Consider the following 128,174-nt stretch of genomic DNA (forward strand, 5'->3'; position numbering starts at 1 on the left):
AAATCTGATCTCAGGTTTAGAAATCTGAATCAAAACAAATCAAAACAAAACAAAAAAAATACAGAAAACAGAAAAGGAATGCTTTCAATCAATGTACAATTTGCAAAGAAAGTTTGTCATATCTTTTGCAGTATTTTTGCAGTATCTCCAATAGCTCGTCTTCTTTTTGGGTTTCAGAATAAGGTTGCCAACCTTTTTTTTTCTTTTTTCTAAAGAACCCTCTGTATTTTCAGAATGAGGTCCGACGGTCGGAGGGAGGGAGACTGGGTGAACTCGGCGACGTGGCAAAAAGTTTTCAGGAGTCGTGTGGGCACCAAAGACGCATCGGTTTTCTTTCCAATTGTTGAAAGTTTGTATTCACTGCGGCACGGTGTGTGTGTGTGTGCGTGTGTGTGTGTGTGTATGTGTGTGTGTGTGGGCAGCTCTGGACTGAAAGCGCACTTCTTGGTATCTGGCAGGCAGCCTGAAGGCCAAGCTGCTGTTGTGTGTGAACCCACAGCACAGTCTTGGATAGACAACATGATATTTCAGCTGACCTCCAGGTGTGTTTGTGTGTGTATTTTAATATATTTATATATTTATTTCCCACCTGGTCCCTCTCTGCCCACACTATTACAAAAAAAGTGATTCCAGTACAATAGAGAGGCGCCGTGTTTGAAAACTCCACGGAAGACCAACTTGGGCGTCTGGTTGGGGCGTGAGGGTGAGGAGGGTGAGGAGGGTGAGGAAGGTGAGGAGAGTGAGGAAGGTGAATAAATTGTCATTACAGTGGCGGCTGCTGACAATCACCAGCCCGCCGAGTCATTTCGCTGACAAGTGTATCGGCGGCTGGCGGGCGTGGCGCAGCGTCGGGGGACTCTGACAGTGATGTATTACACGTGCACTTGAGCGCGTGTGCACGTCCATTCGGGGGCACCGGCGCTGCAGCAGCAGGCGCTGCCTTTTCTGCTGCTTGTTGTCGACTTTTACAGACTCCAGAATAAAGCGAGTGTAATTTCATTTATTTATTTTTTTCAAATGTCATCTGAGGTCGTCGTTGCACCAAAATGTCCACTTCCTTGCTGTGGACCATGCATTGTTTTTCTTAGTAGTTCCAGCAGTAGTTTCCCAAAGTTGATTGTCAAACTGACTTGAAACGGCCAACTAAGTTCTTTGCAGTGCACATCCATTAAAAATCTCTTGCAGTTTATCCCTCGGCCGCCATGTTGGAGCGCCGGTTGATTATTTCCACTCTTGGCTTGGTTTCAACTCCAGCAGACGACACTGATGACGGCGCGATGGAGGAACAACAAGTGTGAAAAAAATAACTGAATCACACATGCAAGTCTGCGGGCAGTTACGGTCTACTGCATCAGGGGTGAGAAACGACCCACCCATATTTCATCGGAACCCAATCAGAAGCGAGTCAACGCAGCTCTTTGCCGATGAAGAAACAACACTTCCCTGATCCGTGGCCTTTCTTTTGCTGTACCTGCATGGGATACTGTTTGTGGACTGAACACAAATCAACCAAAGTGCAGCCTGCACTTCTGGGTGGATAATATCAGTGGCCGATAGCCTGCTGTGCACGATACGATGCCTCGGTTCTGCTCTCTATACTCTCCTCTAAATGATAAAGAGCGACTCCGAGACTAGGCTGCCTTCAAGAGGATCAATTTGACACATCTTCGTCAAAAAAGTACAATAACCGTAACAGAACATGATCTCGATAATGACTTATGATAACATGTCACGACTCAAATAACCAATAATCTACTCACGGATGTGATATAAAAGACGGCTGGACGGCAGTGCTGGACGTGACTACCGAGACTCCGACAGTCCTGTGTCAGTAATGAGGGCATAATGCCAGACGCGTATGGCGCATTAACAGTGAGTCATGGCCATTGTGATGATAATTATTAGCACAGCACACAAAGCCACCGCAGGCCAAGAAGCTCTGCTTGTTTTAATCTTTTTTCTTCCCTTCCGCAAATTATGAGCTGTACGACGACGTTATTAATATGATGGCGATGTAGAGGCTGTGGCGCCAGAGAGGAGTGAGGGTTGGCGGGTGGAGCGCGGGGGGGGGGGTAGGAGGTTCTGCTAAAAGCTCCTAAAAGCAGTCGATGTCGTTCAGCGGTGCCTGATTTACATGAGACACCCTTGAAAGTCGGACGGAACGGCGACCCTATAAACAACGGCGGCGTGCAGCACCGCTGTCCTTGACGCGCGGCATTGATTGGCTGTCTGCCGTAAACGCGTGGACACGCCCGCTTCAGAGTCGCTGCAGGAGGTCTGCCGGGCCTGATGGATGCCTTTCTCTTCAGGAGAGATAGAGAGAGAGAGATAGAGATAGAGAGGTGACCCCGCCCACCTCATGTTTTATAACAACTGGATACGGCCCACCGATTTTTCCCAGTGGATAGTCGAGGTACTGCAGCAAAAAAAAAAAAGCCTTTAAAACGGCTGACAGGACGACTGTGAACTGAAACGCGATTCATAGCAAATCTTTCTATTGCAGATTTTTCAATTATGTTCTTTTAGTCGTTTTAGTCCCTGCGTGACGTCACAACATCGTATGTGCTGCTGTGTCTCAGCTCGTTCTGATTGGCTGCGTCCTGACGTGTCTGTAAGTGACGTTCTCCAGAATCGTTCTGATTGGCCAAGTAGATCATGTGAGTTACATAGAGAGAGGCATGACGGGAAGTGAGACTACTGCGCATTCTCTATGGGTCCATTAATGCAGAAGTCAAAATCTTTTTCGGCGTACGCGCTGGGTGAGCAACTACATTGAAATGAATGGGCCGCCATCTTGGACTCTGGGGTTCCTGAGCTGGACCTCCCTGCACGGCCGGGATGGAGAGCAGGGGGGGAGTCGGAGCCCCCACCCCCTCTTCAGAGCCCCCCTGAACACCTTCTAAGCAAACATCCACTCAGAAGCTGTGAAGCACAATGCTGGGGGGCGGTGGTGGTGGTGGTGGTGAGAAATCCCTCGATTTCTCAACACAAACGCCGAATCTGCTCCTAATCCTCAGCACGCGCTCTCACCCTCCTCCCCGCTTCCCCCCCGCTCGCTAAAAATAACACGCACGGCACAAGAGGCGAGTGCACGAGCAGTCAGTCAGACAGACGTTTTCATTCCCCGGCAGGCAGCGAGGGAAAAAAAGAGACTGTTTGACTGGAGCGGACGGGCGGAGAATCCTCTTGAAAATGAGAAAACAAATGAAGGCGACCAACTCATTTAGGAGGGAGGAAGGAAAAAATAAAAAAAAAACAGCGCCTGCCGTCGAGCTCGATGAAATTCGCCAAACTGTGTGAATGATGAATGCACAGCGTGGCGTCCACCAGGGAGACTCAGCGAGTGCTGCACCAACCCGGAGCCGCTCCCTGATATTGCAAAAACTACCAGGAATGTTTTCATTTTTTCCTTTCTTCCCCCACCAGGCCATGATATTGGAAATCTTTATTCTAATTGCAGGAATAAATTGAATTTATTGTCCTGATAAATCCTCCCTGCTACCGCAGGAACTGTATAATTGAAGCTCTGGAGGTTTGCGCGTCTGATTTCCGCGTGCGTGTGCGCGTTTCGCCTCAATTGGCTGTGTTTACCCGAGCGAAGAGGCTGGCGGTGTTAACACGCAATATCGCCGCCGAGCCGCCACATTTACCCACACATCAGAGATCATCATGAGGGGGGACATTTTTCAAAACGGAATTCTGCTCATAACAGCGAAGGAAATGAGAGACAGCATCATGTCAGTATAGAAAACCATCTTTTTATTTCTCATAAGGCCGTCCTGTAATGTACTTTCAGCTACTTGGGGGGCAACTGTGTGTTTCTTCATTGTGACTAATACTTTCTCTCTGTCATTTGGAATAAATCATCTCCCACTGACTCACATGTGTGTGTGTGTGTGTGTGTGTGTGCGTGCATGTGTGTGTGACTGAGTGTGAGTATGTGAGTGAGAGAAATACGGCCGAGAGCAGTCGGCCGTGACTAAATGTCCGATTATGGTCCGAGTTTTTTCCTCGCTGCTGCTGCTGCTGCTGCTGCTGCTGCTGCTGCTGCTGCTGCTGCTGCTGCTCCGCGTCCCTACCGCATCGGAGTGGAAGGGTCGGGGGGGCGTCGCTGTCAGTGTGAGGCGGTTCTATACAGTGTTTTTTCCTCATGGTCACTGAAATTATAAGCGTCTTTTTCCCCCTTTTTCTTCTTCTTCTCGCTGGACCACGGAACAACGTTGCTGAATGACACAAGAGACCGATACATCATTTCTTTTTTCTTTTATGACTCTGACATTTTTTTTTTACGCCTCCCCTGTCCCCAACAATACAAGCATACAGTTTACTGCGATGCAAATCAATACACACCATACTGAGAAACTCCGGATATGGACTCGCACATCTGTCAGATGATTTGTCTGTGTTTTTTTTTTTTTTTCTTTTCAACCATGGCACTCAAAGTTGCCCACCAGAGTCATAAATATATTTTTCAGCATCTTGGCTCGCTCCTATTACATGTTATGTTATTTATATATGTGTATGTACACAAATATATCTTACACAGAGAGAGAGAGAGAGAGAGAGAGAGAGAGAGAGAGAGAGAGAGAAGGGAGGAGGAAAAGAAAAAAAAAAAGTTAATGGATTTACACCGGGCACAACTTTGGGTAAAAACAAATTAGAATCCATGATGAACGTGAAGCCGTCAGAGATCCTCGGTCGGCGCGTTGTTTGGCTGCCAGAGTCCAACGTCCGACGAGTAGATCGCCCCCTTGCGGCAGGAGGTTAGCTGGTCCCGCGCTAAATGTCGCAGAAAGAGCGTACTGTGGAGTAAACTCCTCCCCCTTTAGACTCTCGCGTTTTCCATTCCGCCGCGTAATCTCCTCGGTGAGGACGGCGGGAACGTCCGTCAGCCCGTGTTTGAATTGAACAACCTCCACGCAACCCCCTGCCAGCTTGCGTCAGGGTTTGGTTGCCGGCGGCGGTGGCGGCGGTGGGGGGTTGGGAAGGGGTTGTGGAAACGGTGGAGACTGTGGAGGTCGGGAGGAGAGAGGGGAAAAATAGAATCTGGCCCCAGCTGGGTGGAAAGCGGAGAGTCACCAACACGGGGCTCATTGATCAAACAGGGGGTGGTGGGATTAGTCTGCTTTCAAATCCTTGGCACCACACGAGCAAAGCTCTTTTTATCTGGCTGGAAATCCTTTCTGTGGTCCCAGGTAATCCAGTCAGCGGCCGCGGATGTAATAGTTTTAGTGCGAAGGAGAGAGAGAGAGAGGGAGCGAGTGAGCAACTGGCTCGATGTGTTGGGGCGGAGAGGAGGAGAAAGGGAAGCGGAGCCTAGGCGGTGAGGTGGGGTCGGCGGTGATAGTGGTGATGGGGACGGGGGGGGGGGACTCTCTGTTAGGTCCTGGGATGAATCTGCAACACAGAGGAGGAAGAGAAGAGAAAACACGCACAACTTAGAGGGAACAAAGGCAGACAAAGTGTGTGCGAGGATGAGAGCCCCAAGGAGTTGCTGCTCGACAAAACTCCGTCTCACCCTCCCCTCACCCTCCCCTCACCCCCCTCCCATCCTGCAGTGACGCCACAAACAGACGGATTATGTGAGCGGAAAGCGAGAACGTTCGAAGGGAGAGCGCTTTGTGTCGGGCGGTGAAATAGCGGAAAAACGAAACATCGGGAATTGAGCCGTTTCTCGATTTTCTTTCAGAAACAGGAAAAAAAAGAAAGAAACACACAGAAAAAACTATCAACAACCTTTTAGAAGGAAATTTAGCTTTTCTTATTTTTTAAATTCAAAATTGACAAAAAAAAACTGCCTGTTATGCAATTCAATTTGATGTGGGTGTAAATGAAACCAGTGTGCCTTTATGTGTTAGTTCGATAATTAATACACAAAACAATTACGCATTTTATTTTATACATTGACAACGCGGAATGTTTCTCTGCGCACAAGTTTCTGGCAAGACGGACTATAGCGACGCACTGAGGCAGAGTAGTTGGGCTAACAACTTCCCAATGTCAACAGCAAATGTGATGGATGACAACGAAAAACACTGCCTTGCTAAGCTAGTTATGCTAAATGCGAAACACGTAGCAGCTAGTACTAGCACCCGAGCTAACGATGACCCCCCCAACAGTCGTCATCCAGGTTGATGGATCAAATAAGCAAAGTTGTCTTCTCATTTCCTGTTTTAAATTCTCAAAAAGAAAACAAAAGAATATATGCAGTGTTTTTTCCGTCTTTCTCTTCCCTCTTTCTGAACGGTGGTGGAGAAACAGCTTGTTTTCCTCTCTCAGAAGCCCCCTGCGGTGCTGCCCCCAGTGTGTTTGCATGCTGTGTACGTTGTGCTCTGAGGTATTGATGCCGCCGTCTGCATATTTCGGAACCGTCTGCTCACATCCTGTACCTGTCTCTTACTTTTTTTTTATCATCACTATTTCTTCATCCGACCTGATGAAATAAGTCAGGCTCTGCTAAATGGGTTCGGGGCCACCGCTCCGCCGTCTGAGCCGTCTGTCCGTGCCACCGGTTCAGGGACTTTCATTCAGCTTCGGCCGCAGGGCTGCACACGTTTCAAATGCTCATTGTGCTAGATGGCTATTGAACGTTCTGCTTTTCAGCGTCGTGCTCGGCCTCAATAAAGGAAAAGCAGCGCCTAGATGTTCAGAGTCGTGCGGCACGCTCGCTTCTCTGAGACCGGGCCGGCTAAGCTTGTCTTCCACCAACACACACCTGTCTCTCAGGCCACCTTTGTTGCATTTCTTCTACCATTATAGCTGCAAACCACGCAGCTCTGCAGAGATTTAACCTCTCTCAATGCGTTGTGACGACAATCAGAAAGGCCACAATGCTGTTCGGCTAAGGGGAAGAAAAAAAATACAATCATGTCGCCTCCAGCAGGCCGGTCAGGTGGCCTCCAGTCCAGGTGTGTGAATGTGAGCCGCCGTTTGGGAGCTGCAGCGGCTCCAGTGTTCAACATGCAAGCCAAAAGATTTCATTGGCCTCATTTCAGAGGGTTGAACTGCTTGCACCTGTCTACTATCCCGCACCTGTCTAATTTCTGGGCCTGTAAACTCCTGTGTTGTGGTCACGTCTCAGGAGGCAGGTGCTGCAGTTTGGGATCCGTTTAGAATCATTGTCACCAAAGCATTTAAAGTTTTTTTTTCCTTTCAATGTAAAAATAATTATGTAATGCACTGAAAAAAAAAATCTAACTTTAGCTTCATGCTTGAGCTCAATTTCTTATTCCTTCCATTGATGCGTTAAAGTTTTATATTTTACACTCTGCAGATGTTTAATTCAAGGGGCTGGAGGTGCAGAGTTCAAGAGTGTTCATTTGCATGAACTACCCACGTATGATAATTTGGCTGAGGTATCCTTGGAAAAGAAATACAGAAATGCAGCTCTGCCTCATTTGTTATCTGTATGCAAGTCTGACTGGTAATGTTGACCACTGACTCGTGATGTGAGAGTTCTCAACAAACGACTCCCATGTCTCCATTTAGTGGTCCTCTGACTCGTCCCTGGTTACTGCTAGTGAGCTAACTCCAAGAAAGACATCAGACAACAGGTCACTGTTGTGTGACTGCTGTTCCAAATGGATCTGTATAAAATGTCAAGTTAAAAGCTGCATCAACCCAGTGGGAAGAGCAACAGCTCTGGTTCCTTGTTTTAACTCCCACTCACTTAGGTTCCCACTTTCCTTCCCCGCCAACTGTGAATGAACAAATCACTCAGTGGCTCACAGTGGCCCGGCACCAAACGCACACTGGACAAATCACTCTGTTGGCCTGGCAGTTGTGTGGAATTTCCACACAACTGGCTGACTGACTCACTGACGATAATGACTCAGAAAACATGATTTGCTTTTGACGAGAAACTCAAACAAACTCCCGTCAGTACAAAGAATCAAGTTTACCAGGGAACACCAGGGCTGACCTCTGCTGCAGCGCTAACGAGTCACGGCTGACGGCGCAGCTCTCAGACAATCCACCAGGGGGTTTGTTAGCCGGGACTGCCGCTCTGCAAGCGCGGTCACTTTTTACGTTTTATATTCACTTTCACGCTGCCGTAATGCAGGCAGAGGCGCTTAAAAAGTGTCCTCTGTTCTCATTCTCGTCCTCTGTCTCTTCAAATGAGCAGTGCAGCAGGTAGCGGCGGATTGCTGAAGGATTTCCTGCCTCCGTCCCGTCTCCGCTGCCGACTGAGCCATCTGCATTCTAATTCGGCCCGGCCGCATTAAATCGCAATTTACTCAGGCTTCAGTTAGTGAAAAGAGCCAAGGACAACTGCCTTAGCGAAAGAATTTTTTTAAGTGCAGACGCAGCCCCCCGCCCCCACCCCGCCCCACTAAATACACCCCCTCCACATGTTTTTTTTCTTTGCTTTTTTTCCTCGCTTGCCGCTGAACAAATCAATCATGCCGGCTGAGAAACCTCTTCAAACGGCACTGAGGAGCACCCTCTAAAAACAGAAGACTCCAGACACCAAAACACATCAAGATCCATTTAATGTGACACAGACAATGAGGAAAACAAGAAAGGGAAAAAAAAACTGACATAAATTCATCAGCGGCTCTTGGAATGAGCTCCTCCAGCAGGACTCTGCATAAAATCATCAAAGGACGACAATCTGAGAATTCTCTGTGGCCTGGACTGCATCTAACCTCATTCTGCACAAGCTTTTCATTTTTTTTTTTTTTTTTTTTTAAATCTTACTACACAGAGGCTTTTTCCACCACTGCATGCCTGGGGCTGCAAGCTCGTCGTCTTGACGACGTTAGACAGAGTCGAGGGAGGAGGTAAAGTGTTGTCAAGCACGTTCAGATGGTGAAGTTGGACCGTGTGTTGCACAGAGGCCTTGAGTGGCTGATGGCGGTGATGACGACAACGACGATGACGATGCTACTGGCAGGTCACTTTTTGCTCTGAAACTTGTCTCACAAATGAGCTGCACTGTGTCAACATGTTTGTTTGAAAAAAACATGTTTTATCCTGCCTCAATTAGGGGCTTTGTACGTCTGTGTGAAGCCTGAGGAAATAGCACGTTGTTAGCCAGTGAAAATAATCTCTGGTCTCTTTACTGTAAGCCAAATCCCAGGGAATGAGAAAGGTTTGCTACACCTTTCAGAGAGTCTGAGGTAGAATGCAAAATTCAGGAAATTGGCATGTTGTGATGTCACAAAGGGCGCTGTTACCTCCATCCGCTGACACCGATACTGACACCGATACTGACACCCAGCATTTTTCCGGGATATGTATCGTGCAAAGTCTGGGACAGAAATTACCGTTGGAGAACGGGTGTTATATAGTTCCTTTAATGTGTGAATCCATTAAAAATTACTAATCTGAACAATTAAAAGCTCTGTCGTTTGGAAAATTCACAGCATTTCACCGTTAATCAGTTGCTCTGCAAAAGGCGTCTTGCAAATTAAAGCGAGTTAACAGGCCGCGGAATTAATTGAATGCGCGGCGAGAATTGCATTATGTATTTTATGCTGACGAGCCACACGACCGAATACATTCACTCGAACACAGCGGATAGAACAACTCCAATGTGTGATAAACAGCATCCTCACTTCGAGATGTTTCTTTTCGTACGCTGGATATATAATAATAATAATGATAATAATAATAATAATGATAATAATAATAATAATGATGATAATAATAATAATGATGATAATAATAAACTTTATTTATTTATATGAGCGTCTTTGCTGCATCATTGCCGAATAGATCTTGTATGCGTTTGGAAAATATTGTACGTTGAATGTGGTCCAAATCACGTACTTCAGTACGAAACATTTAATCTGTTTTTTGAGTGTGTGAAGCACAGAAGAGTGCGTGGAAAAATGCAATGCACCATCCAGACACTCCGCCCAAACACTGAGCTCTGAGCGACAGCTCTGTTGCACCCTCAATGACGGCCATGTTGCTGCTGCATAGTGCTAAGCGGTATTGTGCCGTTCAACGTGCTAGCTAAGTTAGCTACTGTATTCCTAGCTACGACAGCATCTGTTGATAATCGGATAACGATATTTAGGTGCGCCTTTCGGACTTTGACACTCGCGAGTCAAGATTTGAGCGTCACACTGGTTTGTGAAGTTTGCGATTTGGAACACAGCTGCTTTAACTGTACTACTTTTGACTATCTGAAAGTTTGTTTACTACCACTTTATAAGCAGTCTGCTGTGCAAAAAAGTACCGTTGAATTTATTTATTCTCTCGGTTCGATCTGCGCACGGAGCGGAATGCAAGTGTTTCAGGAGGCCGTTCTAACTCAGACTTAATCGTGTGTGTATGTAGTTGGGGGGGGGGGGGGGGGGCTGGGGGCCTGAGGGGCTCTGCCTTGTCTGCGGCTACACAACAGGCAGCGACGGCTTCCGTTTCTGAAAGACAAAGAGAAAACAAGGGAAGAAAAAGAAAGGTGGAGGTCAGCCACCGGCTTGGTGCGGTCCCTCACGCTTGAAAGATTATTTTCACCGAACAACTCTTTGCCCGGTGTGCGTCTTTGATGTTTTTTTTTTTGTGCCGTTGTTTTCAGAGCAAAAATATAAAAAAAAAAAAAAACAGCTAAAATGACGCACGAGGATGAAAAACGAACACGACGCAGAGCCTCGCTGGCTCGCTGTGGCAAAGAAATACAAATGAGGCAATTTGGCCTGAGAGGCAGGTGAATGAGGAATGTTGATTAAAAAAAACAGGTGTGGGGGGGTGGGGGGGGGGGGGGCGCCGAGTGCAGGATGAAAAGGCCTTTCAGGCTGTGCTGCGTGCTGATAGCTGCCTCAACAAGACCCACGGAGGAGGATCAGGGTATCGAGTGGCCTCTGATCAGGAGCCACACCACCACCACACACACACACACACACACAAGAGGAAAAACAAAAACAAGAAGCGGCTTTAGGCCGTGAGCCTACACACACACACACACACACACACACACACTGATATCAGACATTCAGACAGAAGTGGGACCACACGATCACACGTGCACACTGAGGACAGCGAGCACACTGAGGAGCAAGTAGCACGTCACAGATTAGAGACTAATGGGATTGGCAGCGCGCTGGAGGACGCTGGAATCAAACCTGCACAGCAGGTGAGAGCAACAATAACAACAAAAACAACAACAACCACAACCACAACCACAACAGCAACAAAAAGCACGGAACAAAGGTGTCAGCGAAAGCAGGAGTGTCCTGATCCTGCAATTACACACTGCTCGCACCACACACAGCAGGGAGGTGGTGGTGGTGGTGGTGGTGGTGGGAGGAGAAGGAGGGGTGAGTGTGTGTGTGTGTGTGTGTGTTGAGGGGATCTGCCCAGGGGTGGAGCCTGCTCTGTTTGGTGCGTTTCCTAGGCTCTGCATCTCCAGACTGAATCGGTTTCGCGAAAAATGCGCCGACTTCCCGTTGACGTGTGCGTGCGCGCCTGCTGGCCGTGCAGGCGGTGGTGATAAATATTTACAGGCGGCTGCGGCGGCGGCTGCGGCACTCAGTATTGGTGTCACGCCTGCCTAACTGCGCACAGCATGTAAACACACACGCAATTATTTTGCAGGGTGGGGGCAGGGGCGTATTTGGGTTAATGAGACGACGACGAGCGCGAACTGGTCCCACTTACTCCTCACTGGGCGCCACTCGAGTGCGGACGAGAGAGACGAGGGAGTCGACAGAAAGGAATCAAACTGAAAGGACAACAGTAAAACAAACAAACAAACAAACAAACAGAAGAAAAAAAAAAACCCAACAGAGCGGAAAGAAAAGGGACAACAGCTTGAGTAAAAAGACTAACCTTTACAGAAGCAAGAATGCAGCTCAATTTCTGTGGACGCATCCTCTGCATTTTGCTTCCGGAAGCTAAAAAGGGGAGTATGGCTGGGTGTTCTGCAAAGAGAGGGTCAAGAAAAAAAACAGAGGACACGTGTGTATTGGGTAGAAAAGCAGCGCCGGGCCTGACCTGTCAATAATAATCAGACCAAAACCATCTTGACACAATCCAATCACACAATCCAGCTCAGCGTTTCCCTACAAGGATCATTTTCAAGAATTTGGAGAGGAATTTGGTGATTTATTTATTCGATTGAATGCTTTTATTTTCCAGAAGTGACTTTTTATGCCCAAAAAGTCGCAAAGGACTGAATTGAAAATTAGAGATGCATTCTTCAGAGCGAACCAAGCACTTGAGCCTTACCTTGAGAGGACGGTGACGCTTCGATCGGCTCCTTTCTCGAACCCTCTGGGGCTCTGACGCGGCTCTGAAGGCCGTTTGCCGGTTTCAAATAAAATAACGAACAAAAGGCTCTGCCTCTATCTGCCTCCGAACAAACCTGACCTCCACCGGATCCTCCCGTCCTCCCGTCATTCCCAGCTCCGTCCTGTCCAGGACGTTGCGGGTGGGCGAGCACATGAGTGGGTGGGGGAGGGGGCGAGAGGGCCGTTAGACGAACGCTAAGCGGCTGGTCTACCTGTGGCAGAGCAGCGGACTGCCGGCTTTATGGACTCGACTCGCTTCGTAATTCTTTATTATTATTTTTTTTTTCTGCACGCTACATTCAGAATGCGCTTTGCAGAGCCGAGAGGCAGCGGAGAGGCGGTGCGGCTGTTTAACTTTATCTCCGAGTGGATTGCAGCCTCCGGGGATTCCCGCCTGTTTGTCTACCGCCTGCTTTAGGTTGGTTGTGAGCCGCCGCCGCCGCTGAGAGGCCCTGAGATGGATGCGGCGGAATTCACCTCCACCTCCACCCCCTGCCTCCACCTCCCACTCCCCCCCCTCTCACACACACACACACACACACACACACCTCATTTCATTTATTTATTTAATTATTTAATGCCGGTGGCACTTTTTATTTCTGCAGCGGGATGTAATTTGTGTTTTTCCACCCCGAGGTTCCGTGGTGGCTGCGTTCCAAATCTCACACTTCCAAATCAAATCACTTTTATTTGTGCGGCGTGATCTCAAGGCAATTTGCATGCTGAGCAGGTCGCCGCCGCGGCCGCCGCGGCCGCCGCGGCCGCCGCGCTCTCCTAATCCAATTGTTGCCGATGAGAGGAAACACAGACAGTGATGGTGGCGAGGGACAGAGTGCAGAAACCTCGAGCGGGCCCCGACTCTCGGGTTAATGTTGAGGATGAGTCTGGGATGGGACTTTTGCCCCACGGTGTTGCCCCAAACTGTGCACTGCTGCTCTTCTCACCGCAAGTGACGACTTTATTTCCTTCCTCTAATTTTTTTATTTTTTATTTCCTTCTCTTTTTTTTTTTTAAACAGTGACACGGTCAAAGCAACGCAGATGATGTGTCTTATTGAACTGTCTCGCCACAGCACATGAGCAAGCTAAGCACGTGCCGATGTGACGCAGATGCTAGCCACGTTAGCCACCGTGCAAAAGCAATCGCATCACTTCTGCTACGTCCTGTCATTTGCGTGTCACTATTGGAGTGTGTGACAGGGGCATCTTTTCACTCCCAGAATTGCTTTCAGAATTTTCACTGTGTCTATTTCTGGTGCGTTTAGTGCACAGCAAAGCATTATCCATAGCAGTGGCCTTTTCGGAAATGCTAACGGCTAGTCTGACGGTGGATGGGAACAGCAGCGGGATGCATTTCGCGTCGCGTTTGAAAAGTTTCCTGTTGTTTCTCCCTCCTTCCAAGTGGAGAATCGGGGGCTGAGCGTGGAGGAGGAATCTGTTTGACATTTGAACATGTTCTTGCCGAAAATGAACCACAGGAACGTGTGCGTACATATGTATGTGCAAGGGCTGGCCTACGCTCATTGCCGGCACAAGCGCGCCCGGGCTGTAGGTGTTCTTCAAACATACAATAGAGCCCGAGTGTGAGAGTGTGTGAGCGTGTGTGCGTGGACGAGGTCTCACTCTTGTGGTCTTGATTTTATTGCCGGAGGAGCACATCCATCCCGAGTTGTCAGGCAGCGTCTTGCACTCTTCCCCCTCCAGACACGGCTCCATCTCGCACCACCATTTCCCGATGACGATGGACGCTGGGGGAGGGAAATGGCAAGAGGGTTACTTCACTGGAGGACGGCTGGCACAGTTAGGAAATTAAAATTCAGCGAAGAAGAAGAAGAAGAAGAAGAAGAAGAAGAAGAGGAAGAAGAAGAAGAAGATTTTTGATTTTGATTTTTGAAAAATAACATTTATTATTAGAAGAAGAAGAAGAAGAAGAAGAAGAAGAAATAGGTATTCTTAACATCCAGAGCAAACAATTTGGAAACGGAGGCAGGATGGAAAGTTCAACTCATACACAGTCCTCCCACGCTAACGTGCTTAGCGTGCACATTCTGCCGGCAAGCGCTGCGCAAACAGCGGCGCCCCCACAGTTCATCCGGTGCGAAAGGAGCAGGAACATCCAGCCGTGCAGCCGAAACCGACGTCTCCCCCCGTTTCTTCTTTCTTCTTCTCCCCCGGCCCTCGGAGCGACTGCGCACGCTTTCCTCTCCGCTGTTCACCAATAAACGTCTCGCGGAAATTAATCATTATTTTGTTTTGATATCGCTCCGTCTTGTGTACGGGGGAGCAATCTCATTTTTAATCAAAACTAATTGCCTCTCATTAACGTCGACTGAATTCTTCCTGCAGCTGTCTGACAAAAACAAACATGTTCTCGTGGCGCCGTCTCCCAGGCCTCGCCTCCCTCGCTGGCGACCGCGCACGCTCGCGCTCGTGTGGGAATCCAGCACGTGTGAAAAAACGTTCCAGTCGCCTGACGAGACCGAATCTGGTTGAATTTTTCCCTTCTGCACAGTAAATAAGCCGTGTGAGGCTCAGTGACTCACTGTGACCCATACGTTTTAATTGCTCACATGAGAAAATGCGCTTTTGCATTTCTACACATCCTGCGCTGCTTTTAATGAATACGTAAAAACAAAAATACATATTGCACAATGCAACTGTCTGTTTTTTCGCTTTCTGTTCCATCTTCTCTTTGGATTAAATGATTGATGGAGTTCTCTTCTATTCAAAGTCGGGTTGGCATTCATTTATTATGCATGATGTGTAAAGAACTTTTGCGTGTCCCACCCCCCCCCCCCCCCTTTTCCCCCACGGCCGTCCTCACAGTAAACGTTACGTGCCGGAAGTTTTAAGCCGCTCCGAGGATGATGAGCCTCGGCAAAAGTGCGAAATGGCTCCCTCACTTTTATCGCCGGTGCGCAAAATGGAACGTCGGGGTGACTGGGCTTTATGGCGGCCAGTTCGGCCAGTGCTGTTTTTGCAGGATTTTTTTTTTTTTGTTCCGGCAACCTCTTCAGCCTGCGTTGCCAAGGTTACAGGCCAACTACTAATCAATTTTTGTGATTTGAGCAACAGGACGTCTGATGGTGAAAGATGGTTAAAGTTCAGTGCACACACACACACACACACACACACGCACGCACACTGTTCACTGATTGGTTCACTCAATGGTTCACTCAATGTGTTTCCTGTCTTTCCCCCTTTTCAGTTGCTTGTGCCCTGAACCTTGAGAGTCCTGCTCTGCTATGCTGCCTTTCACGGCCACATGGGGGCCCTGAACCTCCCCTCTGGCTCCGCCCACGGCTGTTTATCTTATCTCCTCTAATTACTGCATGTTGTCATCGGTCGTCCCGATGCCATCACCCCCCCCTGCGGGCGTCCATGTGGCTCATTAATTATGTTTACACTCTTTCGTGTTTCGGATGCAACACTGTACCTTCGTCCTCGTTAAGAGGCAAATCATGGCGAGGAAATGTGTTTAATCATGGTGTGCCAAGTGGTGGTGATGATGATGATGATGATGATGATGACGATGATGATGATGATGATGATGATGATGATGATGATGATGATGATTCGCTGCCACTCTCCGCTTTGTCGTCTTCCCTTATCATCGCACCGCCAGCCCAGAAGGATTTATACTCCACTCGAAAATCAAACCAAACAAAATAAGTGAAGTGAACGAAACAAACCAAAAAAAAAACTGCAAAAGCTGAAATTAATATTTTTCCTCTAAAGCAAGAAATCAGGGCAGGAAGAGAGGAAGGAAAAGCGAGAGATTAAAAAAAAGAAGGAAAAAAACGCTGCCTCTCATGAGCTGCCAAAGGCCCGAGCCGCTTTTTGCATGAGAGTTGGATGATATTTACTGTAAAGCTCGCACGGCTACACCCGCTGCGACCTCTGGGAGGAGCCCTGAGAGGTGTGAACCTCCGGCATTAATCATTTATTCTGCCTGCGAGGCCTCCCCCCCCCTCCTCCCCCTGGTTTCCATTGAAAAACGACATGCATCTATGGAATCATTTATCTTCCATCTCTCACTTGATTGGCTCACAGACGATAACATGCAACGACACCACCACCACCACCACCAACAACAACAACAACAACAATTACTCCTCCACTGCTACGTATGTTTAACTCAAAGTGAAACGGAATTCACCATCTTTAGGGATGAGCTCCTCCGTTTCTGACTCACTGTGTCGGCTTCCAATTCAGATTAAAATAGATTTTCAAAAATGTTTATTTTTAAAGCTCGTAATGGCCTCAAACCACTTTATTCATCTGCAATTTTATCTCTTCATAATCAGCAAACCGACTTCTTGGCTCCAAGGTGACTTTTAGAACAACTGCACAGCAATAGTGAAAAAAATGAATAAATACAGCATTTCTTAAGTAAAAAACAACCTTGATAATTAAAAACCTGTTTGTTTGGGCCGTGAATGCAAGTGTGTTTTTTTCCCTGTGTATTTTTTATTCAAACCAGCAGCACGGGGCGCAGCCTTCAACTGCTCAGTTGGAGGAAACAACAATGCAGCGGATTCAAGGCAAAGTCATTATCATCCAAACAAAGAGCCGTTGCTGTCGCTACTTCAGCGTCATTATGCTTTGCTTGTTTATTTTCGCAAAAATGATGAAATCTCTGGCGCTGAAGGTCTCCCTGCGCCGCCATTCAGTAAACGACGGCGTCGTAATGAGCCGAGGTTCGCCACAGCGCGGGGAGGAAAAAGAGACTCGCGGGGGAATTGTTTCTCTGACGATCTCCCTAAAAATGTAACGACGTCTCGTTACGGCGACAGTCGCGGCCGTTAGCTCGGCGACGGCTCCAACTATTTGAAGGCCGGCGTTTATTTTGGACTCTCTGGGCCTCACGACGCCTCGTAATACTTCACGGCACCGTCGCACTTTCACACGCTGTTTAGCAGACTATCCTTTGAAGTAGCGGGGGTCGCGCTACCGCACAACTGCTATTTATCACAAACACCCGCGTGGCGACGGCTGTGACTATGGATACCGTGACAGGGCGGGGAAGGAAACTCCGCCTGAATACAGAAGGACGGTTTGTCACGGCGAGGCGGCCGGTTGGCGTGACTCGTGCTGAAGGAGTGAAAAGACAAAGGTGAATAATTCAAAGGAGACGCAGGCGGATGGGAATGTATCTGAAGAAAACATTTACGACTGACGCTCTATTAAAAGGCGACGTGAAGACGACTTCAGGTTCAAAAGATTTATTTTTGTTCATGTTTCACCTCCTGATCACTAATGACGTTCAGTTTCACTGAACGCATGGTGCAGTTGTTGGAAAGAACCAGCGTCCGGTGGCCAAGAACAACATCTCACACCTCGGACAGGTTAAAAACAACAAGACATCTGCAGATGGACGACTTTATTTTGATGGTAGTCGTCCATGTGTTGATTAAATATCCAAAATTGGAAGGCAGCAGGTTCAGCGATCTTTTCATAAAAACATGAAACATCACCAGAAAACTCTGATAAAGTATTTTTTATTTTATTTTATTTTTTTTACATGATTTTGAGTTTGTTTTTTTTAATCTCACCAATTCAGGTTGTTTATTTCCAAGATTGAGCCGAGAGTGAGCTTCGTTTCTACGTGGCTCTCTGCTGACATTCTTTCACCTCAAACTAAGAGGAGAGAACATTTTCACTGAAGGGATGAAATGAACAAATACTCGCGTGGAAATGTCAGTCTTTGTGTTTAATCGCATAAAAAAGTATGGATTGTCGAATTTGCCTGAGCACACGGCGGCCGTTGGATAAAACACAGACTGCGTTGGCCTCGTGTGACCACACACCTAGACAGACACGCAAACACACACAACATGTCTGCTTGTGCGCAGCGGCCGGGGCGCCCGGCTGCTCTGACCTTGACCACTGGAGAGGAGCCGTCTCCGGGCTGCGATCCATGCATCACTCCCTGGTGACCGCTGACCTCCAGCAGTCGTTTTGCTTTTACTACTCCCAGCGCAGCCGTCGGTGCGGAGGGCGCGACCTTTGTTCCGACATCAGCACAACTTTTACTCCTCCTCTGCGTCGTGCGAGCAAGTGAGCGAGGGGGGGAAAAAAAGCAGGGTGGGTGAGAGGGCGGGAGATAATTGACTGCCACCGTCCCGACTTTCGGGAGCCGACTGTTCATTGCCAGATCCATCTACTTACAGTGTGATTTGAGGCTGCGACACCAATTAACAGGAGTGCGACGGATTTGTAACGTGTCGACAACAGATGGACGAGGAAACGATCTGCAAAAAGGGATCGTTTGAATCGAGACTTTTCGCAGGAAGTAGTAAGAAGCTCCGCCCCCCACCCGCCCACTCACTCTTTTTTATTATTATTTCTTTCTTTCTTTCTTTCTTTGATGGACAAATTCGACCGGAATTGATTGAAAACCAGGCGGCGATGGACCTTTTTACAACTGCATGTGTCAGATCGCTGGTTGGCGGGCGGCGTGATGGATTGAACCTGCCGACCGGTCGCTGTCAGGAAGCGGCGTGTTTGAACGCCCTGACGGACGAGGAGGGGAATTGATTTTTTTCTGTGTCAAAATGTGAACATGATGCTGCAGCCTCGGCGAATGGTTCTGTTTTTTCCCCTCCTCCCTTTAACTTGCTCACAGCACCGATGACAACGCCAGCTGCAGTGGGCTCTCGCACGGGTTCAGGTAAAAACAAAATAAGAGAAAAAAAAATCAATGCAATGCAATCTTCGAGTCAATTTTCGAGAAATATTCTGCAAAATTTAAAATGATCAAAAGGCTTCCTGGAGACCCGGAAACTAACACATTGTTGGAATGGACCATTAATTAACATGATTTCTGTGTTCAGGAGAACTAAAAGAACTCAGAGGCCAAAGTTGTTGACTTGTTGACACTGCTCTTAAGAACATCTGTGCTTTAGATTTTTTTTTTTTTAAATTCTGTGACATTATATTACTTGGAAGTACATATATACAAAGGCCAAACATGGCCTAATGCCCGTGGAAAAAAAAAGGAAGGATATTGCTCCGCAAACAATTCAAGTTCAAGGAATTGCAATGAGTGAAAGCTGAAATATCACCTCAAATACAAAAAGGATTATTTTTTTTTTAACAAAAGGAAACATTTTTACTTGAAAGATCTGTGGATTTTGAAAGCCATGAGAGCGCTGAGCAAATGAGGCAAGTATGTAATTACAGTGGGACCGAGAGTAGGACCTCTTGAACCCCGGGTCAGCTTCAGAGGCTCATTATTCGCTGCTAATTTCTGCCCCCCTCAGGATAAAGACCAATCCGGGCCTTAATTAGCTATTCAGAGAAATAATGTTTGGCTTTCTAATCACGCACTTTTTCTGAATGAGTAATGGAGCGGCCCGCACTCGAAAGTCTTCTGGAGCAGCATGACTCCTCTGGTGCCTTAGTCAAATTCTTTCATCATAGTTTTTTTGTTCTCTGAGATGGAGACTTTAGCATAGCTTTAGCATAAAATTATAAATTATACAGGGAGAAAAAAGAAAATTCACTGAGGTAAATGCAGTAAAGTGAAAAATAGTGACTTTGTATTTTTTTATTTTATCTAAAGCAGAAAAAATGATACCCGGTGTTAAGAGTCAGTGGTAATGTAGCGACAAAACTTGACCAAACAAAAAATTCTCAAAGCTCACAACAAGAGTGCAAAAGAGAGGAAGTGTTGGGATAAAAGCCGTTGAGGTTTGAAGAGGGACAACAAAAGTGTTTGTTAGCCAACCCTCATATTTACTCTTCTGTGTGTTTGGAAGAGAATTGTCTTTTTTCTGGAGGTCCATCCCCTCAGGCTGTCTGGCTGTCTGTCTGTCTGTCTGTCTGTCTGTCTGCTGCAGGCAGCTGAGTAGAAGCGCTTGACAGGACCCTAATTTTCACTGTCCGAGCAGTGAGAGGAGAACAAACTCTCAGAGAAAAACACATTGGTAAGGAAACAAAAGCGCTTAATAGATACAGCGTAACACTGCTGGGCTCCTAAACTCCCCCTACTGGACTGCATGGATACTTTGTGTTGCCAAGGAAGAATTTTTTGAATATATTTTAATAGATTTCGGTGCCTCGTTCAGTTTTCCCTCTCGAAGGCACCAGGTCACACAGCACTGCTGCCTCCCCACACCAAAATTCACAGCTGCAAATAAAAAACCCTCCCCCACCTTTAGCATAAAATAGAGAGATTGAATATATATATATATATAAAAAGAGGCACATTAAGAGACAAATCCACTGTGTGTAACTACAAGGATAAACATTATATGGGATAACACCAGTTCAAAGTTAATTGTGATAATTATGACTTATTATATAATGTGATTTATAATGTTCTTGATGAGGTTTAAAGCTTGCACCTGCAGGTCTTCACACTGATTAATTAGCAACACTGCACATGCTCAGCAGCAGTCCTCAAGGATTTGATACTATTGTTGCTTTTTTTAACAGTAACATTTTATGTATATATATATATAAAAAAAACAATAGGGCAAAAGTAATTAAGTGCAACGTAAGTAAGAACGAAAGTATACAAAGTGGTTAAAGGCGGTACAAGTGGATACAAAGAGTCGTGAAATCATAAACAGCATAAACATAATGCTGCTTTCTGTTTGCTTTTCGCGACTCCGGCTGGAGGCTTCATTGAACAAAATCAAACTGTTATTATTCTTTCCACCTGCAGCCAGACACAGGCGTCGTGAAATTCAGCGGTTGGGCTGCAGTATCGCCTCCCCCCCGCCTTCCCTGCATCCCCCTGGACAGATCTCATGACAACCTGTTATGCTCAGCCATACGCGCCTGCAGCCGAGCAGAAGGGTCCATCCCTCGTCAGCGATCAGCAGCCAGCAGGCCTCTACGTGCATCTCCTGCAGAAACGTTTTGCTGCGATGGCGGCGGGAGCGGCGGCGGTGAGCAGTTTCCTTTCTATTCCCGCGACGACCACGACGGGATGCAAGAAGCAGGAGGGTGCAGATATTTTCTATGTTTTTTACTGAGTCAATCAGCTTCCAGCTTCTTGACCTGGAGCACCACAGAAAATGAAGTTTGTCCAACTCGAACTCTTGTTTCAAAGAAAGTTTGGGCCGCGAGCTGTTTACAAATCCACATTTTAGTTATGTGTTTTCCTATTTCCTATTTTGCTATGTGAAAACACTGTACTGTCCTCCAGCTTGGGGTCACAGTGGCTCATGCACGAGTTGTTTGACAACAACAGCAGCCACAAACTGACACTTCCCCATGTTTGTGTGTGAGTCCTTCATTATGCTGCGGCCGTGCGTGCGAACTGCGCTTTCTGATGACACAGAAGCAACACGCGTGTCCTGTCATGACATGATGATGCGTGTCGTGTTTGTTAAGGATGAATTGCCTGCTGTGGTGGAGGCCTGCAAGTGAAGTGGCCTGGGAATGTACACTCACCGGCCGCTTTATTAGGCCCAGGGTGCAATAGCTTGTTAAGGCAAATGGGCTAATGAGCCAATCATGTGGCAGCAGCTCGATGCATCCGGGAGTGTTGGCGAAGATGATGTGTTGAAGCAGAAAGTGAGCATCAGTCCGAGGGAAAGATAAAGGGGATTTAAAAACATTGAACGTGGCTGAACTAGTTTGCCAGTGGATTTTCACACGGGCAGAACCATCTCCAGGGTTTACAGAGGACGGGGAGTTTGACTAGACTTTAGTAAAAGCCAGTCGAGATTTGAAAAAAAAACACAAAAAAAGCCTTCCTTGCTCTTCTCTTCTTTTCCTGCTTCTAGCGCCTTGTTCTAATCAAACCAACCACCATGCAACATTTGGGGGCGGCTACCATTTAGCATTCTGTCAGAGCCAAAGCTCAGCATAGTTCATGGCCATATTCTGAAAGGCACATTTTAATATTTGGTTTGCATTGTTTGTCTTCAGCTGCGTTACAGATTTCAGTCTTAATTCACTCTTAATTAGAGAATTAAACCATCAGGAAATCTCGTTCCTGTGTTTATTATCTGACGGTGCCTCATTGACAAACTTGCGACCCTCAAACTACTGATACACAACAAAAAAACTATTGGATCAATCTTACAGAATACTTCAAAATAAGCGGAGAAAACTATGCTTTTCACATTTTTCCCCCACACTAGATGAAGAGATCGGAAGGACCCAATTAAGTGAAGACCCAACGTGTCTATTACGCGGAGATAAAGGCGGTGGTGCAGTGCTGAATGTCTAATCTGGGAGCCGTGTGATTGGCCCCAGCGAGGCTAGAGAGATATGAGGGCTTGACTTGTTAAAAGGGATGTTCTTTACAAAGAGCCTCGTCGGCCCTGACATAACTGGGACATAGTTCTCCTTGTCATATCTAATAATCAATTCCCACCATGCCGACGGTCTGACAGCAGACCTCCCAGTGAGCTCCAACACCTCCCGACGCTGCGCGGTACGGCGCTAACCCAAAATAAATGAAAAAAAAGAACTGCAACTGGAATAACCCCGAGCCGATCGGCTCCGCTCAACGTCAGGCCGACGGTCGCCGAGTTTGACGCTAATCGCACATAATGCGGAACATGAGGAAAATGTTGCATTTGGACTCCTCCAGGTTTTTAGGAAGAGTCCGAACACAAACTCTCGCATGTATCTTTCTGTATATCTACAATATATATATATATATATTTGTTCTGGCTGGAATCTCAGCTACGTGGTGGCAGGTGTTCCCCAGAGGGTTCGGGAGGACGAGCCGGGCTGCGGCATCGTTCCTCATCTGGAGCGCAACATTAATAACGCCGAGACCTGGGGATGAAGGCTCCATCTGGGCCAGGCCCGGCCTCAGTGCTGCTGAGGGTTCGGGCCAGTGACTCCACGAGTCCAATAATCCCTCACGTGCGCTGCAACAGCAGCAGCCCTCAGGGCGTCGGTGACAAAACACTCGCCGCTCCTGTCGTGGGACCATCGGATCCCTTCGACACGCGATGCCGACCTCCCGTATCACGTTTGTTTTGCCAAACATTAAAACCCCCCAAAAAAAAAAGAAATAATAAAGCCTCTTTAATTAGGCTGCGTTTGTAATTGTTGACACCGAGACACGGGAGCTCATGAATAATCAGGTAATTATTCAGCCCGCCCTTCAAGTCGCATCCCACGGCGTCTGCAGTGCTAAATAAACAACAGACATGCCGGATTTCCGCGGCGAGCAGGTGCAAACGCTCCACGCCGGCACGGCGGTCAGAAAAGGCATCGGGGGTGTGGAGGCGGGAGGTTTGGGGAAGAAAAGTGGAATGATGGAGAATTGGGGTCAGCTTCGTTCGTATCGAGTGCGGCGCTCGATAACGCATGGCGCTGCTCAGTGACTTGTCATTTCCATTTTTATCACCTCTCCCTCTGTGAGTGCATGCTAATCAATACGCTAACAGCAAGGGCTCACCCCCCCGCCGCAGGAGCCTGAAGCACGGACGCGTAAAGTGTTGGCAGCGCTAACTTTTCCCATCCGCTGATTCCTGCAGTCTTTGTCCAACTTCCAACGTGAACTTTCTCTGGTTTTTCTCTGAGCGAGAAGAAGAATGTCCAGGCGTACATGTGTGGTTTTTACTGCTTTAATTGTCTCTTGCAGCATCTGCAGCCTGTAACGTAACGCACACACAGGCATTAGCTCAGCACTAGGTGATCGGTGGCTTGAGTGGCATCAGGACCTCCTTGGTATATAATGCTATGGGAGGGATGGAGGCAGGAAGTGGCTGCTTCAGGCTTTAGAAGACTAGCAAGATGAAGCTGCTGTCATTTGTGAACAATGCTGAACACTAACGGGATCATAGTGCCAGTTTAATCAGAACAAGACTGCATTTTTGAATTTGAACAAGGCCGTTCTTTGTTCACAGCAAGCAGTTAACCACTAAACGAATGCTGCTGCTCACTCCAACAGGGGAGCATCATCCTCCGTCAGCAGTTGACTCGTAGATTGAAATAATTCACTGTTAAATCAGCCAGGGTACCATTAAAAAAGCCCAAAACATTCTCGTGATTTCTCAGTCCACCTGAACCAAGTCTCGTCAAGAGAAGAAATGGCAACCTGCGTGATCCATCTGCGTGAGGTTTTATTGCTCGCTGGATGCAGTGGAGCAGACGCCGTCTGGTCGTGTTTCTCTCCAAGGACGACGGCGGCGAATCACTAAGGCGGCTGCGATGCCGAGGTCGGTTTCTGAGGCACGCCGACGGTGCTTTCAGACACGCAGCAATTGGCTTCCCCGAACAAAACGTCTCAAGGACCGTGCGCAGAGGAAAAAGAAATTTAGCCCGAGCTGCACGGCAATCCAACTTAAGAGCGGGAGGATTTTTCTTGCTGCCGTCGTCCTCGGCTGTCTTCTAATTCCCGTTCTCGGATCTCCGGAGCGTCAGGTGTGTCTAACAATCGCTGTCAGACCCGGCGGGCGAGTCTCCCTGACCCTCTGCCGTAATGAAGATGTAGCGGTGTCATTTCTCTAGCGAGGGGGGGCCGTCAGAGAGTTCACTTTGATCCTGGCTCAAGGTGCAGGTGGAAAGATCAAGACTGGCGAGCCGCAAACGAGCTGCGGTGAGTGAAAACACTGCGGTTCTGTCTCAGTAGCCTTCTGACTTCCTGTCAGTTTTTTTCCCCCACAATTCTTTTTCGCTTTCTCTCTCCCCCTCCCCCGCCACCGTCGGAGCGGCTGCCTCTGCCTGATTGTTTTTCTCAGCCGAGGTAATTCAGGTGCACTAGCCTGTAGCTTCCCTGACTTGTGTTTATTAGTTATTCATTTCCATCAGCCTCAGCTGCCTCGGGGCCCATGTGATCTGCAACGTGCTCGCCACTCAGGTGTTCAGCCGCCCCGACTGGATCATCGTCTCTGTCTCACGGCGCTCGGCTCACCGCTGGCCCGTAAAAACGTTTCGCCGTCTTCCGTAATATTGGGAAGCAGCCGGTGAGTCTGAAAGGCACTTTATAAACAGTACAAGACTGAATTTTTACACAGTGCACTTGAAGCCAACAGCTATTGTTGCTGAATGAAAAGGCTAGTGTTATTTACACAAAGTCTGTTTATGGTTTATATTGTTTCTCCTGCACTTCAGTACATATTATTATTCTGCTGCATTAGTGCATTAAAATTATATGTAATCATGATTATAAACAGAACAACTTGTGCGGTTGTTCTGTTTCAAAGTTGGCCTCAGAAGCAGTTAAAATTAAGCTTCAGCTTCTCAGCCTCCGTTGCTGAAGCACCTTGGAAGCGTTATCAGTGTCTAAAATAGTATTTCCAAGTTTTGGAATAGACTGTGGCAACACATTCTCAATGTGTTGTTTGTGTCTCCGCACGTGTCCTGAACCTTCCTGGAATACTTTTTTTAAAAAAAGGGGGTGGGAGCTGCCAGAAACCAGTGGTATCGGGAGCAAGAGACTGGAGAAGACTTGAGTGTATAGGGAGTAATTGATTTGAATGTTTAAATTGTATTAGGGTATTTAAATTGGATAAAACATGTATAAAGGTTCAGCTTATTTGATTTTTTTAAAATTCTAATTAAATCATCATTAAAAACTGCAAGTGTTAGTGTTGAAGTAAAAACCACATTCAAACATTTTTTGGCAGCTTTCTTTTTTTCATTTGCCCGCTACAAGATGAACAAGACTGAGATCACTTAACATGGTCGCTGAACCCGACCGGGAGTCCTCGTCAAATGCACAGAACAGGATTAAGAGCTGCTCACCGTCCACACAGGAGGGCTTGTTGCGCGTCGTCCCAGCCACCTTCCCCGGCAAACAGGAGCACTTGACCGTCTGGGATCTCTCCTCGATGCGATTCTTGTTGCAGCACCGGTGGGCGGCGATCACTTCGCAGGTGCCTCCCTCTGCGGCGGACAGAAGAAAGAACAACGCACGGTTAGCGTCGCGCTGGCAGCAGGAAGCCTGCCGGTAGTTCGTCCCTTAAGTCGGCGTCAATAGCAACAGAGGCAGCAAACACATGGTGAGGCCCGCCGTCGGAAACACGCAATGCCGCGGCGGCACAATCAGCCGCCACTCTCACTGTAATTGCGTGCAACAAATTGGCCATCGAGGCATCTCCATTATCTCACCTTATTGCCTCTCACTCAGCGACGGCCATCCTCACTCGATGCCAATCAGCTCATGATTGAAATCGTATCATGCGCTCGTTACGTGTTAAAGCACATGCCTGTACATCGCTAACACCGCGCATAGGTAATTAAAGGAGATGGAAAAAATTACTGTAAAAGGCAGATGGAGGGTTTGGTCTCCACCTTCAATTTTCCCGTGACTGAGCTGTATGGCCTGGCGTATCAATCTAAATACCAATAGTGTTGATACCATGGTGACTATTGGTATGGATGGATTGATACTTGTGTGACGAGGTCAATACTTTTGTTGCAGTTTCTTCAAGCAAACACACGTAGGCTTTCCTCTGTGGTCATGAGGGACCAACAACCTGACTCTATTTTTCACAAATATCTGGGAGGCAGTTCTGGCTGTGTTGTTGACATTGTTGGATTTAATTTTTGTTGAATTTGTTGCTTTTCTTGATAATTTGCAATACCTTTCTCAAACAAGTCAAAGGTTGTATATACTGGGTATTGGATCAATACCAAAAATCCTCAGTATGGCCTTCTAAGTCAGTTTGGCTAAATTTCCTTGAGCACAAACTCCAAACCGTGGGCGACATTGGTCAATGCAACTATCGCACAATGGGTCCTTATTCCTGACAAAAGATGCTGTCAAGCAAATTTCAAGGGGAAAAAAAGAAGAAGGCAATATGTAGCGGTGACGGTACTGGGTCAAAACAACAATGGTGCCCGCATGGCTGTGGAGAGAAAGAGAGGAGGTGACAGCGCTGAGGGACGTCCCGGAATGAGTAAAACAGGCCGAGAGAGAGAGAGAGAGAGAGAGAGGGAGGGCCAGAGGACGAGGCGTGTCTGGCTGCCAGGGGCCGGCCGTGCCAGTGAGTGATGACGGAGCCGTCGCCGGTGCCCCCGTCACGCAATTATCAAGCGCGGGGGCTAATGCAAGCGGCGGAGCTGCAGGAGAAGGGCCCTTCATCACCGCGCCGCTTCCCTCACGGCCCGAGGAAAAACTCTTTATCTTTTACTGACAGCCTAGGCAAAAACAGACGCCGCCGCCGTCCAACAATTAAAGTGAAAGTCGTTCATGGAAGCAGCGGGAGAGAAGAGCGGCAGAGGGACAAGTCACCGATCGGGACGGCGAGGAAACACAAGTCGAACAAATGTATCCTCATATCCCCTTTGAAGGGGCAGTTCACCCAGAACCTTTGTGTGGTTTGGCAGCGGAGTCTTTTGAGTAAAAAAAAATAAAAAAAATCCATGTGACTATTGTGGGGTTTCACAGTCAAGTGGAATCTCAGCATCGACAGACAAACAGATAATAGATCCTTGTTCAGAGCAAGACATTTTCTCTTTTATGCCATCAAATAACGTTACACCAGCGCCTCGCCGTCTCTCTGCACAGCAACTTCCAGCGGGACTCACTTTTCAGTCGATCTTAGAGGCTACAGTGAACATTTTGGCTGAGACTGTAGCGTTACCATTGCCCTCAGCGTCTCTTGGACTGTGCAATGATATCACACGACCACTGTTGGAATTATTTCTCTGTGAAAGCCCAGAGGGGTGACATGGATTAGAAACGACACGGGCTCCACCAGGTGCTTTAGAGTCGTCAAGATGGTGAAATATCAATTTCGTGGTGAACTACCCCTTCATACGAATGGATGTTGTGAAAAGCTGTTGAAGTGGTGGATTCCAGAGTGGAGCTCCCAGCAGGTCGGAACAGGTCTGGCAACAGTCTTCCCCTCTCATTGCCATCAACGTCGGCTCCGGCCAGACCAAAGGCCGCCCGTGCCCGGATTAAAAGGCAAACATTTCCAGTCCGGCCGGACGGCGCTGTCCTGCAGTATTAATGTCACTCCCCTCAGCACTTGTTGTTGGATATTTCCGGGCGGCGGGAAGCAGAAACGGAGACTATAAAAGAACGGAGAGGAGCCCCCTGAGTGCGCTAAAACCCCGGCGTCCTGCAACGTGTTGCCTCGTTGAATATTTCACAGACAGCCTGCTGACCCGCAGACGGGCTTTCAAGTCAGAGCAGATTTCTGGTTAAGTGAGAACTTTATGTTGCTTGCTTTTTTTCCTCTTCCCTCCACGTTGGGGCTGCAGTGCAGCGAACTGGGCTTCCTCAGGCCTTTTCTTCACTGAAGCATCATGGGAGTTCTTAGTAGCTGGAATCTGACTCTGGTCAAAGGAAAGGTTCACTTGTCCTGGTTGTTTTACCTTTAGTGGCAACCTTTTTCAGAGACAAAAACAAAGTAAATGTTATTTCATCTCTATCATAATCAGAATCGCAATCAGAAAACATTATTAATTCCCAGGGTAAATGACTTTGGTTACATCACTTAGCCAATGAAAAAAACAAGAGGCCACTAAAACTGAAGGAAAGAATCTGAACTAAACGCTCAGGGCAAAAGTAAAAGGGGGCCCAGAGAAATCAGCAGCATTAACAAATTAACAGGAACACAAAATTATTGTCACAAAATATCCTTGAGGAGAAGTTAACGAACTATGTTGAATAAAAAAGTGCAAAACCAAACAGTGCCTGACAATTTAATGAGGTGATGAAGCGTTCAAGAATGTACTTGTGAAAAAACCAATCCAATCCAAAAACTGAATGTCCGTCTTCTACACGAAGAGTTTAGGACGTTTTCCATCAAACACGAAGAAGGACTCCACGACACAGAAAACCCCCACCAATGATGCATCTGCGCCAATACAAACCAAATGCATGATGGGATATATCATATATATATTATTTGTGTTTAGAAATCTATTTGTACAGTCAATTATAATAAAAGAAGGAAAGTTAATCCAAACTTGATTTTGCATTTAGCTGCTGCCAAGACGGCCAAAAAAGAAGAACCTGACAGCTGGCACTGTTTGCTTCTTATTGACTCAGCGGCTTGGCTGCACGGTGTTATTTCCTCTCACTATTATTCCAGTAATGACAGTGTCGTTACACATACGCGGAATGAAACTTGTCCTTTTTCCTTTGACGCAAACACACACACACACACAGACACACACACACACACACACTGACACTCCGGCTGTGACACGTGCTGTGAGCGAAGCAGCCGTCAGCCGGGTCTGACGCGAGTCACGACGAGGCGTTCACAGAGTGGAGGGGAGAGAGAGAGAGAGAGAGAGAGAGAGAGAGAGGGTGGGAGAGAGTGGTGTGAACGAGTTTGTGATGACTTCACTCAGTCAGTCACGACCCCCACCCTCCACCACCACCACCCTCCTCCCCCCCGGCCAGAAAACAGTCACTTGGACTCCTTGTAATCTCATTTAGAGAGGAGAGCTGTTGGGATAAATGACCCACTATTATCCATGAGTCCTGCTCTCTCTCTCTCTCTCTCTCTCTCTGTGTCTGTCGGAAGGAGCAGGTGTCGGCGTATTTACGTTCCCTTTTATACCGTTTGAACAGCTTTGAGTGCAACGACACGGGACTGTGGAGACGCGAGTAGACGGCGGGACCCCTGATGGATGCAGTGCTTGGGGGGGGGGGGCGGGGGGGGCAGTGGAGGGTGGGGTGGGTCAGACCGACCTGCTCTAAGATGGAGTGGGCGGCGGCGCACTCTAGCCTTTGGTGAGTGGAGGTGAAGGGCATCGACGGAGCCGCTGAGTGGTCATTTTTCTCCCGGTGGCCGGCGGTGACAGCAGCCATTAAAAGAGTGGACGAGGTGATTATGTGTGAGGAAATCGATGCTTCATTGTTTTCTCGGCTCAGCCCAACGGCCAATTAGGGGCTGTTAATGAGGTGAGGTTGTAAAAGGCGGAGATGGATGGGTGGCGGAGAGAGAGAGAGGGACAGAGACAGAGGGAACCGCTGGGAGACGCCAGGTGTCTTATGAAGGGTGAACTTGTCAAAAAACAAAAGTGCAAATGCAGTGTTGCAAAAAAAAAAACACAAGTGGGGTTTGTGGAGTTTTCAGGTGGAGGGACGACGACTCAGGATCAATTTTTGCTGTGAAAAAGTTTCATGCTTTGCAAATACTTTCCTGTGTTTGGAATTCTTTGTGTTTTTTCTGTTTAAACTACAAAGCTCCTCACTAATGTTTTTACATATTTAATTTTTTTTACAAAGGATCCTCCTCACTCTCTCTCCACTTTTCCGAAAACATCGACTGGAACATTCAGATGAACAAACCAATGACTGATCAGTGATGACACACTGTTGTGTTGGTCCGCCTTCACTTTAACGCCGCTTCCAATCCTGTCGAAGGTGCCTTGAAGCATCGATTTTAGTTAAAAACCTGGCATCTTTTTTTATTGTAGGCTGTAAACAGAGGGCTAAGTAGGTCAATTCGTCGATATCTGTAAATATTTTTGGGGGATATTAACCACGACCGTGACTCCACCCCGTGTCCAGGATGACAAGCAAAGATCTGGATGGAATGCAGGACCTCCGTCGGACGGAACCACCTTCATCTTCAAGGACATTTTTTTTTCTTTACCTGCGATTTCAGCAGCACTTCAAGTGTTTAACTTCCAACCAACAAGGTCTTCCCACCATGCACGGCTTTTTTCAAATTTGATTTTTGCTTTTTTTTTCTCCCCTGATTGTTTGCAGCTGCAGATGGATGGTTCCCTCAAAAACACACAAACCGCTGATGGCTTTCATCATTCCAGTGCACACACCCAAGGTCAAAGCAACAAATCCCCCAACAGTCTCCCCGAGCCCATAAGCTTCCAGGCTGGGAGACTGACGGCTTTTATTAAAATTCTTAGCGGCAAAGGAGTTTTTTTTCCTCCTTTCTTTTTTTTTTTTTTTTACCTGATCTTCTCGTGATAGCGAGATAAATTCCGACACCGGTGACATGAGACCGGCAGACAACAACAAAGAAAGACAATTTCGCTTCACTTCACCCGCCAGCTCCTTGACGCAGCTTTAAAGGATGCCGAGTGATCAGGGGCGCAATTCATTGGCTGGCCACCGGGACGCCTGTCCGTCACCGCCTCCCTCGTAGCGTCGGTGCTCCTCACTGCCTCACTTATTAAGTATTGACATATGGCCGAGGGAAGGAAGGCGGAAAGGAAAGAGGAGAAAAACCCAGAGCCTCATGAAGTCTCGTCGTAACTACCTAATCAGGGAGCACACACACACACACACACACACACACACACACACACACACACACACACACACACACACACACACACACACACACACAAACACACAGGCGTGGAAACCAGCTATTTCACACAGACATGGCACTTTTTTGTTTTTCACTGCCAGCTGCTGCTCAACCGCCGTCCATCCATCTTTGTAATTCCTTTCCTCCTTTTTCTTTTTTTCTTCTTCTTTCCTTCTGCTGGTCTTGTTATCATCCCCGAAGGCTTCGGTATAATTGACAGCCGTCCGCGGCTTTAGCACCTTAGATGTCGATTCCGCATTTCAGGTGGCGACGGGATGCACGGGCTCCCCCGTCGTCAGTAAATACATCTGGACGTGGGAGCTCAGAAATGTAAATTCTGCCTGCGGTTTTCTCGGCTTTCAAGAAGTGGAAGGAAAAGTTTGTGCCGTTTTGGAGGACAAGCTGAGATGTTTGCACCAGCCAAATGCCTTTTTCCCTCTTTTTTTAACGAGCAAACAACGTTGCCCAGGGGGACACGATTCAAACACACACCAAGTTTGATTACAAGTTTTGTTGCTGCTGTTTACATTTTTTTTCCTTCACTTTTCTGTCTTTGAAATCATCCATAATGAAACAAATGACCCTTTTTTGAGTGACTTGTGAAGTTTGACACATCAAACAAAGCAGCAGAAAATGACAAGTCGTCAGATGTGTCTAGAATGAAAACAAACTCTCCTCCTTTCGTCTCGAGTAGTTTTTCTTTTTTGTGTATGTATATATATATGATTTTATTTTGGAGTCAAGAAATAAAACAAACAACAAAATAAGAACCCTCAAAGGGCTTTAAAGAGTCGTCCCACCGCTATAAATGTTTAACAACGCTTATTAGAATTTAACTTTTCATGACTTAAACATTAAACCTGAACTTTATGAACGCCGCTGCCGCCGCTGATCACTGGGGATGCCACGAAGGCCTCGGAGGAGCTGGCGGGAAACATCTTTTCACGCACATCCCCCCCGGAGGCCGATACCGCTTTATATATTTTATCGCTAATTACGCAACCCCCGTCGCTGCGCCTCCCTGCAGCACAGCTTGCACACTGCCGCGCTTCTTTTTACAGGGACAGCGTGTGACGAGGAAAGACTCAGGCCTCGCCACCACCGCCGCCGAATTAGCACCTCGCCGCCGCGTGACAGAGGAGGGAGAGAGAAGGCGGGAAGCGAGCGTCGCCTTATGTCGGCACGCTGAAAGTGTGAATTGCGGGCACGAATGGGGGTTTTGTCGGCATGGGACGCGTGAGAAGAAAAAACAGACGGAGAGCGGAGGGAAAAGAAAGACGCCGTCTGGTCCGGATGCTTGGGGTTTAAAAGAAGTTCTTCCGGCCGCGGCTCCCTCTCTTAAAGACCCGTCCCCGACAGACAAGTCTGTCCGATGAATAATAAACAATAGCCTCGGGCGCAATGGCAACGGTGCCCCCCTCCTCCTTCTCTACACATACAAAAAAATGCATCCCATGAAGAAGAAGGAGCAGCACCACTCGGGTGGATGCCAGCGGTGGGACGTCTCGCGGTGCCGCACGTCTCCAAGAATAACAAGCAGGCGATTCTTCCCGGGCAGCGTTAACCGCCGTTTATCCGATCCAGAGCCCCCCTGACCCGCCTGTCACCGCCTGGATCAGCGGCTGCGGTGGAGCCGCTGTTTATCCGCCGCCTCGGCTGCACTGATCCGTATGTTTTGTTTTGTTTTTTCTTCTCTCTCTCCCTCCCTCACTCTCGCCGACTGACCTCGCTGGATACGACGGCAGACAATCCCGGAGCTCCGGAGTGCCGCTTCCTCATTGACCTCGCCGAGGCCTGGGATCCACTTCCCTCTGGAGGAGAGGGTGAGGGTGGGGGCAGGGGGGCAGCAGCTTCACACAGTAATGCAAGGAGACAAACAAGTGGGCCCAGCAGCTGAAGTAGCGCCCTGGTGGGAGGGGTAGGGGGGTCTGTGCGAAAAACCTGGAGGGGTGTGGCAGTAGAGGGCGCGACAGGAAGTAGGAAGTAGGAAGCTCTGACTCGCTCCTCCTCAAGTCGCTCAGATCAACGCTGCTCTTTCCTTTCCACCGCCTTCCCTCGGCCGGAGGCGTTCTGGAGCGTCACTGTGAGCTTCTTCTTGTAGCCCCTTTGACTGATAACAGTGACGTGATTCTAAATCCACGTCAGGGATTCAGCGGCAACTAAAGTCTACACACACACACACACACACACACACACACACACACACACACACACACACGCATACTATCATAAAACAAGGTCGGACACAGAAAACACTCTTATTAGTTTTGGGGTTTTTTTTATGTATTTTTCTATTTGGTTTCTCGGGTGTGATATCAGTTTTATTGTTTTTTTTTGTTATTTTTAATTAATTAGCTGTAATTCCGTTCAACGTGCCGCTGCCTTCCTCTGTTAAAAAAAAAAGAAGCATTGGCTAAAAAGGCTGTTTTCCTGGTTAAATAGACATAAAATTAAAATTATAACAATAATAAAGTAAAAAAAATAAATCCTGTGACTACTTGCCGTGTGCCATGTGACTGAGCGCAGTGATGTGATTGAGCAACAACATTGTGAATTTCATAAAAAAAAAAAAAAGACAAACAACAACAAAAAAACTCTTCCTGTTTTTCTCCATTAACAAATGCCCCTTTATAAAATTGCTCCTTTAGAAAATCACATCATCTGCATCACAGGAAAGTGACTCCAGGTGCAGGGAGTCGAGCTACCGAGGAGCGGAATACAAATTAAAAGAATAAAGAATCTTTGACTTTCTCTTCTTTCTTTCATACCTGCGTGGAGTCATGGAAAGAACCTAAATTAGCTTAATCTGTAAAAAGCAGACAGCAGAAATTGCCCCCGCGGTGGTAATAGGCTTGATATTCTTAACAGGTAATTCCATTAGTAGAAATGCGAGATGCAGGCTGCTGCCGGCCGCTGCCCCCCCGGTCGATTCTTAATCACCTGTATGGGTTTCCTCTCGTGGGCCTGTGTGCGACTCCGATGCTCACATCTTTATGGTTATTAAAGTTAACGATTGCTGCGTGCCTCATTTGCCGGGGCTCTATCAATACCAGCTCAGAACCATGAAATTACCCCCGGTCCGGAGGGAGCGGCGTGACAAACCGGATTAAGAAGGGTTCTGTAATAACCCGGCGATACACTGTATAACTCTCCGTGTCGCCGCTTTGGCCCTGCCGCAATGCAAAGCCCAGTGAAAGACAGCGGCTGGTGATGAGGGAAAAAAAAAAATAAAAAAAAATCTACCTTTATGCTTAAATATCAATTCACGCTCATCCAGACAGGCGGCGGAGACGGCGAATGGTTAAGAACCACAGAAGAAGAAGCAAACTCTTTGTGAAAAGAGACATTAAAAGTTCTCGCAAGTTTCTGTGGAGATGCAAAAAAAGGAAAAGCAGAAGAAGAGGTAGAAGAAAGTGGGGAGTTATTATGGTAAATATATGCAGGATGTAACCCACTTCTGTGGAACCCACTTCTGTGGTCTTTAAGGTGTACGGAGAACTTGGCTGGATAGTCCTTTTATGTGCGTGGCAGCCGCGTTTTGTACGAGGAAGAAGAGCTTCATTACCATTTTAAATGTGCCACATCGGCTCGGCTGCCGTCACTTATCTCACTTCCATGACAAAAATAGCGAGGCGGCCGAGCCCGGGACGTTATTGCACGTGGAGTTGGCCTCACGCTGGCGCGGTCGCTCGGCGAGACGTGTCAGGCGAAGCCATCAAGGCTTTATTTATCACGTCTTGTTCTCGAACTTTAATCCGCCTTCCCGAGGCATCGCTGCTGTTGTTGTTGTTGTTGTTGTTGTTGTTGTTGTTGTCATTGTCTCGGCGAAAAACTCGTATCTCAGGCAGAAGTCTCGGGTTGTGCTTGTGCGGTTGTATTGTGTTCTCCCTGCAGACTGCAGCGCTGCCTCACTTGTCTGACCTCCACGACGTCTCCGGGTCGCCGCCCAACTCAATTGAGAGCTGGGCGGCGAAATGAAAAAAAGGAAAACACAGGCAAACAAAAAAAGAAAGCCAACATATTATCCATTTTAAATCACAAAAGCTACCAGCTGTTCGAGGATGGATTTTATTAGTTTCAAAAAAATACTTTGAACTGAGCAAAAATAAACTGAATACAGACATATTTATTTCACCATATTCCGAAAGAGCTTTGAGGTGAAAAGTAAAAGTTAAAATCTATGGAAAACATGATTGAAAAAAAACAACAAAGAACCTGTTCAGCACCTAAAGCTTGACAAACAGGTAGGCAGATTTTTTTTGAAAAGTTTATTTATTTTTCTTTGAATCTGCTGTTGTAGGACTGAAAATAATGGAGCGATGCGACAATGGTGTAATGTGCAGAGGAAAATGTTCGTCCAAGTCCACGATCACGCCGCGCCGGGGCCTCGCTGTGTGAGTCCATGTCGCTCTGAGCGCCTGCGAGCTCTGCCTGGATCACTCACAATGCATTATTGAGAATGCACAATGCAGCAGCTGCAGCGGTAGGCACTTAACATCAAATTATGGATGCATGCAGAAACAAAAAAAAAAAAGAAAAGAAAAGAAAACACGCTCCCAGCACCGTGGCGAGTTTACTGCAGGGGACTTTGTTGTGAACACAAGTCGGCCGCTTTGCGTAAAGCTGAACAATCAGGGCTCGGCGTGGTTCTGCACCGCCGAGTAACACGAATGCAGCAAATGTTAATAGGCAGAAATCCCTCCCAGGGGAGTCTTCGTAAAGTCTCACCATATGTCTGGCAATGTTCTCCGGCTCTGCACTGTCGAGTCTTTTTTTTCTTCACGCACACTTTAAAAGACACACACTTTTAAAAACGCTCTTCCCAGCTTCCTGCCTGCAGGGCGCTTCCACCACACAAACCAAAGCAGCAGAGTTCAACAGTGTTTTGGACCTCTTTGGCCAATGTAAGAGCGCGGATCAAACAAGCAAGGTCTCTATTCCCTTGCAAGGGAACGCCAGTGCGGATCGAGTCAACAAGGAAGTGAACCAAAGAGATGAAGAGACGTCCATGCTGGGCATTCTGGTCTAAAATAAATGAATAAATACATCTGGCAGTAAAGAAAATCTTGAAAAATGTTTGGTAGGGTAGTCTGACGTGGAGGATGTGCCATCCATATATGATTGTGGGGAGAAAAAAAATACAGCAACAAAAACACCAATGATAATTTTGCTCATTTTATAATAGTCGCAACATATGGAAAGCACTAATTCAAAGCAAACTCAAACTATTTCAGCAGCAAAGAAAATGTTCTGGAATCTGGAATTCTCTCCCTGGAGCTCACTTCGGACCAAACAGTGTCAGAGTGAAAGTAGACCAAAGTAAACTTCTCCACCTGTTTGAACCCAGACCTCAGACTATCCAATGCGTCTTGAAACTGATCACAATATATCCAACAAAACATGGCTGCAAAGCTGGACATAAGCCAAATTCAATAACTGTATATATTAAAGATGTGCTGCATGCACACACGTCCTCTAATAAACGCTAATACATGTGTTGTGCACGTCATGGGCCAAATCTCTTGAGCATCACTGTCTGTTGTGTGATATGACACGCAAACCCCCCCATACTACCTGATTGAAATGGATATCGGCTTTTAAATGCCGTTGGAGGAAATGATAATTATATGACAGGGCATTGATCACTTCCCCGGGTTAACAAAAAGGAAAGAATCAATGAGCTAAACACTTTGCACCTCTTTGATGATGAAGGGAAACAATATCAGATGTGACATTTAGCAGGCGACCAGAGTGGGTCTGTAGTGAAGGAGAGGAGGTGAAGTCTTAGGGATGCTGCTGGCATTCACTGTCTGATCCTTTCCAACTCTCAGGTGTGGGGTCATTTGTTTTGTCCCCCTTGTGTGAGAGCATCGGTTTCAGCAGGAGGCAACAAACCCAGCATTTTAGCAGGACGCTGTCAACACAGGGCTTATGTCCAAACACCAACATACAAATATATACCAGTGTAACTCTTTTTTTTTTTTTTTTTTTAATAATAATTGGATTTGGCCACTTTTTTATGAATCAAGTATGAATGCAAATGCATTCAAGATGAATTAAAGCCATCATACGGTGATATTAATCACAGCTTTAATTCATCCATTCAATTAAAACAGGACGTCATGTGAAAATGATGGATTAGCTGTTAGCATTCGCCAGAGGATGCTGGATCGCCTCGCAGACAAACTGTTTGCAAAGCGATTCCTTCTGACTTGTTAATGGATGTTCACGCTCGCTTGGACAATGGACACGTTAACAAGGAGGGAAAAAAGACTTTGCTAGTTTCAGCAGAGATAAAGTGCAAAACTTTCCATTTTCAACCATAAGGCTCCCTGTGCGGGGCGAAGACCTTGTCAGCGCATCGTCCGCGAGACACAATTGGATTTAATTGGCAAGGCGGTTGTGTGGAAATTAATTGGATGTAATGACTCTTAACCGCTCACTTCTCCACTGTCTTGTGTGGAGCCTCCCCCTATGGAAACAGGGCGTTAGGCAACATTATAGAGACGGCTGGAGGTTCAGCTAGCACAGACACACATAGACACACACAGCATGTACAACAACCGTAATGTATTTGTGTATTTCATGGAGAGCCAAAAATGGTGTTTTTCACCGTATTTCTCCACCTTTGGGAAAGAATGACGGCTTTGACGAATGGCAGCCGGCGAGGCGAGGGGAGGGCGGGCGCAGGCGTGGAAGGGGGAGGGGCGGGGGCGGGCGGGTTCGGGAGTTATTTTCAGACTCCGAGGAAGAAAAAAAAAGATAAAAATCACAACAATATGAGAAGTGGAACACAATTTGGCGTCAGATTACTCGCGACGATATCCATCAAAACACACAATCCAGTCACTCAATATCATTACTGTCGGCCCGATAAGCTTTTAAGCCGGTGATAACATCTTGATGTGGCAACAGAAGTGGGAGAGGCGCCGCGGTCCCGTCTGTTTGTGTTGTCGGGGGGGCAGCGGCGCTGAGAAATAAAACGGCGTGGCGAGACGGCGAGATGAATCATTACACTCTCCCTCTATCTCCCTCTCTCTCTCTCTCTCATACACACACACTCACACAACATGATGGACGGGTTTATCACCGGCCGTTTCCCTCACTTCTACCAAGTGAGCGAAAGAGGAGAAAGTTTCCACTATTTTTCAAATCCTTTTGAATAAGCGTTAAAGTGTTTGTCGCGAGAGCTTTTGTCTCCTACGGACGCCGCGCCGCCTGCTGCTGTGCATTTTATATTGCCTTCGATTTTTTATGAAATCACCTGCGGTTTTTCTTATCAATGCCCTGCATTGACCCGACCAGCGGCCGGTGTTCTGAGAAAAGAAAAGAAAGGGACAGAGAAGAAAATAAAATAAAATAAAAAGGAAAGGAAACAAAAGTTCCAGCTTGACTTCTTTTTTTCCCCTCCCCACTTAGAGTGATTGCTTCTTCCAGAGCAATCCTCGGCACAGGGGAATCAATCACCAATAGAAATATGCCGGCGTTCAGTCACAGAAACTGTCCCCCATCAGCGGGATTAAACATCAGTCATAATAAATGACACCAGGCCTTGTAGCCATTAATTATCCAGATTAGAATCGTGACTCTGTGTCGAGCCGCGGCCGACCGGCCGACTGGCAAGGTCGTTCTCCCTCACGGAGAGAGACCGCTCGCTCTGGACACGGTGGCCACCAATTGCTTCTTTTTTTTAAAAGGGGGCTTTTCCCAACTTTTATCCCCTCGTCCTGCACCCACCGGGGCCGAAGCGGGTTTTTCAACTCATTGCCGCCAAGGAGGGGCCGAGACGTGGCGTGGAGTTTGGTGGCCGTCTTCGATCTAAACGGCGCCGCCCTTTACGAGGGAACGAAATGAAACCCTGAATCTGCTCATCAGCCGACATACCTGTAAATTTGATCTGTGCGACCAGGACTGGACTGTGAAATCACGCGGCTGCACATCAAAGTGTGACCGAACTCGGCGCGCATGCTGATGCAGAGAGCAGAGACTGAGCGGCAGAGTGGGTGGGGTGTGGGGTGTGGGGTGGGGGCGGGGGGGTGTAGTGAGGGAACAACCGGAGAAAATCTCCTTCCAAGGGAAAAAAAAAATACATTTATTGGAAAAGCAAATGGTGTTGACATTTAGCTATTTGTTTTATTTATTCATTTTCATCCCATAAGGTCGAGTACAATTCTCAGGTACATAAAGGTTCAGCTTAACCACATTTCCATGCTCACGTGTGTCCACCTTTGGCCTTTCAAAGCTTTCAAACATCCAACAACCACTAGAAGATAGAAACCAAACACCTTCTGATGCTCGGCCCACATATTCCTTCCTTTAAAATATGTAAATGATATTTAGGAAGAGGAAAGGTGCAACGTTATCAGTGTCAGCAGCAGCAACAGGCAAAACTGAGGCGCAGATGTTCACAGACCTGATTCAACAAGGCTTCCACCAGGCTGTACTGCAAAAAAGCTGCAGGTCTCGTCTATTCATAAAGGTGTAATTACACGTCAACTTGAACGCCAGAATAAATACTGTGGAAAGTGGGAGGAACCAAGCAAGTTATTTAAATGTCCCATAATGCACTGCGGCAAACTAACACTGCAGCCTTGTGATGTCTGCTGATTGAAAAACAGGTAACATCCATCTGTCCATCCATCCATCCATCCATCCTTTCCTCCGTCCATCCCTCCATCCAGGCTTGGTCAGCAGAGAGATCCTTCCTGGCAGCTCATTCCTCACTCTGATGAGGCTGCTTGTTACACACTCATCAACTCCTCCATGTGTTGCGCACACACACGCACACGCACACACACACACACACACACACACACACACACACACGCACACACACGCACACACACACACACAAGTCTTGTATCAGTGACGGGATGCTGGTCGAGTGCAGTGGTGGTCAGAGCGGCGAGGGTTTATAAAGTGGTCAAATCACACCATGCGTGCGTTTCACCGGCTGCCGGCCAGAGGTCGGCGAGCCTCGTCGGCGCCACCATGGGGTTGGAGTTGAGGCACGTGCGAACGTGGCGGTTATATATTCCACGACACCAGAGTTGGGCTCTGCTGACGGAACCAATCGCGACGCTTGTCTCGGCGTATCGTGTTTTTTTTTTCTTCTTCTTTTTGATTAATTTCATCACGGGTGTAATATGTACATTAATTCTCACATTATTGCTCTGATCTGTCAACACCTCTCTGCGATCTAAACAGATGAAAATGCAATAACGATGTTTGCCAGCTGTTCCTCCCGCCCTAATTAAATTAGAGTGGCGCTCTCGAGGCTCGGCAACAGATGGTTGATGGAGAGCGCCACGAGTCCCCGCTAGTTACTGTACTCGGCGGCGCCCCCTCCTGCGTTTATCCACGCCGACGTCTTCCGGAGGAGCTCTGTTTCTTTTTTTTTTTATCAATTTCCAAGAGCGACTGCATTTTGTGAGCCAAATCGTTCCGCCACGTTCTTGGCGCTCATTCAGCGGCGGCTTGTTCTAAAGGTCGACGATCTCTTATGCGGTCGAGGTGGACGCCATCGGTTTTCAAAGCAAAAATGCCTTCAGCACCGCCCCAAGCCCGCCCCGCCCCGCCGTCCTTGGAATTTAATCAATCACCTTCAGTTTTGCCAAGAGGCCGCTCGTGGACGTCGCTAATAGGGCTGGCCCCGCCCACTTCAGCCTCCACGCCTCTGTCGATCTGAGGCCGACAGAGGAAGAGAGTAAAAGGCCTTTACGTCCCTGATTGTCTTTTGTTCTTTTTCTGCTTGTGCACCAAACCACAACCATATTCACCACTGCCGTCTGCAGGGTTTCCACACGGAATGGGAACTGTCGCGCTGCAAAAATTCTCAATGCAACCCTCGTTTTTCAGGTGGGGAGAATATTTCTTTTGTTCCAGGCTGACCCAGAAACGAGAGAAATCTCCTTGGCTCAGTTTTGGCGCTACTTTCCAGAAATGATTCATTCTTCACTTCATCGTAACAGGAAATTGTCTCTTTGCGGTGTCACAAACGCCACTGACACCTACTTCCAGGTCGGTTCTTCATTTTCCTCCCTCATTGAAAATGCAACAAAGCATCAGCTTTGGCAGCTGGCTGAACTGTGTATATAGGTGTAAACACAGGGCTAAATGAGCTTGTGATATTTCTTAGCTGACGTCTCCCCAGCAACAATAGAAGCTGAGTTCTTACGCATTTCATTCCTGGATAAAGATGTAGTTATTCTTCGAGGTCAACTTGCCCTGCAGTTCAATAGTATTGGAGTTTATTCAGCAAAACCTTTTCCATCTGACAATTTGTAGAGTCAAACAAACAGAGGAAGGAAAGGGAGTGAAACAAAGCGGAAATTGTGCATGAGTTTTTCTCTGCCGAAAATGTCTCTCTGTCATTGTCGTCATCCTGCGTTCCGCGGTTGATCGGTTTTCCTGAGAGTGAGCGGTAGATTAATCCCAGATGAAAGTGGAGTCTCTGCAGCCGTGGCAGCAAATTAAAGGGACGTAAAGATGCAGGAAGTGGGACGAGACAGATGGAACAGGTTGCCGGCCAACAAACCCGGTGTCGTGTGTGTGTGTGGCCTGATATAAAAAATCACAGAGCCGATTCCCGTCTCCTCCCTCCTTCACCAGGACCGGCTCTCTGCTGGCCTTGTCACAACATCAAGACCCACCAAACTTTTTCTTCAAGGAAACTTTTTCAGCCGCCGTTCCCTTTTTGTCTGTTCCCATCTTCAGAGGACAAACTCAAATGTGGGTGAACTCTGTCAGAGGACTTCAAGACATTTCAGCTGCTACTGATGCGCAATCTGGCTGCAGTAAGAAAAAAAAAAAAAGACTGACTCTTTAATCACCATTACAATCTTAGATGAAAACTCAGAGGCGGCTCTAAGGAGGAGCTGGCAACGCTGGCAAACAGGGGCAGAGAAGAAGGAGGTGCGAAAAGGCCTCAAAATTGAAAAAAAAAGTGTTTTTTTTTTATCCTGTTACACATCATTATTGTTGCACAGAGGAGAAAAAGCTGCAGATGGCGCAAATATTTTTTGGGGGGGCTCCCGTTTTAATTTAGCTTGTCGTAACAAAATCCAAAATCTGACTGAACACAAAGGTCCGTGTTCAGTCCCCCAGCAGTTTGTCTGCACAGTCTGAAGCCAAATTAAAGCAACCCGAGCGCCGCTTCACTCTTCACTATTAAGGGTGAGTGCATCTGCCAAGAAGCAGCTCTTTTAAAAGCAACAGCACCGCCGATGAAAAACAGATATTCAAAGTTTTTTTCTTTTTTGGCCATTAAACCCCTTTCATTCGCAGTCTCCCGGGACTCTGCGCCATCATCAACCCCGCACGGCTGCACGAGTAACAAACTCACTTTGCGACTATGCTTCGATAGCGTTGGCTGAGCTTCTCATCAAGGTGCAAACACAACACACTGGGGTGCATGTGGAAAAAATAAAGTGAAATGCCTCAACTCAGGCATGCAAGTTTAAAAATACCTCCAATCACGGGGCACTTTTTTAATTTAGCTTTATTTTTCTAATTTCACCGGTCACGCATGAATCTGCGCTGCTCTGGGATCCACCAGACGTAATGAGATCCTGCGCACTTTTGTAGCCGCGCCTCGGTGGTGAAAGCAAAAAAGAAGAAGAAGAAGACGAAGAAGAAGCAGCAGGAAAATGCTCGGTTGCAGTTGTAAATCACAGCCGCTTGTCATCTCCAATGACATTTCCCATGTCGGGAAGCGTATGCAGGGACTAATAAGGGCCCCTCTTCTGTTCTCCACTGCCGCTAAAGTGCCTTTCCGCACCTCCGAGGCGACCGTGAAGGTAATGAGTGGAGCCGATGCCGTTCGCATCACAAAGGGGCGGAGGGGGGGGGAGACGCACGGCCGGCACACGTGCAGCGTGGGATGAACGGTGAAGCGCCGCTCACTTGGCTGTTAATGAATCAATCATTTTTTTTCTGGATAAATCACGGCCAACGCCTCGCTACGGCCCCCGACTGTCACCATGATGAATCCCTTCATTTCGTGTAATAAGCCGGCCGGGGAAGTGATTTATCCCCAGTTTGCGGGCGAGTTATATATGGGCGGCGGCCGACGGCGGCGGGAGACGCCACGGGGACGAAGCGCGGCATGTCGCTGAGACACTTTCTCACGCGGGCGGCCCGGAAGATGCGGCGTAAAGTCGAAAATCCCCATCAATATCCAACGACTCCCTCTCAATCTCCCGCCTGAATCCGGCCGGGATATTGCTCGCTGCCGCTCGGGCTCAGCGGCTGAATCCAGTCGGGCGTCGCCCACGTTTGACTGGCGACGTGAGCTTTTCTCTCTCCTCCGCCTTTATCTCCTCCGCCTCTCCCATCACGGAGTGAAGACCCAGTTAAGTGGGCCCGTGAACTACATTCCGACGCTATCGATCGCCTACGCTCTAACCTCCTTCGCTCGCAAGATTAAGAGCCGTTGAGGTTTTTGTTTTTTTCTAATGTATTTATTTATTTTATTTTCCGCAATGTCCTCCCTGGCTAAGTAGGAGACACGGCGCAAGATAATCAATTTAAGCCACCTCCGAGGTCCAAGCGTCGAGTAATTGGATTGATGGGCAGTGTTTTGGTTTTGCGCTGATCCCAGTTAAGCGGTGCCGTTACTCGGCCTCAGAGCCCATCTGTCTGACTGGCTGCAAAACTTAAAATACGCAGGCGGCAAAGAGATCAACCCGACCTGGGCGAGCAGCATCGGAGGAGGGAAGAGTGGAAGGGATGGCAGAGGAAGGGAAAAGTTAGCTTAAGGGGTGCTTGGATAAAACGAATACATCCTTATGCGCGGATTAAACCTTCAGTCATTAATCAGTTGCGTATTAACAATGCTCAAAGATTAATGCCACTAATAAACAGAGGAATCCATTCGTTGAAGTATTAAAAGGGCTAATGGTATTTCTTTTCTAGATATATGCAATATAAAAAGTTTCAATTTAATTTGAGTTGAAAAAAAAATCTAGGACAGCGATAAAATATCAATTTCACCTTCTGCACAGTAAACTAATCAGATTAAGACTAAAACTAGTGAAATGAAATGCAAACCACTTAACGCCGCCAGCAGCGCTACAGCCAACACCTCTGCTGAGCACGTGCGCAAAAAAAGTTGCCCTCAAAATCGGCCAATATTGACAAAAATAATTGTTTTGAAAGACACAAGAGTGCGGAAATCAACCTTTTGACTCCAAAACTCACAGTTCATGGCGACGAGCACCAGTGGCGTGTGCAGAAATTGTATTTTGCGTGGGCTGGAGAAAAAATAGACTTAAGAACCAAAACTTACTTTCAGTTGTCAGAGCAACTGAAACACTTACATCGCCGGGTAGTGGACCAATGAGTGTGTTTAGCCACTGGTTTAATGTCGTGAGCTACCTGAGCTAACTACGACAACTGACCTCTCCTGCTCCTCCTCCAACTTGCCACGACGTTTTTAATCTGATGACAAATGAAAACACTCCTGACAACTTTATATTTATCTCTTTTCTCATACAAAGAAGAATCTTCAGGGGGGCGGAGCCAACCCCCGCCCATTCCCGTCGCTGTCTCACATGCCCATCTACTGCCGACACCACCCATATCGTTCCCAAAAGAGTCGTTCAGCCCACTACCTGGTCATTACCAACGCCTTTATGGGCCGCCGTCTAATAATTAATTAAAAGTAAATTAGATGTTCGCTGAACTTGCGGGTGGCGGGAATCCAAAAGGTGATGCGCTTTAATGACTGGGGCGCGGCCATAATTAAGCCCTCGCCGTTTTGTTACCTCGTCATTGCCTGTGTGTGTGTGTGTGTGTGTGTGTGTATGTGTGTGTGTGGGCGGAGACAACCCCTCCCACACCATTCCAATCTCTTAATATGCGTCTGAGGTCTCATTTGAGTTCATAAGTCACCATTTAATTATACCGCAGCAAATACTTAATTTTCAATTATGATGGCGCTGGGGAGCTCACCTTGAGGAAGGACGGGACGGAGACGGGCAGACGGACCTCCTCTAACCTTTAAGGAGCGCTTTCCTCTTTTGCTTTTTTTTTAAATTTTTTTTTTTGAAGCGCCAGTGTTTGACAGTGTGGTTGATTTGCATGAGGCCGTTGGCATAATGAAGGTCTCCTGGCGGCGACCTTTTTCTAGGCCCGGCTCGAGGGTCACGCTGCTGGAGTCAGCCCCGCTAAGAGAGATACCGGCCTATCACCACCAGCCAGACAGTCTCAAAAACTGCTTAGCTCAAAAAATTTCAGCCCTCCTTTTCACCTCCATCTCCAACCTCTAGCGTGCGACTAGGGAAGCCAGTGCCGGTAATTCATGCTGAAGGCTGCAGCGAATGTATTCCAAGGAGGAGAACTCAAACTCGGAGGGCTATTTTCAGCATTTTGTTGATTTTTATTTTGTGGCAGCTCTCACAAAGCTGTAACCACCGGCAGGAAAAGTTGTTGAAATTCTTCAAATGGATCGCTGCATATCTGTTTCTCCCCGACAGCCTTTTAACCTGAGACATCCAACCCTGGTGGATTTATCCTATGTATCCATCTTGCAAAGAAGCAATAGAAAAAGTTTTCAAAGTGGTGCTGAATCTTCGATCACACTGAGGCGGACTGATCAAATGAACAAAGAAAGAGATCATGGAGCCGTTGCCCACTTCTGTTAAATGACCACTGTAGGCTTTCTTACTTACATTTATTGCTGTTTAGAACTTAAACAAAGACAACAGACCTTATTGCCCACGCACCACAGTCATACATGGAGGAAAATTATTGTTCATAGATTCCACTATTTGGAAAGGTTGCCCGTTGCACCTTTGCAAGATGGATCAACCGGATTTCCGCACTAATAAAACAAGAGCAACACAGGGACAACACAAGGACAAATATCCTCTTGTTTTTTTTGTTAGCCACCTGTCGCCTGCGAAGCCCGTCCTCTCCTCCCTGTCCTGGCACATCTTCACCCCCCCTGGTGAAGAGCGACGGAAACGAACAAAAGGCGTTTGAGGAAAATGTGAGCTATCAAATGAGACGAGCGACCACCTGCCGGTAAAAAATTAGGAGTGAGAGGAGAGAGAGGAACTGACAAAAACAAAACAGGCTGGAGAGGCAGGAATCTCTTTGATCTGAGTCATTGCGGGAAACAGAACTCTTGGCGGTCACCTGCCGTGGTGAAGTTACTGGGGTTTTTTTTTATAATCGGGATGCACTTTGCTGTGTCACCCAGTGAAAGAAATGCAAACAATTTCCAGCAGGCCGGCAGTTTCTTGGCATTCCGAGGGGAAAAAAGAAAAAAAAAAAAAAAAATCCTTGACGGAAAGTTAGTTCCTATCCGTTGTTTTTCATGAAAAACTGCTCATTTTGCGTTGCCTCAAATCCTCCCGTACTGGCAGCCGCTAGACGGGCCTCAACAGGACGCTCCCCCTCCCCCGAACAGTTGGCAAAACTGAGGCGAGCGGTGGGACTCTGACAGAACACCAGTGATGAAATGATTCCCAGAGTCGTCTCACTCCTCTGTTCACTTTCTTTACATTTTGTTTTGTGCCTTTGTTCCCTCTGAACACCCCACTTGAACACAGTCCTGTTGCTTTTTTTCCCCAGCACAGGTGGAATACGCGCTAAAAGTTTTTCTGTCTCTTTGCGTATTTGTTTTTGTAATTTTTTCCCCCTTTCGAATGAAACAATGAGTCTGTATCTCTGGCTCCAGAATGGTCTTCTTTCTGTTCCTGAGAGCAGGTAAACTTTAGAAACACCAGATTGCAGGTTGGCAGTTTTTCCTTCATTTTTTGGGGTTTTCTTTTAAATGCAAAAATGTTTCTCTGGAGATTTTTTTTGGTCTCGCTTTGCACAACTAAACCCTTCAGCTCCTCCTTGATGAGGGCGAAGCAAGACACATAGGTAAACGGGGCTGTTGTGCCGCAATGACAAGGACGGGGAAAGTTTGTCTTGGTTTTCCAAAGCTCTGTCTGTCGGATTTCAGTGCCGCTCGTTAATAGGGGGAAGAAAGAGAGCTCAAGAGACGTAACCTCGCCGCTAACAGCTGCATCGCTCACATTCCAACTGGCTCAGTCCGCCTCGCGAACTTGCAGCAGGAGCACAAGAAAAATGTATTGTATTACTGAGGCCTAACCTCAACATGTTCTCACTTTTAGTGAGTGACTGACAAGAGTTTCACTAAACACAACCGCTAGCCATGTGGCTAATGTTGCTAAGATGAAAACTACTGTGCTGCCTGTTCATCACTTCTACTTCCTCAGTGTGAGCCATGTGACCCTCTCGTTACTGCAATGTCATATTGACCAAAGGACTGTGTTGTGTTGTGCGCAGCATAACACTTTAAAACCTGCATTCCATCAATGCTCCTCAACATGGAATTTTCATCAGTGCTGCTTTGCCAGCAATTGAACCAAGTGGATCGAGAGCTTGTCTCCAGTGTGAGTCCTTGTTTCTGTGACTGTCTCCCATTACAGAAACTGATCTGATCCATTCGGAAACTGATCTCCACCCAGTCACCTTTTCAGTCTCGCCTGCTGTTTTTTTCAAACATGGACTCAATTCAAAGGGCTTAGAAGATCTAGTGTGTCAGATTAGAAAAACAAAAAACAAAATAGCACGGCTCAAGGAGAAGACTGGAGAGGCGTGAAACCTATCAGCTTCTCTCTCCTGTATTTCATTTGCGTCGAGGCCTCTGATGCTCCGCTGCATCTTTCAGGATTCAGTCGATCGTCACCAGTCCCTCGAAGGGAAGCGAGTCACTTCACAGTGAACAGAATGATACTTTCACGCATCCTTTGCCGATCGTTAAGCCCGAAAGATACAGTAGGAAAAAAATGAATAATGTTCAAACCTTGAAGGGTTTTAATAAACTCCTCTCAGGCCGTTTGGATGTTTAAATATGCAGGATATAGCTTAGCTGCCACCCCCGCCCCGTTACAACAGGCATCTGTTCCTCCTTGAGGAACTGTAATAAAACCTGTTTGGCAGCAAATCACAGACAAAGTTAGCGGCAGAACACAGTGTGAGACTCATCAGCCACATTATTTCCCTCAGGATCTTCCGCCGACCAAAAACTCGGCAGAAATGAGAGTGAATATTGGACTTTCATTTGCCAGGTGGCCGGGAAAAATGACTTCAAGTGGTTGCTAATTCTGCTCTGTGTCTGGCTGTGAAGCCAAGCTCCAATCTGCAGTTTGACTCCTCGTTTTGTTTTTTCTTTTCTCTTCCCGTCCATACTTTTAAAATAAAAGCCGACGAAGGCGAATTGGCGGAGAAGCTGCGGCTTTTATTACGGCAAAAAAATCCAAAGAGTGGAAAGGGGGCATTTTTCCAGCGGCAAATGTTCCTGCAGCACTCACGAGTTGTGACCTTGTCCTTCCATCTCACTAGCAAAAAACAAACTGAGGTCCGTCAGAACCAACGCTCAGTGTTTTTCTGTCACTCCCAGCGACCACGTTCAATTTTTCCCCAGCTCTCACTGCTACCAAAAAAAGAACACAGGTATTTGCACACTCATGTGAAATGACAACCCCTAATCAATACTTGGACATTGCACTTGAGTGAAGATCAAGGCAGAAAAAAGATCCCCAATGCCACAGCCTTGACTCTCAAGACATTCGGCATTTGGCGCCACTCTGATATAGTACCCGTTGTTCTTATGTTTTGTTTTGTCTTTATTTGGAAAGAGATGTCTGCTCCGCACACGAGCTGGAACTTGACCAAAAAAAGAAAATTAAAAAATCATTTCTAGCGCCACAACTAACAACAAACCCCGTCTTGCTCCGCTCTGTCGAACAACGTGTTTTCAGAGCCAAACACTTTCAGAGGGAACGCGTACACGCGCTCATCTGGGACACTGTGGGACCGATTGCCATGCATGAACACGGCCGGCTAGACTGCTGCGAACGCCCAAAGTCTGTCTTCATGGCCTGCTCCTTTTCGCTGTGCTCGACGATGGGAGTACGAGTCTTCCGACACCCTGGCTCCTGCGCTTGCTCGTGTTTGAAGATCAATAAAATTAAGCTGGCGAGAGGAGAAGCGTAAAGTGAAGCTCCTTCGACTGTGTTGGTGAAGCTGTGAGTCGGACGGATGTGTCAGATTTATTTTAAGCGACAAGGCAAAACAGGAAATGACGCAAATGTACGAGCCGTGGCAGTGTGATGTCCTCGCTGTTAACGTTGTTGATGACCTGGACGGCAATTGGACTCATTTTGGTGGCTTAATTACACAATAGAATAAATAAATGCAACGCAGTGCAATAACATTTTTCAGGGTAACGGACCCACAATAGGCCAAGCTTTTTCAATTAAATAACAAAGGCAATTCATATCAAAGTCAAAAGGTAATATGCAGACTTTGTTCAAATCTTTAAATCTTTAATTAGGACACCCCACAAAAAAAGAAATTTAAAAAAAATCTACATTCTGCTGTTTTTATGCAAATTACCATCATGAAAAACGCACCTGCTCCTTCAAGACTTTCAGAATACTCATGAGAATAACAGTTGGAATAAAGATGTGAAGAATCTCTGAGAGACTGAGGTGGATGCAGAGCGAAGGACCTTTTTGTCTTTCATCTAAAGGTGAACAACCAAGGCCTTGTTTGTTTTGGATTCATCTGTAATTGCCCAACAATTAAACGTCATATTATTTATTGCGCAAACACGCTTGCAGCACTGATATTCCTGAAAAAAAAAAAAAAAAGGGAGAGAGAGCAGCAATAACAACAGCCGAGTCTGCTGGGAGAGACGCTTCTGTGGGCATTTCTAGGATAATTGCATGATTCAAACCCATAATTCACCGCTAATATGTTTAGAAAAGTAGCACTCGGCTGCAAATGAGGCAGACGGGGGCCGACGCAGGACTCCGTCGGCTCCGTGTGTGTAGAAGACGAGGCTGCTGAAGGGCAACAGTAATGATACTAATAATAATAATAATAACACAAAGACGGCGGACGTGTGCGAGCCCTGGAAATGCAGATTAGTCGCACAACCTCTTCACCACTGCTGCGGAACACAGGCAGCTGTTTTCCTCCTCCTGCCTGCTGGAGGCTCCGCGGCAGCACGTTTAGCCCAGCTGAGAATGTTTCAGCAGGAAGCAAGCATTTCTATTTTTGAGGGAGGCTGCAAGCACAGGGCTAAAGATGCTGTCCACACTCTGTGGAAGTTTATTCTGCTTCCTTTGGAGAATTAATCATGACATTCAGGCTGAGGGGAAGTTAAGAGCCAAGCAGCCACTTGTGCTTTGTGGAGGAAAGTAGAGCAATAATTTGGCCCAAAACAATAATGCTGTTAGATTTACTGTAACACTGTTTATTATATTGATTCATGGTGTTATTATTTATTGTTTATGGAACGGTTAGATAGGGTTTTACTAGCACACAAGGAGAGAGCAGCTGTTTCGAAGTCCACTGTGTTTATTATAACAGCGAAGGAATCGAAGGGAAATCAGCCAAATTTGTGTGTGTGTGTGATATGTTATGTGCTATTTTTTTTATTTATTTTTTTTATTAAAAAAATACCTTTGACCCCTGACCTCAACAAGGCATTATGTCAGCAGACCTGCAGCCCATCTGTGACCAACAACTACTTTCTGCATTTTTTTTTGATTGGCTGGTTAGGTAGTCAAGTTAACAAGCAATTAAACATTTTAACTTTAACCGGCTGTCGAGTGGAAGTGTGACAACAGCTCGGCCTGGTTCAATTCCACTCACAAACAGCAGCACCAAAGAGAAAGTTGTGCCATTGGTCCTCCTGGACGTGTAGAAACCACAGAAATGCGCCCGCAGCAGCCGCAGCAGCCGCAGCAGCCTCAGCAGCCGCAGATCCATCTGGCTGACTGGGGGAGACGTGGGCAACGGCAACTCGCTGTAGCGAGACTCATCAATATAACATGCAGCAGCGGCGGCTGACAAGACTCGCCGTGTCCCTCCCTCTGCGGGATGTCGATATGACCCCGCCCAAGTGCGTCCGCCCGAGCTGAGGCGAGGCGAGAGGTAAAAGCCCGGCGACACTCTTTCCGTGTTCGGGAGTTTAGAAAAAAACAGTGAGTGTGAGAAAAGGCTGTCTGACGCGTGCCAAGGAACATCACGTCTCGGAAAAAAAGGAAAAAGAAGAAGCATCCACTGCACAAGGTGACAGGCGAATAATTCTGTTTTTGCTCCCTGACACCCACTCAAACACAACTGCATGAAAAGAGAAAAACCGAAACAAACAAAAAAACTCAACACAGACAAGCCACCCGCTTAAACTCGGTGGGAGCGTCTGGCACCAAGACGCATCCACGCTGAAAAACTCCCTCCAACCCAAACTGTGGCTCACTGGCTGTTTAATGGACTCGTCACTAGAATCATCACATTTTCATCTGCCTGAAAGAGACACACACGCACACACACACACACACACACAGCTGGTGATGGAGAGAAAAAGCAGATTTTTGGCTCCAAGTACCTGTGAATTTGATGCATGCCACCAGGTGTGGCAGCGGCGGATCAAAGAGCGACTAAACTCTGTGTGCGCAGAGTGATGCAAAAAGGAACAAAAAAGTCTCTCTCTCACACACACACACACACACACATGGAGCTTTGAGGCAGCGGACACAGACAAAGGGGAAGAGAGTGAGAAGAAAAGAGATGGACAGAAATGTGTCAGACATTGCGTGAGTCACCAAACGCCGGCTCTTCTGATAATCCTGCCCTCTGTTGCGCTGCACTGCTGACTGGAAAAATCGACGGTGGGGATTAATAGATCGTGAATCCGTCATTTGAAATCCAGCCCAGGTGAAGACGGCAGGAGTGAAGAAAGATAAAACAAAGGGCAGGAGGCGCGTCGCTGCCACCGCTGGTTTGGCGCTCTTTGTGATGCTACAGCGTTTCATTCGAGGTTCAAACAAAGTCAGATAATAATCGTGTAATTATCGTTGTCTGATACATCTGAGAGTCGAAGGGTTGTGTTGTTATTATTTATTTATTATTATTTTCTGTTTTTATATAGATTTTCAGTGTCGTTCCGAGGATGAGTTGAAGTCTGTCAGCAACACGCGGCCCGCTTTTATTTTGAATTGATTTGGAAATAATTACGTTTTTTCATGAGAGGTGAAAGAAAACCCAACAATCTCGGTAATAAATAAAAGCAGGATAATAAAAATGACTTTACTCTCATCAGCGCTGCACTGAAACTACATCAAGACACTAACACAAACTAAAAAAACTCCCTCTAAGACCTGATTTTTTCACTAGCCGAAATGTTTTCATTACGTTGAAACTCTGCGTCCCAGGCGGCGGAATCCCGGCCGCTCACTACAGGACGACGTGCGCGGTGAGTCAGCGACGTGACTCGGCGTCGTCGGGTCTCTGATCCCGCTACTCAAAAAAGTCAAAAGCGAGGGACGGTCGGCGCAGCTGCCCAATGTTTTATTCAGCTTTTGACAGCTGAAGGGGGCCGAGTGGCTGAACTCAAAGAGAATACCAAAAGGGGTAAAATTGAAAAAAAAAAAGAGTCGACGGTTTGCTTTCACAAGGCCGACGGGCGGCCGATACGTTAATATCACACGCCGCCTGCGTCGCACGCACAAAGAGGAGTGCGAGGACGTGAAAGTTGCTCAGGTTAACTCCTCCGACTAATGGCTTTCAGCAGCTTACATCACCATTGCATCACCTTGGCCAGACGCTTAAGTTTCAGGCAAAACCCTGAAACACTGGGGAAAAAAAAGAAAAAAAGACGGCAACAAATTTATGTCTCGCGCTAGCGTGCGCTTCGCTGTGCACGCGCGTGCGCGTGCAGCGACTGAAAGCCACCGAGCGAAACAATTTTTCACGTGGCTCACAGGAGATTTATTGTTTTCGCAGAGCGGGATGCAGCATCAGACATAAAGTGCAATCAAATGGCACCGCTTTAAAAAAAAAAAAAAAAAAAAGAAGAAATCATGAATATTTAACAGCACATCATATTTCATGTGTTAAATGTGTTCCAGCGACGCCCCTTTAATAAATAGCACAAATCTGGATTCCTGGAAACTGAGAACTAGCATCCACACACACAAAATCTGTCACGGCGTTTGTTTGCGTTCCTGTCACCATGCGTCATTGTCGCATGTGATAAAATGATAATAAACAATAAAGAAAATAATAGCAGCAGGAGGAAAAGGCAAGAGTTCATCTCACAACAAGTTTTTTTTTTTTTTTTTTTTTTAAATAAACACGAAGCTCGAGCTGCGTTTGCAGGGACGTTTTTGGCTGTGCAGCATTGTGTGTTGGTGTGCGTCTGAACCGACGTGGGAGGAGCTTCAGGTCACTGCAGCCACGCGGCTCCGTGTTCCTGGCACTGCACGGCCGACTTTTCCCACAGACACACATTTTTTTATGGCCGGTTACAAAGATAGCAGCGAAGGTGGACTGATGTGATAACCGTGTCAGCGCCGTTCCTGCGCTGCGACTCAAATTTGGTGTGAGAAGGTAGAAAATATGCTCCACTAAAAGTGGGATTCTGTAGATAATAGCTTCATCTGTGACTCATTCGCTGCACACCAATGTGTTTTTTTTCTCACAGCGCGGGGCGACTTATCTCACCCCAGTTAAAAAGGTACATTGACTAGTCAAGACGCTAGCTGCGTTTCCATTCAAACGCAGGCCGCTAGCGCCGCGCCTTATCGCTGCAGCCGTGCTGCCATCACGGTCATCCTCTCACTTCCGCGTTTGTTGTAAGTCAATCAGCAAATGCATTTCAGTTTCCTAATTAGTGAATTTACTCTTAACCCAGAGCTCAAAAGTCTCCCAGGGGATTATTGTGCGAGTCCATTACCTTTTTGCCCGATGCTAAATGCCAAAAAGTGCACATGAAGCAGGGAGGCGGAAACCCAAGCCAAAGACTTTGACTAAAAGTTGTTTTTAGTTCGGTCCTACACCCTGTCAGCACACTGTCCTCGCCTGGGTGGGCTGTTTGTTTGGCGAGTTGGCGAAACGCTTCCTACCCGTGCTCCTTTTTGGAATATCTATTTATTGATGTATCTTATATTTGACTGCGTGGCTGCATCTTCCGTCAGCTTTTTTTCAAATTTCTGGCCTTTGGGAAAAAAAAAAGTTGAGCAGGTAACGTACTTCCTCCTGAGAGTTGTCGAGAGTGCGAGAGAGGCAACCCACTGATTGACAGACTACAACCTACAGAGGCCATAGGCCAAGAACTTGTTGACAGACTCGCGCGCACACAGAGACACACACAGAGGGAAGAATAACTTGTAAGGAGTAAAGTTTCATGCCAGCGTAACATATCTCTCAGGAATTCAAGGGAACTGCACGACCCCTCCGGGTCGAGGCTCGACATACCAAGACGCAGAAACAACTCAACCCTGCAGCCTTTTGACTGAATGTGCCGTGATTCAGACAAAACACCCAGCTTTGTAAGGCGTCCGTGTGACTTGCTTCTGAGGCCAAACTTTTACAAACTCCACTTGTCTTCCTCCCCCTGGGCCACGAAAGCCGACAGCGACGGGGCGACGCTCATTAGAGGAACAACACTCAGGCAACATCGATAAATGTTCGGAAGGCTTTTAGTATGAGTCAATCACTCCAGTCAGTTAGCAGTCTCCAAACAACAGGGCAAATTCATCACGGAGGCCTAATCACATTGGGAAAGTCCGCACTTCGCCTCAGAACAATATCCGCTAACCACATTAGCCAAGGGCTCGTCACACAATGTGATTTCCTGCTGTCACACAGAGGTGTTGATCGATGTCGGGATGACTACGGGGTTTCCATAGAAACCTACCTGATGTACCCTGATGTACCGTACTGAACTTTGAAATCTGCAGACTTTGTGCAGACAGACAAAAAAAAACAAACCTCATTGTTGCAACGCGCTTAAAAAGTTTTTCCACATTATGATATGCCTAAACTTTCGGAAGCTTGAAAGTTGTTGCTGTATCACTCAGATCATCTGCCCCAGCTCCTATTTTTCTTTGGGGGAAAACTAATGTATATATAAATATGTATATGTACATATATATATACATATTTTACTCAAAAGTGTTTTTCAGGGGTCAAAAAATTCAATTAACCCGAAGATAGAAAAATAATCATTCGCATTTCAACAAAACCACGGAAGGACTCCTGCTGTGGACCAAAACAGTAGTAGACGTGATTTTGCATTGCTTGCCTTCAGGAGGTCCTATTAACTAAATCCCCAATTAAAGTTCTGTTTCACACAGAGATCAAACTGTACTGTATTTATAGGTTGGACTAATTGAGTGATGCAAAATAAAAATTTACACTCAGATAAAAAATTCTAGGTATACCTCTACCCAGTGTTGGTACACAAACAACAGAGCAAACGTTTTGGGTTGCGCACTTGGTCGGGGGGGCCACTGCAATTTGAACATTCCAGCTGACCTGGACCTCTGACATCAGACATTGTAGATACCCGCCCTCATGGAATAAAACACTCAGCCAAACTAAGAAAGTAGTATTGGCCTATTGGAGTTTCCTTTGTCGTCTCCCCAGACTGCAGCTAAAGTGAAGTCAGGCTGTTAGATGTTAAATTGCTGTTGTAAATTGAAGCAATTTGGAAGCCAAATTGTAAGGCTGCTGTCAGATCTTTAACAAACGACATGTCATGAATATGTAAGAACAAAAGTAGAGAGTCAACATTTTAGCACAAAAGTGTTACTGAATCACTACCACACTACCGCCTCCTGCTGGAGGGTCACAGCGATCAACAGGTGGAAAAAACTCTCAAGTCTCAAGTCCTCAAAGTCGATGTTTGACCAACAGAATCCCCTCAGTGGAGGAAACTTTAAGGGCGGGCTACGTTCCAGCATGGACATTTATTCATTGTCTCTTGTGGCGAGACGAGCCACTTCACGGCCCCTTGCCGCTCGCCGCTCTGCATCCTCCGTGCCGTTTAAAGCCTTTTCGGGGCTTTTGAGCGTTAAGGGGCTCAGCTTGGCGGCAGACAGGCCTTCTGCTCTGCCACCTCGCTGACAGAAGACCAGCACTGGGTCCTTGAGTAGAGGCTTCCAAAGACCGCCCCCCCCCAGTAGCCTCCCAGCAAGCATTTCCATCCATATTTCTTCGGCTACCTGCCCGTCCGAGACTTCCTCTGTGGCCTGGCGCCGCTGCCACTCGGCTCAGGATGGGCCGAGTGGGTTTTGATTTCAATAAAGGAGGCTCTGTCCCGCAAAACCAAGGGGAAAGTAGCCGTCTGTTTGGAGGCGATCCCACTGCGCTTGTGAACGGAGACTCCTGAGGCAGAAGCGCGCACAAACAAACACACAAACGCACACACACACACAAACAGAGAGGGGTGTGAAAACAACAGGGGGTAGAGAGAGAGAGAGAGAGAGAGAGAGAGAGAGAGCCAAAAGAAAGCAGAAGAAGAGTCGGAGCGGGTGGAGAAAACACATCCTTTAACAGCAATCTCGACAACCCGGCGGTATGTGTGGCTCGGCGCAATTACCACATAACAACATTATTTATAACGACGGAAAACAACATTGTCACAACAAAACATTAGCGAAGCGCGCTAGCTCGCGCTGAAGAACCCAACCAGATCAGCCCACTAATATGGACGAATACCGATCTTGGTATGACCTGATGCAGCCAGAGGTGAGATGTCTTTGCTTACACTCCCACTGCAGTGCACGGGCAGCAACACCCTGCCTAGCGCTTGCATGTCCGCTGCTAGGAAATAACTGGCAGGACTCCAGGTGACGTCCTCTGACAGCCTTTTATCAAGCTAATTAGCTGACATATCCACTTAGGCAACAGCCCATTGCAGCGGGGGGTGGGAGCTGGGTTGTTGGTGCCACGCTGGAGTCACCTTGGGCATTTAAAGCATTTACTCTGACTGTACATGCCACAAGGTTAGACTGTTAGCAGACAATAAAAGGTAGGAGCTCGACGCCCGCTGAGTAATTATCGCCCTAATCCCACCCCCTCCCATCGCTACATCCACCCAGCAGGTCGGCCTGGTGGGCCAGCAGGTAACAGCAGCGGGGCTAAAAGGGGGTGAGAGGGAAGGAATGGGGGTGGGGTGGTCCTGCTTACACACCATCCGTCTTTAGCGGCAGGCTGGGAAACGGAGGTGTGACGGAGGGGCCTGTCACACCTCCGGTGAAGGTGAAGCCTTTGATGGAAAGCGAGCCTGCAGCGTGGATGTGTTAGGTTAATGTGCTTGTGACCCTGAGGTTCAAGTCCTTGTCAAATACAAACTGAGAGCCGCTTGATTGGAGGGGTGGTTTGAAGTTTGAGGCCATGTGCATTTTCTGAAGCGCTCTCACAAAAAGTTTGCACGGACAAAGTCGCCTCCAAAAATGTTAGTGTCCGGACGGAACCACTGAAGATGACCGGAACTACTGTAAGGTTATTTCCTGAAACCTGGAGCAAGCGCATACGCTTGCATGGTATATTCACGCAAGAGGCAGTTATACAATATGGTGAACAGTGCACAAGAAAGGAATGTGAGGACAGAGTTGAGCTGAACCAATTTATTGCCCGTCGTTGTTATGAGTAGTCATCGGCGTAGAAATTGAGGTGCGAGGCATCCCTAAATATGCGGTGGGAAAAAGCTGGACCCAGGAGTCGGAGAGTCAGGGAGGTAAAGTTCACTCCCCGTACACTCGGTGAAGGAGTCAAAACCAGTAAATCCCAACATCACAAGGTAGCTAATCACTTGGCAACAGTCGGAAAAAACCAGCTGGCACTGAGGATGCTGGGAAAGATTGGGCTCAGCTCAGGTTTTGAGCTCTTTTCCGGTGTCACCGCAGTTCAGACGATGCTGCGCGAGAAAGATAATCCTGGCTGTTGGAGGCTCTTTCACGATCTTGTTTTCAGAAGAGCGAAACGACTTGCGTCACCGGCACTTTTTCCTGTTGTTTTGCCGGTAATTATCTCAGCAGAGGAGGGTGGATGCTTTTGTATTTAGTTACTGCTTGTAGATTTTTTTTTAAAGGAGTGATGAGTCGATGAGCAGGTCCCTCAAAGGACACTGGCACTAGGCAATCAAAAAGGTGAACAAGCACGTCTGACCCCATACATCCAAGCAGGTCAGCTGCTGTGGCCAGTGATGGAGCTCAGTCGCTGTCCTTCTGACACAAACCTTCAGATGCACATTTTGAGGAATACTGAGTCAGAAATGTTACATTTATGTACATTTCACATACATCTAATGTCCAAGACATTGACTGAAAACATATTTCCAGAATCAACTGCGGTGCATCAGATTGATATGAATTGGTCCGAGGGCAGCGTTCCTATTGGCCAGTTCTGGTTGAATAATTGCAATTATTACACAGTTGGCGGTGATTCTTGGAATTTTTCTCTCCATCCTCGGCTGCTTCTGTTCACCTCTGCTTCTTCCCATAGCCACTCTGCACTGTCCCACCTCGCCTCATTTATTGGCAGCAAATCCCAAAACAGAAACCCTGGTAAACAAAACAAAAGTGTTTATCTGTATCGTGGTGCTTTTTCTTCTTATATTCAATCAAGATATTTTGGTTTGCTCTGAATCCCAAACCGTGTTCATTGCTTTGCGACTCCTGTAGTTGTTAATGTACGTGCCAACATGTTTATTGTTATGCATACTGAAGATGAGACTTTTTTTTCAAATACAAATTCTCCCAAGGACACGTAGAGAAAAGAAGTTCCACTGGTAGACAAGTCCCTTAAGAGACTACTGGTGCCTAAAGATGGAGAATTATGCAAACATGTTCAGCTGTAAATTAACAGCTAGTGGAGGGAGCGGGAGGGAGAAAAAAACAGTGTTTTTCCAGGCCAGAATAGCAAATAGTGCTGCACCCAGTCGACGCGCTGGATGTCACAGTAGGACCTTGTGTGTCCACAGTGTAGCCTCGAGGTACAACAGTGGAGTTTGACACCAAACGGAATTCGCTCCCTCCATCTCGCCGCTCTGAAGTCCCGTCCGCTCTATATAAAGCACCATGTCAGTGGAATTCACTCGGACAGCTACACGTTTTTCAATTTCTTTTCCTAGGGCTGTATCATACACTCAGATCATTTATAAATGAGTTGGCGGGATGTCTGCATCATGAGACGTGCCCGCGCATGGCCGCAGCGCCATCATAGACACTCCGGCTCCAGCCGGGCGTTCCACTTTTCTCCGGGGGGTGGGGGTTGGGGGTTGGGGGGGGTTGAGTTGTTTTATTTATTTATTTTTTCACCCTCTACGCTATTTTTTTCTTCAAATGTAGAAACACAGTTGAGCTACGTACATTTTTTTTCCCCACATTGAGCTTCTGTGCTCATTTCAGCGTAAAATGCAGTAGCAGCCGGAGAAAAGAGAGGGGTGGGGTGGGGGTGGGGGGCAGGAGAAGAAGTGTCTCAGTAGTCACACACACACACACACACACACACACACACACACAAATCTGCACACTCTTAGCTCCGTGTGCATGCACTTGCGAAGGATCCGCTCGGCATTGAGGAAAAAACAAACGGAAATAATCCTGGCAGTTACTGGAGAAGCGAAAGGGGTGAAAAAGCGCTACACGGCTGTCGGAGCAGGTCAGTAATCAGACAGTTTGATGGCTGAGTGCATTCAGAGTATTAAAGCTGTGAAGCCAGACCCAACTTTGTGTGTCCTGCTGTACGTATTTATATGCAGCATGAGCCTACATACACACTCAATGTTCTCGTCCAGACCCGATGCTGCGGTGCCAGGATTCATTAGCCGAAACCCGTCTTGATGCTCCTGCTCTGCAGCAGCGAAGGTCACGACCAGGCTGTTGCATGTGAAGGCAGATCGGGGCTACCTGGCAGCCGTCGGCAGGTGGGTGTGTCAGTCAGAGTCGGGCTCACGAGCGCGACCTCCCTCGATCGTGAGTGACCCCTGCATGCAAGACCTGCCGCTAAAAAAAAAAAAAATACAGCCCCCGACATCTGTCCACGCAGCAGCGAGCTGCCAGTCTCCCCGCCGTCAAGGTCGCGCGTGCCGCAGGAGGCTGAGGGATCGAGCGAGCCCTCCGAGGGTCTCACGGGCGGCGGTGGGAATATGTGTCGAGTTTGCCAGAAAAAAGCCGCTTGTCAGCGATTTGCTTCCCCAATGAAGAGGAGGAAGAGAAGGAGGAAGAGGAGGAGAAGGAGGTCAGTGCATCTGGCTGTGTTGATGCAGCAGCCGCTGCCGCTGGAAGACGCTCGGCTGGTTGCAGAAACGCTGAGGACCGAGTTTCCCTCCCCAGTATGGAGGGTTTGGGTCTCGGCGCCCAGCTGTTTCCAACTCTTTCAAGTGTGTTCGAGCAACAACCCACGACTTTTCGCAACAACACACATAAGCAAATTCAACATTTCACTGTACAGGATGAAACTGTTGACCCGTGTCCTGCACCGGACCCGTTTTAGATATTTTTCAGATCTCAGATGCTAGTGGAGCAGCCTTGTCTGTCTTATTATCCCCTCAGAAAATTGTTTAAAAAGTCACCAGAAGAGAGACTTTTAACTCTCTGTTTGCAGCCCGCGTTTCTGCCTCCTGCTTAAAGTGGAGCTTCTAAACATTTGGCGTGAGAGAGGCGTCAAGGTCCTGGGTGACACCGCAAAGTGCCATCTTCCAGAAACAGGGGTCTAAAATAAGAGAGGTTGTACTTTTAACATTTCTGCACATTTCAAGCAGGCGGAATTTCCAAGGTTGGAATTCATAAAATCTACCTCTCTGTCTCACAGTCTGTCTATCTGTCTAGAAGACCTTTGACATCACATCTATATACAGAATAGATAGACTCTATATATGGAATCCTGCATTCCCACAAACATGCAATCACCCTTTTTGAAAACAAGTTCTCCTGGTCTTCATCCACGTCTCTGCATAATAGCGCAACAAAAGACGAAGCGGCAGACGTTGCATAACTATCGATCAGCCCCCTCGGTAAACGGCTGAACATCCTCATCTTGCCAAATTTAACCGGAGGCTCGCGACCGGAGCTGTGGGTGGACGGAGAGTCAGCGAGTTCTCCCCCACCACCATCACCCCCATCACCCCGTCCACCCCCGCCGCAGGCTCTGACAGGGGCCTGTGGGCTGCCCACGGCTAGTCCACATTATTTCAAGGCCTACTTCCTTTTCATCTCCATTATTCATAGACGCGGAGCAGAGGAACAGTCTCCCTCGCGGCAGTTTATTGGGCATACAATACGTCTCCGCCGTCGCCACTTCAGCATTACAGAGCGGCTTATTTACACAGACGTCACCGGTTAAGCACTGGCTTGGCGCGGGCGGCGCTCTGAGCCTCCCCTCTTTTCCCTCTGAGTGTCACTAACTGAAATGAGGGACTAGCAACCTTTTTTTTTCTCTCTCTCGCTGTGAGCTGCAAGTGAATTTATCAGGTTATTTGAAAAGAACAATTACGGTGCTTCAGAAAAGCCTAACAACTCGTAACTAAGTGGATGTCCTTCTCTGGCGGGTTCTTTATGTTTCATGTGAATATTTATGACTGTGCTCACTTTTACCATTACAAGATTACACTCTTTATTTTGGGCACCACTGCTGGTCCACACGCTCCCGTCCACTTCAGTATATTATCATTTCATACGTCATTTTAAGATTGCATGTGTGCCATGAGCTAATAGGCACAGGTAAAAGTTTAAAAGCAGCCTCGATGTGCCACTTTGGAGACCATCCAGCCTTGTGCTGTTCATGGCAAAAAATAAACTCATTAATTTTCTATCGCATCGTATTGTACCACATCACATCGCATCATATTGTATCATTTTGCATCGCATCACATCTCATCGTATTGTTTCGTATCGCATTTTGTTGTAATGTATCATGTTGTATTGCAATGTATTATACTGTATCACTTTGGGGCATATGTAGATTGTGTTTGCTTCTGTTGCATTTCATTCATTCTTATGTAAAGGCAACAAAGTATGTTTAGCCGATATGACAAGTTTCACCATGCAGAAAATACATCTTACAATACAATAAAAATACATTCATTCATTTTCTATACCCGCTGAGGTGCTGTACCCTGGGGTTACATCCTTGATAGGTGGGCAGATAATCACATCAACAAACATGCACACACCAACAAACACATTTAAGTTTCCAATTGTCCTGGACAGAACCCATGCAGGATGTAGTAAGAACATGCAAACTCCACACGGAAAGACCTCAGTCCCTGTGGACGGAACCTTGCTCTTGCTGACGGCGCCTACCACTGCACCATTGTGTACTAATAACAGTAACAGGAATTGGAAAGAAAAATAAATAGCAGATTTATTAGAATGGAGTTGGGTGGGAGGGTGGGAGGGTGGCTGTGCTGATGATGGAGTTTGCCAGCACCCTTGGAGATTCTTTAGACGAAGCAGGCTCTTAAAGCCAACAAGAGTGATGAGCAGAAGCAGGAGCGAGGGGTAAACAGAGTAAGAGGGAGCGCTTTTGCTTTGCTTTTCATCTTCCTCCCAAACATAATGTTTAGGGCTTTTGTCGTTCCCATTTTAATACAAAGCAGCGGAATGCCTTTGCAAGGGCGGCGGGAAGACACAGTTGCCTCCCTCCTCGGGGTGACACATCTGAAGCCAGCCGATCAATCTCTGTGGGCTCTGGTGCTCGGGAGCTTTGTGCGAATGTCACCAGTGATTAAACCAGCGGCCGGCTCAATTCTACTTTCACACTTTGAGTAATCAGGTAAAAAAGAAAGAGGAAAAAAAAATTGTGATATATCGCCCGTCGACTTAACTTTATGTGACTGCGTGCATCCGCTTGAGCGCCCCGGTGCGCATACATACTGTATGTGTCATCGCCGCCATGTGCTGAACTGTGTACGAAAGTAATTACATCCCCGGAATGAACCAGTGTAAAAACTTGAGGATGCAATTATGCCCCCATTGAATAACTCATCCTTCCTGGCAAGAGCTAATTGCATTAAAATGGATGGTGTATAGTCCTCTAGCACGAGGCATTAAGATTAACGCCAGGAGAGTTAATAGTGTGTCATCTCCAGAGCTCCCCCCCCAACTATCCCAATTTTAAACCAACCAGCCGTCCCCTCGACACAGCTGGAGGAGATTAGAAGGGGGGAGAAAAAGAAGGGAGTGCAGGAGAATGAAGAGAAAAAAAATCCACCTTTTCTCCTTTCAGCATCTGCTTTCGCAGCTGGGAAAAAAGATTTGAGCTATTCGTCAGGCTCCTTGCTGTTGTCCGCAAGTATTCAACTCACACAAAGGTCACAGCGTCAACACAACAATCACAAACAACTTTCTGGCCCTATTTTTCTTTTTAGAGCGACGCCTCTTCAAATAGTCCAAAATTGTTACATGCACCTCAGATGTTTGTGTTGTCTCCATTCATTACTTTTATGTTTGATTGTCTGAGGGACCTTATTGAGATTTTACCTTTGCCACAATGGAAAAATGTCGCTGTCTGTGGTAATATAGAACTTTGTATGTGACGGAGTCAAACACAAGTCTGAATAATGTTCATTGAGGCTGTAAGACCTCCTTACCTTTCTCAAAAGTAGGACATTCCTCATGCGTATCAGACCAACATTGTTGCAGCTGGTGTGTGTTTTATGTGTGTATGGGTATTAAACAACACAAGACACATGGTCTAAAACCACCCAATAAGACCATCATAACGTATCGCATCATAACGTATTGCATCGTACCGTATCGTATTGTATCGCATCTCATCCAATCATATTGTACCGTATTGCACCACACTGCACTGCAATCCACTTCATCCTATCGTATCGTAGCATATCACATTGTATCGTGTTGTGTCACATTTCATTTTATAGTATCATAACATATTGAATCCCAACATATCGTACCGTATCATACTGTAACGTATCCTATCCTATCATATGGTATCACTTCGGGATACGTGTGGATTGTGTTTGTTTCTGCATTCTTGCATTTCTTATTGTTTTGTCTGGTATTACATCACTTCTGTGTGCATGTCAACCTTGACTCTTCCTTTCTGTATTTATGTTTAATGTGTGTATGGAAATGTGTAGCTTGAAGTCATTAGAAGGAAACACAAATATTACCCAAGAGCCATTTAATTGGATCCAATCATATTCTTTATTTTTAATATTTACTGTATTCTCTGTCAGGAAGAGAGAAGTGTGCAGCCCTCAGTGACAAATTTCCTCATGGGCTCATGTCATATCATAATACTTTCACTCTAAATCCGTCCCAAATGTTGAAGCTGCTTAAACCGGTTGGCTGAATCTGCCTCAGTCCCGGAGTCTTTTGGAACCTCCTGTTGTCATTGAGGCACTCAGGTTTAAGGTGCGTGATGTGTGATCTCCGTGGTAGCTTACACTCACATACACTTGACCGCCCGACTCCAAAAGAAGAAGAAAAAAAATACTGTGTGTGTTTTCAACTGTAACACCCCCCCAAATGGCTCAACGCGCTGTGTCAGAGTTCCCTGTCAGACCTTCAGCGCTTCACCAGGCAGCTAATGCCTTGAAGAAATGGGCTTCCAAGCTCAATATTAATCCCTGCAGCATTTCTGTCCTCTCTTCCCTCCTTTCTTCCTGTCAGAGTAAATCTAATGTGACACATATTCACTAGAACACAGGCCGTTGTAATTGTTCGGGCTCTGGTGGATCCCGAGTTGTAATAACAGCACTTAGCTACGTTGGATGAAATGCCGTGTGCGCCAAAAACTTCTCTCAAAGTGCTGGCAAATCCCCTCTAATGGCCACTGAGCCTAGTTAAAAAAAAATATATAATAAGAAAAACAACACAATGCCTCTGCTAAGCGATGTGTTCGACGCAGGTATTCCATTTACTTCCTATGCTTGTTCCAGGAAGAACCACTTCAGAAAGTTTACTAAATCCCATTTTTTTTTTTTATGAAGACACATTTTAGTATGATGCAACAGGCAGCAAATAGCTACAAGCTTTAAGATGACTGACAGTCAAAAAAAAAAAAAAAAAAATCAATAAAATCGACCGCGCTGCCTAGCTGCACTATTTTGCAGGGAAAAACTGTGCTTTTATGTACGTAGACGCCGCTCGACACAAACCATCTGGCTCTGCTGAGCGACACGTCGCTGCGATATAATCCCCCTGCAGCCAGACGTGCATGTTGCCACATGGCCTAATGCTGCTTAGGATCAGGACTGAGAAAGGTGATTTTTCAGGCATCCACAGAATACCCCGGAATCAAATCTGACTGAGGTGCACCAGACCTACCCTGAATATCAGAGGGTGGCTTAGCTTGTCTGACACAGAGGTTCTGGTCGGCTCCTTCAAAGAACACGCAGCGGAGCTTTGGATTCTCCACCCAGAAGCTTGCGCTGGTGCACTCAGTTCACTCTGCGTTCACCTCGTCTGTCAGTGCCGACTGCGGAGCTTAAGGAGCGGCGTTCAGTCCAAGTGCATTTCCATGACAAAGCACCATAAAGCTTTAATCAGATTTTGCAATATCTTGCACCACACTGCTTCTGGCTATGTGGGTCAAACAGTGTGAGTGATTTAGCAACACTCCACCCTCAGTGGCAGCCTTACATTACGCTCCAGCCGGACTGCCATGTGAGTAATTTGTCAGAAGGCAGTGGCACCTTCATCACCGACTAACGTTTGCAATGTGATAAACGTGAGATGTGATGTCGTAAAAGGCCTTAAGTGGCGTTAGCAAATTGTAATAATGGTTTCGAGTAAAGAAAAAAAGGGGTGAAATTAACTTTAATAACCTCGTTACGAAGTTACCACCAACTTTTAAGAATCTGCGCCGGCTCTGTCCACCAGCTTTCTTATGATTTAAGCTCATTATTGCCCAGGCAACGCCACGTCTTCACGGGTGCAAAGCTGGTAGAGTCGCAATCTGCCCTCACACACACCAAGTTCAGAGAAATATCTTGAGGCGAGTCCAGTCCACTCGTCCCAGTCACCGAAGTTTCCGTCGAGCCCCATGTAGCCGTCCTGATATATCTGAATGCATCTATTGCCCAACATTTTACCAGGTCAGCAAATCAGATCAACAGTTAAGGCACAAACACAGAAGTAGTTCAGAGGAGAGAAGGGAGAAGAGGCCTTTTTTTTTTTCTCCTTTTTTTTCTTCTATGTGTTGATTTGAATGACCTGACAGCAATCACGGCAAAACAGACAGCGGGGGGGACAACAGCTGTACTTTTGGGCAAGCGCACCGACTGACGCGGCAGTTTCCAGAGAAGACATTTTGCAGCCCACGGCGTGTCACTTCCATGTCGCTGAGTAGGAGGTTGCGTGTGACTCTGCGCCACAAGCACAGAGTCACAGAGTCTGCCAGCGCTCTCTCTTTTCATATGATTAAAAAGATCTTGCTTCTGGTTCGGTTCACACCATCGATTTGGCCCCTTTGCGTCCTGCTGCCGCAGTTCTTTATTGGCCCTTGACTTTGCTTTTTTTGGGTTTTATTCGGGGGTGGTGAGGAGACACCTGCCGAGTCCTGACTGCCACCTGACAGGACGTATTTCTGAAGTCATGCTGCAACGACGGCGGGCCACCCAATAGAAACCACAGGGACGCACAAAGGCCTCGCAGAGGTGTGATGCACGTGTTTGCTAGTCATCCTTTCCCACACTGGACACAGTTATGATGCGTGTGTGTGCGTGTGTGTGTGTGCTTGTCAGGTTCCTATCGACTGAGAGTTAAATCTGTGCAGCCGGGGGAAGTGTGGGCCAATCGAAGATGCTGCAGACAGATTCCGTTACAGCTGCAGACAGCCCTACTTAATGACACGTTTCTTTTTTTTCTTCTGCACACATTATTTAAAAATCACCCTTCCTCCATATGCACCACCGTGGCGGCGGAGGCTGGTATTGTATTGATGTTACAGAGCGGCCCGTTCTGCAGAAGCGATGCAGATACAGTGTAATTAGCGTGAAATGTGACATTGTGAAGGAGAAGAAAGCATGCGTTTTATTTTATTTTTTGCAGCTTTGCCCTAATCCTGTTTTTTTTTCCAAACAGAAAGTATGTGATATTTTCCCATCTATCAACCACGCTGCCGAAGGGGGGTAAAAAAAAAAAAAAAGGAGAAAGAAACAAGCCATTAGCCCGGGTACATGCCATGTGATGGAAAAGGAAGGGACTCAATAATTCAGCAACCATTGTTTTCTCTGACGCGAGCAGCGCTCTCGGTTGACCTGCGCTCCTCCGTTGTTTTCCCTTCGCCTGGCTTGATGGATCTCCACGCTACCAAATAGCTTTAGGAAGACTCTTGAGCTCCTCGCAAATATAAATAAAAACACAGCCCGGGGGAGCAGGGGGTGGAGGGTGGCGGTGAGGGTGGTGGGAGGTGAAGGCAGCTATAGAGAGCGCGTTGTGTTCAAACGCTTACACAAGCATGTCGGCCCCATGAACAAACAAGCAGACGGAGGAACGCAAGTGATAAGCGCGCATGGCCCCGATTCCTTCATAAATCAAGTCCTATCTGTTTTGTTAATGACAGGCGAGCTTGTGCCCCACAGCCTCGCTGTCACTCACAGATGAATTAATTACTATAGCGGCCCTATTTTTATCGTTGTTGTTTTTTTTTCCTTTAGTAGCTGCACATGTTTTTTTATCTATTCCAAAAATTTCAAATGCAATGCTGTCTACTCAACGAATGGGGAAAAAAAATGTGTATCAAACTGGAAGCTGGATACAAAATCTTCTTGGTAGGTTCTAACCATACTCTGCGACAAAAGAAGAGACGGATCCTGTATTTTCAGATCGATTTTAATGAAATTTATTTATTTATTGTATCTTGCTGGTCTGGTCTGAAACAAAATCCTCCTCCATCCTGATGATTTTGTGCATCTCAAGACAGGCGTCATGACTACCAACAACAACAACAACAACAACATGATCTTCATCTGACAAATTCCATAAAACAATGATATAAAAGATGACAGCAGAAGAAGCAGTTACATCTTGTACTGAGAACCTATCAAAATCTGTTCCATAAGTTAATGATACTGTATTTTTCCATCTTTGAGAAATAGCATGATAGCCATTCTGAAGAGTTTTGATCTACTCCATAAACATGTTCACCTATTATGTCTTATTTTTGCCCATTTTACCATAGAGCCACCAAGCTGACAGTGTTTAAGAGGCTCGATTCACCTGATGATTTCAGTGTTTTAGGTCCAACCAATTCCACTTTAGAATATATAAGAGAAGCAACATTAGAAACGCTGCTAGCGGTTGTGCCAGACACGCCTGGTTGTCGGCGCTCGAGTAAAAAAAAAAAACAGGATCTACTACAAGTGTCATGCACTCATTCAGCACTTGGCTGCCATAATTATGAGTTTGACTCATTATTGTCTCTCTCTCTCTCTCTCCCCCTCCCTCCCCCTCTCTCTCTGTTAAGCAAAGACTAATCCATCAAACTGATAGGCCACAGTGATCCCAGTGGGAAGCGGACGTTGATGGAATATTTATTTCTTGCCTGATGCGACTTGTTTTTATTTTTGGTTTTATTTTTCCCACTGAGTCATTCAGTCACAGGAATTTTTTCTGTTTTTTGTTGTTTTTTGACAGCAACCTAAAACGACATTTCCCTCCCCCGTCCCTTGCCTCCATTGTCTTTTTGGTGTTTTTCCGTCATTCTAGTGTCTCAAAAAAATAAAAGAAAAGCTTTTTATTTTTATTTTTTGTGCGCGTGTTAAACCTCTCTCCTCTTTTCGAGGACAGGGCATGTGGGAAAGACCTCAAGGATTATCCCAAGCCCCTTAATAAACCAATAATGTGAGTGAGGCAGATGAAAGTTCGCTCTCCCACATAACTTCCCCCAACCCCTCCCACCTCTCCAAAATAAAAAGGCCAATCACGGCGGTTCAGGGCTCCGAGTACACGCAAGATAACGCGGAGGCATGTCCCTGCTCCTGTCTCGCCGTGGCAAATTGGATTAGTTTAATCAGTGATAAACTAGAGAAGCGAAGGTCTTTCACAAGTGCGAGAGCGTGAGCTACATTTAAAAAGTCCCTCCTCTCCTGTCGCAGAAAGAAAAAAAAAAAAAAACACTGGGGAGGGAGGCCTTGGAGCGCGGAGAGGTGGCGCCTCCTTCCCTGCTGACAGTAAGAGCCCGTTTGATGCATAAGACCATTTGGCTCAAAATACATAATGTAAAAGTATCTGGCTGTGGAAGGGTTCGCTATCACGGAGCGCTGATGCATGATGGATGGAAACGCCCTGTGAAGGGCTGAAGACGGATGGCGAGGGTGGGAGTGGGGGGGGGGGGGTCTGAAGACGGCGTCTTAGGTTCCTGCACTGCCATTGGTTAACAAACCTTTGTTCGGTTCCACTGGGGGCTATTGAGTAGCTCCAGCGTGGGAGCTCAGATTTTTTCACTGCAACAGGCAGCCTGGCTGTGGAATCACAGGGAACGGCTGTTCATCGTCTGCGTATCTGGAGATGCTCCATATGTCAAATCTAAAATAAAAAAAAAACATTTATTTTTCTCCGTTGGGCTGATCCCTCTACGGCCAATTGTCAGCCTCCAACCGGCCCCTCTAATCCTCTGCACCCTTCTTCTCTCACACCAACTGACTCCACCTCCTCTTCCACTACATCCATAAATCTCCGTCCTGACTGCCAGGTCCAACCTCAGCATCCTTCTAGCCAGATATTCTCTGCCCCTCCTCCAGAGACGTCCAAACCTCCTCAGTCCGGCTTCATCTCCAAGACATCTACCGGCATCGCTGATCCAGTCCACCCTGGTCAGTGCTGAAGAGAAGCTCAACATGTTAACCTCTGCTGCTTCCAGTTCCGTCTGCAGTCTTTCCCCTCCGTGCTGCTGACAGCCTCTGAACCACAGCAATATCGCTGTGTCATGATATAATAATAAAAATTAGGTGTTTTTGCATTTCCTTAAGGTGGCAATTGACTTGCGCGAAAAACAATAAACACGCTAATTACTCGGTGGAAAAAAAAACATGAAAGTCGCCAACATGCCAACTTGGCTGCGAGCCATAAACGACAGAAGCAACGTGTCGACCAATGAGGAGCCTCGTCCTGGTTTGCAGGCTGGGTTGCCAGGGCGACCGCTTCGTCTTTCGCTTCCAGTTCTACATTTAAATTGTCACGGCACGTCGCTCACAGCGCCCCCTACCGACAGAATCAGCAAGGTTTGTGGTTTGCTGCATTTTGCGTTTTCTTCGGCTTATTTTCAGCAGATTTCCTTCAGGCGGCCAATTGGAAAACAGGGCTGGAAAAAAAAGCTGATATTTGCACCTTGCACGTTGTGAACACGAGCGACAAAATAGGGGGAGGATGCAAAGCGATGCGGCAGCAGACTCTTCTTCCTTGTTAGCGCGTGGCTGCTTTATATAACAATATGTCTAAAAACTGCAGCGCGGGCAGGCAGAGCTGATGCAGCCAAGACACACCTCCACCCACCAGCACACACACACACACACACACCAGCCAGTGTTATCAGTGTCTGTGTGTGTGAGAGAGAGAGAGAGACAGAGACAGAGAGAGAGAGAGAGAGAGAGAGAGAGGGAGAGAGAGAGAACAAGCACCATTACACACATCTACTATCCCAGTTTTTAGGCTCTAACTGTAAGGGCAGTGAAATAATTCTGGGGAATATGACAGAGCAGCTGAAGGACATGGCCCAGGCAGGTTGTTGTTGTTGTGCCGCCGCCATCGCAGCAGCGGAGCGGGGCAGGGGGGGAGGGCGGGGCCCATCTTCTCACATCGCCCCGCTGGCGTCTTCCCACCGCCGTCCCAGAACGTCCTGTTGTGGGTAACAGGGAAAGTTTAACGCTGATGAAAGCCGACTGACATCATGAGAAATTAACGTTACACATGGAGCCGAGTGCTCCCGCTGCTCAGGGCGGGGGGGGAATTTGATCTTTTCCTCCTCGGGGGTGCCAGGGCTGGCCCGGTGGACGGGCCGGCTGACAGCGACAAGTTTGCGCGAGAGGGAGGCGAGTGGCTGCAACGCCGTGGCCGTTATTTATCAGGGGCTAAAGGTGTGCCGAGCTGCTGCCGGCGCCAGAATTCAAAGAGCAACTGAAGAGAGACGGACGTTTGTTTGTTTTTTTATTCACACCTTTTATTTGTAGCCACACTTTACTGTTGCACCGCGGCGTCACTATACAAATATTTTTTTTTTCTTTTTAGTCGTGTAATACAGACCGGCCCAATGATAATAATAAAAACAGAGAGAAAAAAAAAATATCATTAACAACAATGCCAAAGTTGCTTCCTGGTCTCTGCAGATTAATTAGTGCACAGACACTCCACCTCCAGACTAACAACTAACTATGTTTTTGTTATGTGCCAGTTCTTTAATTAGCCAAGAGCCTTTCGTTTCGCTGCCGGTTTCTTTTTTTTTCTTTTTTCGCTGCCATTTTCTTCTTCTACTCTGTTTTTTTTTCTTGCGGCGGCGGCCTGTGCAGAGGCCACACAAACAGCTCAGTCTCTCTGCATGAAGATGTGAACAGAACTCTCCCTTTCTTTAAGTGGGTGGTGGGTCTGGGTTTGGGGGGGGGGGGGGGGTGTTGTTTATGTCTGGCTTTTAAAATAAGAATAAAAAAAAAAAAAAGCGTGGACCGAGTTTTTCAGAGGGACACTACACATTGCTTTGTTCTCGCAGCAGGACTTAATTACCACTGCAGCCAAACTGCCCATCGTCAGCATTCATTAGCAGAGATCAGAGAGCCCACTTCTTGATTCCTCGCTCTAATTAGTATGTATAGCCAACTGGAGTGGAACGTTTGTTTTCAAACGTAATCATCCCAGGGAGCTTAAAACTGAGAACGCTTGACTTTTTTTTTCTTCTCCTCCCTCAAACCCATGCGGCTCCTGTGCAGACTCGTCTCCGGCAGGACGTGTGCAGGTTTCCAGCCACTCACGTCTCCACAGTGCCAGATTTGTTTTTGTTTGTTTTGTTTTTTTCATTCTCCTCGAAAAGAGAAACTTTCTCCTCACGCCTTTTTTCCCAGCAGCAGCAGCAGCAACGTCGGTGGGGTGTTTGGGTTCTCAGAGAACTCCTGCCCCCTCCCTCCTGGTCTGTGTTTTTTTTCTATTTTTGCTTTGTCATTTGTTTTATTTTTCGGCGCTGTCTCGCAGGGCGGGGCCAGCGGCGGAGGTTGGTCGGGGCGGATGAAAGCCGCTGGCGGGCCGATCCGTCATCCAGTTCCTCCGCTGTCAACCACACATCCGGGACTGACTCTCCTCGTCTCTCCAACGTTGAGGCGGCGAGGCCGAGCCCGCTCCCAACATCTGTATCGTACACACAATCCCCCGCTGACTTTGGTTTGAACATTCCCCCTGCAGCTCTTAACACAGCCGGCTGTCTGCCTCTGTAGTGCTGGCAGTTGTTGAGTGGGGGAGAAGAAAAAAAAAAAAAGAAGCTAAAACATGCAACAGAGACACATGCCACGGGTTTTGCACAAACCCCGGCAGCACGACGTGCTGGTAAACAGCCGGATAGATGAGGAGGCGATGAGATGAAATGTGCAAACGATTTGACTTGACAAACGTTCGCTCGCTCGTGCTCCTCCGTCGTCGTCACGCGTGCTTGTCGAGCGCCGGCGCCAGGCCGCTCAGAGAGTGATCGCAAGTGATTAGGAGTAAAGAAAGGTAGACGGGGAATGGGGGATGAGTGGGGGAGGGGGGGCGCTAGTGCGCGTTCCAAGGTGCTGCAGTGCTTCACTTTGCTTTAAGCGCCAAAAGACGGGAAGACGAGTCCTGGTGTAGGTTCCCTGACGGCGGCTCAGCAGCTGCGGAGCTCTGAATCTTATGGGCTTTTGTTTCATCATCCACCTCACACAGTGATCATCTTTGAGTGTGTGTGTGTGTGTGTGTGTTTGTTTGTTTTTTCACTCCCCTGAGTCTGCTCAAGTTCATCCCGACGCTGGGGGGTCGGTGGTGGAAACTCTCAGTGTTTGCAGCAACTTTGTGAGCCAAAGCCAAGAGTACTTTCAGATGTGAGGAAAAAGAGGGAAAAACACTTTTTCCACGATTTTGAAGCAACATTTCGAAAAACTCTGGCATGTGTGGAAAAAAAATACATCTAAATGTCAAGCAGTTGGGAAGAGCAGCAAATTCTAGAATGCGGGACTGTGTATTGGTTGACGGGATTTCAACTGCTGTCGTGACAATCCTGTAGGAAAAAATCCAACTTTGCTTTGTATCAATTGCCATCGTGAAAGGCTTTCGTGTTGAACATACCACTGAGTTTACTGTGACTTCTATGGTCTAGGTTCTGGTGGTCCACATGACCAACAATTAATGGGCGGCACAATACAACACGACACGCTGGTGCAGTCCAAAGTGTGTCAACACACCAACCTGTTGACAAAAAAGCAGCCTCCTGGTTGGTTCAGCACAAACTGTGTGATGGATGTAACTCCATTCATAAATCAAATAGTGCCAACTGGTTTTGCACCTATTTCCCAGAGTGAAATCATTGTGCAACACTATAAGACAACTGACTTGAGGGGCACTTGCAGTTAAATGCGCTAAAGCAAGTATGCAATAGTTTTAAGGACACAAGCAATTCTACAGGCCTGCAGGGGGCGCCACCTTTGGCTAAAACCTGTGTGGTGGCACATTTAATGCTGTTTTGGGAGGGCTGCTTTTCCTGCTATTATGTCTGACATTCCGTTCCCATTGTGCGAATTTTGACTATGAGTCACTTGAGTTCAGGCAAAACACGGCACTTAGCATCTTGACGCCTCCACGTCTAAAGACCCAGAGAGACAAGCAAACCCGAGTGGTGCCGGGTTCTGCCAATTAGCCCGAAGTGGAAAAACGTTATTCCGGGCGATTGTGCCGATGCTGATGAAAAAGAAATATGGAAAACGGCGCCTATATTTAGCGCCTTCATGAGCATTCCGTTGGGGGGGGGTGGCTGAGGCTCAAATACCGGCTGCTCTCTGTGAGCGCTGGAGATGAAACATTGGTTACTTGCTGTTTTCTAAATGTCGTCATTAGACAGGCAGCGCAAATCTACAGTTTGGTGGAGGAACGTTTTTCATTTCCCTCAAAAGGGAGTCTACGGAAAAAAAAGTTACAGAGATTTGTCAGGGTGTAGAAATGCAAAGAGAAAAGTGTGCAAAGAGTGAAAGACGTCATTTTTCAGGCATCGAGGCATAAAAATGAGCCTGGCACTGGGGCTGGGAGAAGTCGAAGTGTGAATGGGCCCCTTCAGGACCATCAGCTGGTGATTACCACTCAGGCTATCATCAGCACTGCCCGGACCAGCCTTCTCTTACTTGAACCGGGAGAGAGGTGCCTGATTATAAGGGGTACAAATACAGGTGCAGTGTGCGTGCGTGCATGTGTGTGTGTGTGTCTGTGTGTGTTTGGCAGATTACAGTGTACACTCTGCAGGTTTACCGCCAGAGTCTCCACCTCTGATTAACTCAGCGGGGGTAATACCGGGGGCTGCACCGGGACTGGGATGAGGAGCGATCTACAGGGAAAATAACGGTGCTGAGACAAATAGGGGCTGGCTCGGCGAGTGGGTGGGCAATTGGATGAGATTGTCCACTTTGGTTGTGTTTGTGTGTGTGTGTGTTTGTTTGTGTGGGTGGGTGGATGTGCAGCCATTGTGTATGTGTGTGTACATGAGGAGATAATTCTGTTCGTCTCACGGAACGGTACATTTGCAGAAGACACTTGTTCGGAACAATAACTTCCCCTTAACCTTCAGTGTGTTTCCTATTTTCACGCCTATTAAAGTAAAAAAATACTGTAGAATAAACTTTACCGAAATTTCCTTGTTTTTCCCTGTCACACTAATAAACATCCCAGAACTGAGATAGGCTGTCCTTTATTCCTTTGCCTTAGTACACGTTGGTAAAGCTTGTGCTGGAACACACTGTTCTGGAAATCAGCCCTTTGTGAGATCACAGCACAACACTGATACCTCTTCCAGGTAAGTGACCACACCCACAGCCAGGTGCCCTGGTTTTTGTCCCCTTCCAAATACTAGAAAGGTCCTAGAAAGCCTTTGCTGGAAGCTACAACGCATCATTTTTGTTGTCAAGGCTGTACACAGAGGGCTAAGTATGTTGTTTTCATGGGGCTTTTATGAGTTTTGAGTCTGCATAAATGAATGAATGTCGGAAAATGGGAACATTTTTGGGCTTTTCAAGCTTGTACCAAGCCAGGCGCTAATTTAAATGTTAGCATTTTTTTTCTATTTATTTTTTAATTTAAATCTGCCACAACATTGTGACAGCCCCTCTCTCAAATTGGATCCCTCGCTGTTTTCACGTGCAAAGCTGCCTGCGGTCTCCGACCACGTAGCCCATCCAGGAACAAAAGGCTTTCAATGAGTCCGACCGGCTGTGATTGAGGGACCAGTCAATGGACGTGAATATTGAAATTTTAAATGTTTGAAAACTGACAATCACAACTTACTGTGAAATCAACAGAAAGAAACCGATTGATGTTTTATTTTCGAAAACGGGTTTTTCATGGAAGCTCCAGCTGGTGTTTTATGCCTGCTAAGTGCTGAAAACGCAACACGCAGAGTTTCTCCAGCGGTTCAGGTGAAGTTCAGGCCAACTTTGTGGCGTTTCAAGTTGTTCCTCGACGCAACTCGATGCGACGCTCGCCAACACAGCCGTCCCGACTCCTATTTGGAGAAACTTCACAGTGCATCCCTGGCCTCTCCTTGCCCCCACCTCCCAACAGCTCATCCCTTTTCCTTGAATCAGCTCCATTTTTGTCTCGGTGTCTGTGAGATCTCCACTGGCTCACCCTTCTTGGCCCGGAGCCGAGGGATCGATGAGGGGCCGGGCCTCTTACTGTAATCATTGACCCGTTCCCCAGCCACCGTTTGGACCCTGACCTCCTTTCCTTGAGCTCTGAGTGCAGAGCTTTATTTCTGCAGAGCCGGGCCCAAGAGGTCGTAATGACTCCGGTTCAGCCAGGTCACAGCCCCCGGCCCGACTCAAAACCCGGAGGACGGGGCTGATTTCACTCCTGTTATTGCTTCACACCAATTTTGGAAGGCGGGAGCCGTGCGCATCGAGAACAATGGCAGCGCGCTCGCACATTCTGCGGGAAATAAAAAAAAAAAGGCAGCGGCACTTTTCGGAAGCTCTCCCGAAGCTTCGGCGTCCTGGTGACAGGCAATTCCTCTCGCTAGCCAGACACTTTCTGCAAGAGCCTCGAGTGTTCCGGCAACGTACCTGAGGGTGTTTTGATAAATCATGACTCCCGATATCTGTCTCCATGGCAACCCCCCGGACACCCCGTTACCTTTGAGGCAAAGAGTGTGCGGCACGACGTAGCTCTGAATGGTTGCCAGCGTCTTTAGGGCGACAATTAAAAATCCACACAAAGCTCCTCAATGCCGACTGATGGAGAATTTGATGGATATCCAGGGTCAAAACGGGCTGCAGTCATATTGAGCTGTTTTCTAATGACTGCTCAAAGCGCTGTTACGTTATTACAAGTCAGCATTCACACACACACACACACACACACACACCACTGCCAGTGGCATTGACAAGCTTTAAGGTATAGTTCCGCCAATATAGAATCCTCACACATTTTCTCGCTGTGGTCTTTTCCATCCCACACAACCCGACTGGAATTTCCCAGAGGGAGAAAATTCCATTGGATGCCAGTTCAAATACAAGCCTATGGATGCAATGACCTCAAATCCCACTCATGTGGTGTCCTCCAAGTATTTGGAAGACTGGTCAGTCCATTCGTGTTAATGGATGTCAGTGTTTGCCAGAGTTTGCAAAATCAGGCTCCCACTCATCACGTTAAAGATGATATCAAGACTTGGCGTGAACACTTTCAGTCAAATAGGACTGCAGAGGTTTCCAGACACCTGTTTGGTAAATCTGACCACATGACCACCGGTTTCACGGTTTGACCACAGCTTCTGCTGTGGTGGCACTGGGTGGAATTCTGTCCTGTTTCAATCAACATGCGGACAAGAGAACGTGTGAGCAGAAAATGGGTGGAATTTGAGATAACGGATGAAATATTTCCCATTTTTCCCCACAGCAAGCACTACTGTCTATTGTTGGCAGCGGGTGAGGTCTACCCAGGAAACATCTGAGGGGAAGTTCGGGAAGTCCGTGAAATGAAGCGGAGAGAAGGTGCGATAGACGGCGCTGAGTATTAATTCTTGATGTTTTCGCAGTCTGTTCTGCATAAAACAAGCTGATTGTTAACTTTTGGTGAAACTGGTACTTGTTTTACTTGTTAAAGTTGCAGCTGTGTGCAAGCTTAAAGATGAGCTGATGAGCAGAAAAAAATGGTGGTTGTGGCGATAGAAAAAAATCATTATTCAACAGCTGCTAAAGTCCTATTTCGCAGACGCGAGGTTCAAACTAATTAAGTGTTAGGCGACGAGGGCTCGCTCATCTCACAGGAGACTCCATTCCTGGAGCTGCAGCCTGACATTCTTTAAACCGCTGACGCTCAATAGCAGCGTTGGCGGATTTAATTTTTTTTGTGCGTAACGCTGCCGGTTGATGAGGACATTATTTGCGATTTAACGACAGTCCCCCTGAAACGGAGAGCGCTTAATTTATCTTCTGCGACTCATCCACGCAAAGTGATTTACTTCTCAGTGTCTGCGGCCCGTCACAGAGCTGACGGCAATCAACTCAAATGAAGCCGACTCGCTCGTTCTCTCCCACTCTGTCTCCGTCTCTCGAGGACGCATTTGTTAAAGGCATGTTCGCGCTCTCTGTAGCATTCATGCCATTTTCCATGTGCAATGAATCATTAAATTGTCGCACAAAATGAATGAGCTCCCCCGCAGACACACACACACACGCCCACACAGAAAGTGCAAATCCCCCCAGTGGGTTCTCATCGTTCATGAACATTTGGCGATGGCAAAGTCTGAAATCTCCTTGCGAACCTTTCAGTCCTTCCGCCGCTCGTCGAGTTGTGGGACTTAATCCGAGCGAATCTTCCAAAAGACTTTGGGGAGATGGACTGAGGGGGTTGGGGTGGGGTGGGGTGGTGTGGGGGGATGGGGGAGGTGGGTGATTAAGATAAAAGATTTTGTTCAACGCAATCGGCAGTCAGTGGACGAAGTTCGGCTCACGCTGTCGGACACATGGCTATTGTAGAAGACTGGCCCAGAATTACACATCCCAGGACAGCTGCACTGCCTTAGTGACCTGATGCGTTTGCTAGGTGTGACACACAGCGTGAAAGACAGAGACAGAGTCAGGAGACCAACAAAGTCCACTGACAATTTAATGATTGCACGCATGACTCTAACGAAAGAGACGATCAACTCGTCTGGAGCACAAAGTTTCTTTTGGAATTTTTTTTTCTGCCCAATTGCTTTCTGCAAATTTAATTTAATTCAGTCAATCAATTCATTTTTTTTCTCCCCCATTGTCAAAACAAAGCGACTAATCGTTCAATTGTTCAAACTGCCAGAAATTCTCAGGGTTCTCCTCCCAACATGATATTCACTGAAGCTTCCTCCCTCCCCCTCCAGTTGTAGATGTCTCCCAGAGACACAAACATAAACTTATGTATTCATATACACCATGTAAGTGCAGGAAGTGCAGGAAGAGGCAAAGTGGAAGCGAAAGTGTTTGGCCCTCAAATCACATCCAGCCATACTCGCCTGATTACATCACGCCCACTTAAACCTCAGTGATTTAGTAGTTTAGATGCCTGCGTGGCTGCGTGCAAGCCAATGACCTTTTTTGTCTAAAAGTAAACAAGTCGTGTTTTTTAGATTTTTACACAACAACGAACAACATTTGAACTTAACAAGGACGATGCAGAGACTCAACGCTGTCAGTCTCTGACAGGCACCTTGTTGAAGTCATCTCGTGTTTTCCATGTTTTTCACTTACAAATAATTGAATTATTCATATATTTGCAAGAACCAGGCCGACACACGCACACAAGCACACAAATATATATACACACCTTTATGTGTTTTACAAGGCGTAAAGTGTGGAGCTCGCAAACACAGTTGAAGGAGGTGGCAGCGGCTGCAGAGACAGAAGGTTAAAATCAGCCATTGTTTACTCTCTGAGGAGCCTGGCTCGAGGTTGTATTAAAAAAAAGACTTTGTGTATTCCGGTGTACATTCAGTAAATAATAAATAATGAACCGGAGCGGTTCCTTTCTTCAGGGGTCTGCCGCTTTGAAGCAGGTGCTGCTTTGAAAAACTTGGGCATCAGAGAGAATTTTGCCAGGTAGCCGCCTAATTACTCTTCCAAGGCTGGCGCTTTGTAACTGATTTTATTTTCTCAAACAATCACAAAGGCTGCAGTCCGCCTTCAGAGGAACGTATGTCTTATTTTTCTCTTATTTTTTTTCCTGTTTAACCACAGAGGGGATTAATGATGCTCGTGTTTGCCAGACTACTGTTTTTTTTTAACATGCTTTTCAGTAGTGTGAATGTGTTTCTTGCAGTCTTTGTGAAGAATGAGATGCGGCACGTTGTTACAAACTCAACAGGCACCGGGATGTGCGCATGTAAAGCCATATTTGGAGGCTAAAGTTGGTGGGAAAGGCACATCTATGCAGATTTACACTAAAAATCAATGGAGAAAGGAACTGAGGGACATTTGTCTAATATTGCATTAGCATGATCTTCATCGTTTGTCTGGCCTGAAGCAGAATTTAAAAAAATCCAAATACTAATTTTATAATAGTGTTTGATTTTCTCTGACATCGCACAAGAACGTCCTCTTTTAACAGATGAGTGTGCCAGGAGAATAATGACTGAATGAACTGAAAAGTATGCAATTCCCTATTTCAATTTACAACCAGCTCGCTTATCTATTGTTCATGCAGATGCTTTTTTTGTCTCACATTTACTTACGATGCATTTCCATCACAATTAAAAGAAAAAAAAATTCACCATCATGCAGATTACATTTGGGTCGTCTCCATTTCCACCGTCACACATGCATGCTCTTGTAAGCCATCTCATCATACATGTATATTGTTTATTCGTCCGCCCACCCTTCCCACGGTGACCAATATGCACCCCCCACTCCGCCCCGCCCACGCAGATCTGTCAAACCACGAGAGAACAGCAACAAAGACAGAAAAACAAAACAGTGAGACGTCCACCGGGCCGCCCCTGATGAAACGCGGCCAGTTCCGATTGCTTTTCAGCTTCTGTTCAAAGCGCCGGAAGAGACAGTTGTGTGGGTTTGGCACAGATAATGTATGATAACGAGGAGGCTGGCAATCAAATGCAATGAGTGTAATGTGACAATAATCCGGCATAATTACATGTAGATGAGTCATCATTTCGGCGGTTTGCTCACTTCTTAAGTGCGATAGCGAGGACGGCTAATTTAATGAGTCGGGGGCGGTGGTGTTGCAGGGGGGGTGGACTAACAGAGTGTGTCACGTTTTTTTTACGCACTGAAACGGCATGAACACACACACGTGTCTCAATACACACACGTGCGTACGTGATCCCGCACAGCTGACGTGAATTTGCGTCCGTGCAACTGAAAAATACGGATGAAAATCTGTCCGGAGCTGCGCAGTGACCCGGCGATCCAGCAGGTAAAGACAAAGGCAAACGTATCGGCGGGCACAAGTCAATGTTAAAAGTTAGTCGTCACAGCTGTTGCAGAGACGCGACCGCATTATCTCCGAGCTCGGAAACTCCGCCTGCCAAATCGTTACGGCCGCACTTTACAACGACGGCAGACAATCCATAAATGCTAACAAGCAATTCTTGACTTTCTCTTGACATTGGCCAATCCCGTCGCCCGCCTCATTCCATTCCAGAGAGAGGGTGAAGAGGGGAGGGGCGCTGGCGGCTGTGCCTGTGTGTATGTGTGTGTGGGTTTGTAACAGCGCGGCAGTTAAGACCAGGCGTGTAAACAGGCAGCCGGCGGCCATCTGTTTCTTTACGGTCGCAGGTTTTCATCGTCCGGCTCGTCGGCCGCGCCGCTTAATGGACACGACTGCCGGTTGAGCCGCGGTGCCGTTAAAAAGACCTCAACCGCCTGTTGGTTGAAGACCCCACACGCGAGAATTGATTAGCGAGCGGCACAGAAAACCGCTGCGACGTCGTGTTTTTCCGCTACGTTTAACATTCGGTTGACGTGGCCAGTGTCCTTATCACTAATGGATGGCGGGTTTTTTTTTTGAGATGCACCAACATTGATCATTTTGTTGACTTTTCCATTTTCATCAGCTGCCCCGCAGCCATGTTTTGGTTTAAAAGTGAAGGACTTTGGAGTCAACGGTGTCCAATTGGCCTCCGTCTCAAAAAAACACCCTTGAGTTTATTCTGGCTCGACAGCGAGCAGAGACCCGACTCCTTCTTTCTGTTTCCCGTCCCTCGGACGACTGCGTCTTTTATTTCAGATTCAGTCGTGGAAACCGTCAGATGCCTTCGACAGCCTCAAACAGAGGTCACTTGGTTTAATTTAAAATAATTAATTAGAAAGAAAGACGGAGGTTCCTTCAAGTCTTCCCCACTTGAAAATATGGATTTTCAAGAATAGATTTTGTCTGTTTTTGTTTTTTGTTTTCTTTTTATTAAAGAACCTTGTACGCATCAAAAAATATTCCAAAAATAATCTCCTCTGCATTCAACAGCAGAGGAGAGTCATCGCTGTGGCCCGGCAATGGAGTTGAGTTACTTCTAAGGAATACAGACTTGATAAAAAGGAAAATAAATGTTAGTTGATGCCTGACGGTGGCGGAGGGTAAATGTAAAATGTTCCAAAAGTAATCTGCTGTTACATTGGAGATAAAGTTGCAAGAAAAGAAAAAGAAAAGAAAAGAAAAAAAAAAATTAAACAAACAAACACTTTAATATATAATAATGGAAAATAGCAAAGAAGAATCTTTACGCACAATGATAAAAGGCCAAAGCACATAGAAAAGCTGACGTCCTTGAGGGGAAAACTTGCAGGCGTGTGAACGAGGCTGCAGAGTGAATCACTGCCACCGCCGCAGCAGGTCTGAGAGGTCGGGAAATCTGCTGAGAATTCTCACCCTTTCCGAAGGTGCTGTCTTAAACCAATTAGCAACGATTTGGCATTTGATGGGAGCGGTGAAAGCCTTCGTGGCGTGTTCGGCAAATCCGGACAGGATTCCTGTGCAGTGAAGCTTCGTTGTGGGCGGGGTCAAGCAGTGAAAACGTGCATTGGAAAGAAAACGCAAAATTCCTTCATTTGCTGAGAGAGTCAGCTGTGCGAGTGAGTGACTGAGGGGGAGGGGGGGCTCGACGGCTCGTGTGTTCCAGCCGTGATGGACATGAGCCGAGTGCTTTTCCCCGACGGCTGTTCATCCCATCGCATCACCGTGAAATGTTGATAGCACGACAATCGTCGGAAGTCGAAGGCTGTTTGGTTTGCGCGTTGATTGATTTTTTTTTGCGAGGGGGAGGTTTTGTATTTCCTAACGATTCCCTCTTCCTCTTTGACCAGAAAGCAGACACTCTCGGGACGTTGCCGAGTCGCTAACGCGTCTCTGCGGGCCGTCTCCGGCCGCACTCAGCGACACTTTGTCCCCTCCCCTTCCCACAGGAGGCCAATAAAGGCAAAGAGAGAGAGCGAGAAAAAGAAAATCTACTTTTGCTGAGAAAAACACGAGTAGCTTAACTTAAGAATAAAAGCTGGCAAATTACACTTTTAAAACAACTGACTAACTACCAGGCACTTTTCAAGCATTGCGCTTAAGGGTTTCCAGCCGCTAAATGAATCAGAGAGAAGAAGGAGTGGAAAATTGGTGGTCTTGGAAGGATGATGGCGAAGGACACCTGGGCGCAACAGGAGAGCGCAACGCCTTTCGCAGTCGCTTCCATCAGCCCCGATGTGTTGCTGGCACCCGTTACCACCGGAGTAATGCTCCATTGGAGGTGACTCTGCGGATTACAGACTGGAGGGTAATCAAGGCGGAATACTTCTCTTCTTCATTCGCCGAGTCATCATCGTCCTCCTGCACACAATAGACAAATAGCCCCCCTCCCTTCTTTTCCATCCCAGCCGACCTCCGCCTGAGCCTTCGCTATATTGGCTTTTTTTTTTTTCACTCTTTGTGCTATTAGCCTGAGCGGAGAAGCAGCCAGCCTGACGCAAGTCCATCTGCTTTGGTGATGGCTCCGCCGCAGGGAAACACAACAGGCTTGCTCATTGGAAAGTCTTAAACAAAACACCAGGTCTTTTAGCCCGTCATCTGATTGGGCGGCGTGGGTGGCACCAGGATTGGCTATTATCTGCCCGCCACCGCCGCCGCCGAGCCTTGGGATGCTTCGGCCAGACCCCAGGTGCACCGTCGCGCTCGAAGGAAATTGAGCGAAAGGTCGGTAAGTGAGACAGAGCGTAACCCCCCCTCACCGTCCTTCCCATGGACCCCCCCCCCACCTCCAACACACACACACACACACACACACACACACACACACACACACACACACACACACTCACACACATCCAGTAGCTGAATGAGTGTGGTGCATCAAGAAGAGTTTCTGCTTCTTGATGCACCTTGTTTCTATGCTGTCTCTGTCTGCTACCTTTGACAAAATAAAAGGTCACAGGGTTAAAGGGAAAGTTCCAGCCCACCCAGATTGAAATTTTGTCCATCTACTACTCATCCCGCTGCTGATGGAGGCGCTGGTGACAGTACACGGTCATGTTGGACCGTGGCTGCTTTTGGACACCTGCTTGAGACTGCATAACCTTTTTTGCGTGATATGTTTTCTTCTCTCACTTGCATATATTAATATATAATAAGATCAATCAGTTCTTCAATAAATTGAATCCAAGAATCAACCATCTAAGTGAAGAACCTCCTTTTAAAAGCTCTTTTTCCAAAGCGTGTCCTTCGCTGCACATGTGTGTGGACTTCCGATGACATCTTCACTTCCTGATGGCCTGATCACAGACGTTCTATGTCGTTGGAGATGATAGCCATGCATGAGTGAATACGGCTGCTAGTGAAACTCGCGTTGACTAGGTTGGTAAGGGACATGCAGCAGTGAAACAACACAACTGGATGATAGATTTTCCATGATCTGGCTGTGATGACTCAGACGATTGGCTGTTCACCAGAGGGGGTGGGATAGAGTGACTGGTGAAACTCCTGGTGCAGCGGGGGGGCACCCTGAGAGGCGGGCCCCCTGGTGGTCACCGCTGCAGCTCTGCCGCCCGCTGGGACAGACAGCGAGTGTTGGAGGCCAAGCATGACACATATTTACCCTCACAGTCAGGGTGCAGGTGAAAAATAACAGCATGGATGTGTCATGTAAGAGGAAAATTTGTGTTTCAGCCCTCGTGTTGCATCTTTACTTATATTTAGAAAGGAGGAGTACAAATAAAACACTGACTTGCATATTGCAGAACGTGGCTTTGTTGCTTTTCATTGCTGCAAAATACGAGGAGAAGAACAGTTCAGTGCACTATCTTGATGAGAAAATAAGGAAAACCAGGACTGTACCTACTGTATTCAGGAGTGGTTTACGTAAGCCAGGACGATAAAAGTGTCAGAGTGTTGCATCACGTTGGTGGCCAGCCAACCTTGACTTTTGTTCTCGGGATGAAAAGCTTTTCCCGGCTTGCTGTCTGCCCTGATTCCCTCCCTCCGCCGGTGCTGCTGGCCTCATTGGAATAATGACTCTGAATGAATTGAATTTGCTGTTTAAGGCAGAAGATTTGGTTTTTCTGAGGGCGAGCTCGTCACGTTTGCGCACCATCGCCGGCGGTGGCCTTGAAATGCGTATTTGTGTGTCAAAAGCTCCGGGTGTTAATTACCTTCCCACGAGCGGACAATCCTGCTTTCTTTCTCGCCATAATAAATCGCCCTTGCTGTGTGCTGGCAGCAATATCATTAAAGCTGCGACATTTTACTCCACCAAGGTTTTCTAACATTAATCCGGCCTGTCAGCAAACTGCAAAAGACAAGGATGAAGTCCAGGAAGTTACTTCTTCTGCTCGCTCCATTTGCTGGGACTCAGAGTCCCACTTGAAATAAGAGCCCTTGATGATGTCAAACAAGGCACTGATGTCTCTCCCTGGTTGGTGAGAACATCCTCAGCCATGTGCTGGCTCCACCCACTGGGACCTCAGTGTTTTTGTCTACTTCCAAACGTGGCAGGTCCAACAAAGCAGGGACCATTTACCAGACAAAGCTGCTTCGCTGAAGTTCCGCATGGAAAATCAAGATTTGATCACAATTTGTCTTTCTCCTTTCTGTTTTTAACAGATTTTCAATCCCCCTTTTTTCCTGTATTTGCATGAAATCCTGTCCTGATGCTTTCTAGTCTGATTTCCCTTCCGTGTCTGAGGGATTTTTTTTTCCCTCTTTCTATCTTTCTAACCCTGAAGCAAGTACCATCACGGTCTTACATCATCTCAGCCCCGGCCTCTGACCAGGCTCCAAACTATCTCTAAGAATAAATCTGCGGGAAGGGAAAAGGCAGCCTCTGATGTCCTGCAGCTCTCTTTTAAACGACAGCATTAACATGTCCGAGTATCTGATCTGTTGTCTGTCTCTCTCTACTAAAGAAGTGAAAAACAAACAAACAAAAAATAAATATTAATAATGCGCCTGTGGAAGTTGTAGTTCCTGCAGTATAATGACTGTAGCCTTCATAGATCAAGTCGATGGGCAATAAAGGGATTCCGGACAGTGAAAGCTTGTCGGACTTGTATAGATTCTCGGAGGAAGTGACCTTTACTCAGTCAGTGAGACTCGCAGGGTGATTTAGGACCCGTCTGCCCTCCTAATTATAGTGATCGCGCCACATTTGGCGGCAAATATTGTCTTTGTTTGCTGCGTTAGAGAGACTATAGGATGATTGACAAGCCATCTCAGACTTCAGTTAGTCTGTCGGAGAAAATTCCAAAAACTTTCCGTATAAAAGACAAACAGCAGCTGTTCGGAACACTTCAAACGAATCCTGCGACTCAGTGACTCACGCGAAAACACTCCTCGCATCTTTTTCTCTCTGCACTCGTGTCACTTGCGGCGTGCGCCTTAGTTCCCCGGGGGTTTATGAAAATGTTGTTTTTTTCCCCCCTTCTCCCGACAGACTGGCAGCCCACCTGCGACAAAGGACTTAGTGGCTTATCCCTCATTACACGTGTGTGCGTAATGAGGGAGATTAAGCTCGTCTGGCGCTTCAAACATGCGCTATGACCAGCAGAGACGACGGCGGCCGTAAACAGACACCAGCGGAAGCCAATCACTTCCTTCAGCAGTGTCGGGCGCCAGCACAGAGTCGTCGGCTCGGAGGCGGCGGAGGACCAGAGAGAGAGAGAGAAATCTCAGACTGAGAACCTTATTTTCTTTCCATTTGGCGCTGAGAGGTAGCTGCGCCGCTCCAATCGATGGCGGGAAGAAGAGGAGGATATAAATAAATAAAACAACCCTACTGGGAGTCTGCTGCTGTTAGATTAGGGCCCATTAGAATGAAGTCTCAGTGCGTCTCAATGCGAAGGGGAGACGGGGGGGAAAGTAAATATTTGTGCGCTCTTCAAATAACAGAAGGTTCATTATTAGAAAAAAAAGAGTGTTGTTTGGAGGTGCAGACTCTGCCTTTGTGAGGTCGTCTGTCGTCTCGGCAGCCAAGTGCACATCGAGGTGGTTCTGGCGCCGTGAATTCTTCAAACGCTACTCCCTGCGAGCTGCCTCGCCGCTAATGAATTCCAATTTCCTGACATTATGATCTCACGGCATCGACGCGCTTCCGGCCGGAATGTGCGAGGGCCAAGGGACGAAACTCCATTTTCACCTCGCGTCGCTCGCTCCTTTCTTCCCTTTTTTCTTCCCTTTTTTCCCCTCCACCTCCCTCTTTTAACCCAGCCGAGGCTCCAATTATACAGACTTGTGAGCCCGAGTGGCAAGTATTGGAGTACGACTTATGAATCATTACGAGAGAGCGAGGGCATTAATATTTCATCACCTCTGGACCACCAACAAGTGTTGCAGTGGTTTCAGTAAACAGCCGCACGCACGGGCGCGCACGCACAAACGCACGCACACACACACACACACACCCATTTACACACTTGCCACTCTGTGTGTGTGTGTGTGTGTGTGTGTGCGTGTGTAATGCACCCGCGGCCCCCACAGCTTCATTCATGCAGCACAGAGTGAATCCAGCAGCATGCAGCAGTTGCACTCTGCACCACAACGTCAACACACACACACGCGCGCGCACGTGCACGGCCACGCACACCGACCGACAGAAAGACAGACAGAGGCTCGCACGGCGGCGGCGGCGGCGCTGGAGAATCCCTCCGGTGGAATCCTAATTGCCGTCTGCGGAGGTGAAACGGTGGGAAATGTGAAATGGAGCCTCCAGCGCCGTCTCGCTGGCTCTCACTTCAACCTCCTCCCCCCTCGGCGGCTTCTCCTCCAAAACGCTCCTCCACTGCGCTCCACCCTTGAGCATAATTACTCCTTTATCTACAGACAGAGAATCGGTTTCCTCTCACTAAGGAGCAGCGGGCTCCTGCTTCCTCCTATCGCCCGCTGCCTTAGTTGGGTCACCTCTCCTAATCACCCGCTAAAAGCCTGGAACCATATCAAAAGAGACGTATGCATAGGCGTGTGCTTGCGCACGTGCGTGTGGTGTTTGGTGTGCAAATGCACACACACACACACACACACACACACGTGCATACCCAGCGCGTGCCCACACACACACACACACACCCTGCTCTCCTCTCACACTGGGTATTGTGCGTTAGATCAAAGCTCTAAACCCCTCTGGGCTTGACACACTCCAGTGGGGCTGCTGCTGCTACTACTTCTGCTGCTGCTGCTGTTACTACTTCTGCTGCTGCTGCTGCTACTACTTCTGCTGCTGCTGCTGCCGCTGCTTCTGCCGCCGCTGTTGCTGCCGCTGCTGCTGCCGCTGCGTCGGAATGGAGCTGCGGTAATTCTGCTGATACATGTGCTGCTATCAAAAAAATTGAAAGACGGTGTGAGCCTTTTTTGTGTGCACAATGGGAGATTGTGCAAACCCTCATTCTACTGCGGAGGTGTGTGTGTGTGTGTGTGTGTGTGTGTGTGTGTGTGTGTGTGTGTGTGTGTGTGTGTGGCTACGTTGAAGGGATAGTGGAGAATATAGAGTGCAGGAGGAGGAGAAACATGAGAAGGAGGAAGAAAAGAAACACAGGTGGAGGAGGGGAAGTTGGAAGACGAGGAGGAGCAGGAGGGATGAAGAGTGGGAGGAGGAGGGGGGAAAGGGTGGTGAAGGAAGAGAACAAAGAAGAGATTCAAGGAGCAGCAAGGAGGAGGAGAAGGAGGAAGAAGTGAAGGGTCAGGTGTAGGGGGGAGATAGAAGAGCAGGGAGAACATGTGAAGGAGGACAGAAATTCATTTCAAGACGCCTCAAAAGACGTTCAAGCGCTCGCGGAGAAGCTCAAAACGACCCGGCCAGACAGATTCTGGCAGAACTGGACGATACGTCCTCCGACTGTCTGTCTCTTCGTCTGCCGCCACCGACGTCGACGCTCCAGCCGCCAAGTTTCCTCGGCTGATTGGGAGGCGGAATCGGTCTCCGCTTCTCCAGTCCTGGCAGACTGAGCCCGCGCTGGCGAGCTGCGAAGGGCCTCGGAGCCAAGCAGAGTACAGGAAGACGCCGACGTCAAGGTGTCGCCGTGTCTTTGACATCCTGCTTTTTATTTTTCTCGCCAATGTGAGCGGCGAAGGGCGGGAGGGAGCGCCGCCTGAACAAAAGGCAGGACGTCTTTGACCTATCTGGTCGGGCCGCAGAGGGAGGAGCTCTTCCTTTTCTGCCTCCCCCTTCTTTCATTTTACCTCCCTCTCCTCTTCCCCCTACCACCCGCTCTCCCTCACCCTCCATCCTTTCTCTGTGGCCGGGGTCTCGGCGAGGCGATGAGGGGCGGGGGCGGCAGCTCTCTGAATCAATCGCCACATCTCTCCCTCTCTGTCCTTCTCCTTTGGTTCTTGACATTCGCCGGCGCTTCAAGCATGGGAACCTGATGAATAATGGATCGAACCTGCGACCTTTTTTTTCTGTGCTGCGAGGGTTCAGGCCGGCACCGGCGTCCTTCTGATGCGATCAGCACCTTTGATCCGACCAACACCAAAGTGCTAAAAGACCCCGCAAAGGTTCGAAGCCTCTGGGGCGCTCAAGCTGTACATGTTTTTTTTCCCTCCAAGATCCCTAATGTGACAATATTTATCTCAAAGTAAAACCAGAACATTAAAAAGGAATCTACAAAGAAGGGTTTTTAACTGAACGACTCTTTTTAAAGGGACAGCACGTGATTTTTTTTTTTGACCACTACATTGGACTTTTTGTTCAGTTTTTATTTTAGTATTCATCGAAATTGAGTTAAAATAAAACTAATTGCATATTCGTACTACATATTTTAACAGAGTTCTGTGTCAAAAACATATGTTCGCAATTTTGCACTGTGTATTTATTTCCACTTTTGCCCTGTGTGACACTGCTGCTCTACGGGCCTTTTAATTGGCCCCTGGGGAAAAATAAAGTTTTTTGGATTGAATTAAATTGAATTTCCGTCACTGATAGTGGTCCCTTTGGAAACCCTCTGGAATTTTGGGTATCAGGCATCACTCGACATGCACGCGATTAATTTGGAGAGCATCTTGTGCTATTCACAGGTCTTTTCTGAGTCGGGCGTGTTTGCCTGCCAGGGTGGAGGGGGTAGGGGGTGCTTTCTTTTATTTACAACAGTGGTGGGGCTGCTGTTAAAGTTGGGCAGGAGATTCACAAGCAATTTTTATACTATACGTTATATCTGACACTGATGATAATCGGCACTTTGCCCCTTTTGACAGGACGGCAAAGAGAAGGTTTGGTGCTCAGAAGACGGAGTCGCACCTCAGTCAGGTGTTACAGCAGCACACCGTGAAATGCATGGAAATCGAATGGGTGTTATTTTTTTTGTCAGAATGTGCTCCTGCAGCTCCCTCCCCTGCCCCTCCTCCCCCTCCCTGCTCTGCAGCTGCAGGCCACTATCACCTCAGCTTCACACCTGCATTCAATCTCCGCGGCAGTGTGCCTGTTTGAAGGCAGCGTTCCAGAGGACTCGACGTCTCATTGTTCCCTCGTTACTCTGGAAACTTGTGCCCTCCTCCAGCTCTCATTTTGTGTTTTTAAAACATTCTTTTGTTTCCGCCGCTCAACGGATCACTGATTTCTCTTTTGGGCCAATTCTCTGAAAACCCTGGAGATTGTTGTGTTGTCACGAAAATGCCAGTAGATCAGCAGTAGATCAGCAGCCCTTCTGGCACCAACAACCACGTTCACCAAGTCACTTAAATCCCCCCCGTCTTCCACTCTGAAATACCACAATCACAAAAGTCCAGATCAGCTCACTGATTTAATATTACTTTACTTTGTTTCATCTCTAATCCATCCAAGTGTGAAAGTATGAAGGAAAATTAGGAATTAATTATGTTATAGTTTAGATTTATCCTTTTTTTTTTAACACGTTTTTTGCACCGGGTCGTCTTTTCACAGGACTTAATTAGCCATCTTCACATGCCAGGTGAGAAGAGCACATGGCGCATGACAATAGGTGACAGATAAGGGAGGAAGATATATTTTTTTAGAAGAGCATCTGCCACAGCAGGCCGGTAGAGGGGAGGAAGATCTCATGGTCTGTGGGCGTGAAGGCACGGACACAAAACCTACGGCAGAGTCGCTCCTCCTCAATCCTGTCAGGACTTGGATGGATGTGTGTGTGCGTGTGTGCGTGTGCGTGTGTGTGAGTGTGCGCAATGGAAAAAGAGAATAGGTGGAGGAAAATCCTCAGCTGCTCCTGCCAAGCGGAGCGTGAAGTCGGCGAGCACGAGAGCGGCAGGAGATGGGAGGTGGGAAGAGGAGAGCGTTGCCTCATTTAAGGAGGAAGGCGAAGATGGAAAAGCTCACTGACCCCTGCCTGGGTCTTACAACACTGTGTGAGGGAGTGAGTGAGTGAGTGAGTGAGTGAGTGAGTGAGTGAGTGAATAAAACACAGCGAGACACACACAGGACTGCGTGACTGCAAAAAAAAACATCAGCAATTTTAATGGTTCCAATAGTTGGAAAAGTCGTGTGTTCCCGTTTACGAAAGCAAGAAAAGATCCGCAGCAGTTTCAAGGTAACGAGGTGACTTGTGCACATCGTCCCGCGATGGCCAAATGTCTCTCACAATGAACTAAACTCTCATCACTTCACACTCAAAGACATAATAACCAGTTTAAGCATCATGCCTGAGCAGGGAATCATCTGTACGGTTTCAGCTGCGCTCCAAGAGCCTGCAGAAAAAAACAAAAACAAAGCTCCTTCCAGGTATTTGCGTCTGTCGCCTCACTCGCTGCGGATCCTGGTTGGTGTTGGTGTTCTTCTTCCGCTCATTTTCTGAACCCTTAAAATCAAGACAATACAGGTGGCATCAATGGCGTGGTGCCACTGAGGGGCGTGGCCTCACTAAATATTGCTATACAGACTGTCCACTTGTTCTGCTGTTGAGTGTCACCGTTACTCCGTTGTGAGGAACGTTGTTGGATCGAAGACAAAGGAAAAATGAGTCGTGCAAATTAATGTCAGAAATTGATCTCTCTTTCAGAAATCTGCAGGGACAAGCGGTGCCCGGGTCCCATCAGTACGGCTCGTTCTGGGCTGAAAATGTGATCATTTAACAACGCAAACAGAGCTTAGGGAGAATGAATGAGTGGGAACAGTGTTACAGAGAGTCGCTTGGGTTCGGAGGCCCTTTGAAAGTCTTTTTTTTTTTTTTATTAGAAATCCTCACAGAAAAAAAATAGTGTCTCTTTGTCCAGTGCAGTTTCTGCAGATGCTGCAGTCCTTGACACGCTGCACACACTGGGCCAAACGTGTCACACTTAAGGCCCGCAGGCCGGACCCAACACGCAGCGTCATCGCAAGCAGCTCGCCAGAGTCATAGGTGTAAGATTGTCTTGAAGTCTGTGCAACTTCAGCATATACGCCATCCCTCCCACAATGCACTTAGATTCTGGGACCCAGAGGAATAACAAACTAAAAAAATCATACCTAAAAATATCCCTCACAACAAAGTTTGAGGAAGTGGATTCATTGACCAAAATCAATGCACTGACTTGACAGACTTCCAGTGAGAACTTTGAGGGAAGTGCAGATGCCAACGGTGCCCTCGGTGAAGATGAGTTTAACACCCCTGCAACTTTTTTTTTACTTTCTCTTTTGTCCGTCCGCCTCTCCATCTAAGATCGAGCAGGGACAAACTGTGCTGTCCATTAAGGACTGATGAATTGGATTTGGTGCGGCAGGCTGTTTTGGATGGAGGGCGGGACACGCGAACACATGGCTCAACATCCCTGAAAAAATCAGTTTAATCTGTAAAAGCAGCCATGTTCTGACTGCTAAACCCTGCCTGTCTGTCCGTCTTCTGTCCGTCTGTGGGGTTTAATACGGAGACAAAGTGGAGCTTTAACCTTTTCTCGCCGCCGCCTCCAGTTCAGCGCAGCTCCTCCACTTCATCTTGAGCCACCGCATGGGGGTGGAAATGTCGCTGAGACTTGCTCCTCCTCCTCCTCCTCCTCCTCCTCCTCCTCATCATCCCAGCTGATTTTTTTTTTTTTTTTTTTTTTTTTGCACCCTGATATTCCCGCGGATGCAAAACAACAGCGCAGCAGAAAATTGGCTGACATATTCCCTGACATGTTCGCCGTGCTGCTCTGTGTCTTTCAGTCTCATTAATGTGGGACGCAGTGACAAAGTTCCGCAGGAAAGAAAAAAAGAAAATGTGTCCACGGGTGTCAGGACGTGTGTCGTGTCACTAATACGGTATTGTTCATCTATTAAGCAGCTTCTAATCGAACCTCGGCTGCGGAGCAACAGACTCGGCACTCTGCCATTTTTGATAATGCAAGTTTTAATAAATCAAGTGACAAGCAGGGAAGATGGTGGGCCGCAGACAATAAAAAAAGAAGCTTGGATGTTCTATTTGAGGGCTGATTTGTGTCAACCAGCCTTGTTTACTTCCAAAGCAAATTAAATCTGTGGCAGTGAAATAATGCAGAGACTGGAACTGATGGCAGTTTTTTTTTTTCCCTCCCCACAGTGACTTCACTCTTTTTTTGTCTGTGTCCCAAAACAAGACACGCAGATCACGATTGTACAACAAAAAAAAACAGAGCCTCTGTTTGTTGTCGCGCTCTTTTGTCCGGGAACATTCAGAGTTCCGTGTTAAAATGACAACGCGGGACTTGGAACGGAGCGACTCGGCTGGCGTGCAGCACGTTCGGTGCGTCTGCTCCAATCAGGCGTGACGATGCACCGGCATCTTTCTGGTGCGAGGGAGAGGCTCAGACAAGCTTTCTGCCAATAGAGTCGTCTCACCTGCTGTTGGCTGACTTTGTGCTTTCTACCCAGCGTGAGTCGAGCGGCGAGACGTTTGGGCGCACCTCCCAAAAAACAACAGCAACAAGAAAACCGCCAGCTGCAGATTCCCCGTCTCTCCAAAACCGCTCTCGTTTTTTGCAGAGTAGTAGTGAGCGATGTCGCCTTGCAGCAAGAAGGTAGCGGGTTTGATTCCTCCATGTGCTTGGCGTGTTCTCCCTGAGTCTGCAAAGGTTCTTTACAGGTACTCCTACTTCCGCCCACAGCACAAAAAGACCTTCACATGAGGAAAAACTAAATTGTCCATAGGTGTTGAGTGTGGATATTTGTCTGCAGTTGTGTCTCTTGCAATAAACTGGTGTGTAAGGTGTACAGTAAGGTGTAAGGTGTGGTAGAAAATGGATGGATGCTTTCTCCATTTCAATTAAAATGTGTATGTCAACATCAACCTCCTCCTCATTTAGCTGCAGCCATGTTGTGATTCATAATAGTGATGTAGTCAAGATCCTCTTAGCCAAGTCCAGACCAAGACCGTTACTGGAGGTATGAGGAGCATAGGAGACCAAGACAAATGGACCAAAAGTCTCAAGTCTAAAGTCTTGGGTACTACAACACTAGTTCACGCTACACAAGTATAGTTGGGTAGAAGCCACCTGATTACTTTTCTCTTCTCTACTTCTGCCGACGAGCAGAAGATTCCCGTCGCACTGAAATGGAAAACAGGCTACCGACACTCACTGGCTTGAGTGGAGCACAGCGAGTTTCCACACCAGCTGTACTGTCTGTTGGCCAGTCGTGTTGGATCCACGGTGGTTGTTGGAGGAGAGGAAAATTGGGATCTTTCAGAATAACAATCAGCGTTTGTCTGCCAGTAGGTGTTGGCAGACCAAGGGGACCAATAACTTCAACCAGTAGAAAAGCTTGTCGCTTGTCTTTGGCTTTTTTTTTTGCCACTTATCCAGAGGTATTTCAGATTCAAAATAAATAACTTGCACAATTAATATTTGAGTAAAAAAAAATAAAAAATAAATAAATAAATAAAAAAACGACTTTTGTTTCATTTGTATTCCACAGGGATTGTTAACCTTGTTTTACCAGTGAGGAAAAAAGGCAAGTCAAGTCGTGCGCTCTACGCTGCGAGACCTAAGCGCGGTTGTTATTCAATCACTCCGAGAGCGTCTGGGGCACTCAACCGCGGGCATTAAATATTAATTTCCTCGCTTAGGATTAACTGATTCTTGGAGAAAGTGGGAAACCGTGGGCCGCTTAATGGGATACTTATCACACCGACTTTGAAAGGCCAATCGCTGTTCTTGGTATTTAACATTTGCTGCGCTCTAATCATCCTGTGTACTTTTTGGCGGCGTGCAGAAGTTCCCGGTTTCTGCCACAAGCAAGTGTTTCGGGATGTGAGTGTTTTTTGTTTTTGTTGCATAGACCTGTTTCTTAATAATAAATATTAAACCCTGCAGAGCTGTGACACTGGACCAACGCAGGCTGGAATACTGTATTTCTGATCCACTGACTGTGGATTAGTTTCTGTCTGTCGCTCAGGGTGAATCGCTGAGACGGGAGTAGAAGGGGACTCTGGCTATTAATGTCTAACTTTTTAAAAAAAAAAATGGATTTGTATGGCGAGATAGGGGCTCAACACACACTTCATAATCTCCTCGCCCCCGACACTCAGCCGGGAGGAATAGAAGGTTCGTGGCTAAATTAAATACTCTGGCAGATTAAGACATCACCTTTCATTTCACGTTAAAGGTGCGCACAAGAAAATCTGACGCCCCGCAGACCTCGGTACACATAAGGTTCCTCAGCTGGATGTGTTTCAGAATAAATTGAACCAGTGAAGTCAAACTACAAAAGTCTATACTTTAAATAGCATTACAGAAATGAATTCCTTCACCCCAAAAAATAGGCTTTTATTTCTGAGACGGTATGCAAAGTTTAACTCTGTCAATGAAACCGTCCCAAATGACTTAGTTATCATTAAAGAGCTATTTGAACCCCCCAAAAAAATACCTACCCAGTGTGTCTCTTTCCTAAATTGAAACCAAATTAAATTGCAGGACATGTAAGAAACAATCAGTCCACTAAAGCTGATTTTTTTTTCATGTCAACTTCACTCGTCATTGCCCCTCTCCTCTCGAAGGGCGCTGACTTCAGAAAATTAGATCTGTTGTTTGTCCATCTGATTGTTCAACAGGTGATCCTGATTTTTTTGGTGGATTTGTGACACCGGTTGTCGCACCAAGTTTGACCCCTCACATTTTTTTTCTTGAACCTTTCTCTGTGGGCAACACAGCAGTACACCGGCAGCCTTGAGCTGCTGTAACAATCTAGAAAACACGTGAGCGGAGCAGCGAGTTGAGCGGAGCAGCGAGTTGAGCAGAGTGGGAAACATGGTAAGCTTTTGAAAGGGTTCGAGTTTAAACAATCTGGCAGGCTGGAGTTGCAGATTCCTCACAGATACGCTAACAACCTCACTGTTCCTTCACAGCCGCTCCCTGATCAAATAGATGCCACCTGCCTCTCTGGGCTTCAGCTGCGTGCTGCAGCAATCCGGCTTGTTGGCTCTCAGTCAGACACACACACACACACACACACACACACACACACACACACTCGTCTCGCTGTTAGTTTGCATAAAAATACACTTGTTTTCCCTTCCTTCTCGTGAACATGGAGGTAAACACACCAAGCTGAACCCGGCCAGGCGTGCCAGAGTTAATGAGCAAAAAAAAACAAACAAACAAACCTGGAACTGGAACAGTGATCAGTGTAGTTTCAAGTTGCTCCACTGATTGCAACTGATCAGCCAAGTTTGGACGCCTCGTTGCCAACTGGCTGCACGGTTTGAACCCGTCTGCGTTTTTTGCAAAACAAACAAACAAACAAACAAGAAGGATGTAACCGATCCAACTTCCTGTCCTCAGCAGCAAAGCGAGAGCCGCCTCGCTCGCTCTGTACGTCTGGCAAAGTCACAATGTGAAAAGCGACAATAGCGACAATTACACCTCCCACTGTAGGGGAGACAATCATGTCCGCCTCTTTTCTTTTCTATACAGGTTACCACATATCATCAGAGTTGTAGTAATCGCTTTGCCAAAATGAATGTTACTGGGGTCTTTCCTGTCAGGTGCAACTGCTCACATTAGTGACTCAACGGTCCGAGACAGTGGAGACCTTAAGAAGAGTCTTTTGCAGCATCTCATTGTCGCGTACGGGGACATTCTGAGCCAACACTGACCCAAATCTGGCTCCCGTGTTTCTCCGGCAGTATTTCAGGCAGACGGCAGAATGAGGTTGTGCGTTTCTCAGCCACGTCTCCGGTTAAATCAAAACCTGACAGCTCCTGAGCTTCTCAGGTCAGCGTTATTACTTCTACTATCACTTCTTCCTATAGGATAGAGAGTTTATTGCTGCACCATCCTAGATGGTGTCCAGACCATTTGAAAGTTCAGTTGAGTTTCCTCTCCCTTCTAAAATTTCAAAGCCCTCCTAAAATCTATTGTGAAATGGAGCGACGTGTTACCACAGAATTTGCAACAACCAACAGTCAAATTGACCTTTAGCCGCTGATTACATTTTTTGCAGGCTGAAACCAATTTTGCTGTGCGGCTGCAGAATGAAAATATGAAAGGAAACGTGAGCGTGTCACACTTGGTCCTTTGTCAAAAGAAACAAACTGCCACTTTAACAGTGCAATGAATATCAGGTTTTCTTTGACCAAACTGGAGCACACTTTATGAATTACAACAAAAACACAACAAAACAAAAAAACCCAGCAGAAATTCCTTGGGGTGTTTGTCACTCCTCTAAGGCCACATAATCCCCCTTTCCTCATAAAAAATGGATACGAGGCACTTTTTACAGCCCGGGTCCCATGTGTGAGATTAGTCGTGCCCTTGTGGGAAGAGCTGTGATTCCAGCAGGGACTTATAAGATCCGCGCTCGGCCCCCTCGTCCAATTCACATCGAGATGAGAGGCCGTGTCCACAGTAGCCCCATAAGCCCTGAGAGGGCCTCGAATCCACTTTCCAATACCGCCAATACTACTAACATTAGCACGGCGCACCTCCGGCTGCAGCCAGAGGACGGGGTCCCTTGTCGCCCACGCCGGCATCGGATAACATCCGTCAGACACAACGGTGGAGGCTTTTATCTCCTCAGGCTCCAGAAAATCTCCTCTCATTGATTTACGCAGAAGTGGCGCTCGAATGAATTCCAGCCGTCACCGTCCTGTGTTCTAGTGGCGGTATTTAAGGCGAATGCGTCCTCGACTCGATGATGCCAGCTGTCACAGCCAGCGTGGGGGAATTTCGCAGAACGAGGTCGCTGTAGAGGTGCCCCGATATTGTGTTTTGGAATGAATGCGTGCGTTGTTGCCGATGTATCATTGTTTTTAAGGACAAAAAGAAAATCCCCACCCTATTTTTGTTTTTCCATCCAAGAATAAATTGCAGCTTGCAGTAAAACCCTGTTATTTATCGAAATATTATATAAATTCCCTGAAAACTGCATATTTAGCCCTCTGTTTGCAGCCTCCCAGATTAAAAACCGCTGCGACTGAAGTTGCACTTTAAAGATCCCTACTTCTTAACATCTTCACATCTTTATTTTGCACCCAAGATTCCAGTGCAGCTGATTAATAATTCAAAACAGAGTCCATGGATTTCAGGATACATTTTTTTTTTTTTTTTATCCCTTTTCCACTTGCAGCCTCCTGCAAAAAATGCTGTTTATTTGTGTTTCCTGCTAAAACTGATGCTTCGTTGGACGTTGGACCTTCCACATGTTTGTAAGGGGACAAATAAAGGACAGTCGGAGGAGGAGACAGAGCCAACACATGGCTGGCAGTATTGCTCCTATAGAGATATGATAAGTACGGACCTTTCTCATGTAATTTCTATGTGACCTTGGATTTACTAGTTTGGAACCAAGCATTTGATCATAAAGTTTATGATGACGTACCAGTGCACTGTTAAAACGTTTGGCTCACTTCTGCTACACAAAAACTCAAAAATGAAAAATAAGTCAATTTATTTTGTCTTTTTTTTTTTTTCCTTTTTACCCACACAAGGAACTTTATAGTTCCTCCTCGCTAGTTGCCCTCAGCAAGGCCAACTGTTCTGTCTCTTGTTTGTGCCGCAGCTGTGACAGCAGAGCCTCTAAATGGACTGGTTATAGTGGGACACGGAGTGTTTATAGTGGGTCAGAGGGGCTAAATGGCCGTGTTATAGTGGAACAGATGGGCTAAATGGACGGTGGGACTTGTTACTACATGCGTCCGGGAAGCAGTCCAGCAGAGAAGTCTGGGCCAGAGAGAAGGCTTGAAAGGCTGGAAAAAGGGAGCCGTGTTCTGCCGGCAAAAACCTACATAACTGGGAGCGCTGGTAATGATGGCGATGGCATCATAAACTCTGCTCCCACTGCCCTTTATCTTTATTTCAGGCATCGCTCAGCGCTGCAGTTAGCTTCAGAGCCGATATGACCCTGTAAAATTTGTGAAAAGTGTGAAACCAGTTCAGGAGATGAGAAAAATGATGACGCTGCACGGAATAAGAATGGGCCGTCGCCCGCAGTGGAGACCGAAACAGAAGCATTGTTTCACAGGCGAGGGCGAGATGAGGCAGAAGATCACAGAGTGGTGGAAATGTGATAACAACGTCTCACTTCGTTTTTACCATCACACTTTAATGCCACCCACTCCTTCTTTTAACTCACCCTTTAACACCAATTTCATTTTTTCACACTTCGCAAACGTAACTACAACGGAAAGAGATGTTGCCATCGTTCTCCAAGGAAAAGGAAAAGAAATATATAAAATAATATAAAAATGGGCGGAGTCATTGTGGCGTCATCCATTGGTTAACTGGTGCTCGTTCTGAAGCCTCGCGATTGGTTTCACAGTCACTAATGCCCTGAGCTTCCTGTTCGATTTGGAACTGGAAAATTCCTTATTTGGATGTGTGGGTGGTACTGGAGGTGGACAACGATTGGAGTTTGAGAGCAGCATGTGTCCAAACGCCTGCCCACCGGCTGGCAAGCTGACTACACTTGGCTACTAAACTGTTGCCACATTAGGACCTATTTAAAGTAATTGTCTAATGAAATTATTTTTACTTCTGATTTAAAACCAGTTCGTAAAGGTGGAAATTTAGCGCTATCTTCCAAATTGACAGCCAGCCATTTTTAGCCTTTTTGCAACCACATTTGGTGGCCCCCACTGGCCAAAGACAGAATGCAGGTTTTTGCCACGTGCCTCTTTTTTGACCACTGGAAGCCCATTTTTAGAAACAGTCTGTGACCCAACCTCCCAAGTCTCCCTTCATCAGCCACAGCAGAAAAAAAGCCCTGTGTCTTCTTGTCTGGCATTGTGAATCTTCCCAAACTGTAATAACACCTCGATGGTAACGTGCTGCTGCAGCATAGAGGCCCTGTTACTGGTGACAGGTGTCGAAGGTGGCGTTCAGTAATAAATGCACCATTTTTTTATTAAAGGGAGGTGAAAGAGTCGAGACTGAGCAACATGAGAGAAGCTCCACAGTGAGATGTGGCCTCTGTGCGTATCACAAAACATTTGTCTGTTTTATTCATGCATAAGACAAAGGCTTACACACTTTACCAGGGAGTAGGGAGGCAGGAAGGGAGTGCGACGCTAAAAGCCGACTCGTGGCAGGGCGAGCCGGCGGTCCCACCCCCCCCACCCCACCCTCCACCACCACCACATCACACGGCAACTGCAGGTCTCTGGAAACTAAAGCCCTTGATCCTGACGAGAGCGGAGCATATTGGCTCGGCTCGGCTCAGGCTTTTCATTACACACTTACACACCACCACCGGCACACAGGTTTACAGCAACGAAGGCCATCAGAGGGAGTAAAAAAAGAAAAAAAAACTTGTACACACACACACACACATACAAAAGAGCCTGTCACCTGTCTGAATAAATAATTTACCGCAGGAAAACAGGTAAAACATTAAAGTTGAATGTCTCGGGGTGCTGATTTTTTTTTTCCTCGGTGCTCACTCTCTATATTTACGCGGCAACCGTAAACATCCACCTGCGCTGCTCAGCATGCTTCCCGGCCTGAAAGTAGGGCACCGTCGTTTCTTTTCACATGCTGCCACTTTGCACTTTTTGCATGCAGGGGGAAAAAACAAAATTGTGCCCTGACTCAAACCCCACCCCATCCCTCAAGTGTAATGCAAAAAAATAAATAAATAAATAACAAGGATGAAATTATAAAAAACTGATTTGGTTGTTGTTTGTCTTTTCTGGGCGCAGCTGAAGCTCATCAGGCCTTAATGTGGATGAAACTCTTTCAGGACAGGCAGAAAATATTGTGATAAAAGACGAGGTAAGGAATCCGGTTAGGGATCAGCGCAGCTCCAGCATTTCCCCTTTTTTCAGCTCCTTTTTGTCAGTCCTGTGTGTGTGTGTGTGTGTGTGTGCGCGCACGCGGGCCCAGGAGACGTCTGAAACCCACAAGGACGCAGCTAAAAGATGTTGTGATCAAAGCCAGCATGCGGGAATGCTATTCAGCTCCATCAGCTCACTTGCAATGAAGCTGTTCATTTGTACACATATCTGCCGACTTCACACTTTCATTTGAAGACTCAGTCGGAGGGAAGAAGGAGGGGGAGGAGGGGGAAAAAAAGAGAGTTGGACAAGTTTCTCCGAGCGGGGCATTAATTCTCATTTAAAAAGATCGCCTTGCAAAAAACTTACAGAAAGCAGGTCACAAGGTCTCCTGGCTGAGAGAGAGCTTGGCAGCTCCAACCACTTAAACCTCTGGGAGGGCGAGAGATGAGGGAGAGAGAGAGAGAGAGAGAGAGAGAGAGAGAGAGAGAGAGAAAGAAAGAGAGGGAGAGAAATCCACACTGGCTGCCTGAGGTTCTGGATAATGTTCCCGTTCAACTCACACTCACACACACTTTGCTCAGCTTCCCGAGACAGTTGAAGTTACACACGTCTTCTGTGGCCCACAGAGGAGTCTGACACAAACACAAAGAGGTTTTTTTTTTGGCTGCCAGTGATCTGCGCCGCCCGGCTACCCTGTCCGCCGGAATGAAAGCGGGAAAGTGACGGGAGAGGCTGCATGAGGCGGTCACGGACGGATGGATGGAAAGAAAAAGTGTCAAATGAAGATGCATTGCAGCGCCAACGTGCACTAATTGTCCACCTGCGTGTCCCGCAGCCTGTCGGCCTGCACGTGTCGCGTCGCAGTGGCCCCTGATTTCCACAGGTTCTACACCTGCGTCTCACTGCAGCAGTGGAGCCGATAGCAAAGTGTGTTTCAGCCAGCAGTGGAAACATGTCATCTCCGGCTGGCCGCAACTTTGCTGACCAAGAGCCAAAGGAAAAAAAAAAAAATATATATATATATATATATATATATATATATATATATACATATATATATATATATGTATATATATATATATATATACATATATACATATATATATATATATATATATATATATATATATATATATATATATATATATATATATATAATAATAAGCTGGAGCTTAATTTCAGCACAAAATTGCCGGCGTGCCACTGAATTTCAACGGGCAAAAAAACAAAATAAAACAGCCAATTTGTTTTCAAAATGATGTACTTCCTGTTTTCACTGCAATACGACGGGCTCGTATCCTTTTTTTTTCTAAGAATAAGGTCTTAGCAGGAAGTGGTGGAACACTGTAGCACAGGTAATGGGACTTAATGGCGAATTTCTAATAATAATAATAATAATAATAATAATAATAATATAATAAAGATAATAATAGACTGGATTTATGTAGCGCTTTTCTAGGCACTCAAAGCACTTCACATTGAACCCATTATTCATTCACACCACATTCACACTGGTGGTGGTGAGCTACATGTGTTGCCTCAGCTGGCGTGGAGAAGACTGATGGAAGCGTGGCTGCCACTCTGTGCCATACGGCCCCTCCCACCATCAACCAACATTCACTCACATTCGTACGAGGCAATGTGGGCTCAGTCTAGTTTGTACAAATAAAATCCAGACAAATGAAGTGAGGCGTCAAAGAGCTCTAGTAACTCCTGGGTGTTCTCCTCCTCTTATGAACACCAACAGTGTTTTTATTGTGGCTTTGTTTTCATAAAGTAAATCTCCGGCCACCGTCTTTTACAGTGAGTGGCACATTCAATAAAATACCTCAAGAATTTCCTGTTTCTTTCGGGAGCAACTTGCCTCGTGTTCCCGTTTCGGCAGTGATGAACTGATAACGGAGCTTCCCGTCGAACCTCACTTCCATTATTAGACATGTGATGTCAGATAAAGCTGTGATAAGACGCCGCCACGCTCCCTCGGCGCCCGGGCAGCACGGATTTATCCGGACACATCAGACAAGACAAATAGAGGCGGGCTAATGCTGACGGAGCAGCCGGCGTGCAAAAACCTAGACCGACTTTCAATCATCGGCCGGACATGTTGGGGACGTACCCGAACGAGGGCTGTTTCTGTTTCCGTAATTCAGAATCGCACAATCAATTTCTGTCCCCCTGTCAAACCAACGTCAGGCCAGGCCGGACCGTGGAGGAAAATGTGCATCTCAAATGTTTTTGGCTGTTGACGGGAAAACAATCACCTGTTCTGTGAGGAGACGTGAAGAAGACGTCAACGTCGCATTTCTTCTTCGCACCAGAGAAACAGGTTTTCTACATCCCTGAGCTCATTTGGGTGCCTCACGAGTGCAAATTGTGGATTTGCACTCGCCTTTGGCTCTGTTCATGTCTGTCCGCACCAAAAACACCTCAATGGGGAAAGGGGAAGAAACCTGGCGAGACGTGAATATTCCGCAATGACTGCTTAACTGTCATGTGCCGGCCAATTATAGCGCACGGCCTGTTTGTCTATTGACCGGTGCCAGAAAACAAAGGTTTTTCAACCTTGAACTCAAGAAATTCAGGAGTTAGGATAGATAGAAAAAGGAGGGAAAACTGTAAAGACAAATGATTTGCCTTGAGTGTTTTTAGACAACCTTGTTCATTCCGTGCTGAGGAAAAACGACTTTCGACTCTAAAAGGGAATTCTCCAAACAAAACTGGTGCGACGACTTGGCGCGGGTCGCTAAGCGATATTGCAAAGTGGGTGTGCTGCATCACAATTACCTGGCAGCGTGTCTCTCTCTGGCTGTTTCACTTCAGCGAGACACCAGCCAAAGTGCTCGAGGGACATCGGGGCAATGAAGGAGCTGCGTGAGAGCGAAAAACGGTTTGCGGTGACGTCGTAAGTTTCTGCTGTGGACCGGAAGATGATTCAGAGTCGGAAAAAGCTGAAATAAAAAAATACATCTAAAAAATCCCAAGATAGCGCCAGACAGTTGGGTTGTTCTGAGACTCCCTGTCAGCGCTGTGTGTCTCTCTTCATTTTTGTGCAACTTATTGGAAACACTATTTTTTTTTTTTTTCTTTTCGCGGGGGGGGGGGGATCACTCTAAGCGACACCTGTGCAGGACGTCTAAGGGCAATCAGTGGACATTAGCCGAGAGCGTCACCTGATCCGCTAACATCTAATCTGGCGCCACAGTCGAGGGCTTGATGACGCCGCTGTGCAAATAAACGGTAATGACACGGCAATATTTGCCTCGGGTGAATTGGAAGCCGCTGCAGCAGCCGATCACCCGCGTCGCAAATAGCAGCCACTTTAAAATATCACTCACTGTGGGGCAGATCGCTCTTGTCGCAATTATTTGGAATATGCACACCGTTTTTATTGTCTCGGTGGCAGAGTCTTTTTCCACTGGTTGTTGCCGTGAGTCTTTCCCCATCTTGGGTGGGTGGGTGTGTCTTTGTCTGGAGATGGGCGGAGCTAGAGTCACCGTCCACCTGCACACCTGTCAGCCTTCTGCAAATCGAGCCTCACCGCAGACACGAACATTTGCCGGCACGCCGTCATCGCGAAGCACCGAGAGTCCGAAGCGTCTTTGCACACTTCATTTTTGTTTGTAACTGTTTTGAATGCATGAACTGTTCTGTGTTTTAACACTGCACATAGTTTGAATCAGATTGTACATATTACACTGAACATGTTGCTAAGTCACAGCACAGTAAAAAAAAAGAAAAGAAAAAAAAGTCCCTGACTGTCAGCTTGAAAGACAAACACTACGTTAACACATTGAACAATTGATTACAAAGTGTAAGTGAGAGACTTTCTCGCAGTTACTACAGTCATGAAAAAATAATGCAGCGGGAGCTCGGCGAAGGGCTCGATGTAATGTCAACGCGCGCCGCCTCGATGCCGAGTTCTGGTCGACTTTTCCGATTCGCTCAAATCAATGACTGAAGCTCAGCTCGGGGTGAATAACTGATCATGTGCGGGAGGGAGAAAAGTCAAGAAGCGGCTCGGGAGGTGGTGGTGGGTGGTGGGGGGGGCCACGGAAAGTGCCCATTCAACCTCCTCACCCCCCCACCAACCCTTCTCGGCTGCCATAAAACGCAGTGTAATAGGATTCCTAAGCTTTTCCACTGACTGCTTCCACTATCACACAGACATTTAAGTGCACTAATCCATGACAAATTGTCTCATCTGATCCATGACAAATCGTCTGAGGGCCCGATAGAGACAAGGAGATGGAAGGGTGGTGCAGCGGGGGCCGGAGGGGAGGGGAGGGTGGCGAGGACAAGAGGATGGAGCGGCTGGCCGGCACCTGAACGATCAGCCAGTTATTGCCAAGGGTCTTTTTTTCCCCCTCCTCCTTTCATTATCTCAAAGGGCACGCCGCCTGATAAAGAAAAAGTGGGACGGCTCTGCGCAGCCGAACCCTGAGCCCCATGCGTTCAAAGCAATTATAATCCCAGGTGCAGGTGGAGGTGCACTATGGGAATGTTTCTGGCTCCCCTGTTGGCTGGTGGATGGTGGAGGGGTGGATTGTGTCATCCTTCATCAAGTGTTTGTTATTGAATTTGAGTCATAAATAAGTATAAAATAACACTACACAGGACGTCAGATCAACACGTTGGGCAAGTCAACACGACTAAACAAAATCTATATTTAGATACTGCAGCTTTGGCCACGTCTCCCTCAAAAAATGTATTCATATATCAACGTATCTGTGTGTATGTGTATACATGCGCAGCTCATCGAGACGAATTCCAAAGGGCTGCAGCCATATAAAATTCCACAACCTCGGCGTGTGTGATTGGATTTCACCTCATCACTGTGTTCAGTCCTGATCCCGCTATGCACATTAAGTCGGGTATCATCAGTTGGACTGGCGGCAGTTGAATTGTATTTCCTATTAATTCTGCTTCTAATTAGTCTCCACTGTTTACCCAGGACGTAAATAACGCCGGTGTAATTACGTGAAGCCGAAACAGAAGCAGCCCGCAGCGGGAGCGGCTCCGTTTCCCCGCGAGCCGCGCGGGGGAATCTCACGTTTTCGTTTCTTTGTTTGTTTGTTTGTTTTTAAATCTCGCACACCTCCACACGGCGGAGGAGGACGATATCACAGCAGCAGCAGAGGAGGACAACACGGAAGTCTGACAACTATGAAAATGAGTTGGAAACGGTGTGTGTGTGTGTGTGTGTGTGTGTGTGTGTGTGTGTGTGTGTGTGCGCGCGCTTCTCAGCATTCCCAGAAAAAAAAACAGCCAGCAGAAAAAGGGGGAAGAAAAAAAAGAGAAAGCATCCATCTTCTGTTGCTGCCATCCATCCATCCGGGAGGAGGAAAAAGAAGCTACTCATTGTGTGCGTCTGTGTGTGTGTGCCCAGTTCCCAGACTTTGAGCCTCATCCTCATCACAGAGTTCAGGCTTTTCGGTGGCGTCTTCTAGCGAAGGAAGAGTTTTGTTTTTTGTGTTTCCTTTTTTCTACCCAACAACACGTCCTCGCTCAGTCGTGGTGATATTTCTCCCTGTTGACCACCACATGCAGCTGATTGGCGGCTGACTGACGTGAGCAGCATGCAGAGTTTGGCAATTATCATGATTATTATGATTTATTTTGAACCTGCAGTTTCGGCATCATGGCTGAGTCACACTTTATTGACTTTATTATTTTCTTTCCACGAACTGGAATATGATTTACTCGTATTTGTCTTGACAAACGATCGAACTAGCTTGAAGGAAAAAAATAGCTTCTTTGAGATCTGAGACGCAGTTAAACTGTCCTGTCAGAGTCCCAATAAACCAAAGTGGCTGGTTCTGTGTCACTGGCACTTTGGGCAGAAGAGGAAGAGGAGGGAGGGGAGGAAGATGTCATGAAGCCATGCGGTGCCAGTAAAAATGATGTGATGGGTCTCCGTAGACCAGCAGTCCGATTTAGATTTTCTCTCGCGGCTTCCTGTTTTATTTTGAAACCCGGCTCTCCTCAGAACTCGGGTGTCTTGCTGCTTCCACTCCTGTGTTTCCTGCCTCACTGATTGTTTTAGGCCCGCCCTCATTGTTTCCACCTGTTTGCCATTAGTTTGTGCACATATGTGAAGCGTGCGTTCCCTTTGTTTCGTGCCAGCTTGTCAGACAGCCGCGCTGCGCTCGCTGCTGTCTCCAACTCCTCTTTGATGTTGATGATTTTTATTTGTTGTTAAATTCTTTGTGTAGATTTTTTTTTTCTCTGATGAGTGTTTTTTTTTTCCCCCTGCTTATTGCCTTGGGTCTATTTCCTGCCTGTCACTCATTTCAACACAGCCACTATCTCAGTCGCATTGTCATTAAACCAAATTGTTCATTCAGATTCTGAGCCTGCACTGTAGGTGCCAGCGAAAATCTAAATGGAACTGGTCCTTTTGCGCCAAGTGGTATAAATCAAATCCAGATTTCAGACCTCATCAGCGTTTCCGGTGGCTAACAAACAAACTACTGGCTGGCACCTGATGCAGCCCTCACCTCATAAACACGCACGCGTCCCTCCAGCGACCTTTCTGAGGCACTTTTGTCTAATTTGCAAAGACGTCGAAGCGGCAGCTGCCTCCCGACCTGCTTCGTCCCGACGGTGTAAATTGGTTTCGCTTCTCCTCTCGACTGGCTGATGGAGTCCAACACCGCGCGCTGTCAGGAGCGGCCTGGTTGGGGCGGGAAGGAGGGAGCAGCCTTGGCAAAGCCAGCTCCTGTGTGTTCGCCGTGTTGGCAGGTGGGCGAGACACAGGTGTGTGTTTGTGTGTGTGTGTGTGTGTCATGTCAGATTCAGCTCATCTGTCAACACAGAGGATTATTTCTTGAGAGACCAGAATTGGCTGCCCGGAATCAGGCTGCCATCAATCTTCAGCCGCTACTTGGCGGGATGTGTCGGATGCGGCAATGTGGAAGCGGGGTGGAGGAGGGGGGTGCTCATGGGAAAGGGGAGGGGCGACACTTTCCCAAGCAGGTGACGAAGCAGTCGGGCAAGAAGTCGTTACTCAATCCTCCGGCTCGGTCCATGGAGGGGAATGAGTGAATGAATGAATGAATAGATAGATAGATAGATAGATAGATAGATAGATAGGGGAATAACAATGCCTGAATGTGACGACAGCGTCTCAATCTTTACATTTTGCCTTTTTAGCTGTCAGCTCGCTGTTGCAGATGGCAGATAAACTGATTCCTCAAACGCAGTTAGGCGCTCCAGCAGACTAGAGGATTACATCGGCACCTAGCTCGACATCCCTCGCCTCACTTCCCACAGCCGCCACTGCTGCTGCAGAATATCTTTGAGTTTTTGTATTGCAGCTCTTTTAGACAGACAAACAGCAAAAACAAAAAAAAAACACACATGTGAATGCCTCTCAGGATGTTAAACAGGAATTCTTCTCAGGATCTCAGGATATGGTTTTCTCACAGTCTTTTTTTGGGGGGGCTCAGGGATGCAGATTAACTCGTCAAAGTGCGACGTTGGTTCTGTCAACGCTCATCTCGGACGGCGGGTGAGACGATGTCGCTCTTTTTCATCAGCCTTTAGCGCTGCGGCTGACTTTTTTCCTTTTGTGTCTGTGTGTGTGTCAAGGCTCTCATTTTCTCTGCGTCGAAACCTTTTTCCTCGGCCCCTCCTTCGAACACAGACACGTTATCAATTCAGGGAAACGGCAAAAAATAAATAAAGAAATAAATAAGAGTGCCGTGTGAGAGCAGTCGATGGATTTTTGAAAGCATGACATCTCTATTTTTTTTTTCTCCCCCTCTTCGCTCTCCTACAGCCTTGCATGGCCGTATCTATTTATATCAGAGGGCTCTGGCCTCAATGAAACCAGAGAGCCGCTCAAATTATAAAATCAATTCCAATTCAAATATTCATCATAGCATTTCAATTCTGCGAGAGCCGCTCCGGTTAGATCGCTTAACGCCACTCGGCGGCTGAGCAAGATTGATGTCGGCTTAATCCTCTTAGAAAAACATGATATACAGTAAATTGTACAGTCGCCGAGCAGCGTGGAGCGCAGCGGAGGGAGTGGGGGAGAAAAAAAAAAAAACTCACACGGACACGGAGACGAGCTCTCTGTCGTTGATAGGCTGTCAACTCTGGAAGCCTCCTGATTGGCCCCGTAAAATATCTCTAAATATGGCCAGATGAAGGCTGTCATCCATCGCAGTTTGTTTGACTTTTACCAGAGAGGATTTGCGCTATGAGAAGAATAATAATTTCTTGAAAAGTCTTCCTTCTGCACAGCCGCCGCATGTTACACAAAGACCTCCTGATGCAAAGTGTGGCTGAGTGTCTCCTTTTGAATCAGTGAGAACAAGAGTCGGAAATGAAACAACAGGGCGAGCAGCAGGTGAGTATGGCTGTCCAGAGTCTCCGACCAATAAAACCTCACAAGCGCCATCACAGCCCCGTCGTGAAAACCCGAGGACGGCTGAGCACCGGCGCCGTGTGTGTGAGTGTGTGTGTGTGTGTGTGTGTGCTTGTGTGTGCGGTCAATGTGTGTCGGATCTGGCAACCAGGATGGTCCTCTGCCTCCCTGCAGGCCTCGTCCACGCATGTGTAGGTTTAGTTGAGGGCAGGTCAGAGTTCTCGAGAATCGTCTCTCGTGATCAAGACAGAAGAAAAGAAAACGCCTCTCTACTTTATGCAAAAAAAAAAAAACAACCAAATAACTATTTGGAGGCTATTTCTATTTGTTTGTTTGCCGCGTGTTTTTTGAACTGCTGATTGATGCCAGACAGAAGCAGCATGCTGCTACTTTTAGCCCTTCTAGCAGGATCTTTCCCCTGTTCCTGGATGAATACACATCAACGGCCCCTCCACATCAAGGACAGAGCATTTTCTTCCACTTCATTGACTGTATATTCCAATGTAATATACAGAAGTAATTCACTTTATTAAAGCAGATTTAGTGCCCACACACTGTACTGAGCTTTTTCTTACATGTTTCAGTGCATCTTTATCTCAGGTAAAAATATAAACAACAACGACAACAACAACCAACAAATAGAACCAAACCATGTTTTTGAATAAACACAAACATCTTCTTTCTCATTACACTGAGGACAAAAGGCGTCAAGTGGCTTTTTTTCCACTTTCAATTGATTCTCAGCTTTACATTCCAGAGAACGGTTCAGAACAAAGCGGACGTCGTTGTCAGCTCGAACGTCACACGACTCCCATCTTGTTGTCAGGCCATCTCTGCTCCTGATTGGCCCCTCACACACTCAGACATCACAGCGCCACCTCTTGGTTTGGTCGGTGATTGACACACTTCCTCACAGCCTCACTGCCACAAAATAACTTTCGAAATGCCAATGGTTGGTGAGCCCGTTGAGCCCAGACTACATATATTTAAAGTGCATGTGTATATGTGTGGATGAGGGTGATTGGCTGCGTGAGGGAGAGAGAGAGAGAGAGAGAGAGAGAGAGAGAGAGAGAGAGAGAGAGGGAGGGAGGAGAGGAGGTGGGGGAGACTCTGGTGTTTTTTCCCCGCCTTCCTGCTTCTCCTCCGGGACCGCTGCATTATTCAAGAGACACTTACTGAGCCTTGCACTTCCATGTACATCTTTGGCACCGAAGCTCGACTTGCCAACCAGTCATAAAGCAGCGGGGCAGGGGGGTTATGGGGGGGGTACTGGGGGCCAGCCTTTAAAAATTAATCCGGAGCTCTCTGTCGCTCATCTCTCACCCCCTTGTTCCAATTAATGGTGCCTGGGTTACTTTGAGAACTTTTACCCCCCACCCCACCCAACAGCCCCCCACCCCCACCCCCACCCCCACCTCCACACACACTTTTTTTTTTTTTTTATCAGTGGGATTTCTCGTGCGTCAGCTCTTCCTCTGCAGTCAAAGTGAGCCAATTCTCTGACACGTCGCCTCAAGTCACCAGTGTTCGGCGTCGACTCGAGCGGATTCGACGTCGGATTTTCTCTTTCGCTTCTTTTGTGCTTCACTCTTTTTGCCTGCCTGCCAATGCAAGACACACACACACACTCATACACACAACGCACAATGGGGGGAAAAACCAGGGAGCAGATAGCATCAATGTTAGGCAGCCGTTTGCCTTCTGGAGGAAGAGCTGCGCTGCCTGCCTGCCTGCCTGCCTGCCTGTCTGCCTGTCTACCTGCCTGCCTGTCTACCTGCCTGCCTGGCTGTCTGTCTGTCTGCCTGCCTGTCTGCCTGTCTGCCTGTCTACCTGCCTGCCTGTCTACCTGCCTGCCTGTCTGTCTGTCTGTCTACCTGCCTGCCTGTCTACCTGCCTGCCTGTCTGTCTGACTGTCAGCCTGCCTGACTGCCTGCCTGTCTGCCTGTCTGCCTGTCTACCTGCCTGCCTGTCTATCTGCCTGCCTGTCTGTCTGTCTGTCAGCCTGCCTGCCTGTCTGCCTGCCTGTCTGTCTGTCTGTCTGTCAGCCTGTCAGCCTGCCTGTCTGTCTGTCTGTCAGCCTGCCTGCCTGCCTGCCTGCCTGTCTGTCTGTCTGTCTGTCTGCCTGCCTGTCTGTCTGCCTGCCTGCCTGTCTGTCTGTCTGCCTGCCTGCCTGCCAGCCTCGCCCGCTAACCCACGTACACCCTGGGCGAGCACCCCCCCCCCCCCCCCGCACCCCCCCGTATCCCCATCAGCCCCTACGCAACAAAAAGGTATTAATTGCCAAATGTTTCCAGCGCCACTACCTCCCCCAACCCCCCCCCCCACCCCTGAAAAAAAAGAAGTAGCAAGCGTAATTATCAAATCCATCCAAGCCGCGGCGATCAAAGCTCCCTTGGCAGAGATTCTTGCCTCCAGCTCGTCCTACACTCGGAACAATCTGCCAGCAAACTCAAGCAGTGCCACGCTGATAAATTTCTCGTAGCGTGCACGCAGAGCGGCGCACGTCATCTCCCTACCAGCAACAAAAAGAAAAAAAAACAAAACAGCGTCTTGAAGATGCAAACTCGCTGTGAGAGCCGCCGAGTCGGTCCAACAATAAGAGGAGCTGTTCCACTTTTCTTTTCTTTGGTTTTGTCAATGAAGCCAGACGCGAGCGAGGAAGGAAACCCGAGCAAAGCCGCGGCCGGCCAGCAGTCGGAAGCTCGTGTCTCCTCCCCTCCTGGCCGTCACCGAGGGCCGAACACCTCGACCAGCCGGGTCGTGGTGAACACAGAACCCCCAGCGCACAGCGTCAGAAAAAGCAGCCGTAAGAGGGAGAGGAGCGTGCACGTACCCAGAGTGAGGATGTCGGTGCGGCCGGGCCGGGCCACGTGGTGCTGCTGGATGGTCTGGTAGAGCGTGGCCTGGCACAGCAGCAGGAAGCCCAGGCTAATCCACACGGCCAAGAGCCAGGACATGGTGAGGGCCACGTCTGCAGCTGAGTGGCACAGAGAAAAAAATGAAGTGGAAAAGTTGTTAGTTTTTTCCTCTTACACACCTCCATGACGACTTGCAGCAGCTTCGGTTGCAGTGTATTGTACCAATTTCACTAAAATTAATGCAGAGGCTGTTATTGTAATATAAAAAGAGGAAGTTGCATGGCGGGGACAGGGGGGGTCTTTTCCAAACAAAACCGTCAAGTTAATCTCGATAAATTCGACACCTGCTCGAACCTGCCGCAGGTCTGAGAGATGGGATGAATCTCCGCCGAGTCGATAATGAGATGGCGGAGATTGGAAAGCGACCCGCCGAGATCCCTTCCTTGCAGCAGTGCCCTGCGTCAGCGACCCGGCGGCTCTGCTGAGCCAGAGGCCTCGAGGAGACACACCCCTCAGCCAGCCACGAGACTCCTCCTCTCCTCTCCAGGTGTTCGGCCTGCGCCGCCTCCTTGTCCTCTCCCGACTTTCACCACGAGCCCATATCTCTTCATCCGCTCCTTGTCTGTGAACAACACACTGGCCTGCAGTTACTGTACGTTGATCCTCCCTCCACCGAGGTGGGAACTCTCACGGGCACTTTAATAAATCGCCCGGCTCTGATGTCTTCTTCCTTCGGCCGTTTGATTCTTTCTTTGTGCGAATACAGGGCGCAGCAGCCGACTGAGGGCCCCGAGGAGTCTGAGGAAGCCTCTCAACTGCAACCCAGGCAGGATTTTTTTTTTTCCTTTTGAAGGTTTTTCGCGCATGTGTGTGTGTGCGTGTGTGGTATTTTTAGTTTTTATTTTTTTTAATGTCTGAATGAACAACGGCCACAGTCTCTGGCCCGATTCAGTCATTCACCAAAACTCCAGCGCCTGCCTGATTGTTTGGCACGATAACAGCGCCGGGCTCTGGCTCTGTGTTGATGCTGCTGCCAGATTAGAGCCATTAGGCTTCACTAAACGCTGGCCGTGCGCTCTGCGCCCTCGGTGACATTGAGGCTGCTTAATATTCAGTGAAAATTAAGCATATAATTAGGAACAGCACACTGTAAATCCGCCGCCCGCCCGCCGCTAAATCCAACATAATCCGCGGTTTTTGTGGATATGTGAACCGGTCCCATGGGGATGTTTTCCCCCTTCTTCCTCCTCCTCCTCCTCCTCCTCCTCCTGCTCTTCTCTCCTGAACCACACAGCATCTATGTCGCGGTGAGCGCGCTCAGGGAGGATCGTGGCGCTCGCGTGGTTAACTGCTATTTGCGAGGTGCGGCTGCGAGCAGAATGGAATAAAAATAAGAATGGCGATTTAAGAAAGAAAAAAACCGCTCGGCGAGCCCGTCAGCAGCAAAAGCGTGCGCAAAGAGAACTTTTGGAGAGGAAAGGGGGGGGAGACAAGCGTCAGGACCGTCCTCGTTTTAGCCGCCAGTCCCGTGGTTTTTCACACGTATGCAGACGCTCATTTGCCCACCCCCCCAAACCCCAACACAAATGGATAATGTAGTGAATTTGAAACGCGGTGGAGACGCAGCGACGACGCACCTGCAGTGAAATGGTGAATCCTGCACCTGTGAACTTTGCCAGGATGATTCTTCAGGAGGCGCCGGTCACGATGCTGCTCCTCTTAATTGCATCTCGGCTGGAGAGTTTTGTGGAACGTGGCGCGCTTTAAAATACACGGTCTTTTTTTCTATCGTGAGTCCATGTGACCCATTTTTTAAACTTACATTTGACGTGAACCCTTTGAACCACGCGCGAACCAAGCCCAATGAGAAAGAATTCAGATGTTGTTTTTTTTTTTTCCCAACTCGCTCTGGGGCTGGCACCCCGTCCCTCGCCCAGGCGCCCTTGCTGACACCCCACCCCAACCCCCACCCACCCCAAAAAAAACAAAAAACAAACCAAAAACAGACACCTGCTCCTCCACGAGCGTGGAGCGTGACACCTACCTGAGCGGTGCACGGTGGGGGGGGGGGGGGGAAGGCGCTCAGTCAGTATCAGTGCCTGCCTGCCTGCGCGGCGGCAGCCTCACTCCTCCTGAAAGCCATCCATGCCGTTGAGCAGCAGCGATCTATCCCACTGAAATTCCAGCAGCAGCAGCCCAGCGCATGAGTGGGGCTGAGAAGCAGCCTTTTCCTCTTCCTCCTCCTCCTCCTCCTTCTTCTTGGTGTATCTCCTCTCTTGACCCCCCCTGCCGCACAATTTCTTAATAAAAAGAAGAGGGGAAAAATCCGTGGCCACACAGACACCCAAAAAAGGCAACACGCACGCACGCACACGGCCAGTGGTCTAAGTCACAAAGTGGTCGTGGATTTGGAGGAGATGCGCGGCTGATCATGTCACTGCTGTATCAGCCACATCCGAGCAGATCTCCTCTCTTCTCCTCCCCTCGGCTTCAGTCTCTCCTCTCCTCTCCTCTCTTCTCCTCTCTCCTCCTCCTCCTCCTCCTCCTCCGTCAGTAGAACTCCTCTGTTGTGCTGACAGGGAGCTAATTTGCCTCCCTCACTTGTCGCCTCCTCCTCGCGGACCGCGCGTGCGGCGGCGGCGGGCTCCCGTCAAACGACTGCTCTGTCTGCTCTTGGCTGCGTCCCCCCCATTGAGAGGCTGCGCTGATAGTGCGAGCCTCAGTCTCCTCTCCGGCGCGCTAAGTACAGAGCCTGTGTCAGGGAGGCAAAGCAGCGCAGAGAGACGGTGGGGGGTGCGTGAGCGAGTGCGTGAGCGAGTGCGTGCACGCGTGTGCGTGCGTGCGCCTCAATCACACCATAGCCCAGCTGGAAAGAGATCGGCGAGAGCCGGGAAGGCAGTCAGATCGCATGTCTTGACTCGCAAGCTTCTGATCGGCAAATGAAGCGTGTTTTCATGGAGCCACCAACTGTGTACATCAGAGTCCATACATCCCTCCAGCCCCCCCCAGCCTCTCTTTCTAGGGCTTGCTTTCTGAGTGTGTTCCTGTGCATAGTCTGCCCTAATGGGTGTGCGCGCGCGTGTGACTGAACGCGCCTCTTTTAGTCACTGCCTGGCAGCGTTCGAGGGGTGAGAGTGAAACATGCTCCGAGCGCAGTACTTTTAATAGAAGGCAGAGTGGAGTCGCCTCCTCAGAGCTCTGCAATCACCGTGTTATCCAATTCAAGCCGGCTGAGCAGTTTTGTTTTGTTTTTTCCCCTGCCTGCTTATTCGGTGACAAAAAGTAGACGGTTGTTTATTTTTATTTTATTATTGTTGTTTTTTTTGGCGTGCGTTTCTAACCCTCCTCCTCCACCGCCTCCTCAAAAAACAAACCCCCGAGCATCCTGCTGTCACTTGCTCACAAACTGAAGGCATCCGTCGTCTTTCTTTTCTTTTCTGCTTTTTTCTTTTTTCTCACGCCGCCTGTGTTTTGTCTGCAAAACTGCCTGACTGCTCCAAAAGTTCAGCTTGGGCTCCTCCAGCACATTTATTAGCATATGATTGCCCACAACCACACAGACACACACACAAACACACACCACACATCCCCACTTTTGAAATTCATTACACTCTCAAGCAGAGGTTTACAGTATGCCAATCCCACGCACCTGCCACGTCTGACTCACAGTCTGACATTTCACTGAAAGCGAACCCGACAACAATGCACAGCTAAGGGGCTAAATATGCTGGCAGACAGGGAGGATGGTGGCTGCTGCTGTGGAGGAGTGCAGACAGATGAACTTGATGATTAATATCTACATAAACTTTGTCCCCGAAGCAGAAGCCGCTCTCTGTTTTGTTCTGTTTTTTTCCCCAGCAGGTTTTGACTTATGCAAAACATCCGACGTAGCCGTGCGGAGACCCTCGTGGATGTGTAGGCTCCTCATGCAGTTTTCCAATTGGCCATTTGTTTCAGCACTGCGCAGGATGTGAGTAACCTTGCGAACCCATTAGACAGCCAGTCTGAAACCTAACGTCCGACTTGCCGAGCTCTGAGATGCTTTTTCAGGATGTTGTTTGCATCCCTTTTAGTTGTGACAAAAGCAGGAAGCAACTGCCTGCTATCCTGTTAAAAAAAACAAAAAAAAGAACAAAAAAAAGACCAGACGAACAACCTTTTTCACAAGAAGAACAGAGAGCAGTTGGACACATAAAATGAACCTGGTGGATTTAAGAAAGTTTAATTTTCTGATCCAACTTGAGCTTCTGTCTTGCCAAGCTCCCCTCCAAAGTGTTGCAGGTCAGTCTTAGTGTCCATCAGCCTGTTAACGGCGGCAAAAGATCTGAAATGGGAAACAGAGGAAGCGATTGAAAGAGAATGAGGGCGGAAGCTGCAGCGGTGGCGGTAGTTTTATTGGGTACCAAAGAAGAACGACGAGCAGCACTGAGGGGTTCGCTCGCTGGAAAACAAACTGTTTTTCATGCTTTACTCCTGGCCCTGCATCACAGCTTGACACGGGCAGCATCACATGTTCCAAATTTGATCCTCGCACCAACAGGAAGCCTGCAGAGCTGTTGCTACATGATTCAACGGGATGTAGAAGCAATCTGATGGCTGCTTTTCTGTGTGTTAAAGACGTACGGTTTGGTCAAATACCTTCTTTTTGAAGTCAGAAAGAAACATGAATGTTAGTCAATTGTGGTTAGTGTGTTGTTTTGCTGTTGGCCACTTTTATCACCGTCGCCTCGTCATGACTGATTGGCTGATGACAGAAATAGACAACCAAACCAAAATAAAAATTGCACAGCGGTTATTCCTGGACGCGCCCTGAGCCATGTTTGCTTCTTCTTCACCCGTGTCCTTTTCCGTTCGTGCAGTCCCTCTAATAATCAAACGGGAACATGCTTATGAATAGTGAAGCCGCCATCTGGATCTTCCGATGGCTAAAGTGCACCAAATATTAAGCGAGCAGACTCACATTAGGCGGTGAGTGTGGCATAAATACCACAGCGATTAGCCGCTCCTCACTGTCGTGCAGCATTTGTGCAAAATTGCTTGATTATCAATAAATGGTCTCATTTGTACTTGATTGTAGATTTGTGTGTGTGTGTGTGTGTGTGTGTGTGTGCATGTGTAGCTTTTGTAAGTTGGCATTAATGGCGTTCATGCCTGAATTTCATTTTGTCTTTGGACGCTTAATGCTCTTGTGATCTGTCCCACTGGACCGAGATGAAGGCGTGAAATGAGACGAGCCCACAAACAAGCCTCAGAGGACAACTTAAGATCGAAGGGGTCCAATTACTGCACGTTCCTCTCGGAAAGAACCTCCCCCCTCCGCAACCACCACCACTACCCTTCCCCACATCCGCAGCTTTATTTGTTTCCTTTTGTTGATTTGTTGCGGCCGCTTGTCGTTTCCGTTTCTGCGTGACTCTGAGCACAAACGGCCGGGAAGACAGAATTTCACAGCGATTCTGCCGCCGCCACCGCCACCGTGGTCCTGCTCCTTTCCGCCTCCCTTCTCGGGGGCTTCCATCATTTCCAAACAGCTGTCGCGGCAGACCGTGCCAAGCGCCAAACCGCCACCGACCAATCGCAGGCCAACTCAGTGTTTGGATACGGTCAGCCTGTTAAACAGTGGCGTTTGCCAGCATCGCTCTCCCGTTCTTTTTCTTTCTATCATTCTCTTTCTTTGTTTCTCGCCGCCGGCTAATGAGATTCTACCTAGCAGCGTGTCCAACAAGCTTTAATAAATGCCCGCTTGCAGCAGCAGTGGCGGCAAAAGACAGTTTTCACCGTTCCCCTCAGCAGTTTTCCCTTTTAGAAAAAATTAAACAATGTTGGCCTCTGTTATTCCGACATTTATTTCAAACAGTCACAGACAAACCAGCCATTTCCTTTGTAACTGGGACGCGCTGCTAGTTGACTCAGTCTACACCGGCGCCAAAGGTGTGATGATGCACACGCAGGAAACATGCAGAAGGCAAATAAAAGGCAGCGAAGAAGAGAAAACACTGTGGCAGGGAGGAGAAAATTCATTTGCAGAAGGAATTCAGCCGATCAGTGGTGGGAGGAGATGATTAATGAGGAGTCTGATTTGCAAAAACAATTCATTTTGCATTTCCTCCTTCTCCAGCTCCCAGGCATTTGCCACCAAGGCAACTCATGTCTAAAATTTTAACTTGAAATGGTGTTTTTATTTAAATCCCCCCCATAAAAACCTTTGGTGATTGTAGTGGCTGTAGAACCAAAAGAAAAGACGTAAACAGATTTGTAAATTCAAATTTAATATTGTGAAAATCTAATGACTTTGAAGACAAGAGGCTTCTCATATGGCCGAGATCAATCCTACCTGTTATCCTCCCAGGAGACTTGGTCAGTTTGTCTTTTTTAAATAAAATACATTCTATTTCTAACTATATTTAAATAGTCAAAATATTTCTTTTTTGACAAACCATGTTTTTATGGAGCATGACTAAGGTCACTGTCTGGTCAGTATGTCTGAGAATTAAAAAATATATATTTTTATGAAGTTATCAGTTGGCTCTTAAAAAATAGATGGAATGGAAAGAACAACCTGGACAGAGTGAGTTAAACTCAGGTTAACAATACAATCAAACTCATTTCTTTTTTCCTAATGAAAAGAAACAAAATCATAAAACCTGACACAACTTTCCGCCGGGAAACATTTTAGGAAGTGGTTGTTTCTTGCAGCTCGTCAGTGTTCTCAGCAGATTATGGTGGAATCAGAAACTTATACAAGATTGGCTACCTCCAACTTTTTAATAAAAAAAAAAAGAATGCTGAAAATGCTGGAATGTTCAGTGAGAATCCTCACTTTTGATTGGCTTGTGAACTCCCGACTTCAGCGAGAAGTTTGGGGAAGGAAAAAAACCTCTCTGCTCTCTTTATTTCCGTCAAAGCTGTGACAGCAGAAAATTTTCCGACTTGACATACGTGCAAACTCAGTCGAGAAAGTGAGGCAGCCTTGGGGACTGGGGGGAGGGGCTAAACAGCGAGCGCTGAGGAGCAGGACAGGGGCTCAGCTGGCCCGTCCAAGTTGGGCTAGGACCATCCAGACTGGTGGGACGGAAGGACGAAAGACAAGGGACCTTCAGGCCACCATCTTGGTGAGGTCAACAAAGAGTGCCTAAGAATTCAGACACCAAGTACTGAACCGTAGCGCAGTGCTAATTGAGTTAGCGATGAATTTATTGACACGATGGCGTCCAGTCAAAGCCAGACGGTTGGTCCATCCTCAGGGTCTGAGCTCAAGGACACAGTGGCAGCAGGAGTCCGGCTGCTGTCTGGAGCAGACAAGTGTTTCTCCATAAAGAGGAGCTCTCACTGCTTATTTTTTTTTATTTTTTGGTTCACTTTTATTGTGGGAAATTCCACCCTGTTCTGATCAAACTGCCGTCCACACAGTTGCATCATGTGGCAGCTTGACCTCCCTGGTCATCTTTTCTGATTGGTTATTGAAAAAAAAAAAAGTTTGGCTGACATCTACTTTGCACTGGAGTTTGACCAGGTGCATGTGGTTGTTTGCACCGCAGCCTTCACCTGACCTCCAACGCTCCTCAAAGACGCGTCCTTTGAAAAAATAAAAAAAAAACACACACATTTTCGCTTCTCTTGAAACGACAGGACCAATTATTCAGGATGAATGAATTTTTTATCGCTTCTTCGACCCGAGTTCTGCTTTTATTCTCTTTGACCATTAGGTCTCGGGCGTGACGGGTCGGTTTCGCTTTGAAAAAAAGACAGTGTTGCACGTAGCGGCCTGCGCCAGTAATCTCTGCCGCTGAAATATTCATTAAGAGCAGCAGCAGCAGCAGCGTCGAGCGAGACAATAACCAACTGATCATCCAAAAACAAGGTGCCAGGCCTTGATCTCATTGACCTGCCTGTTACAAAAATTAACTATTCCTTCATTATACCAAAAAAGAAGGATTACCCCCGTTATTGTCCTTTATCCATGACTGTGAGTGTCTGCGATGAATCGCCCCTCACCGGGTCGTCGCAAGAAAGACTATTAAAATATCTTCTCGCTGCCCTCGTCCTATTTGGCGAAGGAGTATCTAATTAAAAAGTCAATATGCTTTCTCTTCCCACGGAATTGCAAAAAAAAGAATTCGGCGATATTCGACCGTGTGCTGCAGGAAGGAGCGAAAAATGGAGTGGTAGGTTTTTCCCGACGCTTTCTGGGTCAGACGCTCCGTGTTAGCGCCGCGCCGGGACTCGCCGGGTCTCGGCAGGACGAGTCGAACGGAGGAGTAATTGAGCGCCAGACGACCGAGGACGACAGCCGGCCCGATGGAAATTTACCTTTTAACGCCAGCCAGGGTCGTACAGACGGACGGCCGTCGCTTCACGTCAATGAATCGACTCTGCGCTCAGTTTTCCTCTCAGGTGCAAGAAAATTCTGCATCAAAAGTGAGCCGGTGAGTCGTTTGTGGTGGGAAACATCCACGATGAGCCGTTCAGCCACAGCCAGAATTAACACATCCAAGTCTTGACTCTTTTTTTTTTGATGCTCTTTTTTTCAGGGACTCCAACTCTGCCGGTTCGGGGACGACTCGAGCACTCGGTGAGTCAGAGCCCCTCACTCCGCCCCTTCCCCCTCCCCCCTTCCCACTCCCTGTGCAGCAGGATGAGGGAGAAAGAAAGGCTGGCGGGGGTGACATCAGGCAGCGCTGTCATCAAAATGTAATGAGAAAAAGCCCAGAGACGAGCCTTCAAGATTACAGCCTGACGCTCGTATCAAAACCCCTCGTTAGGGCCAATGAACCAGACTGTAATTTTTGTTGTTGTTAAGCTGCCGGAGGAGGAAGTCGAGCTCGGCTGCGAGAAAGGCGAGGCGGCAAACGTTGTGACTCACAGATTGAAGGATGGAAAAAATAAAGGCAGCCGTAATTCTCTCTTTACACGGCTGCTGATGGATGTATTATCAGGCATCCCAACAGCTCACCTGGCAAACCTGGAAACTCTCCTCAAATCCGCAAAGACTCACATCCGTATCCGGAGCGGCTCTGATCCGAGGCTGACCTGTCCAGAGAGACATCCCTCCAGCTTTTCTTTCTGAGGCGCTTCTAGGTCGTCTCGAGCTCACGCCGACGGGGCCACGGATTCAATTTCCTGCGCGCAGATTGGCAGGACGGGCACAAAGAGAAGATAAAAGTAAAAAAAAAAGGAGGCGGGAAACAAGAGATGGGGGGCGATTCGGGCGGCGGATGGCGGCGGCGAACACTCATCCCGTCACTGTGTGAGCGGAGAGGCGGGACTTCAGGAGGGCGACTGACCTTCCTCACACTGCTCAGCTTCCTTAAAGGGGATTAGTCCACTCGGTCACCTCCGACCCGCCTGGACGCCTCTCACGACAGCTCAGTGAGTCAGTCAGTCACGGGAGGAGACGCAGCCAGAGAGGGAGAGATAACGGGGGAGGGGGAGGAGGGCGTTCGAACCTGGCGAGGAAGGGATTAAAACATCTGTCTCCTGGTAGGGGAGGGTGGAGGGTGTTGGTGAGCTGTCAGTGACTCAGCCCGCCAGCTGCAGCAACACGGAGGAGTCGCGTTGACCTCTCGCAACAAGACAGGAGATGGCAGGAAGGAGGCGCAACATTTTTCTCCTCCGCTGACAATCTGAGGTCCGTCAAAACTGGCAGCGAATCGGCTCGAAGGAAAACAGCCAGAGCTGCTTGTTTTCTCTTTGTTTCTTCTGGGTTCTTTTCTTGCGCTCACATGCATCGGCGTTCAGAGACCGATTTCTTTTCCCAATGATTATCGGGAGGCAGAAGCGATGACTCAGCCGTTTCCATGAAAGGAGCATCGCAGACTCAATGACTCAATGACTCACCAAGTCGTGAAGAAGTGATGACTGAAATTTGTTCCAATTTGCCGAGGAGCACGTCAAAGATGGGTTCTAAAATTTGACAGAGTGGCCGGAGCAGCAGCAGATGGATGGAGTGTTTTGGTGCCCCACCTCATAGGAGGAAATAACCTATCATGGGATATGTCGAAGACATGTGCTTTAATGTCAATGGAAATGAAAATGAACAAAAGCGTCGAAACAACATATGGGTTGAAGCCCCACAGTGTTCAGCTCTTTATCTCTTTAAACACTGAAAAAATGATGAAATACAGCTATTTTATGACTTACTTACTATTAATATCACTTCTTCAAGTTCAGCGGGCCGAATTTAAAAGCTTAACCAGCCGCATATGGCCCTCGGGCCGTAGTTTGCCCAAGCTTGCTGTAGAGTGATGATCAACCAGGGATGTTCTGAGTTCTCAGTGGTGGAGCCGCAAGGTTGACCATCTCGCGACGGAGGCGCTTGATGCTTCTTTCAGTGGTGGCGAAGTGGCAAAAGAGAACTCTTCCCCGCAGCCTCGGAGGAGGAAGAAGCTCGGCCGGATCTTCTCCTTCAGCGCTTTGCTCTTCGCTGGACGAACCGAGGGGGAAGTGAGACCCTGGCCGGGTCTCCTCTCCATCAATCAGCGGCTGACACTGACGCCTGTAGCTCTTCTGAATGGCCCTCGGCCCGCGTTTCAGTCCGTGACTCGTTTATTCTTCAAATCAATTATTTACGGGGGTCCATCGATTTGTTGGAATTTATCACGGCTAATTGCGGCGCATCGGAGTGCAGCTTCGCCTGAGTGGGGGGGTGTTTGGGGGAGGAGTTGGGGGGGGGGGGGGGTTTGAGGGAGTGTGCATGGCGGGACGTTTCTGAACAGAGCAAATGATCTGAGCCTCATTAGATGCTGAGAGATGTAATACCGTCGCCCGACAGCAGAGATTCTTTTTCTTCACTGAGTTGTAAACAAGCAAGTTTTGAAGTTCCTGATTTCTTCCTCTTTTCATTTATGCGTTTGTCATCCTGAAAAATCAAACAAATATATTTAGCTCTCTGTTTGCTGCCTCCTGTTAAAAGCGATAGGTCCAATATGTTTGGAAGGGGACAAATGAGGTCTCAGCTGACTGGGGGTGTGGACACTAACCTGAGTGTTACCTGTGTGACATCAAAAAGGGCTAATTTCTAGAAAAAGTTAAGGATGGCTTTTTTGTGGGGATTTTCTAACATTATCGTTTTGGGATAAAATAATCTTATTTTTATTTCACATTGAATTTTGTTAAACTGCAATTTGTGATTTCTTCCCCCTGGTTTTTCTCAGTGGAGTAAAATCAGTTTTCTATTAAATGTCTATATAAAGTTGATATTTGCTATTGTTGCAAGTACATCAAGACATAATGAACAATCAATACTGTTCTTTTTTGAAGGATGATATTTTTTTGTGAATCTTCTTTTGCTGTGGTTCATTTGGAAGCGAGTGATGAAGAAACACGTCAATCTCTGCCGCCAGGCAGCAACAGAACGAACAGCAGCTGCTTCAAATCACAGGCTGCGACTGAGGAGACTGAGACCGAACAGAAATCAACGACCAAACATTGGCGAGAATCAGGAGTCAACTGCTCGTCAAACTTTTCATCACCAACTTTTTTCTCTCTTCCAAATTGAAACTTTAACTGTGTGAATATTCTCTCCCTGTTTGTGTGCAAATTTGCATATGTTCACAGCCTCGTCTCGTTATTCATGCTGCAGTGTTGCCAAATCTGAAACTTTTTTTTTTTTTTGGCTGTGTACCTGCATGCATTACTAGCATGAATATTTAAGGAAAAAAAAAAAAACAGAAAAAGAGAAACAATTTCAAACTCTCTGCCTTCTGTGTCGTTTTTGGAGGCCATCGTAACGCAGCAGCAATCTCGGTCCTTGTGTCTCTCTCCCTGTTTTTTTTTTTTTTTTCTTCTTCATTGTGCTGCAACGACTAATGAGATTCATGAAGACGTCCCTTCGTTTGGAAGTGCAGCAGAAAGCACCTGGAGCCCAGAGGCCGGATCAAGTTGTCATCCTGCGTGGAAATATGTTTATTTGTCTGCTCGCTGTGTCTCCCCCGCAGCAAGAGCTGCGGCGCTCTAATTGCTTTTGCACGAAGCTAATGATACACACTCTGATTGCCTTATGAGACAATGCAATGGAAACACTGACCTTTGCTAATCAAAACATTCCATCCCTTTGGTTTTTTTTTTCCACTTTGCTGTTTTTTTTCACAGATTAAATGGTTGGACCTAATTATCCTGTTAGTTTTGTTTTTGTTTTTTTTTCTGTTTTGACCAGGAAGTCCAGCATTTGCTTGTGAAGGCTGGGCTGGACAGTGTCTGGTTGAAGAGCTGCTGTTAAAGTTGCAATCGCATCACCCAGGCGAGGCTCAAAAATCAGTTGCAGGGCAGAAAGCAAAGAACACCAAAGAATGCCGACTGGAATGGATTGGCGCGCACGGAGTCAACTCAGGTGGTGAGAATTAGCGCCATGCCAGCCACTCAGGCATCAGCTATCAGCCATGACCGCGGCACTTTTTTCAGCTGTTGCAGGTGCAGTGAGGAAAAGCCAGCGGGAAAATCCACAGGCCTTCTGTTTGCGTAACAATGAAGCAGTAAAAGAGATTTCACTGGGCTGGAAGCTGGGTGAAAGAAAAAGAAAAACAGCTCTATTGGCACTTTAAAAATACAACATCAATTAGCATCAAAACACACTAAATTCAAAGTCATTTAGGTATTTAATTAGGAATAAAGTAGTTCCTCCTGATTCAAGTGTGAAAACCTTCCAAACAAAGAAGAAAAGAAGATGTGGGAAAACCATGTGGCATCTGCAGCCTCAACAGTCACGTCCATGAAGTGGAACTTTACGTTTCCTCACAGCATCTTGTGTTGTTGTTTTGGTTTTTTTTTAACCCAAAACCCAACAACAGGCTGCACTGTGCAGCGCAAACGGGCCACAAAGTCGAGTCTCTTGCACCACACAACCTTGTCTGGGCTCGCTCGCGTTAGCGCCAAGTCCTGTCAATAAATTTGGCTCAAACGAGACAGACGGGGAACACGGGAGCAGGAGGGGGCGCTAATACGTTGACGGCCGGCAAAAAGTAAAATAAGGCAGGGGGGCAAGGTGAATGATGGGAAGATGATGATGATGGCGAGGAATGAGGGGAAGACAGTGGTGGGAAGAGGTTGAAGGAGAGAGAGAGAGAGAGAGAGAGAGAGAGAGAGAGAGACAGAGCGAGAGGCCTGATTGACAATTTGCATCCTCTTCAGAGGGCATCAACGGGACATGATTGAATCCAGTCAGGCTGAACCCATTAGGGGGCGCTTCGCTGTCACGGGCCGAGCTGAAAGCCGCTCACCGAGCGCCCCAACACACACACACACACACACACACACACACACACACACACACACACACACACACACACACACACACACACCGGTTCCCTACCATTCATATTCATGCCAGGCCTGACTTATGGAGGGAGGTGGGGGCTCAAGTGGAGCTCCACGTAACATCCATTTACCATTTGTGAGCTGTAAAGTTCCCGCCGCCACCGCCGCCGTTGCCGCCGCTGGGGTCCTCCGGCTCAGCCTGGGCCGGCCTGGCCGATTACATTTGCATGCGATTTTCATGGGTCAGTATGTCTGGAAATTGGATTCAATTCAATTAAATGTGCCAGGAGACGAAGACGAAGTGCAGAAACTTGGGGACACAATTGCATTTTTTAGTTGTTTAATTTATTACTGTTGTTGGCTTTTAAACACGTCTACTATGATAAGCACCTCTTCAGCGCGTCGCCCCCGGAGCAAAAGTGGCGTATTTCGCTTGGACTCAATGCCGGAGGGTCTCCCTCCTTTGCACTCTTCAACAGCTGCTTGGGCGTGATGAGATAAGGCACTCCGAGGTGTGATAAAGTGGCAGCGGCAGTGGCGGCCGAGCTTCAGTTGCTTGACACTCGGTTCACCTGAAAGCAGGTGGGCTGATCCGGAGCAGTCTGCAAACAGTCCACCACACGTCTCCATTTATCTCACGCACGCAGCTCGCACGACCCCGCAGCTACGACCGCCGACTGCTGGACTCGGTGGGCTGCAGTTGGCTGTCGAGGCAGGAGAGGCACGCTGATATACTGTCTGAGGTTTCAGACAGGAAGCAACTTTAAAAAACGGAAAAACCATAAAGCAGGTGACAGGAAAATTGGGGCATATTTGCAGTTTAGCTATGAAGACAGCAACAGTTTCCATCCAGAAATGATCCCCTCTTCTTCACACTCAAAAACTTAAAATCCTGCGACTGTATCGCCATCTGCATCCCGATTGGCCGACTGGAGAGTGTATTCCGCCCTCTGCTGTGTTTCAGTCACGCACATTTCTGCTACAGAATGTTCTGTAAAACATTTTTGACACTTCTGATCTAAACATTCAAGCTGTTGCAGCACCAACTGGGGCCAATCGCTGTCACAGGAAGCAGAACTTTATTGATCAATACAATTAATTTCATATGATTTATTATTTTAAGCCAGTGGATTTTTGGTGCTTCAACACACAACAGGAAAAACCTGTCGGGATTCTGTTCAGAGCTGTAAGGTTTGAGTTTCTTCTATTGCATCGGGTGTTCTGTTAGCTAATTTTGTCAGTAATTTGACTGATTGGGCAGTATTGCAGGCACCTGAGGTGGTATGCGGTGCTCACTTGGTTGAGGTTTTTTGTAGCAGTGCAAAGACCAAGTGCAGAGACACAATCCTTTTATTTTATTTATTTATTTATTTATTTTCTTTGCTTGTTTTCTTCGACAACTGACAGTGAAACACAATCTTTTGCTTGGACTTCTGTTGCCTGCGTGCATTGCGCCCCCACCGTGCGTCAGTGGCCCTTTGATTCAGTTTCAATAGAAGGTAAGTTTACTTTGAAAGCTTCTTTATTTTATTTGGTAGAAATCAGCCACTACAAGTTGCTGGAATCCATCCGTTGTCTAGCGGTGCACTCAGCCACTGGACAGTCAGTCTGCCTGAGAGGCTGGTTTCATGCAGGCCACCGTGGCGCCGCTAATCCAATTTTTTCTGCCTTTTCTTTTTTTACATTTACCTTTTGCTCTGATACAGTTTTCAAGAGGCAAATCCGATAAGGCCACTCGGAGCAATCCAAGAAGCAGGGGTTAAATAAACTCATAAATATCAAAGTCATTTGAGAGAGGGAAAATTAGATGAGTATTCCCACTCCTGGGACTACCGGAGTCACTTTTCCCAACTGCAGCTGTAGACGGTAAACAATTCATCCTAATGTCTCCGCCTCTCTGCGTGTCTCCTCCTCTGTCCCCAAGGTCTAAAATAGCCACGGGCGGATTGTGTTTGTTTGGGGTTATGAACGTCCCAATTAGACCGAGGTGGAGGTAAAAGGTCCGGGGAGGAGAAATTCGAGCGACTGCTGCACAAATTTAAAAAAAAACAGCGGGCGGCGGTTTTTATTTAGGCAGGCTTAATGCAGGTTATTGACTCGTCAATGAGGAGCAGGATTAGGTCAAATATACTTCACTCACTAATGCACGGCTAATGGATCCACTATGGATTAGCCATAAAAGTGGGCGATCATAAATATCGCCGGATTCTAAAACATTTATGAGTGAAATCTGACTCCAAACCTGTGAGCCGGCGAGCGGCTGATTCAGAAATACGCTTCGCATTTGAGAAGAAAATAAATAAATGTATATTTTCTCAAGCATTCTTCAGTGCGGCTGCAGTAGGAGCTGCTCCTCCGCTTCTGTTGGTAAATGTGCAGAACTTTGCAGCTCAAACCGCATCATTGTGGTTTCCACTGTTGAGCTACTGCTTCACCTGTCAGAAGCTGGTCCGTCACCTTTGACCCCCAAAGATGAAGGCTTGACGCAACCCCTCCTGTCAACGCCGTGCTGTAAGCCTTCAGATTGAAAGGAGGAGTTAAAGCTACTGAAGCTGGCAGGTCAGGAGTTTGGCAGGAATTTCATCTGTAGTTGGGAAAAAGAATAGGAATAGCTGCTGCTGGTTGGATCTTGGCTGGAGGTCGGCGGATGACTTCCTGGAAAATGTTGGGCAAATTTCGTGTAAAAGTTTACTTAAATTGGAAAATTTATTTTTCTTTTAAATTGAAA

The 128,174-nt window shown here is 47.4% G+C and overlaps 1 protein-coding gene across 4 annotated transcripts; it reads right to left on the reverse strand.

The window, feature by feature from the left end:
* Window positions 1–3,738: 3,738 nt before the first annotated feature.
* Window positions 3,739–115,064, reverse strand: LOC142880458 (chemokine-like protein TAFA-1). Of its 4 annotated transcripts, XR_012925444.1 has the most exons (7): window positions 114,240–115,061; window positions 112,171–112,314; window positions 25,910–26,050; window positions 13,862–13,986; window positions 11,779–11,870; window positions 4,351–5,397; window positions 3,739–4,223 (listed from the first exon to the last, which is right to left on the reverse strand). XR_012925444.1 is itself a non-coding variant. In XM_076014400.1 (5 exons), the coding sequence occupies exons 2-5, from the start codon at window positions 112,292–112,294 to the stop codon at window positions 5,380–5,382; spliced, it is 408 nt and encodes a 135-aa protein (XP_075870515.1). In that variant the 5' UTR covers window positions 112,295–112,314; window positions 114,240–115,064; the 3' UTR covers window positions 3,739–5,379. The 4 variants fall into 4 exon arrangements, 1 of the variants encoding a protein (XP_075870515.1); XR_012925443.1 differs by having other exon boundaries at window positions 3,739–5,397; XR_012925445.1 differs by lacking the exons at window positions 3,739–4,223; window positions 4,351–5,397 and adding an exon at window positions 10,299–10,373 and having other exon boundaries at window positions 114,240–115,063.
* Between the last annotated feature and the right edge of the window lie 13,110 nt (window positions 115,065–128,174).

Source organism: Nelusetta ayraudi, unplaced genomic scaffold (genome assembly GCF_046127955.1).
Source record: "Nelusetta ayraudi isolate G7.1 ecotype Tasmania unplaced genomic scaffold, CSIRO-AGI_Nayr_v1 ptg000168l, whole genome shotgun sequence".
Lineage (NCBI taxonomy): Eukaryota > Metazoa > Chordata > Actinopteri > Tetraodontiformes > Monacanthidae > Nelusetta > Nelusetta ayraudi.

Coding starts and splice junctions, on each gene's coding strand:
- LOC142880458 (XM_076014400.1), bottom strand. CDS start 112,294: ATGTCCTGGCTCTTGGCCGTGTGGATTAGCCTGGGCTTCCTGCTGCTG. Junction 26,051..112,170: donor CACCGACATCCTCACTCTGG/GTACGTGCACGC, acceptor TGTCCGCCGCAG/AGGGAGGCACCTGCGAAGTG. Junction 13,987..25,909: donor CAAGCCCTCCTGTGTGGACG/GTGAGCAGCTCT, acceptor TCCCTCCCCCAG/CGTCCATCGTCATCGGGAAA.